Source organism: Amphibalanus amphitrite, unplaced genomic scaffold (genome assembly GCF_019059575.1).
Source record: "Amphibalanus amphitrite isolate SeventyFive unplaced genomic scaffold, NRLGWU_Aamphi_draft 001763F_arrow, whole genome shotgun sequence".
In the NCBI taxonomy this organism is placed as follows: domain Eukaryota; kingdom Metazoa; phylum Arthropoda; class Thecostraca; order Balanomorpha; family Balanidae; genus Amphibalanus; species Amphibalanus amphitrite.
This window is the reverse complement of record NW_024883256.1, coordinates 1-112213: the sequence shown is the minus strand read 5'-3', so window position 1 is coordinate 112213 and position 112213 is coordinate 1. Positions and strand designations below refer to the sequence as shown.

Sequence of the window (112213 nt, the reverse complement as noted above, 5' to 3'; positions counted from 1 at the left end):
TTTTAGAAATGTAGATCACGTTGAGCGAAATCGAATGCCGTTTGAATTTTGAAAATCGGCCCGTTAGATCTCGAGATATCAAGGGGGGGTCGTAAACAGCCCCCCCCGCCGCTAATAGGGGTAGCCAGGAGCCTGCCACTAATAGGGTTAAACAGTCCAAAATACTTTGTTAATTTTACTTTTGACGATCGTCGCTTACGATCGCAGCTTATATCTAATCGTCAAACCGCTGTGGCTGTGCTATGCGAGCATTTTGAATTAGCCTGACCACTTTGGCCAAGTCATGGCTACTACATATATATTGTATTGACTTTTGCCAGCACTCCACATACACCGGCGTGGCTATTCTGTGCCGATAGTCACAATATAAAAACAGGTAAAAGGCGGAATGGGTAAAACAGGCAAACATCAGGCACACGTGCACATCATAAAGCTTGCACTCCTATGCCCCCTCCCCCTCCCACTACATATCCCTATTACACTTAACCATCTTCACGGCACGTTTGAAAGAAATGGGGTCCAGCTCAACGATACTCACAGGCAGTTCATTTAAAAGTGATGTTGCGCGATATAAAAACGATCGCTGCCCCGGCCGTTCGCATAGCAGGAGGCCTCAAAAGGCGATCCTGACGCGTACTGCGCTCGGACTGCTGGCGCGAGTCACGAAACGTAGTGAACAGAGTAGAGATGTCCACAGGCTCGCCATTGGTGATCGCCTTATGGGCTACCGTCAAAGTCGACACCTCATACATTTGTAAGGGGAGAGAAGTCTGAGGTCCTCTCGCGCGTGAGAAATGTGGTCGTATTTTCTTAAGCCAGTGATCACTCTCGTCGCAAAGTTGATAATGTTCAGAAGCCTCGCATCATTCTTTGAGGTTCCGCCGCCATAAACAGAAATACAGTATCTCACGCGCGAGAGACAAGACCGTCAACAACAGCTCGCAGAAACACCCGCGGGAGGTAATGCCTCAGGTGACGGAGACCGATCAGGAGGCCAATGCATCGACGGACCACGTCACTGACGTGCGCGTCCCAGGTAAGGTGGCGATCAAAGATCAAGCCCAAGTTTTTCACGGTCAGGCTCTCCTGAACGGTCTCCCCACCGACCCGTACGCTGACAGGGGATAGGCCACGTGTGTTCTGTTTGGTACCAAGGAGGAGGATTTCAGTTTTGGATGCGTTGAGCTTTAGGCCATGGGCATGGAACCATGACGAAAGGGTGCAGAGGGTGGTTTCCATGCGTTGGATGAGGTAAGGAAGGTTGCGTTTGGTATCGGATAGAAGGATTTGGGTGTCGTCAGCGTACTGGGTCACATGAGCGTCCGGCGCGTGCAGGCTGAGGTCGTTGGCGTATATGGTGAACAGGAGAGGACCAAGGACAGATCCCTGGAAGACACCCATGGTATTAGGGAGGGGATCTGAGACCACTCTGTCACCAGAGGAAGATGTGATAGAAACGGACTGAGTGTGACCGGAGAGATAGGAGTCGAACCAGGCTGGGTGAATGTTGTACTGCTGGAGTTTGGTGAGGAGCTGGTTGTGTGGAATGACGTCAAAACACTTGCTGAGGTCCAAGAGGCAAAGGAGTGAGAGGTGGCTACGGTCCATATTGGAGAAGATCCGGTTTGTGACTGTGAGCAGAGCGGTCTCAGTGGAGTGACGGGGGCGGAAACCGTGCTGGGATTGGGACAGGAGGTGATTGTCGGACATGTATGAGAGCAACTGCCGCTGCACCACACGCTCGACAACCTTGGAGATGACAGGAATTATGGAAATAGGACGGTAATTGGATATCAGAGTTGAGTCACCAGATTTGAAAATAGGATGGACCAATGAATGCTTCCAGGTATCAGGGATGTCACAAGTGGTAAGGGAGGTATTAATAATGTGGAGAAGGATAGGTCCGATGGCTTCGAAAGACAGGATTAGGATGCGAATACAGATACCATCAGACCCACACGCACCGGAACGCTTCATGGAGAACATGACCTCCCGCAGGGCGCCCAGCGTCGTGCCCGACACCGAAACCCGCACGCCCCACACGCGGCAGACGGCACGGAATGTCCGGCGGCGGCCCGAGATCGGACAGGCCGGCCGCGACACGGGGTCCGACATTCACGAAGTAGGTGTTTATCTCATCCGGTGTGGCGGCAGGAAGGCTGGGCGCGCTGCTGCGCTTGCCGGCGATGACTGGTCGTATGACACGGTAGAGGGAACTGCTCCTCGGATCACGCAGCCTCTCCTGAATGTCCTCACGACAATCGCGCCTGATAGCGGACCTGACCTCCCTGTCTAAGTCGCGGAAAGCAGGCGACCTTCCCTCTCGGCGCAGCACGCCCCGCCGCCGTGCCATCAGGTCCAGTGTGGCCGGCGTAACCGCCGGCGCATCGGGGTTTCTGACCCTCACAAGTCGAATCGGGGCTAGCTTGTCAATGACCGATAAAAGACGACTGGTAAAATATGTCCACATGTCAGCTACAGAGGTACAACTAAAAATTCCGGTCCAGTCGACCCGGTTCAAGTCATTTATAAGAGCAAAACGATTTACATTTTTAAACGACCTTGATCTAATGCGAGAAGCACCCTTACGACATTTCGGTATAGATAAAAGAGAGCGAACAAAACAGTGGGGGCTAAAAGCACACGGGAAAACACCAACGCGTCGGACAATGTTATCGGAGTTTGAGATCACTACATCTAAGAGCGAGCCAGATGAAAAAGTGGGCTGTGAGACATATTGATACAAATGAAACGATTGAAACATGTCAAGCAATCGGTCTTTACAGATGTTTGGGTCTGCGTCTAAAAGATTACAATTAAGATCGCCCATGATGATGACATGTCCGGTATGCTGTAGTATCGCCCGCTGATACTGGAGCTCCAGCTCGCCAAAGTCCGCCTGGAGCGCCGCGGCCGTTCTCCGCGGCGGCCGGTAGACGGCGGCGAGCGTGAAGTGCGGCCCGGTAGCCGGCTTCACCCGGAGCCACAGCGACTCCAGCCGGCAGTCCGCGCAGTCAGCTGATGGCTGGGCGATGACAGCAGTCTGGTAGTTATGGTGCGCCAGGATAGCGACACCCCGTAGCCCGCCTCGCCCGGCCGGTCGGCGCGGTGCAGGGTGTACCCGGGGAATGTCACCAGCCGGCTGGCAGTGGCGGATCGGAGCCAAGTCTCGGTGAGTACAAAGAAGTCGTATTCAAACCTCTTCAGTTGGTCGTGTTGTAGCGACACCACCTTGGGTAGCAGGGATTGGATGTTAAGCATCCCAACCAGTAGATGGTGTCCGTGTTTGGAGCGCCGCCACGCCTGTCCGCCCCTGCACCCCCGGCGCCGGGCGCTGGCGCCGCGCCTGCCACGCCGCGTGGCGCGGCCTGCCGAAGGTCGGTCTGGGTCGGAGCGACGGTGACCGGGCGTCCGGGCCTGGGCGTGCTGGGGCTGGGACGAGTGGAGTCGCTCAACGTGTCGGCAGCCTCGACGGTCGGTGTGGTGACCAGCTGTGGGTGGTGCAGGACCGCATTCCCGGGATGCAGGGGCCGCGGCCGTCACCAGCAGGTAGGTGAGTGCCAGGAACAGCAGGTGTCTGATCAGGTCACGGTGCATACTGATCGTCGGCAGCACCGTAGAAGTTCAGCCAGTCGTCACAGCACTCCAATTGCACTCACACCCTCACACACCTTTCACACGGGAAAGGAATGACACACAGCGAAGTGGGAGCGGAACGGAGCTCCCGGCGCCGCAGCCGACCGCGGGCGCGGCGCGCAGGTAACTGGTCGAGAGTCGAGAATCCAATAGTCATCCAGAAAACCGAAAGCCTATTGGCAGCCCGCGTACAGGTCGCATTACTTAATTGCTTTCATTTAGGTATCTTATCACTTTCATTACATCTTTATTTCAACACTCCTTCAGATATCCATTTACTACGAATAGATCATCGCGGTAGGTAAGAAGAGGATGCAGATGGCGTTCTCAGAATCCTGAGTGACCTTCCCGTGACCTTCTGAAGCTTCTTGCCAGATCGGAGATGCACGAAGCCGATGAACCCATTTTAGCTAAAATTTATCACATCAGTCCGCGCCGGGCCGGGGTGTGGGATTGCGATCATATAGCCATTTTCACGACGGGCTATCCGGCGAGTGCACCTAATTTGACCAAATCTGCACCTAATCTCTTTTACAGCAAATATCTTTATTTTATGAATTCATTTCAGTGTTTTAACCCTGTGGGGGGGGGGGGGGTCGGATGGACCCCCCCATGGTTTTTCGCGAATAACTCGCGTAAAAAGCGGCCGATCGCAACGAAACTTTCAGTACCCTCGCATTGATCAATTTTACACCTACCCTGAAAATTTCATGACCCTGACCCAAATGACCTTTGACCTGTGACCTCTTTTCCGAGACCATGTTTGGCCGGAATCGCGATTTCGCGTACCTATGTCGGCTCGCACTAGCCGCGTGTTTGCAAGCTTTTCGTGGTTTCAAACGTTCAAACATGTGATTTGATGTTACTCCCGTGTGTGTCAAGGTCACCTGAAGGTCAGGTCAGGTCATTGACCTTTGGTGACCTCAGGTGACCTCGGGTCACTTTTTTCGAGTTTTACATGTTTCTAGGCTAGTTTTTGGAGCTGAATTCGAATTTAGCAACCATTTGAACATTTATGAAGTAGTTTTGGTGACTTCGTAACATGTTACGAAGCTGTCAGAGGCGGTTGACACGTACTACGAATACCCGTCACGACGCCTACTGGTTGACCTGACCTGACCTGACCCGACCTGGTCTAAATGCTTCAAGACATCATCTGTGATCAAAACTAACACGATATTCGTGATCAGCACCCCGAAAAACCCCATAGCAGCCACACTTTACGACTTTCTAACAGGTCCCGATTTTCCCGACTTTGGGTCATTGACCTGACCTGGAAGGTCAACCAATGACCTAGGACCTTAAAATTGGGTATCATCGGCTTCCTCTCGTCACGGGCAACACGCTCGTTTTTCCGCGAAGCTCTAGCTCAATCAGGGGCCAAACGGCAAGGGGGGTCCAACCGACCCCCCCCCCCACACACATTAGAAGCTGGCAAACGCCGCACACATGCGAGGGTTAATCAATGATACTCTCTGATAATATGACAAAAAGCAGGCTTATAAGCAATTAGTGCAACCCTAGCTGATAGCTACTAAGAGACTCACTGAACCTAATTTGACCAAATCTGCACCTTATCTGCACCAGATGTGCACCAAATGTATACCAGATGGCCGTTGTGAAAACGGCTCATGTGGGATTCCATAAATGTCTAAAAGAAAATGGCGGCAAGTAGGGCCACAGTTCTTGGTACACCTTATCGTATCATGCCTCTTTATTTCAGATTTAGTTCTTTCAAGGTCAGTTCACAAGGTCAGGCCAAGTAACCTCACCTCATAAAAAGTTCCAATGCTTGTCTTGCATATACACTGAAAAAAACTTACTCCCCATTTTCTAATTTTAGAATGCCAAAAAGCACTCCTGCAATCGAATAATTTTATGACCTGGCATAAGCGCCTAAAATGGGGAGTTTTGGGGAATAAAACTAGCATATAGAATATATTTAGTATCCGAACGCTTATTTTATTCGTGCTCGGGAGTAATTTTATGACGGAGGATAAAGGTATGCTATCTTTGGATAAAATTACACCAGATGATAATTTTATTAACTTAATACTAAAATTGCTCCCATTCGGGGAATAATATTGCCATGCCAAAAAGCACTCCTTTTTTTGATAATTTTACCCCGGAGTAACTCCCCGGTAAAATCAAGCCCCGGTGTAAAAGTACCACCCCTGATAATGCGGGGTGATGTGATAATATTATGACCAAGTGTAAAATAAGGAATGCATTTAAACAATGTATTGAAACACCAACAATTGATTAACGAATGGTACCTGAGCATCAGCAGGTACATCTTAATTTGGACGCACTTCCAGTGATGGCGCATTGCGGCCGACAGGGACGTAATTTTGCTTCCTAGTTGAGAAGCGGCGTCTCAACTGGGAGGCAAAACTTCGTCTCTGCCGGCCGCAATGCGAAATCACTGGAAGGACGTTCAAGGTCACAACTCACAAGGGCGTTATGGTTAACACTGAGGCTAACGAATAACATCTGCGCACAGAACCACCGCCACGGATGACAGATAAAACGAGCGTGTATGGTTAACACTGAGGCTAACGAATAACATCTGCGCACAGAACCACCGCCACGGATGGCAGATAAAACGAGCGTGTATGGTTAACACTGAGGCTAACGAATAACATCTGCGCACAGAACCACCGCCACGGATGGCAGATAAAACGAGCGTGTATGGTTAACACTGAGGCTAACGAATAACATCTGCGCACAGAACCACCGCCACGGATGGCATATAAAACGAGCGTGATCTGGGGTATAAAAGACGTATGAGACTCATTGGCGTACTGAGACCGCCGCAGCTGAATTAGTCATAATACAGAGGCTCCAGTAGTGTGAGCCACACGTTGTGAGTCACTTGAGCCACAGGTGAGCCACAAGTCACGAGTCACTTGAACCACAGGTGAGCCACAGGTCGCCAGTCATTCGAAGTGGGCATCTCCGATGCTGGTTCTACACTACCTGGGTAACCTCCCACACCTTCTGTGATAAGCCAGATAGGTTTACATCGAATCCCACACTCCGGTAAAGAATCTCGGACAGGGCCCTGCAGGGCCCCGTGAACTTTGTGTAGAAGACAGCGTGGGCGGCCGTCATTAGGGCCACGGTCTCCAACATGGTGGCCGGCAGTTGGCAGACCACCACACCGTCCACCGATAGTTCCTCACCTGCCTGACGAACCCCGTTTCTCGGATCCGCCAAGGTGCCAATGGTTGTTCCACAATCCACAACCATAGGCAAGTAGAGCTAGCAGCTCGTCGTCTGCCGTGAAAAAGAATATTGCTGTCAGTTGGCATCAATGCATATCGTACAAATAAACGTAAAGGAAACCTAGGAGAGAAACAAGGAACCGCGTTCGTACAGTAGCTGGCTATGCCATCTACAGTATCTGGAGACGATTCTTCGCTTCTTCCTGATTTCTTTTCTTTTCACTCTCAAAATCGTAGTACGATGCGTAGTACGTTTGCGTAGTACGATACACACAAAAACGTGGTGCATAATTACAAAATAATTATACGTCGTTAAAATATTTCAGTGAAATAAGAAATTAGTACCCGATGTTCCGCTGTCATGGTTAAGTATGGAGTGCAAGTAGGTATCAAACTGCATGTAACTGTGGTAGATTTGGAGACAATGAAGACAACCATGAATGGAGACAACCTGAATGGAGACAACCATGACTTTTCAATATCACTAGAGTTAAACAACACTTTTTGACTAATAGCAAAACCAACGACGATTGGCTGTCCAAAGGTGAGGTACAACATGTTGTCCGGCCCGTCGTTAACCCTCGCCCGTAAACGGCGATCTGCCACCTTCGCCCATGCAGGGGGGGGGGGGGTTGGTGCGACCCCCCCCTTGGCGTTTGAAAACGGAGCGTCGTAGAGCTTAGCGGAAAAGACCAACGGATTTCTCTCGCCGAGATCTCGCGATTGGTGGTATATTTTTTGGTCCTAGGTCAACATTTGACCTACTTTTGACCGGTCAAAGGTCAAATTTTCGGAAAAATAGACTTTTTCAAATTTTCCGCGGCGATTGCGGCAAAATGGTAGGAGATATCGACTTGAAACCTTCACTTTCGTGTTCCTTGATCAATTCTCTATCGTTTGGTATGTATTTCGTTTCCCTAGCTCTAAAAATGGCGCGTTGGGAGCGCCGGAAGTCGGCAAGGTCACAGTCGGTGGCAGAAATTCGAAAAATCAAAATTTAAATTTTTGAAATCTGATTGTATATTTGGATTTGGGATGTCCATTTGCTCCCTATAGAAACTAATATTGCTGCATATTCCCATTGAGGTGACAAGAATTAGCAAAATAGTGGTTCGGGCGCTTTTCAAAAATAGTACCGGACGCTGTTCCTCTTGTGACGTCATAGCTCCGTGACCTGACCTGACCCGGTCAAGTTTCTTATACCATATGATAGCCAATACTTGCCCCAACATGCATGGGAAGTTTCATCACGATCCATCAACCGATGTCCGTACCACCGGCAGGAAACCTCGGGCGTTGGCACTCAGTTTGTGAAAATCCGGCCGGAGGCTGTTCCCTTTGTGACGTCATAACTCCGTGACCTGACATGACCCGGTCAAATTTTTTTATCAAAAGATGCGCAAGGTTTGCCCCATAAGGTACCCAAAATTTGGCGGCGCTGCGCGCCGCCGTTTTTGCACTATTTCCGAAAAACCTCAGGGGGGGTTGCACCAACCCCCCCTACATGGGCGAGGGTTAAAGTGCCACCTTTTTACGGTTTTCGGTTTAAAACGGTTTTCAGTAGACCTGACCCACCTATGACCTACCCTGAAGTCCGTTTCCCGAAATTCGTCCTAGTTTTCGAGATATCCGCATTCGAACTTCACATTGATGCCATCACAAAAAGTGTGGGAGATGGGATTTTAACATGGTAATGTTACATTCCCATATTCCACACATTTGTGATGGCTTTAATCTGAAGTCCAATTGCGGATATCTTGAAAACTAGGCTTCAGGGTAGGTCATAGGTGGGTTAGGTCTAGTGAAAACCGTTTTGTGTAAAAAAGGTGGCAGTCTTCCTTTAAGCCAAAAAAAAATCATCAAGAAAATAAACAGCCTGCCCTCTGCTATTAATGTATTACGCCATTGGGATATGTGAAACGTCATTTCTCCATCGTGCAGGAAGAAGCATGCGTGGGAAATACCTTCCTACACTTGGTCTTGGCTAATGTTTTGGCCTGACCTCGTATTTATCGAAAATACCCCGGGCCTAACTTTACATTCGCTAAAAAAAATCAGTCAGATCTAAACATTATTCCAGCCTGGCAGGAATATTGTCTACGGTGATCGGCTCGAGCCCAGTTATATAGAAGAAGAGTAGGTATCCCTCCCCCCCCGGCACGATGTGTTGCTAGCGGAACACCTCATCCGAAAAGGTGTGCTTGTGCCCGTTCAAAACTCACCGTCTTTGTCGGCCGGCTCCACGTTTATCATCGTCTGGGCATACCTCTTCGCGGTATGTCTGATTTTGTGCAGGACATGCTCCTTCACGTCCTCCTCGAGCCCCATGATCATTCCCAAGTCAGTCCACACCTGGAAACATCGCAAAATCACATTAATGAATGGAATTAACATCAAGCAACATCAAGTGAACATTATATCATTGTGGAAGGTCAGGTCAGGTAAGGTCAGGTCAGGTCAGACAAGGGAGCCCAACCAGGTAAGAGAACCAGGTAAGAGAACCTGCACTTAAAGGGACCCTCCCACCTTCAAAAAAGTTAATGAATTGGCACGAAAGTGATGTCGCTCGGTTCAGAAAGAGCAAAAACGCATATCTACCAAATTTCATCGAAAAATATTCACCGGTTTTCAAGATATTAGACTTTTACTTTTGTTTACTTTTTGGGATCTCCGCTGTTCCTAGCGACTATTTGAAAGTGCGGCATTTGTTGCGCGCAAAGCAGCATATACCACCCGTGCTACCAAACGTTTTAGTAAAAGATTTAAAAATCGTTAGATCTGCGCTGACGTCACAATTCTAAGGGCATACCAATGCACTAGCCCCTTAGAATCCGAAAACTGCAAGTTTGAAATTCCATATCTCCGAATTGAAGCATTTGTCGATGTGTGAGTGCCCAAACCGGTATTTGCAGGCCATGGCCACCAATTTGGCTATCTCAACTCAAAACTAATGTTAAGGTGGGAGTGTCCCTTTAACATGTTGGACAGTTCCTCCCTGCTGGGTGCTTGCCTACCTACTTTTCAGCACCTAGAGCCCTGCCATACTAGGTATTTGGGCGCATTCCATACAGTGTCCCTGAGTGAGATGCTTATATTGTTACTTACACTGTGAGTTGCATGGTTTAAAAAATATCACAAAATCTATAACTTATTAGCTCTACATAACAATCTTGATCACAACTTGAACTAAACAGGGTAATTGACATGGCTGTTTCCCCTGGTTTCAATGGCCTTGAGCATGTCATGGGTGACAATTCGTCTTCCAGAATTTCATCATCGCGGAAATCTTCGTCCGCAAATCTACGTCAACGCATTTCTTGGATTGTATGGTCATACTACGGATTACTGTAAAGTCATACTAACAAAACACAAAGTATACAGTAATTTAGCTTACCTTCGAGGACTGGGACGCTTGCTCGGTTCTCTGATGCAGAAGGCCTTGGTTCTGACGACTTGAGCACAATGGCGGTCGCGAATGCAGTCGCGAAGTGCAGAGACATTCCGAAAATATTATTCTTGGAATAATACTGTGCTGGACGAATAGATTAATCACTTTTAGATTAGTTATGTCACAACGGAATAGGATTATCAAGAAAGTTACAGTATTGCTTGAAATACGCTCCCGAACTCCCGAAGAATAATGTTAGTAATGCTACCACATAATATTACTCCATGGTTATAAAATTATTGTCCGGACATGATAGTTTTATCACGAAGAAGTAATTTTTACACCTACAAAGAATAGTTTTTTCTGTTGCGTCAATTTATCAGCCGTAATGGAGTATAAAAATTACCCTAATTACTCCACAGCGGTTTACTTTTATGCAGTTTTGATAAAAGTACTCTAGCTGTCAATTTTATTACCATCTAATGGGAGTTCAGCACAAATATATTCCAATGACCTTGTTTATCACTGTGAAATAAGCTAAAATTACCCCATGCCTCTTTGAGACTGATATAAATTTATAACCCGAAAGAATAAAAAGGACACGTGATAAAATAAGAAGATAAAATTAGCACTTGCTAAAACACAAAAGAAATGATTATAGTACCAGGTTTAAGAATAACTTTCAAAAACGCCCTTAATGCAATGCAGAGAGTAAGAATACGCTACAAAACATAATCATTATATGCCATTGGTGCGTGATTATTCGCCAAACTGGAGTGGGAAAACTCCAAAAATAACTCTCTAGGTGTAAGTTTTTTTCAGTGTACCTAGGACTAATCGCTTTGAAATTTTCAGCGATTGATGAAGGCCTGAGAAGTGAGAACTCATAAAAACGGTTTATTTCAGTTTTTATATCGGTTACCTAAGGTCAGGTGAATTTTGCGACGTCTCAAATACCTACCATTTCCTATAAAAAAAATGGGAAAATTGAATTGTGCTTTTTTTGAAGTAAACACTCGATCAAACATCTGGCAGTAGCTAAAAATGAAGTATTTAATCGAAAAATTGCCCTGTGACCATTTTTTATATTCCTGAGGTCATCTCAGTTCAGGCGAAAGGCCCCCAACACTTTTTTGACAGTAACTTTAGATAGAGACATACTGGAGCGATGAAAACACCTCAGATGTGGATCGAGTGCAATAACACGACCATTTGCGGTCAGGTCATGACGTTGACCTAAGGTCATATATTTCAAAGTGAACCTCCAAGGTCAACTTTTATTCATACGACGTGTCTCGACAAGAGAAACACGATGCTGGTAAATACAATTTCGTGTAAGTTTTAACCCTCGCCCATGTAGGGGGGGGGGTTGGTGCAACCCCCCCCCCCTGAGGTTTTTCGGAAATAGTGCAAAAACGGCGGCGCGCAGCGCCGCCAAATTTTGGGTACCTTATGGGGCAAACCTTGCGCATCTTTTGATAAAAAAAAATTTGACCGGGTCATGTCAGGTCACGGAGTTATGACGTCACAAAGGGAACAGCCTCCGGCCGGATTTTCACAAACTGAGTGCTAACGCCCGAGGTTTCCTGCCGGTGGTACGGACATCGGTTGATGGATCGTGATGAAACTTCTCATGCATGTTGGGGCAAGTATTGTCTATCATATGGTATAAGAAACTTGACCGGGTCAGGTCAGGTCACGGAGCTATGACGTCACAAGAGGAACAGCGTCCGGTACTATTTTTGAAAAGCGCCCGAACCACTATTTTGCTAATTCTTGTCACCTCAATGGGAATATGCAGCAATATTAGCTTCTATAGGGAGCAAATGGACCTTCCAAATCCAAAAATACAATCAGATTTCAAAAATTTAAATTTTGATTTTTCGAATTTCTGCCGTCGACTGTGACCTTGCCGAGTTCCGGCGCTCCCAACGCGCCATTTTTAGAGCTAGGGAAACGAAATACATACAAAACGATAGAGAATTGATCAAGGAACACGATAGTGAAAGTTTCAAGTCGATATCTCCCACCGTTTTGCCGCAATCGCCGCGGAAAGTTGAAAAAAGTCTATTTTTCCGAAAATTTGACCTTTGACCGGTCAAAAGTAGGTCAAATGTTGACCTAGGACCAAAAAATATACCACCAATCGCGAGATCTCGGCAAGAGCAATCCGTTGGTTTTTTCCGCTAAGCTCTACGACGCTCCGTTTTCAAACGCCAAGGGGGGGTCGCACCAACCCCCCCCCCCCTGCATGGGCGAAGGTGGCAGATCGCCGTTTACGGGGGAGGGTTAAGTCACAAGTTTACGGAGAGAGCGAAGCGAGCGGAGTCTTTCGTAAATTAACGGAAATTTCTGAGTATGAGCGGCCGGCCGGCCGAACAAAAATACAAAACATGGAAAAATAACCCGCCAAAACGTTTTAATCAAGTTTTTGCCCCACTGGACTGTAGAGGCTAAAACGTTGATTTAGGGCATCTCTGAGGGAAATATGCAAATGGACATAGTAAAAAAGGGTAACAAAGCTATCGAATGCGCTTTTCCGAGGCGCTGTACCTCTGTCCGCTCCCGATTTATGCCGAGGCAGGTTCGAGGAGATTTGTCGAAGCACAAATTTGTACAAAATGTAACTATAGGTGAAATTTTACATTTGATGAACTCTGGGCTCGGGTGACCTGACCATTGACCTTTGGCTTTATGGCTTTAAAAATGACCGAAGTAATTTTTTACTGAATTTTACTCTCTTTCGAACGTCGCCTAATGCTTATCACTACGTGATTGTTTGTCGTTTGTTTTGGTGGGTTAGGCACTTTCGGTCCAATGGGACCATTTCAGAGCCGGGAGGATGATAGGATATCCCTCGCGGGCCCGGGGGGCGTTTTTCGCCCCCCCCCCCCTGGCGAATATTTGCGATAGCTCCCGAACGCTTAGGGATAGGAAAGCGAAACTTTCAGTACCTTTTTTCCCATCAATTTGACATCTTCTGAAGTAAAAAATTTGGACCTGGCCCCCTTGATGACGTCACAAGGTCCATTTTTCTAGACCCCTGCACGGCAAACTTCGGCGTCACAGACGCAAACTTCAAATAGCTACTAAAAATAGAGTTTTAGAGATAAAGACAAATTACGAGCACGGTTGTGTAGCGTTTGACCTAGAGAAAAATAGAAAAATAGTTTTGGTGACCTGAGGTCAGAGGTCAGGTCAACGACCCCGAAATGTGGTTTTAGTTTTTCGCAAATAACTTCGACAAAAATGGTCCTAGAGCTACGGCAGTGGTACCATCGCATTCGCCTTGTCAAGCCGCGTCGAATGATATATATTTTGTTCGGAAAAGGTCAAATGTTATGTTGACCTCATGTGACCTCGAATGACCTCTGGTTGACCTTGACACATGAAAGGTCGTATATGATGGATTTGTATCCGCTGATCACGAATCTGGCATCTATTTTCCTCTTAGCCTTCATTTAGAGCTTCCAGATGGCAAAATTGTCTTATTTATTATAACTAACTTGAATTTGTGAAATAGCCTCTAGCAGGGATACTCTTCTGTGACCTTGACCTTTGAGCAGCCTTGTATCGTAAGATGAACCACAAATAGGGAACGGATAAGCCTCAAAACATTTCAAAACATCTTGGAAGTTAGCACGCAAGATGTGCGAAAAAGTGCCAAGTTTGAGGTCAATTTTGAGCGTGACCTTGACCTTGACCTTTGATTTTGAGCACAGTTTCGGAATCCCCAAATTCTCTTCTTTCGTTTGACACCCAATTTTACCGGTTTGATGCAGCCTGCCGTCCTCTAGAAGGCTTACTTTGAGATCTCTACACATGTGCCGGTTTTTGCCTTTGACCTTGACCTCTGACCATGAAAATTGACCTGAGGTCAAAAATTTTAGGTGCTTTAGAATCGTCTCGTAAGTACCTTTCGTTTGGTATCGCTTTTGTTTCCGTAGCTCCCTTATTTACGGAGTTAGACAGGGGGGGGGGGGCGAAAAACGCCCCCCCCCCGGGCTGCAGTGGTTGGGATTACCCCCCGGGCCCGGCCGGGATATAGGGGGAGACATTGGTCTGGGCAGGCACCCTAGTGAGTCACCGGGGCTGAGCCCGTCCAGAGGACAGGCCACCCAGCCCCAATGTACTCTGCAACCGGCTACGGGGTGCGCTCCCTCGGGAGCAGCGATGCCGCTCCAAGGGAGCAGCCCGCATGAGATAAAGTTGCCTTTCCAGCCCGGAGTGTGGGTTGCGACGTGGAGGAGAAGGATTTCAGTATCCTGAGGATAGAAGCACGGAACGGTGCACTACGTGAACCAGAAGCCGAGTTATAAAAGGGAGGGAGATGTTCAAGCACCTCCCAGAGGTCGTAAAAATCAAGAACTCATGAGACAGGAGGCCCAGAGGGGCGCGGGATAAAGCAACGGTGGATTCCGAACATTATTTCGCTTCAGGGTAGTTGCCTTTTCGATGCGAAACGTTCTCACAATTACATTTCCCTGATGAGTCGACAGCCGATGGTTTTTAGCTGCAGCAGTGCCCACTACCCACCTAGGGTCTCGCTCGTCAAACTATGTTTCGATTAATGCCTCCTAGATGGCACTAGAAGTCAACGCCTGAAGTCATACTGTACCGCAAGGCCCGGCCGTCCGAGTCGGGCGGCAGGGCTCGGGCCCCAGCCGCAATAACTAATATAACTTCAATTAGGTAAAAAAGGGGGAGCAGAGGAGTAGTTAGCTATCGGATTGAACTCACAGACGTCCTGATCAAGTTCGTTATAGCTGCTGCACTAGGCACTAGGCAGCATACAGGGTTGGGCAGATAAATTGGGACAAATTTCAACTTCCTCTAAAACGACTATTTTTTGAGTGATAAAGATAATTTTTGAACGTAAATATAGGCTAATGAATACGTTTCCATGTTATGCAGGTTGCGTTGTAATTTTGAGCCGGCTGGTCACAGAACGTGGGCTTGAGCAAGCCACTAACAACTTAGTCCGCGCGCACATGCATGCCAATACTCTAATTATGCTCCATCAAATGGCTGAAAGTAGTGTGCATCGAACAGACGTAAACGTTGGAGGAAGAGATGATATTGACTCATCCTTACATACCTATTGCATTGACACCGGCCGCTCCCCCGGTTTTCCAGGGGGCTAAAAGGCAAAATTCAGTTAAATCAGAGGATCCTCGCGAAAACAGTGGCGCGAGCTTACCACGAAGGTAGCCGCGCCATGAGAAAGCGACATACCAGCACCTCAAACATATACTCTTATGCATTGATGCATATCAACCTGTCAACATAGATGTTGAAGCAGCTGTGACGTTCAAAAGATTGTTTCCTCTTGAAGGGCTTGGAGAAGCGAGCAAGCACGTGCAGATCTTTTTCGACGATGGTATCCCCATAACCGAACATATGAACAACCGCAAACACCATGTAACATCGCAACCAGCCCAGGAGACGTGATCTTAGTTCCAAAAAGCAATGCAGCAGACATCGGTGTTGCCATTCCACTCAATGACTTCTGACGGTCACGTGGGGCCCCCTTATTTTACGGAATCGGGAGGGGGTTCGCCATTACAGGGTACCTAACGATTATTCCGGCAGTTCGAATCAACAAGATGAAAGAAGGCAACATCCTGCATGGAGTGATGCTCTTCGAGGAGTCAGCTCCCCGGCATACAGTAAATTAAATGCAAATTCTCCTGAAACGGAGGATCCCGCAAACTGTACCCAAGGGAAAATGCCCCCTTCCTCATTAAACCTCAGCCCACACAAGTTCTGGTTGCTGGGGCGTTTTTGCGGGTGAGTCTAACGAACGTCCCCATGTGACTGTGGTGAGCCTCAGCAGTGCCAGTTGACTACAATTACGAGCCATTTCAGACGGGAGATCTCGCCGCGCGTGCGGCCAGTTCAGGCACCGATAAGGACTGATGCAGGTGGATCACGGTGACCACATTTGGTGAAAATGTGTAAAATTGGTGTGACAATATGTGATCCGAATTTGAAATGCCTATGTTTACAAATTTCTACGCTACGGCGTTCTAAATGCAAATATGTATTTTGTCCCAATTTATCTGCCCAACCCTGTACCTACCTCTTTAGCATTCATGTCCAAGATAATTGATAAATTTCTGTGGTTTCGCCTCGGGCGGCTGGTGCAGGCTACTACAACCACACACGTCTTTAAATTAGCAAACCTGTCACGTTTCAGCAACGCCCCACTCCAGAGGGCTCCAGCTGGTCATAATTTCTTGTTCGGCCGATAGCCTTGAAGCGGAGAACAGGTGGAATGCGGACTGCCCGTGCCTCGGGCCAACCGAGCTGATCTATTTATAGTCCAATTACTGGGTAGGTAGCGCCGTGCGCCACCCAGCAGCAGCAGAGAGGGGGGGGGGGGAGGTATCGATACAGTCGGCTCCCGCTGCACACACCTGCAGCCGCCCCAGGGCGGGAAGAGACGAACGGCAGATAGTGAGGTAGGTGCACGGCCATCGCACCGACATCAAATTAGGCGGCCAGCTGCCGTCAGGGAGCCGTGATGTGCATACGGATGCGGACATTATGCAAAGTCAATCTATGAGCGGCGCCGGTGGCTATAGTACGTGCCATGTGTCCGTACGACTACGGGCAGGAGCGGACTGTTACTATAGTGCCTACTGCCTACACCTATGTGCTGGGGGCAGGAACGACGTGGCGGCATTAGTGGTCCGCCTTGCTTGTGGTCTGGGCCGACGATTGCCCGTGACTAAATGATGCAGATTTTACATTTTACAGCATTTAATTCCATTTTATCACTTTGGAGAGCAGTACGTGTGCCTCTTCCCGTACGGCGAAAATACATCATGTGAAGTATGAGGGCAAAAGGCTAAGAACGGGGAAACGGCATAGATTCGAAAGGCATAGATTAGATTCATGATTAAATACTTGCTACCGGTAACAGCCGTGGACAGTCTATATACAGTTATAAAATAATATCGGGATAGGTTGCATCGGTGCACTGTTACCCGAGCATAGCTAGGGCTTGGTAGAAAACAATTACGTAAATAATTGAATTTAACAAACTAAAAACGAGTAGGGGGACCATTTTCCTTCAATCATTTTTTAGTCTGATCCATTCAGCCTTTACTCGTTAAACCTTATCTTTGACCTTATCTACGTTACGAAACAATCGGCATAAGTGGCACCGTAATAGCGTCACATGATCATTGCTAGAGGTCGGCAGTAAATAAATGAAAGAAAGAAAGAGACAAATAACAAAGCAAGTAAGAGGGCTTGTTGTTCTTCAATTATCTTTAACCTATTCGTAATACACAGACAGCACAATCAGACAGAAGTAGGTAGAGCCGGTGAGTCCTTTGTCCGCAATCGAGGACGGGATATAATCATTGCGTGATGGACAGAATAGGATACAATGTAACTAAAAGAGAAACCTGCACTGCCTGCTCCCCTGTCCAACGTAATCAAATGTAACTACAGAGCCACTGGCGATACCGGCGATTACAGCTCTGCCCATCAGACGGAATGAAGTTAGATCGACGCGCATCTTGGTAGAAAACCGTTACACATTATTACACATTATAGAATGCCGTTACACATTATTGATGATGCCCATTTGCATAATCTATACCAGAAAACTTTTGATCCATTTCATGGCGTCGAAAGCAACTTTGAACCAGAAACTCAAAGAATGTTTGAGGACATTATCGGTAAATGTAAATTCTACTCAGTTGATGTCAATAGATCTAAACCTGATGATCTAATAATTCACCAATGGTCAATTTTACACCTGAATGTCAGATCCATCCTCAACAATGAAAAGTTTGACTCACTCACAACATTTCTACACACAACTGGTATCAAATGGGATGTAATCTGTATATCTGAAACCTGGCTCAATCGTGATACTGAAAAACAGCGCACAATGGCTGGCTACTCTGCCTTCTTTGAAAGCAGAGTAGGAAAGGCAGGTGGAGGAGTGGCCGTTTACGTGCGCAACGATCGAGTCAAATCTTGTGTGAAGTTACAAACAGAAGGTCTGAGAGGTACAGAATCATTATTTATTAAATGTGAACTACCTTGCTCTAAGGTATTAATCATAGGACAGATTTATAGACCTCCAGGTGTATGTCAATCCGAGTTCATTGACTACATGGACACCATTTTAGAATCACTTACACGAGCTCAAACCAATTGCTCATGCATAATTGCAGGTGATTTTAACTTCGACCTTTTCGACCTTGACAACGATGACTCTACCCGTGACTTTTTTAATCTCCTTACATCGTACGGATTCCTCCCATCCATATGTAAGACAACAAGGTATGGAGAAAAAAAGTGGTCACTATTAGACAACATATATTGTAATAATATAGAAATTGTAAACAGCTCTGGAGTGATCAATGATGATCTGTCAGATCATTTTCCTGTGTTCCTCACGCTCAGCATCAAAAGCGTTGAGCGAAAACTGCAAAGGGAAGAAATAAAATCTTTCGACTACAGGAAAATTGATGCCCTTAAAACACACCTTCAAAATTCATTACATGGATTCACTAATGTAACAGACCCGAACATTGCCTGTGAAACTTTACTACAAGCATACACAACAGGAATAGATAGGTATAGCATTACCTATAGACCCTCTAGGAAAAATACACCAATTAAACCGTGGATCAGTCCAGGTATTTTAGCATCAATAAACTGTAAAAATGTATTGTTTCTACAAAAGAACAAATATCCCAATCGAGAAAACATATCCACATATAGCAATTACAGAAATGCCCTTAATAATATTCTAAGGGAAGCAAAGAAAATGTACATCAAAAACGAATTAAAAAATGCAAACCCTAAGAAAACGTGGGATATCTTAAGAAAGATAACGAAAGGTTCATCTGGCCACTCAGCTTTGCCAAAATCCTTCCATACCGCAGATGCGAATGTCGAAGGGCCTCAACAAATAGCTAATGGATTTAACACATTTTTTTCTAATGTTGGTAAGCAGTTAAGAAATAAAATACATCGAAATGATGTAGATCCAACAAATTATATACCTGTATTTACAGGGAATAGCCTGGATTCCCTATCACTCACTAATGAACAGGAAATTACCAACATCGTAGACAATATGAATAAGGTCGGTGGAGGCCATGAAAGATAAATACTAGAATATTTAGAGCAACTTATGCCTCAATAATGCCAGAAATCGTACACTTCATGAACCTCTGTCTGCAGGAAAGTACTTTTCCTAAACTCCTAAAATTTGCTATTGTTAAACCAATTTTCAAAGCAGGCAATAATCAGCATTTTAATAACTATAGACCGATATCCCTTTTACCGGTGATTTCCAAACTATTGGAAAAACTTCTACATACTCGTTTTAACGATCATTTAGTTACAAATGGTATTATTAATCCACACCAGTTTGGATTTAGAAAAGGTATGAGCACGTACATGCCAATATCACTCTTACAAGAAAAGATTGTAAGTGCTCTTGAACTAAACCACATTGCATGTGGGCTTTATTTAGATATCCGAAAAGCCTTCGACACGGTGAACATAGACATTTTATTAAACAAAATCAAGTGTTATGGAATAAAAGATAAGGCGTACGATATGATATCATCGTATTTGAACGAGCGAGCTCAATGTGTTCAAATAGACCAAACAAGATCTAAAACAGTATCAATAGATATGGGAGTCCCGCAAGGATCTATCCTGGGACCGCTCCTGTTTATTTTATATATAAACGATTTTCCGAACATTAGCAAGGATTTTACTGCATATTTGTATGCAGATGATACAGCAGTCTTCATGGAGTGTGAAAATGAAGCAGATTTACAAAGTTCCATCGATGCCATTATGCCCAAGATATCCGAATGGTTTTCTGCAAACCAGCTATCAGTTAACACAGATAAAACCTTGTACCAAATATATTCAAACAAGAAAAACAGACAGGATGTAATGCTGAAACTAGGAGGTGTCGAAATTCAAAGGACTGGAACTGTTAAATACCTTGGAATGTTTATTGATGAAGATATGAAGTGGAACACACACATTAACAAGCTATGTACCGTGCTGTGTAGAAATGTTGGTATGATTACCAAAGTAAAATATTTTCTAAGCAGTGACCATTTGTTACTGCTTTACAATGCTTTGTTCTTATCGTATGTCAATTACTGTTGCTTTATTTATAGTAATACATACTCATCAAGCTTGTCAAAAATTGAAAAACTCCAAAAACGTGTTATAAGAGTTATAGATGGTCAGCCGAAGATGGCACATGCTGATCCAATTTTCAAAAAACTTAAGCTTCTCAAGATAAAAGACATTGGAAATCAGCAAATGCTGCTCATCTTGCATAGAAAAATATGCAATAATCTACCAGATGGAATAGATCGGATGTTCAGATTTCATCCCATCGGCAGAAGCAATCGCTCTGCTAGACATTTTGAAGAAATATTTACTTACAAAAAGTACAAAACGCAAACAATAGCATGGACTGGACCTAGAGTTTGGAATGAAATTATAACCCCCCTGTTTCCTCAAATTCAACATGTACCTCCTTCCAAACATACATTGAAAAGAATTGTAAAAGAGCGTTTAATTAATAAATACTGAGTATTGATAAACGCATTACTCGCAGCCCGCAGGCGATGTTTTTGACTTCTCATCCTATACCTACGCTACCATGCCTATGGTAATGAATATGTATATTTGCCTAGATACGTATACAAGTGTCTATAATGTATGTAGTATGTATATGTATAATTGCTTGTGCATGTATTTGTACGTAAGTGTGAATGTTTATGATCTTAGGTGCGTACCTACATTGATTAGGTACGCCCCGTGCAGTGTACATTGTGACAATTGACAAGTGTGTAATGAGTAAGTGTATGACATTCTGTTCATGCCTACTCTTGTGCATAATGGCATTTAATTATGTTGAACTAAGTACACACAAGTGTGTAAGAGAATGAGAATGGACCTTGTTGCACACCTACACTGTTGGGTGTGCATCATGGCATTTTATCATGTTTGAATTGAGTACACACAAGTGTGTAAGAATATGTGCCTAAACTAGGGCGCATACCTACATTGGCTGGGTTGCATGATATCATTTATTTGTGTAAATGAGTGTGTAAGTGTGATGTGTGCATGATACTGTAATATGCCACCCCATCTGTTTGGCGGCCTGGGACCTTGGAGTGCCCGGCAACAAGCCTCGCTTCGTTGGGTGCTCTGGGAGCCCGGGCTACCTTGCTGCTGACATGCGCTGAATTTGACCAGAGTTTGATGATGACTTGGCTATGACTGTGGATCCCCCTCTAACTAACCTGCCCCAGTGGACTTTGACACTTTCCCCGGCGTGTGTGGGTGTTGTGAGTGTGATGGATGTGTGAGTGTGCTGATAAATTGGGGGCTTTCAGTAGTGGGCAGTCACCACTGATTGCAGTGTTGACTACTTTGCTTCTTTTTTGTTCCCCTAATTCGTATGGCTTTCTCCCTTCTGCTTTTTTATGTTACATTTCATTTCCTAGCAGGGAGTGCCGCGACTTGCAATTTTAAGTTATTATGGTGTTAACGTAAGGTTCTGTGTGTCGCTGGGATAGAGGGAGGGGGCACTCCTGGTCACCTGATAATGGGTGGCGGCATAGAAAAAAAAAAAAAAATCTGATCTGAGAGGCTGCGTCCACCCATCAGACGAGTGGCCACAGCAGTGTGTGCCCTCAGCAGTCATAGCAACTGCACGGAGAACAGGCACGGAGCGGCGGTGGTCACTGGTCGATGCAGACGCGTGTGTATGTTCATTAACGAAGCAGCAGGCGAGTCGGGCGCGGTAAAATGCCAGTCCCAGAACACAGAACACAGTAATATCGTGCTCTAGCACTGCACTGACGTGGCCGGTGCTGCTCTAACGATTTATTCACATTCAAACTGTATGTGCCGCGGGTTTCAGACTTCTAGTGGCGCCCGGAATGGCAGTGTATCACGAACTTGCGGGACTGTGAATCTGTGGAACGGCGACATAAAATACGGTAGGTCAGCACTGATTGCGCATATATTACGGAGCGGATACGCGCCAGTACACATACACATACGCACACACGCACACAAACGCAGACGGGGCGCTCTGAACATCGGGGCGCCACTCGGCGGAGGCTGGATATGGCACCGCGGCGCGGCGGCGCCGGCCGCTCGTCCCGGCCCGGCCGCGCTGAACACCCACACGGCGCGGCGGTGTCGGCCCAGTCCCGGGGCGGCGCTGGACGCCCCTCGATCCGCGGCGCCCGGCCGGCCGCGGCCGCGACTAGGAGGCGCGGCCGGTTCGCGACCTTTGTACTGAGAGGAGCCTGAGAGAGGGAGACGCGCCGCGCGGCCGGCCGGCGACTGCTACCGCGTCGGTCGGTCTGCGCCGCTCGCCGGCGGCAGTGGCAGCTCGAACAGCATCTCGGAGGAGGGAGGGACGCCGCCGCCGGCCGGTGCGCCCGGTGACGACAGCAGCACGCGCGACAGCGGCGCCGGAGAGCTGACGGGCGCTGCCGGCGGCGCGGTGAGCAGCAGCGCCCCGGAGCGCGGCGGCGCCAGCGAGGCCAGCTCCACCATGCTGTAGCGCGGCTGGCCGGTCGGCGAGGTGAGCAGGAGTCGCGGCGGCGGCGGCGCCACCGGCCGCGCCGAGGCCGGCGGCATCACCATGCTGCAGTTGGCCAGCAGCAGCTGGTTGATCTGCGCCAGCTCCTGCTGCTGCTGCGAGATGCGCTGCTGCAGCTGGTGGTGCTTGAGCAGCAGACTGTCCTGCACCTGCAGCTGCGTATGGGTTACCGCCGAGCGCTGCGGCGCGGCCACCAGTTGCTGCTGCGGCTGCTGCTGCTGTGCCTGCTGCTGCTGAGGCTGCGCCTGCTGCTGAGGCTGCGCCTGCTGCTGAGGCTGCTGCTGCATTGGTGCCGGTAGCGGCGGCGCCGCGTGGTGTTGCCGGTATTGCTGCTGTTGCCTCTGCTGCTGCTGCTGCTGCTGTTGTTGTTGTTGTTGCTGCTGCTGCTGCTGCTGCTGCTGCTGCTGTTGCTGCTGTTGCCGCTGTTGCTGCTGCTGCTGATATTGTTGCTGCTGTTGATGATGCTGCCGTTGCCGCCGCCTCTGCTGCTGCTGCTGTTGTTGTTGTTGCTGCTGCTGCTGCTGCTGCTGCTGCTGCTGCTCCGGTGTCACAGTCTGCTGCTGTGGCTGCTGCATCACCTGCACACAGTGCAGCCCCAGTGGACTGGGCGCACCCTCCGACTTGCAGAGGGGCCCGCCGCCAGCCGGCTCGGCGGCCGCGCTCGCCAGGTACAGGCTGTCAGCCGGTGAAACGGCCTCGTAGCTGGCGCAGGGCGAGGCGACCGTGGCCGGCGGCGGCCCGCTGACCGCCGGCGACCACAGCGGGTCAGCGTCAGTGAGCAGCTGCGGCGCCGGCGCCGGCTGCGGCGTGGCGCAGCGGGGCCGCGGCTGCTGGGCGCGTACCTCGGCTAGACTCACCGCCGAGTGCGTGCACACGATAAACTCGGGCTTCGAGTTCCACTGGTGGTAGGTGATGTAGTACTTGGTCTGCAGCCACAACCACTTCTGGCCCTTGGTGAGGAACCGGTAAAAGCACGAGGTTCCCTGGCCGACCCTCATCAGCTGCTCGTGGCAGTCGGCCACCCCGTGCAGGTCGTCCCCGTGGTAGTAATCGTACACAGACGTGCCCAGAACCTCCATAGCCGAGTAGCCTATCAGATGGGACGCCCGATGGTCCAGGAACAGAAACTTCCACTCGAGACTGTGCCGGGAGGAGAACTCGCGGCGTCCGTTGTCACTCGGCGTGAGCACCAGTTCGCGCACCAGCTGGCACGTCCGCAGCCGGCAGATGCCGATATAGACGGCGCCGGCGTGGTCGCCGCCGCTGCCCGCCGCGCCGGCCGCCGTCGGGTGCACGTGGCCGGCGAGTTGCACCAGCTCGTACTGCGGAGCGGCGCCCGTCGAGCCGCCGCGCCGCAGGTGAAGCATCACGGAGAATCGGCCGCGCTGGCCGCCGTCCTGCGCCGGGGCGTCTCCCCGGCTCAGCAGGTCGTACAGCGCGGCACTTTGTTCCGCGGGCATCAGTTCGTACAGCGACTGGAACAGCACGTCCTCGGGCAGCAGCGACAGTAGCGACGCCACGTTCTCACTCACGTACAGGATCTTCCCTAGCCGGTTGAACGCCAGAATGAACGCGTCCAGACCTTCGAGCATGAGCTGCGTGAACTCATCACTCGTCAGAAAGGACGGCTTCCACTCCTCGCGAGTATCATCGTCTCGGCTGCGCGCTGACGTCTCATTGTGCGCGCGCAGGAAGCCGATGGTGGCGCGCAACACTGCCGATTTGTCCATTTTGCGGCTGGCGCCGCCCACCAGTCGCGAAAGCTCATTGACGAGCACATTGAACTGGTCGCGACGTTTTTTCTCGTTGGTGTTGCGCGACTGCCGCTTGGTCTCATCGCGATCGTCGGCGTCCGAGCAGGACATGTCTGCCGGCGCGCCCGGCGGAGAGACGGCCAGCCGGCGCTCAGCCCATCCGGGCCGGCGACGGCGCTCTCCGGCGGCGCCGGTCCGCGCCGTGCCGGCCTGCGCGCGCTGCACCGGACGCCGGGCCCCGCCGCGCGCCTACACTGCACTACGGTGGCCGGCCGGCGGCGGGCTCACTGATCACCGGCCGGCGGCCGGCGCGCCAGCGAGACCGACACGCGCTGCATCCAGCTCTGGTCCAGCGTCTCCAGCTGCGCCAGAAACTCGTTGGTCATCAGCTGGTGGCACTGCTCGGGGGACAGGCCGGACGCCGTGCCTGCCGGAGACAGAGACATACAGTCAGGATAATGTATAGTACGGTCTGTAGGGCGGGCAGGGAGGGGAGAGAATGGGGGCCTGCTGGGCACACAGATATACTATACAAGCACGGTATAGCATAGTACGAAATGTATGTCGAGCGGGACTGAGGGTCGGGGTCTGCCGAGCATACAGACATACAGTCACGGCACAGCACAGTTCATTTACAGTGCACTGCAGAGCGGACAGATGGGCGGGGCTGGGGTAGGGCCTGTGACTCGGGCGGGGTATATGCTGATGCCGGACTGGGTACGCCAAACAGATTCAGCCATTGGCACACACACGGCCACGGCCACAGTTCGCTCTGTGGGCGGGCCGGGCGTCGCGGGCCGCGGGGAGGGGCCTTATGGCAGCAGAAGGTCAAACAGAGGCACCCACTGACACACAGTCATGAGAACGTGGCCAGTCGCGCGCGATAACTCGCTTATGTAACCGATAAGACGCGCCACGGACTCCACATAGCAAACACAGTACAAAGTCCCCGGTGCGAGTGTCCCGCGGAGGCGGCTGTGCTCGCCGCTCGGACACCATAGGCGACTCCAGTGACCCCGAGGCCGGGACTTAGCGATGCAGCTAAGAACAGAACGGGATCAAAGTTGGGGAAACTTCTTTTGAGTATTTAACTTTTGCATACGAGAAAAAACAAGGAGTTATACAACACGTTCCAAGAGGTTGGTGTTTTTAGCTTAACCGCCGAAGATAAGCAGTCAGACATTTTTAGATCAAGTCACTGAAGTTGAGCTGTGTTCTTTCCAGAATATTCAAAACACCTCATTTTATGAAAATGTTAGCAGCATAACTGGCGGGCTTCTACTGGCTTTAGCAAAATTTTACATTACCCTAATGCAACGATGCTTTTGTGCTACTGCTATGAAATACAGTAGGTGTTCGAATAAAATTCAACCATAACCGCTATGTTGAATAGATCGATATATCACCCAGTCAAGTAATCAGGTACCTAATGAGGGAAAATATGAGGTCATTTCTCATTTCTGTTTCTGTTTTTACCGATACTGGTATAGCAGAATGGCACGGATGCTCGCAAGTCGCAAATAACAAAGAGCTGTATACGTAACGCGACACATGCAATATGTGCCAATAGCAATGAGCAACAGGCTACCGGACTCCGGAGCCACCCTTCGCTGCAGCCAGTCGAAGCCAGCAGATGCGAGTCAGCCACAGCCAACACCGGCCAACGCAGACACAGCGAGCCACGGGAAACCAAAAACCAGCCCCAGCCATGCGCCGTCAGCCAAGACGTCCAGGAACCAGCCACAGCCTGTCGAGCCACCGAAATCCTTTCGGCACCGCCCCCGCCGCGCGCGGCAGCGTCCGATTCCGTGAGACGGTCGTGCCATGCCTGGCACGAACCCGGGGCGGGACCCGAGCGCCGCCACATAGTAACCTCTAGTTACGAGATTCGCCGCTAGGGAAGGAACGAAAGCGACTTCAGCATTCTGGACACGCTTACTAGGTATGCATCATCACACCCTTGTCATTGACGTGGACGATGTGTTTGAATAAAGCACACACGTAACCTGAGCTTCACCTGTTGATCTGACATTCCGTTTTTGAGTCATGTTCTTTAATTAAGTGTTTTGTCAACAGAACGCGAAAACTCTGTGAGCGCTGTGGTCGTGAGCCCGACTCGCCCAGTGTGATGGACGCTTGCCAGCATACTTCAGTCGGTCTCTGAGGTTTGAGAGGAATCCCCCAGTGCGGGCAGAGTCTCTCCTGACCTCAGCACTGGACAGGACAGCTCGAGTACCTGATCACCCTCAGAACCACAGGCACGCGCCGGTACCCACACGAACCCATTTCGAATGGCTGCAGACAGGTGTCAGCTCGAGGGCGGAAAGGCGTGATTTATCGCCACACGCTCGGTATTTGTAACCGTACCACACAGCTGAGCCAGGACTGAGGACGACCCGTAATGCAATAGATAGATACGGACAAGAGCACCCTGGTACTGGTCCAGGACCATAAACTGACGTTCTGAAAACTTTCTCTGGTTCCAGGGTGGTATCTACATATGAACCGAGGACTGGGCACGTTATCAGGCTGTGGAGTAGGACGTACGAATTCAGATAGACTGAAAATAAAGTATTGGCCAGAGTCCGTAACTCAGGTGCGCCAGATAGGAAGCCAGCACACGCCGCATAGCACAGCGCACGGGTACAGTCCACAGCAGAAGTAATGTGGGGTTTCAGTCATGGGTACCTATGTTCTGCTTCTGAAGCTTAGGAACGATTAGCCAGACTAAAATGAAACTTTGAATGTAGCTTATATGTATCGTCACCCTTGCAGCTGCAACTTTAGCTATTGACATCTTCTTTTCGATCACTCCGCATTAAACAATCGCCAGTCAAAGCCAACCGTTGAGATTGGTAAAACCCTACATTACTTTAGCGGTGGGCTGTACCTACCAGGCGGGGCGCGCTAGCCAACCCAGACTGTGACTGTACTCGGGTACCGGGGTACAGCAAGACGATATCCGTGAACTCAGCCGGTTATGCAACTAACCGTGCCCGAGTCCCATGGGGACAGACAGGGGTACATGAACCCAGCACCGACTGCAATGTGGTCGTGAATAGCATGACATGCATAAGTCAGGGGGCAATGATAAAATCATAGTTTGACGTCAATATTGCCGCTGTTAAAAATCCACAGTGCATAATAATTGGGTGCCTGCGGACATGAATGAAAGAAACAAATTGTAACGGCATAACGATTCGCTATTAGCCGTGCACCACGCCATTTAGCATGCAGCGGACAGGCAACCGGGCAGACCTCACGGAAATCACGCAGGAGCGCGGGGGGGGGGGGGCGCCGGCGGTGGCGTCACCGACCTGAATAGGCGGCGGCCGCTGACGTCATACGCTTACGTCAGAGGTTCGCTCGAGTTGACGGCTGTGTTGGCGATCGCCAAAGATACGGACCACGAACACAAAAGTCGAGATTCCAACAGTAAGAAACGGCCAACTTAAAGGGACTGTCCCACCTTCAAAAAATTGCTTTGATATACTGTTTTTGTGTTGCAAGACATAGATTAGGGGCCCCTGTACACGAAATTGGCAAACATTCGGCCCATAGTTGGCTAATTGTTTAAAAATTCCAATTTAAAGCTTTTGGATCGATTACGTCATATGATTGTTTTTTTATCGGGCAAAGTTTTTTCCTAGCTGCCAAACCGGTGGCACAAAGTTTTGTTACGCTTCTGCCGCGAATAGTACAAACATTGCGCATGAAATCAAAACTCAGGAAATTGTAACATGCAAAGTAACGCAAACATGTTCAATGTTCATGGAAAGGATTGAAATGAAAATTGGAAAATTGAAGCTTGAACTTTGTCAAGAAGAAGGTCGCAAACTGCAAAGAATATCAACAAGGCCTTATTTATCATTTTTAAAAGATTATAGAATGCTCCCTAATAAGCAAAAGCAAGATATTGATGTTGAAGTTGTTGAAGTTGAAGTTGTAGTGAGCTGTAGTAGACTAGGTCTATTCAGTGCTCACATCGAGCCGGACTAGGAATGAGGTCATGTGAGGTGATGTTTGATTATTGATGCTGCCCACAATGTCTTGGGCACATGGATGATGGAAGTGAGCTCAACTTCAATAATCATACCTAAGAATCACAATGGATATAGCCATGAGCCAGACTGCAAAGTATGGCAATTTTGTCCAGATGTTGTCAGTGCAGACTCCTTCGTCTGGTGCGGATTTAAGTGTGGTGCGGTGTGGATTTGGTTTGGTGTGGTGCAGATTTAGTGTAGCGGGGTGCGAAGTGTTCTCTCAGCCCCCTTTGGTGTGAATTTTCTGGCTCAGTTTGCAGGGTTTGTGTAAATTTTGAACTTAGGCCAGTGCTCCTTGGCAACCTGCGAGCCATACTCTGCAGTACTGGCCTGGGCCCATGAGCAAAGTAATATAATATAGTCTGTTCAAGATTCAATATAATAAGTCTGCAAAACACATTCCAGCAATTGTAATTGAAGCAGAATGAATTGTAGTGACCTGCATTTGTATTTTTGTTGTGTCTGTGAAAAATAATAAATATACCTACTTATTGGAAAAATCGTGGCCTTTCAGCACATTTGGCAGAGTTGTGTGACTCTGATGTAGTGGCTCATGTGGAACGCAACGAGCTGCGGAACAAGCTTGAATAGCATTTTGCCTCAGGGCTATCTGCCAGAAACATTTCATCTGCATGAATTTATCTACAGGCAAGTCTGACAAATTTGTGGATTAACTGGGGACCTTGTAAGCCTGCATATTAAATTCTAGCCTGCCAGCTCAGCCCTATCCTCAGTTTCAGCATTCAGCATGATAACAGTTCTGATCAAGTTCTGATTGTCACCACTGAGACACCAATGGAGTCCTCTGAAATTTTGCCTTTTAATTAAATTATTTGTAAGAGTTTCAAGCTATATTTAGACCAAACATTTCACTCTCAAAGATCTGCGACCTACCCCACTCGTCCAGTAGGATGCCTGGCGCGCAAACAGTCCAGCAGTGAGCTGCCAACTGGCACGCAGGGCAGCAGCAGGCAGTGGCAGCAACGGCAACTGGTGAACACGTCTTGGACTGCAGCCACGACATAATCTAGGCTAGCGTCTATTCAATTTGTCCATGTACAAGTCCCACAGCTCCTGCCCGAGGTGCCCGAGGTTGCGCAAGTCAGGGAACTGACCACCTCCAGCCCAGGCGTGGTTCACTGACTCAAGATATTTCAACTGACCAGTCAGAGTTCATGTTTTGCAACTTTTATCCAAGTTATTTGTAATTGTAATATTCTAAACTGAATTTTAGGCATGACTTCATTTTTCAAGAGCTACAAAGAACACACCTTCCCTGTGCAGCACGTCTATTGTCCTAACATTAGTCACATAGTTGCAAGAAGCGACTTGAATGCGGAACCTGCCTGTTTTGAAGCCCTGTTGTCTGTTGGGTGACACTGCACAGAGGTAAGGATGGGGTGTGATTTTGCTGCTGTTTGTCAGGTTCAATAATCAATATGTGTGTCAATGATCACAAAGTACTCTAAAGGTTTAAAAAATGCACAGCATGGCCTAACAAAGCACATTACCTAGGTTTTGACAAGCAGCGCAGCGACTGTGGTACAAAGGCCCAGTCCTGGTCCCATGCTCATGTTAGTAGCTGGATCTGCTCCCAGGAAACAAAGGTAAAACACTATTGACAGCTTTAAGATGAAATCTTTAGGAAAACTAAGCCATCTATAAAATCTAACATAAGCTTAAAAGCGCAACAGAGCATTTCTGATTCAACGTGCAGCACTTCCGCTTTCATCCGCCATCAGCAACCCAGTTCAAAGAATGATGCATTACATCACTAAAATTTATTTCAAAATACCTCTGCATGGTGTTTACACAAACAACAGTTCTTTACTAGACATGGTCGACCTCAGGCCACCCACACTTCAGCAAACAGGGTATTATCAATGTTTAACGGCTCAAGGTTAGTCGTCTTGGATGTTCAGAAATAAAAAGGTGAACATTCATTGTCTCTTCCTTATTTGTCACCATCAATAGATTGTGGACTCCTCAGAGCATGTCTTGATTATGGAGTTGAAACAGCAGTGAGCAAATCATTTATGATTTTGATACTATGATTAATTTCAGTGAGTTGCACACTTGAACTTGACACCTGCCATTGATAAGTTCATGGCTCTTGCATTCTTCAGTCACATGTAGGACGGCCTCTTAAATATTTAAATACAAAAATAAAAATACTGCTAGAATTAGAAGACTATTAGAATTAGTTTGGCATATCAATTTAATTCTCCACCTCGTGGCGCCGGGCGCTGTTCCAAGAGGCGTTGTTATTTTTCAAGGTTTCAATAAAAAACAAGTCGACAGATACAAAAACTTCGGAAAAGGCGGAAACGTCACAGGTTTTAAGTGCCAATACCAATACATTGTGGCACTTATTTGCACAGATGTCAAAATCAAACACGAATTTATTTGCGATGAAGTAATTGCTGGAGAAACGGTTTTCACGACTCTGATTTTCAAAGAACGCCCATCAAGATGGCTATCTCAACTCAATTCTAATGTTAAGGTGGGACAGTCCCTTTAACGGCATGAGCTTCGGCTGTAAGTGTAGGCGGACAGGACATGCCTAAAGGTACGAATGCGGCACGGCTGCAGATATACGAGTATAACGGCGACACAAATGCAGTTGCATCTGCACGCACGACTGCATATTCGAGCGTACGCATGACTGCAGGTCCGACGCATGGGCGCCTGAAAATAAGGCCCGAACTGATCATACCGAGCCCATAGGGCGGAAACACAGGAGCCGCTCAGAGGCGCAGGCATTGCTGAGGAGGGCAACGGAGTACAGACTGAGACGTGGTCCCAGCCTTTAACGGTGCTCCTTGAAATGAATTAACGATATATTTCAGAAAAAAAATATTTGGTATGTTAAACAAGAAACTCAGTGAGGCAATAATCGAAGCCTCACAGGTTCATTCTTTTATCAATCGGTACTCAAAAGCGCCAACAAAACCTATCATCAGAAACTGTTCTAAAAATATAGGCATAGTCATTCCCGATGTCTATGAATGCGGGTCTAGCGTGCCGCATTCATGCCGCGATAGGATACTCTGTAGTGCCATTAGTCTTCTGGCGGGTAATGTTCGGCGAGTTGATGAAAGCGAATCAATGCCATGCCCATGTCGCGCACTTTGACAAAATGCCAGGGGAGTGCAGTTCACAGAGCTGGGTACTTGGAACAGCAGCAGCAGTACGGCAACAGCAGAAAGCGCCAGTTCATGGCAATTTAGCAGGCTGACATTTACAGTGGTTATATAACTAGCTGCAAGCTTCAGACACGGCAGGCTTAGGCTTCAACACAAGGATTAGAGGAAGTCCTCAAATGACGCATTTACCCCTTTTTGCGGCGTTTACCTACGCAAGCCTTGCACAGTGAACATGAACCGCTGTATAGAATAAAAGATTGACACAGGAAAAGACAAATGACAATTAAATTGGATATTAATTATTCATTGTTTAATTTCCAAAAGCTGCAGCATATACCGCGAACTGTGCTGGTGATATCTCAGAGAAGGTTAGTATTTCACAGGGCCTCCTCTAAGGATTTTTCACTGGGTGGGCAAAATTTTCGCCACTTCCCCGCCCAAGGGCGGATCCAGCCACTTGTTTTGGGGTTCAACCAATTTCAAAACCTGTTACCGGGGGGGGGGGGGGGTGCGGGGATGAGACGAAATAAGCTGTGCCATTATTGGAAATAAGATGATAGTTAACGTTTGTCGTATGTTTTATGGCTAGCGATGCTCGAGCGATTCGTTCCAGATTACATGTACAGCCCTCAGCAGACTGCGTGGTAGGTATTCTTTTTCCGACAAAACTGATTATAATTCAAAAGTCATGTTATCAGTCGGTCGAAGCTCACTGCAAATAGATGCGCCATGCTCCACTCCTTCGATAGGGCCTATTTATCAATAAACAAAGCATACCTACGCCTTGTGTGGCAACAAAATGTTTAAAGGGATTATCAGGGTTTAAAAATTGAAAGGAATCGGCATAAATTTCCAATCAATGAACTCCCCAGACTCTGCCGATTCTAAAGATATGCATAAAATGTAAATCGGTACCAAAATTTGCGAGATATAGCCGTTTCAAAATTGACAAAATTGTACTTACTCACGCAAAACAAGTACTTGGGCGGCCAAGTTGGCCCATCGCTAAAATGTAAACAAAGAGCAGCCTTGGGAAATTTCGCCAAGGCCGCCGCACCGCACTGGCGATTTCCACAAGACTGTTTTGTTTTTGTCTGTTGTTTTTAGGGCCTTGCAACAAGATTTCAGTGCTTGGCATTGGATTTGGATATGAACAAATTGAAGATTTGCTTTTCAATAAGACAGCAAGAGTTATCAACATTGCCAAAATTATTATATGGGTGTGATTTGAATAGCTTGTTTGCTGATCATCAAAATCTTGATGTTAATATCATTTAAATGTCAACAATTTTCAAGGGTAAATTTGAGTGTTTTATTTCAATAAATTGAAATGTAAGTGCATCAGGCACAAGAGCTAAGTTTCAATCTGATTATTTTGTCAAGAGTGGTGAATCTAATGTAATGTCTTGCGAGAAAGCTTACCTAAGTGACTGAAGAAAGCGCTACAGTTTTTCAAAATCAATGTTGATCTGTTTTTTCGAACAACAGGTTGTACAACATGATGTGACATGACCTCTGTGCCCTGTACGTCCCCCCTGCTGCTGCAGCAGAGCCTCGGCTTCAACTATAGTTTGTTATGGGTGGGCTCTCCGTGAACGTCTTGGTGCGTTTCTACATATTGTTGCTGTGAAAGGACTTTACATGAAAAAAATATGTAACTTGTATGTTTTTTATTGTCCTGGTACCTACTTAATGTATATTTTTGTTGTTTATGAGTGATAAATGAATATATTTTGAGGAAAATTGAGTCATTTCAGTTTTAGTTTGTGGAACAGAACAGAAGAAGCTGCTGAGTGTGGATCATGCTTCAATTGAGAGAATCATCCTCAGTTATCTACATATAAGCATGCTTTGTAAGCTCCTTGCATTTTGCCAGCTTCTACTTGCTAATCAAAGTTGTAAGAAGGGTTAGGGAGAACAATTGGTACACATGCCACCATGTGCAATCACCAAACGAATGAACGTGAGGGCCAAGTCCTTCACACAGCATGGATACTTATAGGCAGGGATGCGGAGCCGGAGCCGGAGTCGGAGCCGGAGCCGCCGGAGCCGGCATATTTTGCCCGGAGCCGGAGCCGGAGCCGGAGCCGTGAAACAATATAGCCCGGAGCCGGAGCCGGAGCCGGAGCCGCCAAAAAAGGGGGCGACTCCGGCTCCTTTTTATTTTTTAAAGAGGAAAAAAATAATTGACCTAGTTCGGTTTGACAGTACAAGGCAGTAAAACATATGGTACTTAACTTACGTCATGGGCCATCAAGTGAATGAAAAAAGCCGAATATCCCCAGTATGCAATCAACTTCCTGTCTGCTTCCCCTCCCCCCCCACGTCTACTGCATCCCCAGAACATGAGGACCGGTCATCAGGTGACGGCCATTGTTTTCAAGCCAGTGCAGTGGACTGAGACTCCCAGCACCGTCTCTTCCCCCCCCCCCCCCACCCCCACCCCAATGCAGCCGAGACGGGTGTCAGCTTACGATGGCTCAGTGAACTCCGATTCGCGGCGACTGCTTTTCCAATGCCATCGCTTCCTAGTCCTTTGTTCTGCCAGTTCTCTCCAGTCTCCGAGGTGCGTTCGCGCGGGGACGCGGTGAGCCGGTTATGGCAAAGAGTAACGCGTATAACCAATCCAATTTTTCTTCCACCCGTTTGATTGCATAGGGGATGTACTGAGTCGGAGCCGGAGCCGCCGGAGCCGGAGCCGCCGGAGCCGGAGCCGCCGGAGCCGGAGCCGCCGGAGCCGGACCATTTTACTCGGAGCCGGAGCCGGAGCCGGAGCCGCCATAACATTTCTCCCGGAGCCGGAGCCGGAGCCGGAGCCGATTTTTTTCTCCGGAGCCGGAGCCGGAGCCGGAGCCGTCTGAAATTTCCACGGCTCCGCATCCCTGCTTATAGGTACTGCACTAATGTATAATGTTCATTATGTTCATATTAGCAACTCACCCAGGCAGCCTGCCTTGTGGTATTTCTGAGTTTAAGATTTTGCAAGACTCACACTAATCAGTAATCAATAAGGTAAATTATATTGATATGTATGGATGAACAATGTGCAAAGGGGTCGCACGTGCCTGCTCAGTGCTCAGCCATGGATGCACGTGCCTTCTCAACAATGGTCATGCTTGCAGACATCTCCATGGACGAACAATGTGCAAAGGGGGGGGGGGGCGGGGGGGGCGTGCCTCCGCGGCCGCCTGTTGGCTCAGCCGCTGCTGCTGCTTGGCGCCGCTGCTGAGCGCTGCCGGAGACGCCGCTCGCTGCCGGAGCTGCCGGAACAGTCACCGGAGCTGCCGCCCGCTGCCGGAGCTGCGGGAGCCGGGCCCGCCGCCCATCTGTCAGGACCGCCGACGGCAGCACGCCCGTCTGTCAGGGTCTGTCAGTGCCGGCAGTGGACGCGCGCGGGTGCGGGCCGGGTACGGACTAGTGGTGTCAATCGGAACTTGAATCTTCGGAATTCCGATTTTGTCCAATGTCCAATTCGGAATTCGGTTGGACAATGACAGCAGGCTTTGGACAGCTTTGGACAATAGCTTGCTACACCTCAACATTTTTATAAAGTAATCGTGTTTAACATTGCTTGGCTATTAGAAAGCTCAGCTTTCGATATGATTAACACTTTTGAGCTGGTAACGATACATTAAAAGCAAATTAAATAACGGTGTTGAGTGTAAACTATTGCGTAGATGTCGGACATCTTTGGACAAATGGCTGGCTTGGACATTTTTGGACGGACAGTCGACGTAAGTATTGGACATTGGACGGACATTGGACGAACACTTTCTGAAATTGACACCACTAGTACGGACGCGCGCGGGTGCGCGCCAGGTACGGGTGCGCGCCGGCTATGGACGCGCGCGGGTGCGCGCCGGCTATGGACGCGCGCGCGCTTGCGTGCCGACGATGGGCGCGCGCGCGTATGCCGACCATGGCTGCCGCCCGCTGCCGGAGCTGCGGGAGCCGGGCCCGCCGCCCATCTGTCAGGACCGCCGACGGCAGCACGCCCGTCGGTCAGGGTCTGTCAGTGCCGGCTGTGGACGCGCGCGGGTGCGCGCCGGGTACGGACGCGGCGTTCTCGCCGGGTAAGGACGCGGCGCGCGCGCCGGCTATGGACGCGCGCGCGCTTGCGTGCCGACGATGGGCGCGCGCGCGTGCATGCCGGCCATGGCCGCGCGCGTGCGCCCCAGCCATGGACGCGCGCTAATGCGCGCCGGCGATGGGCACGCACGTGCCTGCTCGGCAATGGATGAGCGACGAGCGTGCCTTCTCGGAAATGAGTATACATGCAGACATCTTCATGGATGGACGCTTTCAATATGTTCAATGTGTTGAGACGGATCTGAGTAAATTGGAGAGAAACTAGGATAGTTTTAGTCCTGCTCAACTGGTTCTGCCAATAAGTACAAACACCACCTTGCTGCCAACTGCTTACCAAATACCGCATCTGTTGTACCCTTGCATGATGCATATGTACATACAGAAACAATTACAGTCTGTTGAAATCTGAAAACATGCACTGCTGAGCACTGTGGATGAATCTGTATGAACCGTGTGGCCCAGCAAAACCTTCTGGACCAGGTTATAATTGACAGTGAATTAGTAATCAATCCTTGCAAAGAGAAAATAGATGATTGTGCCTTAGATGAGCATAATGAAGAAGCGTTCCTAAAGTTGAGTTAGTGGCTTTCCATCATCCATGCCAGATGGCCAAAACACACCATTTCAATACTGTCCCAAAAATATATTTCAAAACACTTATTGCATGGCTATACACACCAGCTTACTCGGTCACCACACTCAAACCAAGGCCACATAAGGGTAGTAGTATAGCAGGCGTCACACTTGTTTTTTTTTTTGCAACCATGAACGAACGAAGAGAGGCGCTGTAGGTTAGGTTGTAGGTAAGGTTAGGTTTGGTTGGGTAAGGTTGGATGACAAAGCAACTCTGGGTATAGCGCTTCTCCTTGGTTGCAAAAAGAAGTGTGACGTGACGCCTGCTTTATGACTACCCATATAAGTAGACTCAAACACAGTCTACTGATACAAACGTCACTGGTCTCAAGTCTGTGCTCAATGCACCAGCTGTATACTACTCACAATACGTAAGGACTCAACGTCAGCCACCAATTTTCTACATCAAATTCACATCAGGTTTTCAAAGTAACAATGTATGTGCCACTTCTGTACTTTGTGCTACAAACACAGAATAAATGATATCAGTCAGCAATGCATTGCTCATTGTCAGCCAGTCTGCAAAGTCAGTCCGCAGGCTTTGCAAGTAAGTGCAAAGTCTGCGGAGATCAGTTGCTTTACACCACACCACCAATATCATGCTGCAATGTGCTCAAAATATGCCCATACACCAACAACAAAGCACAACCATGAAGCACCACTGATAACACTCAAAGCACACAACATGATAATTTATTTATTTTGAGTACCTACAGAAACAGAATGTCTCAAGGCCACTCGTGCTCACTCCGAAATCTGCCAGTGGCTCAGCCTTGAACATTGACATTATTTCATCTGAAATCTATTTTCTTCACTTGATCAAAGTTGATCTGCGTCATACATCTTACAACGGATGTCTCGAATTATTGGTAACGTTCAGCACTTGCAGCATTTGCATTACAAATGATAGGTAACTTTGATTCAACGTTCCATCCAAGCTTCTTCATTGCTGGAGCTATATCACTTTCAAGTTAAATTGCTTGAACTAAGACATTCTTGAATTACACTCGGGATGAGCTTAGTTTGAAAGCACACAACATAATTTTTTAATTATTTTGATAACCCACAGGATATCTAGAAGCTACACGCACTGGCTACAAAGCCCACAAGTCTTGAACATTCAAATATGAATAGGAACAGCTTTGTTTCGCACAGATTTCGCACATGGCGGGATGGCGCCATTCCGTCCAACTCATACAGCCTCAGAAATTACAACAACACACTCAACTTACGGAATATACGTCAAACAAATCTTATTTACGACGACACGAGCCAATGCTAACAACGCTTGCCAGTTGCGCTAGAGATATTGGAGTGGAGACGTCAGAGAAAAAAAGTCTTTAGATTTCTCCCATTTCCCCACGTAACGTTGAACGGCCGTTGCGGCCTTATCTGGTATGCGACGGCCTTATCTGGCATAAAAAATATCTCTAGAAGTCTCTAGCTAGTGTTAAGCCTATGGACTTATAGGGAAATGTATCCGAGTACTTGGTACTGCCTCCTCCAGGTACTGGCTGGCAGACGGATCAACTTTGGAGGCCCACCATTTGGAAATTAGGCAATTTTGAGACGAATGACTTCGGATTGGGGCCTCAGCCACCTTCTTCTACACGTTTCACTGAGTAACTCCGAAATTTCGGAAAAAAACCCTGATAATACCTTTAAGTTCGTTTTGGGGGCAAATATAAACTTTTGGGTTTTGTTGCCAAACTGGATGGAAAATGCATACGATGATAATGCCAATCTAAGCTGCGGAGTCTCGCGCATCTTTCTGTTACGATTTCCGAGTGCCCGATAGCATAGTATTCGCGTTATTCTCGGTTTTGTCGAAAAAAGGATACCTAGCAGTCTGCAGAGGGCTGTACTTACAGCCCTCCGCAAACTGCGTGGTAGGTATTCTTATTTCGACAAAACCGATACCTAATATCTCAAAGGTTATGATTATCAGTCGGTCGGAACACATTGCATATAGATGCGCCATGCTCCACACCTTCGATTAATTCAGTCACTGAACAATGTGTACTCTTACCGTAGCAAAAAAGCAAAAGTTTGTTTTGGGGGGAAATATAAACTTTTGTGTGTTGTTGTCAAACTAGATGGAAAATGATACCAAAATAAGCCCAATCTAAGGTGCGGAGTCTCGCCAGTCTTGCTGTTACGATTTCCGAATGACCGTTAGCGTATTCGCGTTATTCTCGGTTTTGTCGAAAAAAGATACCTACCACGCAGCTTGCAGAGCGTTGTACCTTTATTGTACGTGCCTTTTCACTTACGAGACAATTACTTGATAACTCCAATATCGGCAGGGGCGTGGCCAAGGGGAGGGGCCACGGGGGCAATGGCCCCCTCCCTTGAGCGCAGAAGGCGCCATGGGGGCCTCACAGGCCCCGGGATATTTTTTCCAACACTGGATAAAACGTATTTTACTCGGAAGCAAATTTATATCAATTCAAGTTTCATTTCTGTTTCCCTGGTTATCCGAGGTGCCCCTGATTACCCAATGGGCCCCTGCACTCATCCGAGGACCCCCGGTTTCCTGGGGCCTCTGGTCGCCCAGGGGGCCCCTGGTCGCTTGGGGGAGCTAGTCGCCTGGGGCCCCTGGTCACCTGGGGTCCTGGTCGCCTGGGCCCCTGCCCCCTGGTCGTCTGAAAGAACGTTTGTCACCTGCAGTGGCATAGCCAAGGAGGGGGCCAAAGGGACCATGGCCCCTCCTGGAAGCCAGGGGTCCTTATTCCATAGGGCCCCTGACTGACACAGTGGGCCCTTGGCGACGCAAAGGCCCTGCGGCAGATCCTTTGACACAGCTGAGTAGTTATTCTTTGGCCAAGAGAGACCCAATTTTAGAGCCTTGGGGCCCTATTGAAACCAGGGGGCCAGTTGGATGGGATGGGTCCAACTTGGGTCCAACGGTGTGTAAACAGAATCAATGCGTTCAGACTGTTGGTCTGACCCTATATCGGTTTGAGGGAGCTCGGATCGGATCCACTGTCGATCTGAGGGGCCCTTATCGGTTTGAGGAGGCCCTCAAATGACCTGAACGGGCCCTTAGTTTGTCTGAGAGGGCCCTATGTCGGCCTGACTGGGCCTCTGCAAGTGCAAGGGGCCTTTTGTCGGTCTGAGTGGCCCTAGACGGCTTATATGACCCTCAGACGGCTTACGAGGCTCTCATGGGCTATAGGGGCCTGTGACGGTCTGAAGAACCCTCATCCGACCTACGGGTCCTCAGACCGCCATCAGAACCGGCTGGCGACTCTATGAAGCTATTCGTGGGCCTGTCTAACAGGGGCCCATATACTGCTTACCCCCTCAGTTCTAACATTGTTTGTTAATGAATATTTTTTCCATTTATTTGGGCCCCATCCAAAAAAATATTGGATGCAACCCGATGGCTTTTTGGATTTTGAGGGGGTTATCTTGCGCCCTTGTGCGTTTAGCCCCCTCCTTGAGGAAATCCTGGCTACGCTCCTGAATATCGGGCAACCAGAAAACTTTTTTTGACCTTCAAACAGCATCCAGTTTGCTTAAGACCGGAAAGGTAGTACCGGACGTCCGGCCGGACCTTTATTTTTGCATTTGCTTCTGGGTGGGCAAATCGACGCCACTGGGTGGGCAATTGTGGCGACTGGGTGGGCATTTGCCCACCCAGTGGGTATGTTAGAGGAGGCCCTGGTATTTCAAGTTTTAATCTATATTATGATTTATAAGTCGTCCGTGCGTTCTCCATCCATCCATCCGTGTGTCATGTCTTATGTGTCTTATTGCGCCTGAAAGGCGCCGCGTATCGGCGTGAAATTTGGCATGCCGAATCTGTGGGCGTGGGCGGTCTTTGTATTAAAATTTGGGCGTGATCGGGCCAGGGGTGCGCCGTCGGCACGTGCAAAAGGGTGCTCCCATAGGCTTAACACGTGGCGGGCGAAAACCGCCAACGGGCGAAAATCGGGCCTGCAGCGCTCCTTTCCCGAGCTTATATCTCGGTAACCGTAAGTCGCAGCGACATGCGGTTTTCACTGATGAATACAGAAGAGATGGGCCTATCGTATGCAAGAAGTATTTTTCTTAGGTATGTACCACGTGCAAAGAAATAGCCTCTAATCTCGAGAAAACGGGCATTTTTTACACATTTCAGGAAAAACGTTGGCATTTGAAAACGATGCATTGGAATGACACGGGATGCATTTCACGGACTACAAGAGGATCTGAACTGTTCAGAAAAGATATATTTTTGCCCATTCACTAGCACATTTTTATAATTAAACGCTTACAAATTGCGAGTTTTACGTGAAACAGGCACGCTCACCTTTACAGCATCATAATATATTGATAACGTAGACGTATGGCTATAAGTCCTTAATATATTGAAAGAGCACTCTTTTCTGATCAATATCCACCCAAAATACTTTCAAAAAGTCATCAAGGGCTCTAAGAAACAGAGCAATGATTATACCGTTTTCGACGCATTTTTACCGGTTGAGCGGCGGCCGGGCTTGAACGCGGCAGCCGCGCGGTAATATTACCGTGTGCTTTATATTTGTCTAATACTCGCGGTATCCTCGCTGACAGCGCGGCCGAGTGGTTAAGATACCAGTCCGATAATCCGAGGGCGAATGGTTCGAGGCCGGTCGGCTACAAAGTTTTTCGCCCGTATTCGTCCCTAGGTAGCATTTGGCCGGTGCAGCCGGCAACCGCCGAGAGGGCTGCGAATGTTACATTTTAACGACCTGGCGTACCGTTAGGGATCGACTCAGCAACAGATCATTCTTAGTCTCAGTTCAATATACCGATCCTCACGGATATATGCGTATTGCGTTACCCGGAATATCACAATGCGTTATCGCGCAAAGCTGGCCATCTAGAGTACCTATAAGTAGTGTATGGGCAGAGTAGGTATGGGCAGGGTAGGGTACAGGCTAGGGTATGGTTAGGTGAGGGGTAGGATAGGGTAGAAGTTGGGAAACTTTTGGATCTGTAGTGCTCCTCGAAAAGCCATACCTACCTACCATGCAATTAAATGAAGTAACTACAAAACTCAACCCTACTTACTTATATAAACATACCAGTTTTGACAACCAAACTTTTCACATATAACTTAGATCTATACAGTTATCGCGCAAACATGGCCATCTAGTCTATATTATGATTTATAAGTCGTCCGTGCGTTCTCCATCCATCCATCCGTGTGTCAGGCCTTATGTGTCTTATTGCGCCTGAAAGGCGCCGCGTATCGGCGTGAAATTTGGCATGCCGAATCTGTGGGCGTGGGCGGCCTTTGTATTAAAATTTGGGCGTGATCGGGCCAGGGGTGCGCCGTCAGCGCGTGAATCTCTCCCGCATGACGGGCCGCGGCTGGCGCCGAGCGGAGAGCACGTGCTCTAGGCTCATTTTCTTCGCTGCCAAAACTGAACGAAAAGCAGCAGAGCCGGCAGGTCATTGAACTTTGACAACGAACACCGGCGCAGGGCACCGCTCGCCAAGGGGATTCGCCAGTAAATAAAGCAAATTTATTCTTGCAACAACTCAGCCACTACTGGGCCGATTGTGCTGAAAGTTGAACTGTGGGTGGGCAGGGCACTCACCAGGCGATGCATGGTCATGTGATACAGGTGCGGTGGACAGACTGAACGTGCGCACGTGAGGGGTCGGTCCTATATCTAAGGAACGGCGGGGCCAATTGCGCTCAAATTTGGTACACAGCTTCAATCGAGTATGAGTAGGGTATGAGTAGGGTAGGGTAGAGTATGTGGAGGGTATGAGCAGTGTATGGGCAGAGTAGGGTATGGGCAGGGTAGGGTATGGGCAGGGTGGGGTATGGGCAGGGTAGAATATGGGTAGGGACCCAAATAATACAAATAAACTATTTTTAACCCAGCATAATGCATCCGTAAAACCAATTTAATCAAAACGTACAGTTATAGCGCAAAACATGCCGTCTAGTCTATATTATGATTTATAAGTCGTCCGTGCGTTCTCCATCCATCCGTGTGTCATGTCTTATGTGTCTTATTGCGCCTGAAAGGCGCCGCGTAGCGACGTGAAATTTGGCATGCCCGATCTGTGGGCGTGGGCGGCCTTGGTATTAAAATTTGGGGCTGATTGGTCCAGGGGTGCGCCGTCAGCGCGTGAATCTCTCTCGCATGACGGGCCGCGGCTGGCGCCGAGCGGAGAGCACGTGCTCTTGGCTCATTTTCTTCGCTGCCAAAACTGAACGAAAAGCAGCAGAGCCGGCAGGTCATTGAACTTTGACAACGAACACCGGCGCAGGGCACCGCTCGCTAAGGGGATTCGCCAGTAAATAAAGTAAATTTATTCTTGCAACAACTCAGCCACTACTGGGCCGATTGTGCTGAAAATTGAACTGTGGGTGGGCAGGGCACTCACCAGGCGATGCATGGTCATGTGATACAGGTGCGGTGGACCGACTGAACGTGCGCACGTGAGGGGTCGGCCCTATATCTAAGGAACGGCTGGGCCAATTGCGCTCAAATTTGGTACACAGCTTCAATCGAGTATGAGTAGGGTATGAGTAGGGTAGGGTAGAGTATGTGGAGGATATGAGCAGTGTATGGGCAGAGTAGGGTATGGGCAGGGTGGGGTATGGGCAGGGTAGGGTATGGGTAGGGATCCAAATAATACAAATCAACGATTTTTAACCCAGCATAATGCATCCGTAAAACCAATTTAATCAAAACGTACAGTTATAGCGCAAAACATGCCGTCTAGTCTTACTTAATAAATTTCAAGTTGTCTCTGCGTCTGTCAGCCTCATGTGTCTTCTTGCGCCGGAACGGCGCCGCGTATCGACATGAAATTTAGTGGGCACAAACTTTGGGTGGGGCGGACCATCGTATCAAAAGATGGGCGCAATCGGACCAGGGGTGCGGCGTCAGCGCGTGCATCTCTGCCCTAGGCTGGGCGCGGCCGGCGCTGAGCAGAGAGCACGCGCTTTAGGCTCAGTTGTTCGCTTAAAAAACTGAGTGAAAAGCATCAGAGCCGGGAGGTCGTTGACCTTTGACAACGAAGGCCGACACAAGGCACCGCTCGCCAAGAGGATTCGCCAGTAAATATACAATTAATTTGTTTGTTTTTTTCAATATCTCAGCCGTTTCTGAGCCGATTTAGCTGAAACTTGGACTGTCGGTGGTAGTGTAGTGCAGTGTAGGGTAGGGTAGGGTAGTGTAAGGGTAGGGTAGGGTAGGGTAGTGTAAGGGTAGGGTAGGGTAGGGTAGTGTAAGGGTAGGGTAGGGTAGGGTAGGGTAGGGTAGGGTAGGGTAGGGGTAGGGGTAGGGTAGGGTAGGGTAGGGTAGGGTAGTGTAAGGGTAGGGTAGGGTAGGATATGGTAGGGTAGGGTAGGGTAGGGTAGGGTAGGGTAGGGTAGGGACTAGGGGTAGGGTTGGGTAGGGCAGGGTAGGGTAGGGTAGGTTAGGGTAGTGTAGGGGTAGGGGTAGGGTATGGTAGGGTAGGTTAGGGTAGTGTAGGGTAGGGGTAGGGTAGGGTAGGGTAGGGTAGGGGTAAGGGAGGGTAGGGTAGGGTAGGGTAGTGTAGGTGTAGGGGTAGGGGTAGGGTTGGGTAGGGTAGGGTAAGGTAGGGAAGGGTAGGTTAGGGTATGGTAGGGTAGGGTAGTGTAGGAGTAGGGGTAGATGTAGGTACCGTTTCTGATTGGCTGAGTGATTCCATTTCAAATATCATCTTCACGAGGGTAAACAAGATCCACGCATGAAACGACTATCTGTACACGAGTCACGATACCCAGAAGGAAAGAGTTTTCGTGATGTTCTGGATCGCGAGAGTAATATTGATATTTACATGGTAATAATACTCTTCGCTGGCGAATAAGTTCATATTAACCACGTACCGTTACTATGCACATAATGGTAGCAAAGAGTTACCCTACAATAAAATGTCCACAGAGGCTCTATAGGCGATGAACAACACGCAAGCACAATCACCAACGGCCACGCCGCGCGGCACCGACACTGCTCACATCCGCTCTCGGAGACCAACGGCCGAAAACTGACAGATGCGCGCGGCCTTCAAACCGCAAACGGCCGATCTCGTTGTCTCTGCGTCTGTCAGCCTTATGTGTCTTCTTGCGCCGGAACGGCGCCGCGTATCGACGTGAAATTTATTGGGCAAAAACTTTGGGTGGGGCGGACCATCGTATCAAAAGATGGGCGCAATCGGACCACGGGTGCGGCGTCAGCGCGTGCATCTCTGCCCCAGGCTGGCCGAGGCCGGCGCCGAGCAGAGAGCACGTGCTTTAGACTCAGTTGTTCGCTTAAAAAACTGAGTGAAAACGATAAAAGCCAGCTCGGGAAGTCAACTCTGTGGATTTAAAGAATACAGGTTTTCAATTAGGATCAGGTATAGGCGCAGGTACAGGTATTTGGTACAGGTTTTATCGGTAAATGAAATAAATTTATTATCAAGCGAGCGAAGCGAGCAAAGTGCGAGCGAAGCGAGCAAACTTTCGGATCTGCAGCGCTCCTCGAAAAGCGCATATACCTACATGCCTACCATACAGCTAAATGAAGTAAGTAAACAAACTTCCCTACTGGCATAAACATACAAGTTTTAACAACCAAACTAATAATCCCCTTAAACATATCTCTCGAATCTATACAGTTATAGCGTAAACCTGTATTCTAGGCCGGCCGGCCGTGGTCACGTTTTTGCGAGGCTTATATCTCAGCAACCACTTGACCGATTTACATGCGGTAATTTTTGCAGGGTAGCTTCATTCTTTCTACCAAGTATTGGACTATTCCCGATGTACGTGGGTGACCACTTATGCACGTGCCACGTGCAAAACGAAGAGGTGTTGGCTTTGCAACAATTGCAATATCTCGGTAACTACTTGGCCGATTGCGCTGAAAGTTGGCATGTAGTCTTACTTAATAATGTGTCTCAATGCTTCTAAATCCTCTGCCGCTCATTCTTCGTCACTATATCCACCGTAATCTGTGTTTTCATTTAAGAGTAGCGAACCAACTTTCAACACGGCATTGCCGTACAGTATGCACTCAGGCGGCTATAACCGCCTGAAGCGACATTGCGGTACAGTATGCAATCAGGCGTTTGATGGCTCTGCCATCTAGCGCGAAACAGGAAAGGTGGGGTGGCCACGCAATGGATAGTAGCCGGTTCACGACGGCCATCTGGTACAAATTTGGTGCAGGTTTTGTGCGATTAGGTTCAGTGTGTTTCTTAGTAGTTTCATAGTATCAGACATTATTATCGATCAACCCTATTACTGGTGGGGGGGGGGGGGCATCGGCCCCCACCTGTAGTATTTTTGCTGTCGATGGAAAATCGCCTTAGGGGTTCGAAATTTGGCGACTTTTCCTTAGCTAGAGACGTATCCAGGATCAGTTTCTCGGGGGTAAATCTGGTCACACTTAAAACAAAAATAATTTCAAAACAAACGTGTCCATCTGTATGTGTGCATATGTCCTAGAGACAGTATTGCGGTACAGTGTGCATTCAGGCGGTGATACGGCAGACGCGGCACTGCGGCACAGCGTCCATTCAGGCGCTTGACGCTCCTGCCATCTAGCGAATAAAAAGGAATGTTTGGGCGGCTATGCGAGCCGCACTTATTGGGTAGGTATGCGCACGCGATTACCTACCTGGCAATCTTCAAGAGAACAACCTTTCAACATTTAAAGCATTAATTATGTCCATGATTTTGAACAAACGAATGTGATAGAATACAATTAGAAGAGTTTACAGTACTCATGTTAAGAACGTAGGTGTGTTATGTTACGACTTACTGGTGGTTATAGGAATGCACTAGAGTAAGGTGGGAATAGAGCCTATGAGTAGGGTATGGGTAGGGTATAGGTAGGGTATAGGTACTAGGTAGGGTAGGAAATGTACATGGGTAAAATAGCGTTTTTGCGGCGTTCCCGATTGGCGGCGGGCGGGCGGGCGGGCGATGCGGGCGATTTTCATTTCTTTTGTGGCGTTTGCGGTTGGCGGCGGGCGGGCGGGCGCACGGTGCGGGCGGTTTTCATTTTTTTTCGAGGCATTTGCGGTTGGCGGCGGTCGGGCGGGCGGTTTTCATTTTTTTTTTTCGAGGCGTTTGCGGTTGGCGGCGGTCGGGCGGGCGGTTTTCATTTTTCGCGGCGTTTGTGGTTGGCGGCGGGCGGGCGGGCGATGCGGGCGGTTTTTATTTTTGCGGCCTTTGTGGTTGGTTACGGGCGGGCGTACGATGCGGGCGGTTTTTTGCGGCGTTTGTGGTTGGCGGCGGGCGGGCGTGCGATGCGGGCGGTTTTTGCTTTTTTGCGGCGTTCCCGATTGGCGGCGGGTGGGCGTGTGATGCGGGCGATTTTCATTTTTTTGTGGCGCTTGCGGCAGGCGGCTGGCGGGCGGGCGATGCGGGCGATTTTCACTTTTTGTGGCGTCTGCGCCCTGCGGTTGGCGGCGGGCGGGCGGGCGCACGATGCGGGCGGTTTTCATTTTTTCGAGGCGTTTGCGGTTGGCGGCGGTCGGGCGGGCGGTTTTCATTTTTGCGGCGTTTGTGGTTGGCGGCGGGCGGGCGTGCGATGCGGGCGGTTTTTATTTTTTGCGGCGTTTGTGGTTGGCGGCGGGCGGGCGTGCGATGCGGGCGGTTTTTATTTTTTGCGGCGTTTGCGGTTGGCGGCGGGCGGACGCGCGATGCGGGCGGTTTTTATTTTTTGCGGCGTTTGCGGTGTTGTTTGCGGTTGGAGGCGGTCGTTTTTTATTTTTGCGGCGTTTGCGGTTGGCGGCGGGCGGTCGTTTTTTTTTAATGATTCCGTGTCCAAACTTTGGGATCCGTAGTGCTCCTCGAAAAGCCATCCCTACCTACTATACAATTAAGAGAAGTAACTACCAAACACCACCCTACTTATATAAACATACAAGTTTTGACAACCCAACTAATGGCCCCATCAACAGTATCTATCCAAACGTACAGTTATCGCGTAAACCTGTATTCTAGTCTATATTATGATTTATAAGTTGTCCGTGCGTGCGTGCGTGCGTGCGTCATGCCTTATGTGTCTTATTGCGCCTGAAAGGCGCCGCGTATCGACGTGAAATTTGGCATGCCGAATCTGTGGGCGTGGGCGGCCTTTGTATTAAAATTTGGGGGTGATCAGCCCAGGGGTGCGCCGTCGGCACGTGCAAAAGGGTGCTCCCATAGGCTTAACACGTGGCCGGCGAAAACCGCCAACGGGCGAAAATCGGGCCTGCAGCGCTCCTTTCCCGAGCTTATATCTCGGCAACCGTAAGTCGCAGCCACATGCGGTTTTCACTGATGGATACAGAAGAGATGGGTCTATCGTATGCAATAAGTTTTGTTCTTAGGTATGTACCACGTACAAAGAAATAGCCTCTAATCTCGAGAAAACGGGCATTTTTTACACATTTCAGGAAAAACGTTGGCATTTGAAAACGATGCATTGGAATGACACGGGATGCATTTCGCGGACTACAAGAGGATCTGAACTGTTCAGAAAATATACATTTTTGCCCATTCACTCGCACATCTTCATAATTAAACGCTTACAAATTGAGGGTTTGACGCGTTACGTTCATGCTCACCTTTGCACCGTCATAATGTATTGATAACGTCGACTTATGGCTATAAATCTACCCCAGATCGAAAGAACACTCTTTTCTGATCAATATCCACCCAAAATATTTTCAAAAAGTCATCAAGGGCTCTAAGAAACAGAGCAATGATCATACCGTTTTCGACGCATTTTTACCGGTTGAGCGGCGGCCGGGTTTGAACGCGGCCAGCGGCGCGGTAATGTTACCGTGTGGTTTATATTTGTCTAATACTCGCCGTTTTTCCGCTGACAGCGCGGCCGAGTGGTTAAGATGCCAGTTTCATAATCCGAAGGCGGATGGTTCGCGGCTGGTCAGCTACGAAGTTTTTCGCCCGAATTCGTTCCTAGGTAGCATTCGGCCAGCCGGCAACCGCCGAGAGGGATGCGAATGTTACATTTTAACGAGCTGGCGTACCGTTAGGGATCGACTCAGCAACAAAGCATTCTTACTCTCAGATCAATATACCGAAAGCTGGCCATCTAGGGTATGAGTACTAAATAGTGTATGGGCAGAGTAGGTATGGGCAGGGAGGGTATGGTTAGGTGACTGGTAGGATAGGGTAGTAGTTGGGTATGGGCCGGGTAGGGTATGGGCAGGGTAGGGTAATGGCAGTGTTAGAGTATGGGCAGGGCAGGGTATGGGCAGGGCAGAGTATGGTTAGGTGATGGGCAGGATAGGATAGAAGTTGGGTATGGGCAGGATAGGGTATGGGCAGGTAGGGTATGGACAGGGTAGGGTATGGGTAAGGACCCAAATAATACCAATAAAACGATTTTTAACCCAGCATAATGCATCCGTAAAACCAATTTAATCAAAACATAAAGTTATAGCGCAAAACATGCCATCTAGTCTATATTATGAATTATAAGATGTCTGTACGTCCATCCATGTGTCATGACTTATGTGTCTTAATGCGCCGGAACGGCGCCGCGTATCGACGTGAAATTTGGCATGCCGAATCTGTGGGCGTGGGCGGTCTTTGTATTAAAATTTGGGCGTGATCGGGCCAGGGGTGCGCCGTCGGCACGTGCAAAAGGGTGCTCCCATAGGCTTAACACGTGGCGGGCGAAAACCGCCAACGGGCGAAAATCGGGCCTGCAGCGCTCCTTTCCCGAGCTTATATCTCGGTAACCGTAAGTCGCAGCGACATGCGGTTTTCACTGATGAATACAGAAGAGATGGGCCTATCGTATGCAAGAAGTATTTTTCTTAGGTATGCACCACGTGCAAAGAAATAGCCTCTAATCTCGAGAAAACGGGCATTTTTTACACATTTCAGGAAAAACGTTGGCATTTGAAAACGATGCATTGGAATGACACGGGATGCATTTCACGGACTACAAGAGGATCTGAACTGTTCAGAAAAGATATATTTTTGCCCATTCACTAGCACATTTTTATAATTAAACGCTTACAAATTGCGAGTTTTACGTGAAACAGGCACGCTCACCTTTACAGCATCATAATATATTGATAACGTAGACGTATGGCTATAAGTCCTTAATATATTGAAAGAGCACTCTTTTCTGATCAATATCCACCCAAAATACTTTCAAAAAGTCATCAAGGGCTCTAAGAAACAGAGCAATGATTATACCGTTTTCGACGCATTTTTACCGGTTGAGCGGCGGCCGGGCTTGAACGCGGCAGCCGCGCGGTAATATTACCGTGTGCTTTATATTTGTCTAATACTCGCGGTATCCTCGCTGACAGCGCGGCCGAGTGGTTAAGATACCAGTCCGATAATCCGAGGGCGAATGGTTCGAGGCCGGTCGGCTACAAAGTTTTTCGCCCGTATTCGTCCCTAGGTAGCATTTGGCCGGTGCAGCCGGCAACCGCCGAGAGGGCTGCGAATGTTACATTTTAACGACCTGGCGTACCGTTAGGGATCGACTCAGCAACAGATCATTCTTAGTCTCAGTTCAATATACCGATCCTCACGGATATATGCGTATTGCGTTACCCGGAATATCACAATGCGTTATCGCGCAAAGCTGGCCATCTAGAGTACCTATAAGTAGTGTATGGGCAGAGTAGGTATGGGCAGGGTAGGGTACAGGCTAGGGTATGGTTAGGTGAGGGGTAGGATAGGGTAGAAGTTGGGAAACTTTTGGATCTGTAGTGCTCCTCGAAAAGCCATACCTACCTACCATGCAATTAAATGAAGTAACTACAAAACTCAACCCTACTTACTTATATAAACATACCAGTTTTGACAACCAAACTTTTCACATATAACTTAGATCTATACAGTTATCGCGCAAACATGGCCATCTAGTCTATATTATGATTTATAAGTCGTCCGTGCGTTCTCCATCCATCCGTGTGTCATGTCTTATGTGTCTTATTGCGCCTGAAAGGCGCCGCGTAGCGACGTGAAATTTGGCATGCCCGATCTGTGGGCGTGGGCGGCCTTGGTATTAAAATTTGGGGCTGATTGGTCCAGGGGTGCGCCGTCAGCGCGTGAATCTCTCTCGCATGACGGGCCGCGGCTGGCGCCGAGCGGAGAGCACGTGCTCTTGGCTCATTTTCTTCGCTGCCAAAACTGAACGAAAAGCAGCAGAGCCGGCAGGTCATTGAACTTTGACAACGAACACCGGCGCAGGGCACCGCTCGCTAAGGGGATTCGCCAGTAAATAAAGTAAATTTATTCTTGCAACAACTCAGCCACTACTGGGCCGATTGTGCTGAAAATTGAACTGTGGGTGGGCAGGGCACTCACCAGGCGATGCATGGTCATGTGATACAGGTGCGGTGGACCGACTGAACGTGCGCACGTGAGGGGTCGGCCCTATATCTAAGGAACGGCTGGGCCAATTGCGCTCAAATTTGGTACACAGCTTCAATCGAGTATGAGTAGGGTATGAGTAGGGTAGGGTAGAGTATGTGGAGGATATGAGCAGTGTATGGGCAGAGTAGGGTATGGGCAGGGTGGGGTATGGGCAGGGTAGGGTATGGGTAGGGATCCAAATAATACAAATCAACGATTTTTAACCCAGCATAATGCATCCGTAAAACCAATTTAATCAAAACGTACAGTTATAGCGCAAAACATGCCGTCTAGTCTATCTATATTATGATTTATAAGTTGTCCGTGCGTGCGTGCGTGCGTGCGTCATGCCTTATGTGTCTTATTGCGCCTGAAAGGCGCCGCGTATCGACGTGAAATTTGGCATGCCGAATCTGTGGGCGTGGGCGGCCTTTGTATTAAAATTTGGGGGTGATCGGCCCAGGGGTGCGCCGTCGGCACGTGCAAAAGGGTGCTCCCATAGGCTTAACACGTGGCCGGCGAAAACCGCCAACGGGCGAAAATCGGGCCTGCAGCGCTCCTTTCCCGAGCTTATATCTCGGCAACCGTAAGTCGCAGCCACATGCGGTTTTCACTGATGGATACAGAAGAGATGGGTCTATCGTATGCAATAAGTTTTGTTCTTAGGTATGTACCACGTACAAAGAAATAGCCTCTAATCTCGAGAAAACGGGCATTTTTTACACATTTCAGGAAAAACGTTGGCATTTGAAAACGATGCATTGGAATGACACGGGATGCATTTCGCGGACTACAAGAGGATCTGAACTGTTCAGAAAATATACATTTTTGCCCATTCACTCGCACATCTTCATAATTAAACGCTTACAAATTGAGGGTTTGACGCGTTACGTTCATGCTCACCTTTGCACCGTCATAATCATGGGCGGCGCCACCGGGGGGGACGGGGGGGACAGGTCCCCCGCTATCGAAAGTTAGGGGGGTACAGTACCCCCCTATCGGCGAGGCCCGTTCAATAGTTGATAATAATGCATTGTAAAGTTATCCGTTGCATTTAATGCATCGTTGGTTAATCAAGGCAGGTTCTGAATAAAGATTGCTGTTGGGATGTATCGCAGGGGGTCCTGGCCATCTGCAAAAGGTGTGGAGCTGTGATGCCTATAAGGTGATCGGCAGGGCCTCGGGGATCGTGCCCCCCCCCCTTTTTTGGGGCGCCAGGCAGGGTTATTACCTCCCCACCCCACTGCCAGACCCCATTGCCGACAAAACCAAGTTAACTGAAATTCCATAGATTTCCGTTACTATATGGATATTTTCCATTCCTAATTAGTCAAATTCAAGCATGGCAGTTCTACCACAGGAACCATTTGAAATCTATGCCATTTAACCCCAGCACTTGTGGGGAGAAGTGTTCGGATAGATCACAGGCAGGACCAAAAAAGCACGCAGTAGCCCAAGACCTTACAATTGGGTAGCATCGGCTCCCTCTCGTCAAGGAGTTCGATAGCACTCCTTTATTTTTTCTGCAAAACAAAGTTCGGTCGGCGGCCGAACGGCTGGGGGTCTAATCGAGCCTCCCCCCTCCCCTTCTTACGTCAGCGGCTGTGAAAATGCCATTACCAGCTGTTGAAACATGGCAGTTGCTTTTGCATGAGTGCACGAAAGTGTTTTAGGTACGTGATACGTGAAAGGTTCTACATGGAAACTGAGATACACCAGCTTATCAGATTGTGCTCACTGTGGTGCGCTCGGTTTTACCTTGACTAGTCTTTGAATTCTGGGGTGAAACAGACCAGTCAAGAAACCTGTTCCATAAGGAGAGCCACTAATGCTAAGGAGATGAGGGATGAGGTTTCCAGAGACCTTCATTACCTCCCAAAGGGGGTGCCCCGCCATTTGCCAATCCCCATGCTGTGTTGTTACGATTGGAGGGTGAATATGAGAACGATGCAGGTCGTGCCAGCTCGATCATGACGAACACAATGGTGCCGACATCACAGCTCTACTGCCATTTTTGACGAAGTTAATCAACAAGGACCGGAATCCTACCCTGGGGCATTTCACCTGCAGAGGCCGCCGGACCTGAGACCCTTTCACTCAATTTTTTTTTTCAACGGTGCATGCGGCATGCGCTCGTTTTTTCCGCGAAGCTCTTGGTAAGTAAAATCCATCAGAAAGTGTGATCAAATAACGGCTGGTGACCTTCCATGACCTAGCATGACCTTTTGAGTGACCACCAATGACATGACCACTGACGGCTAGCCATTAGCTGCACCCTGCCCGTTGCATATGGATCAGGTGGTGATGTCATGATTCTGAAATTATATTGCAGTTTTGGCGCACTTGTCAGAGCAGAAGACATTCCCACTTTTCCTCCATGACTATATGATGGTGAAGCCATGAAGCTGACCAGACGTAAGATCGAAAATTTGAAAGTACGAAACGTAAGAATAGTTGGCACTGCTACTCGACACTGACCGACCGGTCGCGAACTTCCCGCCTCCGGATTTCCAGCCGGACACCCAATCCACTCGGCCACGCGGCCAGTATCCCTAAGCAATTCGCAGCTTGTAGGAAACCAGCTTTGAGTTGGCAAGACTGCAAATTTTGATTTAGAGGCAAGGATGCTTGAAAAGGTGATCGATCTTAGGTGTCCTAGGATAAGTTTGGAAACGGGATGCACCATTCGATGTGTTTTGGGCTTTGCCAAGTTTCGCGGCGTTACGTGTCTCGTTTTTTTTTTTTTGCATACACGATCAGTATCTGCTTTTGGGATTTTCGGACAGCTACAGTCCCCGTCCCCCCCTATCGAAAACCCGTGGCGCCGCCCCTGGTCATAATGTATTGATAACGTCGACTTATGGCTATAAATCTACCCCAGATCGAAAGAACACTCTTTTCTGATCAATATCCACCCAAAATATTTTCAAAAAGTCATCAAGGGCTCTAAGAAACAGAGCAATGATCATACCGTTTTCGACGCATTTTTACCGGTTGAGCGGCGGCCGGGTTTGAACGCGGCCAGCGGCGCGGTAATGTTACCGTGTGGTTTATATTTGTCTAATACTCGCCGTTTTTCCGCTGACAGCGCGGCCGAGTGGTTAAGATGCCAGTTTCATAATCCGAAGGCGGATGGTTCGCGGCTGGTCAGCTACGAAGTTTTTCGCCCGAATTCGTTCCTAGGTAGCATTCGGCCAGCCGGCAACCGCCGAGAGGGATGCGAATGTTACATTTTAACGAGCTGGCGTACCGTTAGGGATCGACTCAGCAACAAAGCATTCTTACTCTCAGATCAATATACCGAAAGCTGGCCATCTAGGGTATGAGTACTAAATAGTGTATGGGCAGAGTAGGTATGGGCAGGGAGGGTATGGTTAGGTGACTGGTAGGATAGGGTAGTAGTTGGGTATGGGCCGGGTAGGGTATGGGCAGGGTAGGGTAATGGCAGTGTTAGAGTATGGGCAGGGCAGGGTATGGGCAGGGCAGAGTATGGTTAGGTGATGGGCAGGATAGGATAGAAGTTGGGTATGGGCAGGATAGGGTATGGGCAGGTAGGGTATGGACAGGGTAGGGTATGGGTAAGGACCCAAATAATACCAATAAAACGATTTTTAACCCAGCATAATGCATCCGTAAAACCAATTTAATCAAAACATAAAGTTATAGCGCAAAACATGCCATCTAGTCTATATTATGAATTATAACATGTCTGTGCGTGCGTGATCCGTCATGACTTATGTGTCTTATTGCGCCTGAAAGGCGCCGCGTAGCGACGTGAAATTTGGCATGCCGAATTTGTGGGCGTGGGCGGCCTTTGTATTAAAATTTGGGCGTGATCTGACCAGGGGTGCGCCGTCAGCACGCGCTCGCGTGCGCCATAGGGTTAACACGGGAAACGGTCAAATCGAAGATCGGGCGAAAACCGGCCTGCGGCGCTCGCTTCCCGGGCCCAAAACTCGGCGACGGATTGCCGTAGCGAGGTGGGGTTGCCACTGATGGGTAGAGGAGAGATGGGCCTAGCGTATTGATATGGTTTCATAGTATAGCACGCGCCACGTGCAAGACAGCACCCCCGGTTGTGAAAAAATGACCGATTTCATGCATTGTGGGAAGAAAACCGATGCCGCTGGAAAACGGCTTGACGGAATGAAATCGGTTTTTTATCATTTTGCAGACAAATGTACGTGTAATAATAGGAAAGCAAATAAAAACTGCTGATCCGTACCATTTCTTTAATAATGAAAAATTAATTTGAAAATTTGATTTGCACGGAGCGCGATGTCCTTTACAACACCAAAACGTATTGAAAACGATGATCAACCGTTATGAAACCTACATATTCGGAAAGAGCATTCATTTCTGACCAATATCCACCCAAAATATTATCGAAAAGTCAATAAACTTTTGTGAAAATGACTCAAGTATGCGACCGTGTTTTGATAACGTTACGCGTATTTTCCGACGAAATCGGATCGGTGGTTTCGGCAGGCAGGCCCAGGCAGCCGGCAGGCCATTGAACCGTTGACAACAAACGGTAGCGGAAGGCACCTCTCGCCATGGGAATTCGCCAGTAAATAATATATATTACTGACCGGGCCGACGAAATTATTTGGAAACGAGGTTTGCAAAATTGACGGAGGCCCGAGTGCGGAGCACGAGGGCCGGAGTCAAGTTTTGCAAGCCGAGTTTCCAAATAATTTCGTACGGCTTAGGTCAGTAAGATTTTTCCTACATGCCGCATACCTATTAAAACGTTTTGACAGGTTTTGGTGACACTTATACAATTGTTTTGTCCATAATTTCCTAACAGTGATTGCGCTTCTGCTGTGGATAAGGCTTTGAAGGAAATTCGTAGAAGAAAATGCGTCAAAATACCTTACTTCAAACGGAATCGTCTCTGAAAATATTACCTCAGAATGGCACAATTGGATATCCAAGAAGGAACATAATACATAAACGATTTGGCACGACATAAGAACAGGAAGAAGATATACTATTCCTAATGATTAAACGTGAATTTTCCTGTCCTTTTGCAAGAATGTTTACTTTCTTTATGTAATCCTGCTTTGTTGATGCCCTATGGCAAAACTTTCGTGAAATACATTATATTTTCAATATTTCACATGTTTGTTTCATGGAAAGGACTACGACTATATCAAATAATAACGCAATAGCCAATAAATATAGGTATAAACTTTGGCCCAAGGAATCGGTAGACATATAAAACGAAGATAAGACAACAAGCGATAATGGATTTCGGTCATAGTTTTGGCTTTGTAATTAATACAAAATATTTCAAAGCCCTGATAAACAGAGTAGATATTTTTGTTCCCAGAAAATGTTAGTTTTCTAATTTTACGATGCAAATATCATGCAATTATGATGTCAATTATACATTCCCTGGGTCAATACCTCTGGGCTGATGCGATAGGCTCTATAGTTTAGAGGTCATTGCCCTGGGCAGTAAACCCAGGCAGTAAACTTTTGTTTCCTGCCCGGCCTATCAAATAACATGGCATTTTGACACCGGCAGTTTCTTGGTCATAGTTTTACTGCCCGGCTCGTGCTGTGCTTAAGACATACCCCGGCATGTAGGAAAATAAATTTATTCTTGCAATAACTCAGCCGCTGCCGGGCCGATTGTGCTGAATTTTGGGACTGTCAACGGGCACGTATCGAACGACACATTACCATATGTAGGGTGCTAAATGCTAATGCACGTGTACACCTGGAAAGGAGCAGTTTCCTATCTCAAGAACGGCTGGGCCAATTTCTCTCAAACTTGGTACACACTACAGAAATCGTAAAATCAATTAAATACCATACAGTTATCGCGCAAACATGGCCATCTAGTCTATATTATGATTTATAAGTCGTCCGTGCGTGCGTTCTCCATCCATCCGTGTGTCATGTCTTATGTGTCTTATTGCGCCTGAAAGGCGCCGCGTATCGACGTGAAATTTGGCATGCCGAATCTGTGAGCGTGGGCGGCCTTGGTATTAAAATTTGGGCGTGATCGGGCCAGGGGTGCGCCGTCAGCGCGTGAATCTCTCCCGCATGACGGGCCGCGGCTGGCGCCGAGCGGAGAGCACGTGCTCTTGGCTCATTTTCTTCGCTGCCAAAACTGAACGAAAAGCAGCAGAGCCGGCAGGTCATTGAACTTTGACAACGAACACCGGCGCAGGGCACCGCTCGCCAAGGGGATTCGCCAGTAAATAAAGTAAATTTATTCTTGCATCAACTCAGCCACTACTGGGCCGATTGTGCTGAAAGTTGAACGGTGGGTGGGCAGGGCACTCACCAGGCGATGCATGGTCATATGATACAGGTGCGGTGGACCGACTGAACGTGCGCACGTGAGGGGTCGGTCCTATATCTAAGGAACGGCTGGGCCAATTGCGCTCAAATTTGGTACACAGCTTCAATCGAGTATGAGTAGGGTAGGGTAGAGTATGTGGAGGGTATGAGCAGTGTATGGGCAGAGTAGGGTATGGGCAGCAGGGGCGTCGCCGACGGGGGGGTCGGGGGGGTCGTGACCCCCCCACTCTTGAAAACTGGGGGTGTCGACCCCCCCACTTTTTGCGATGCTGAGTATGCTTTTTTAGCTTTTATGTCAGTGAAGCAGGCGTCAGCAACACCAACAAATACATCAGATTCAGAATCGCTTCAAGAGCTCCCTAAAGCCAATTAGCCAATTACCTAAAGTTCAATTAGCTGTGGGCGGGGAACACCAGCACAACAATATTTTTAAGTAGCCACCATTCTAGTACCTTTTTATCCCTCAAAGGATTGGACGCGCCAAAACTGCCCCGAGCGTTCGTCTGATCGATTAAAAAAAATGGTCGCAGTCGATTCGTCGGATCAGTACCTAACTACAAAACTACAAACTAGCCTCAGCCCCATGGCTACCGTCACAACTAGCTGTACAGTGCACGTGTAGGGGAAAGGGAGTCAGATGAAACCGCCTCGGGCTTTCGCAAAGAAGTCGCGCAAAAAGGAGCCGATTGCAACGAAACTTCCGGTGCGCTCGAGTTAATCACCTACTTAAAAATAAATCGATATCCCTGATTCAAATAAAGATTACCTTGGTTCACTTTTTCATAACATGCTTTTAATTTAGGTATAGGATAGTTTTTGGAGCTGATTTTGAACTTAGCGCCCATCTGAACATTTTAGAAGTAGTTGTGTTGCTTATACATTTGTATAATATATGTTAGGAAGCGATCGGTGGTGGTCATCCCCTATTAGGTACTGGTCGATCTGACCTGACCTGATCTACCCCAAATGCATGGAGTCATCATCTTCGTTCAAAACTAAGATAACATTCGTAATCAGAACTTCGAAAAACCATCACAACCTACATTCGGAAAGCTCTAGCAGGTCCCGAGTTTCCCTACTTATTGGCGATGACCTGAGTCCTGAGATGACCCGAAACCTTGTAAATGGGTATCATCGGCTTTCTCTCGTCACGGGCAGCATGCTCTTTTTTCCGCAAACCTCTAGATCGATCAGGGGTCGAAAGCATACCTCAGCGTTACTTTAGTACGTTATACGTTAGCGACTGGGAACCCACCAATAGAAGGGCTACAGTGAAGCAGAAAACATATTCGATAGCTCTTTCAATGCTCTTTCGCTAGCTTCGCGTCAGATTTCATCTCAGGTCTATGTTTTGCCCATAGAAGGCAAACAGCTAACTGGACAGATTCTGCCGAAACATTTGCTTTGCAATAACTTTAGATTCCGTGAATTTGTATGGTATTTACATATTTTGTCTTGTCACCAACGTGTTTATCTCTTTGAGACGCGTCACAGAGTTAAAATTTGACCATTCAGAATTAACGTCAAAACGACCTCAGGTCAACGTTATGTCCTGATCGAAAAAGGACCTCCTGCTGCATATGAATGGATCCGTGTTGTTGAGCTGAACAGTGAACACCTTCCAGGTGCTGTCATCGCTCTACGGCGTCTTCGTCAAAAGTTGTAAAAAAAAAAATGTTGGTGGCCATCGATGGACATTTCCACTAATCACCTTTCGAGTCATCACTCGCCATAAGTTGCACCCTGTCCCTGGCAATGATGAGCTGATTTGTCATGGCTCCAAAGATATTTTGCGTTTCTGACGAACTTTTTCAAAGCAGGAGGCATTCGTGCTTTTTCTAATTTCTCATTATTTTCTAATGATGAGGTCACGTATTTGACCTGCCTCCAGATCATAGATGTAAATCCTCAGAATCATGAGTTGCTGACACTTATAACCCCATACATTAGGTATACAGTGTACACTTTCGAAGTTATGGGAGAAAAGCTACAAGAATGGCGAGAGGGGAAAGTTTGATAGAGGTATACCGTATAACTGAACTTGACATGGCGACCTGACCTTAAGTGACCAGTGATAATTTTTACGCAAGTGATGTAGGTAGGTATACGTACCTAATAGGTTATACCAAATTTCGCGGCGCTGCGCGCCGATTTGTTACACGCGCACACACACAATACGCACGCACAAAACTGGGAAGTGTGGCAAAAAAACACCCCTACCCATCGGGTGAAGACTAGAAACCCGACCCCCCCACTCAAAAATCCGTGGCGACGCCCCTGATGGGCAGGGTAGGGTATGGGCAGGTTGGGGTATGGGCAGGGTAGGGTATGGGTAGGGACCCAAATAATACAAATAAGCGATTTTTAACCCAGCATAATGCATCCGTAAAACCAATTTAATCAAAACGTACAGTTATAGCGCAAAACATGCCGTCTAGTCTATATTATGATTTATAAGTCGTCCGTGCGTGCGTTCTCCATCCATCCGTGTGTCATGTCTTATGTGTCTTATTGCGCCTGAAAGGCGCCGCGTAGTGACGTGAAATTTGGCATGCCCAATCTGTGGGCGTGGGCGGCCTTTGTATTAAAATTTGGGGCTGATTGGTCCAGGGGTGCGCCGTCAGCGCGTGAATCTCTCTCGCATGACGGGCCGCGGCTGGCGCCGAGCGGAGAGCACGTGCTCTTGGCTCATTTTCTTCGCTGCCAAAACTGAACGAAAAGCAGCAGAGCCGGCAGGTCATTGAACTTTGACAACGAACACCGGCGCAGGGCACCGCTCGCTAAGGGGATTCGCCAGTAAATAAAGTAAATTTATTCTTGCAACAACTCAGCCACTACTGGGCCGATTGTGCTGAAAATTGAACTGTGGGTGGGCAGGGCACTCACCAGGCGATGCATGGTCATGTGATACAGGTGCGGTGGACCGACTGAACGTGCGCACGTGAGGGGTCGGCCCTATATCTAAGGAACGGCTGGGCCAATTGCGCTCAAATTTGGTACACAGCTTCAATCGAGTATGAGTAGGGTATGAGTAGGGTAGGGTAGAGTATGTGGAGGATATGAGCAGTGTATGGGCAGAGTAGGGTATGGGCAGGGTGGGGTATGGGCAGGGTAGGGTATGGGTAGGGATCCAAATAATACAAATCAACGATTTTTAACCCAGCATAATGCATCCGTAAAACCAATTTAATCAAAACGTACAGTTATAGCGCAAAACATGCCGTCTAGTCTATATTATTAATTATAAGATGTCTGTACGTCCATCCATGTGTCATGACTTATGTGTCTTATTGCGCCTGAAAGGCGCCGCGTATCGACGTGAAATTTGGCATGCCGAATCTGTGGGCGTGGGCGGCCTTTGTATTAAAATTTGGGCGTGATTGGGCCAGGGGTGCGCCGTCAGCACGCGCTCGCGTGCGCCATAGGGTTAACACGGGAAACGGTCAAATCGACGATCGGGCGAAAACCGACCTGCGGCGCCTGCTTCCCGGCTGTATAAATCCGCAACGGAGGGTCGCAGCGAGAAGCGGTTTACACCACTCGATAGAGGAGAGATGGGCCTAGCGTATTGACATGGTTTCATAGTATAGCACGCGCCACGTGCAAGACAGCACCCCCGGCTGTCAAAAAATGACCGATTTCGTGCATTGTGGGAAGAAAACCGATGCCGCTGGAAAACGGCTTGACGGAATGAAATCGGTGTTGTATCATTTTGCAGACAAATGTACGTGTAATCAGAGGAAAGCAAATAAAGGGCGATGCTTCGTACCATTTCCTTAATAATGAAAAAATAATTTGAAATTTTAATTCGCGCGGAGCGCGATGTCCTTTACAACACCAAAACGTATTGAAAACGATGATCAATCGTTATGAAACCTACATTTTCGGAAAGAGCATTCTTTTCTGACCAATATCCACCCAAAATATTATCGAAAAGTCAATAAACTTTTGTGAAAATGACTCAAACACCCGACCGTGTTTTGTTAACGTTACAGGTATTTTTCGACGAAATCGGATCGGTGGCTTCGGCAGGCAGGCCATTGAACCTTTGACAACAAACGGTACCGGAAGGCACCTCTGGCCAGGGGAACTCACCAGTAAATAAAATAAATTTATTCTTGCAATAACTCAGCCGCTACCGGGCCGATTGTGCTGAATTTTGGGACTGTCAACGGGCACATATATCGAACGACACATTACCATATGTAGGGTGCTAAATGCTAATGCACGTGCACACCTGGAAAGGAGCAGTTTCCTATCTCAAGAACGGCTGGGCCAATTTCTCTCAAATTTGGTACACACTACAGAACCCGTAAAATCAATTAAATACCATACAGTTATCGCGCAAACATGGCCATCTAGTTGCAGTCATTTGTAAGTCAATATGTCACTAGATGAGCCAAAACATGATTTTTTACTAGTCCGCATGCCAAACGATACGCTACCTATGTCTAATTGTTCATATCTGATGGTAACATACTCAACTGCGCAGTGATGATCGACACATAAGTGACAATCGTTGTGATGTACCTAACTACTACATGGATAACAGAAAATAGATATGGGATCTGATTTCACAGCTCCTGCTCATGGATCCGATGGGATCATAGATCTAGATCTTTAATAGTAGGGAGATCAACTGGGATCATAGATTTGAACCTAATTTTTATGGAAAGACCCAAAGTGAGATCACAGATCCTTATTCAATTTCATCGATACTTTCAAGACAAACCTGTTGCGGTTCGCAATTGTTTAGTTAAAGCGATCTTATGTGATCACGCATCACATACCACAATTTTAGGGCGCTATTTGGCACAGGACACTGGATTCACGGCTTCACAGGTTGTATGTTGTGGGATTCACTCGTTTCATAGACCCCTGTAGGTTAATCGTCAGATCCTAGGAGTTCATAGATAGTTTCACATCTATGAACTCCTATCACTAATCACTAGTAGTTTCACTACTACGAAGTTTGTAGTACACGTACACGTAGTTCACTTGTACAAGTTTGTAGTTTACTACACGTAGTTTGACGTGCAGACGTAGTTATTCAACGAGATCATAGGCCATAATTTTGAGTTTGTTAAAAACCCTAAAATCTCAGATCCTAGGCACTAGGATCCTGGCACACGTCTGCACATGAGACAGCCTGCTTCATCAGTTATAACAATACGGAAAGGCTGGCATAAAACAAGAGGGCCGCAGAAGACAGATGACTTAAACAACATTTAAATAGGATATTTTCAGTTTATTTGTTTAAATTTAGCCTTCACCATTTGAATGGACATATTGTCAGAGGCCAGAGCCCACGCTAAGAAGCAGAGCCTGTTGCAGAGCCCCCTACACCTATCGTCCGATCAGGTAATCCAGGTATCGGGAGAATTCGGTTGAACGTACCAATTCAAGCAGGAGGCGGACACACTCCGCCTGCATCACTCCAACTTCAACTGGCTGCGGCTGATGCTCCCACCAACCGCGGACCATCCCCGACAGGTGCCTCGTCTATCGAGCGTCGAAGCGACTCTAACTTCGGCTCTCACCATCTGTCTGTCTGTCTGTCTGTCTGTCTGTCTGTCTGTCTGTCTGTCTGTCTGTCTGTCTGTCTGTCTGTCTGTCTGTCTGTCTGTCTGTCTGTCTGTCTGTCTGTCTCTCTCTGTCTCTCTCTCCTCTCCCCCTCTTTCTCTTTTTCTCATTATGGCAGTACAATAGACACACAGAAGGTCAAACGTCGGGCAACAATTCAGTTTATAATATTCGAAATATTGTTATAGATTTGCAGTCATACGGATGATGTTGACCGGCTTCGATATTGGATATAGCAAACGCAGCACGTAATCGAGCTGCGATCCGAGGACACTGATGAAAGGCCTAACGGTATATTGCACACTGCTCACAATGGAAACACACGAGCTACATGGAAGGGACGGCGTTATATAAGCGTCACTATTTGTTTTACTCTTTTATTTTTTGCTTCGTCTAACAAGCAATAAGAGAGTATATAACGGCCAATTAGATGTTTATCCGGGCGGGATCGAGCCGGGAGCCATTCCGGGACGGCGATTGCGACTCTATGGGGACTGACGCATAAAGCGCGATCGGCACGTCACACCAGACTACTAAAAAACGTCCCTATGTAGTTAATGCATACATCCTGTCGAGCCTGACCCGAGGGCTGAGGAACGAGCCAGCGAGCTCAGCGCCGAGAGAGTGTATGTGCGGGCGGGAGTAGTTTTCCCGCTTCGGTGCTCAAACCTTTGATCTTTGACGTCAAGAGGTTGGACATTGTTACGGGACTGTAAAAGCGATAAAACCTTTGATGCCTGGCCCACGACCATACCACCCCAGCCACCTCGATGTGAAATTGGGGCACTGATTCCATGCAAACCCGTGACCGATGCAGTATTGGCTCGACGTAGGCTGCGAACTCAACACGTGTCTATGCCGCTCAATGTTGCATAGTTTCTTCTCGCAGTCTGACCATCTGCAATTTTCTTCAGTCACAAAACCCTCATCACGCGAGATTGGATATGTCGCGTGGAAACTGATGTATTCATAGAACCCATCAATGGTAGGCTATAAACCGTGGGTGGCAATGGCAGTAGGGTAATGGGGGCAACGTCCGCATTCATTATTAGCTTACTGACGACTAAAACACCGAGTAAACCATGAAACAGCTTACGACAGTTCACAATCAGTTTGGTACCAGTCATACTTGCTGGTCAAGCTCAATCTATGGGGAGCACAGACTATCGCGTTCTGCTGTGTCCACATAATGTAACGGGTGTGCACTTAGTTTCTGGAAAAAGTTTGTGCTGCCATAACTTTAGTGTTTTAACTTAGATTAAGATGATATTTGACACATATATAAATTGCAGCAATAGTCGAGAGTTTTCAAAAGAATTAGGCGCTCTCTCCTCCCAGGCGGTCTACAGCCCACGTGCTATACAGACGCCCCCTGTTAAAATTGCGCGGCACCTCCGGGTCCAGGTGTGGCGATGGCTAGCGGGTTATGGACTTCAAATAGACGCTAATATGCACTTAACATCTTCCTTAGTACTATATTGTCTTCAAAAGTCCCGATTCGGTCGCCGTGAGATATACCAAGAAGATTCTCTTCGCGGCTCACAAACGGTACAGTGGGTCTATTTAAGATCTCCAGAGCCACCACGTGGCGCTACGGTCGGGGTAGGGCGAGTCCAACTCCCGAGGGGAGCGAGGTCACCGGTCATTGTGGGGGAAGGAGGGAGGGGGGGGGGGTGACTCGCTGCTATCGCGGCGTGGAGCGTGCGTAGCGCCGGGAGTGGGCCGCCCGCCACTTCGCCGCGGCTGAGGGGAGGGGATGCTGGTTGCGGGTGCGCTCCCTCAGGTATGGTGGTATCCCGGGTGGTGTTTCACCGGTGATGTCTGCTGACGTCACACTTGTGGTAGTGTTGGAGCAATGGGCTTGTTGACGTCTCCATGGAAACCCAATTTGACACGTAGTAATAGCAGCGTCCTGCGATCGCCGGTGAAATAACACCCTGTTCATGTGAAGCCAGCAAGAATGCGACTGAAGGGAATAGCTATCTCAAACAAACGGGCAAGAGAAAGGCAACGCCTCAAACTTGCAGCAAAAATGCTAGCCAATCATAATTGAAATCTAGGACCCATACTTTCAGTCGATCCTTGCATGATGTGTAAGGCTTTTCTAAATTTATAGTCAGTTGCATAATTTCTTTCATTATTTGGCACGCTCAGCCTTGATGGGTTTTTATCGGTTCGAAAGGAATCACGAGCTGAAATGGGTCCAGAGAAACGACCAAAAATAAAAAATGAAAATTCATGAAACTCAGCAAAACATTAAAATAAATATATAGGTGCGACAATTTTGACTTTGTTAAGAGGATATCGGGAATGATAAATCACCTTGCTTGTCAGTATTGCAGTAAAAGGAAAGGTTTTGGCTAGTGTCTAGAAAAAACCAGAGCCGTGTGGGGCTCGAACCCACGACATCGCACTCGGCACACAGATCACCCAGCCCCAACGCTACGAACACCTGTCACCCTATGCCCCTGCGCAGCTTGCTGGATAGCGTTTCCGCTAAAATTGTTTGTTGAACGTCTGACGTCTGTGAATGTCACGAGGCCAAGCCCGAAGGTAAATGAGGGAGCCGAACCAGGTGCTGAAAATGAGGTCGCTTTCTGGTCCCGGCGTTTTATCCTCCGGGTGGGTTAGCCCCGTCCAGCGCTTAGCCTTTCGGGACCCTCTCAGAGCCGCGGTTGTTTTCGCCGCTCGGCCCATTCGAGATGCAAAGTTGATAGTCACACGAACTTTATTTGAGGCCCCTGAATATACGACTTCGAAACTAATCGATTCTACAAAACCTTTTTCTTCCATCTATATGCATACATTTAACAGTGACTCCAGACTAGGCTGGTTTGGCTGGCCCTAAATAAGCTTCGTGTGACTATTAACTTTGCATCTCGACTGGGGCGCGCGGCGAAAACAACCGCGACCCTGAGTGGGTCTCGAAAGGCTAAACGCTGGACGGGATTAACCCGCCCGGAGAATAAAACGCCGGGACCAGAAAGCGGCCTCATTTCCAGCACCCGTTAGACCGGGTTGAACCAGGCTGGACCGGGGTCTTACACCCAATCATGATGATACAAAACAGAAGTTAGTTTCAGGTCATATATTCTTATGATTTTTTTTTTATTGTTTCACTTATTTTGGCTTAGTTTTTTAATTCGAAACCTTATGCACAAAAATGCAATACTCGTCCACTTTTGCTCATCCCCTTTTAGCGACTAAATTTGACCTTAGTCCGATGTGACCCGTCATACAAAAAGAAATTGCCGACCATGACAATTATTTGTCAAAAGACGCTCTACGCAAGAAACACCAGCCAGTCCAAAACTGGTGAAGGATATTTCTGGTGCTGGAATTATCTTCAATGAAAATTTCAGGCTATATTTAGAATCTTAATCCTTTGAGCTATTCGGCGCTCGGAGCATTCGCTAGTATTCCACTGCCAGCTGCATTACCAACATCGCAATCATTACCAACAATAATACCTACCATAGCATCATGCATTACCATTTACCAACATCACATATGCAGCACTTTGAGTGCGTCATATAGGTGACAATAGATGAACCGACCACGGCAAAGCCATGCCTTTATCCTTTCCTTCCAAGCAGCCAGGCTACCGGCCGCCAGGCCCGCCACCGCGCTATGGAACAGCGAGCCGGCTGGAATGCGTCCTTTGCCTACGGCAGCGCCCAGCTGCGCCGGGGCTGTTTGACAGGTCACCCGCACCGTGACCTCGACCCTCCCCACCTCCCCACCGGGCCCAGCTCGGTACTGACCTCCCCTTGAATTTGACATGGACTCGACTAAGGCTCAACGCCATCTAGTTACGTCTGGAGATCTTAACTAGATCCACTGTACATGTGCGCCGTCCCGTAGATCCAGCGCTCCGCGCGCACAGTGACTGTATTGTGGTGTGATCATGACACCTATACTTTCCTCGGGCAGTGATGTTCCCAATGTGACAAAAATTCCTTATTTAAGCACTGCTGGGGCATTCCACGATAGATCGTACCAGGCCCGTCACCCTCATCTCTCAGATTTGAATGAAAATTGGTACAAGGGGTAATGATAGGCTCCAAAAACACCTGCCAAAATATCAGGCTTCTCAGATGAAAACCTTTTGAGTTACATTGCATAATATTTTCTAAACTTCAGATTGTAAGGGTGAGTTTGATGAGCTATAACTCAAAAACGAGCTAAGCAAGCAACAAACGGTAAACAGCTTTGAACTAACGATGAATCAAAGATTAATACAGTATTTTTAAAATTGGAAAGAAAAGCTTTACATATTGAAAAAATCGTAATATTTTTTTTAAATTGTCTACAATGGCCCTTGGGACCAAAATTTTTGCCATTTTTATTTCTTCAAAATAAACCTCAGGTCCTTTAAAATCGACATGCAAAAAATTAGAAAGGTGTTCTTTCTATAAGTTCCTCATTTAAATGTATACAAAATGGGTTTCCGGGGGTTCGGTACGACCCCAGCTCGCCGTTTCGCCTCTAATGGAGCTAGAACCTTGCGGAAAAAAACGAGCATGTGCGCCGTTACAAGATGCATCGAATGATACCACATTTTAAGGTCTCGGGTTCATTGGTGACCCCTGAGGTCATTTCAAGTGACCCAAATTACGGGTCCGGTTTTTGATAGATAACTTCGCAACAAATGGTCGCAGAGCCGCGATTTTAGCATCTTTGTGTTTGCCTAGCTCCGGCGCGTCGAATGGTATACTGTTTGTTCTGGTGAGGTCAGCTTAAGTCGCTGACCTCGGGTCAGCACACTGCCGTGTATTTGGCTCCGCTCCCCGACCGGGCGGCCCAGCCGGCAGCCAGCCGCCGGGCATCACGTGACCGCCCCGAGTCCGCGGCAAAGCCAACCAGCTCGGCGCTGGACAAACAGCGCCGCCACAGAGATGGTTAACAGTCCGGTCAGGCCACGAAGCTGGGTGAATGAGATCATATTGCACATCATTCGATTCGCAACGTCTTCCCGAGTCCATTGGTAGCTTTCCCGTCTCTCTAGCTCAATTTGATCGAGAGTTATTGACGAAAAACTCTTATGACCCTAGTGACGTACGAATGACGTCACGCAGAGGTCAACAAAGCAAAAGTGAGGCAAAAATCACTTCAATTGAACTTTCAGTAACCAGTGATGTCACTAGGCAGCTTTACCACACCATTTGTAGGCTCTCTTCCGAAATCACAATTCGAGACCATTACGGTGACGCAAAATAAGTACATTTATAGAAAGAACACCTTCCTAATTTTTTGCATACTACTTAAAAATGATCCAAAATTGTTTTTAAGTAAATAAAAATTCAAAAAAAATTGGTCCCAAAGGCTTAAAAATGCAAATGAAAGGAAACTCGAGGTGTTATATATCAAAAATAATATAAATTTCAAAATTTTAAAAATGCATAATATTCTTTGTTTCAATGCAAGTTCAATGCCGTATAGCATTTGGCATTTGGATTATCCGTCTTAGAGTTACAGCCCACCAAACTTGGGGCTGCAACGCAAGATCCAAAACATGTTATACAATATAACTCAAAAACCACTCATTTGATAAGCCTGAAATTGTTACAGGAGGATTCAGAGCCCCTGATTACCCCTTAGACCAATTATCGTTAAAATCCGAGAGATGAGGGTGTCAAATTGGAAAAAAGTGGTACGATCTATCGTGGAATGCCCCTGCTGTCAAAAGATATCGACGTCGGCATCGGCTACATAGGGCTAACATAATGATTGGATACCGCACGTGGGGATATGGCGGTCCACTGACCAGGAGATTGCGTCGAAAGTGGTCAACAGGCTAAGGTTCCACATTTTGTGAGCGCCTGCTTCTCGAGGTGGTGTTTTACCCCATTTTCATTACATAAAATTTCCCTTTTAGGTGATCTAATTCCAGCATCCACAGGTGATTGCTTGATTCGTCTGTGCACTCAGCATTTATCGTGATAGCTTACAGATCCATGTCTCATTGCTCCTCTGCTGCTTTTATCGGCTGCCGAGTGCTGGATCATGGTATTTCTACCCTTTTTGGATACAATATCACAATTTGAAATTTTTTCTTACAAACTTGGAAAACGGGAGGACGGGAAGCGTATCGGGAACGCTTACAAGATGGTGAATGCCTTTTACCAGAACGAGCCTCTTCTGCTGGGGCACTTTCGCCACGAATCAACACACCTGCACACTGTGCATGTGCCACGCCCTTCCCCGTGCTTGTGTCGTTCCTCTAATGGCACAAGCTTTCTTTCTAGCAATACCTAGAAAGCGCCAGTGGGAAGAGAAGTTGTTTCTCTGGAATTTTTGTTATTTTGGTGAAAATTCCGCCACTCTTTTCCGCGTTCATGACTTAGTTGTAAGCTCCTTTCTGTATGAAAAAATAGTCAGTTAGGTCTGAATTTGGGCATGCTCATTCCCAAATGAATGATTATTCACTATACGAAAGTTTGTATTGATAGCTTTAATAGTTTAAAAGACACGGATGATCAATCTTTTTCCAGAAACTAAGTGCACACCCGTTAAGGTGCAATGTTACACGGACAGGTCACTGGGAACGGTATCAAATATTGATGATGTCTGCAGCCAAAGTAACAGCTTGCGCTGAAAGTTCTTGGGGCACGTCGTAGCTTGTTATTTAAAGTTCTTTGGTGCTCTATAAAAGTTTAACTGTGCCCCGAGTAAATATGTATTTTATGCTTCGAGAAGTATACCTATTTTTAAGCTAGAAGCATATGCAATATGCATTACATACTCATCACATCCGGGTATTTAAGACTGTAGTGTTAAATTAACCGCAGGCCATTTTTTAAATGCAATCTTCTGGATTCATATTGTTCACGAAGCACGACAAAAAAAAGCTCAGCATGATGTGTCAAAGCAGCAGAACAGCTAACGAACAGTATCAGCGGGGACGGTGGGAAGGCACCACGATATGTTCTCGGGGACCCGGCACAGCCTGCGTCTCAGCACGGGCCGCTGGGACGCTGCGCCATAGGCGGTTCAACACACACGGTATACGAGCGATCGATGACACTGAAGGTCGACACACGACCCGACGGCCACCAATGGCCAATGAGCAGCCAATGACAGCGATAAATGGGTCAATTAGCGATAGCTAACCACCAGAGGCAGCTTGCATTGATCTAAAATTCTTAGAGCTTACTATCAGTCGAACAGGATATCTTTCGCAGACGAGCAAAGGCCATCGGGCAGACGTTCGAAGAACCTTCAGATAGCCTGCAGGATACATGAGCTAGCAAACAAAAAGTGACGTGATTTCAGTTTCCAACTACAAAGTTGTTCGCACTTCGCGGACTTCACGCAAATATCAAATTTGGGACCGGTTAGGTCACGCTGCGTCTGACCTTGGACACACAGGATTCAGAAAGCGGAACACAGAAGTTGATAGCGTACCAAGGTGGATGCCGGGCCTGTCAAACGATCGGGCACACAGTCACACGGCCAGGTATAGGCCAAACGCCAGTCCAAAGTTGTACGTAGGCAGCCACAACTTGGATTCCGATGAGACTTCATTATCCAAAGGGAGACGTCGATTATCATCTAACCTTCAAAGGCCAGGGGTCAGTTTAAAAGCAATGAGAGCGATAAGTGTCGGCCTGACGCATAAGTCTTTTGATTAATTGTCGCAGGGCTCCTGCAGCAGGTCTCGAATAGCCTGATTTGATCACGCTTCTTCTAATATGTTGAAAACCTGTGTCGAAAACTCGTCTGAATATACCTGTGTATACTGAATGTAGGAATATATGCGACGGTTGCTGGGGATTATCAGCCCGACCAGTCGACGGAGCACACACAGTGCGTGTCTGACGCAACTGCTGCTTATCGTGCACCGGCTGCCCTGCAAGATAGTGTTACGTCATATCAGCAGCAGAGGTGGACATTAAGCGGCAAGCGCCGGCCTGCTTTGAGAGCTCAGATCTGCTATACACAAATGGAGACGGAGCAACGACCTGCTTACAAAGTACCTACCGACCTGCTTAGCCGACAGCTGCCTGCCCTCAGCATGCAGCAAACAAGCCCTCTTCCTCTCCCATCTCTCTCCTCTCTCTCTACCCTACCTTTCTCCTTGGATCAGACTACCTGCTGTCGCGGAATACCATAAAATGGGAATTTACAGAAGACTAGACTATGAGGATCTGTTGGCTGTGACGCCGTCGATTTTTGTGGCCATCAACAAAATAAAATAAAAAACCTCACAACGAGTAAATACATTGCCGCAAGAAACTTGGTATAACTAAACCGGGATCATGATAAAACCCGACGTGGCAGCGGATCTTGTTTGTGCAGAATCACATAAACCGATTCCAAATTGGAATTCACCCTATAATTTAAAAGTCGGAAATTCGAATATCCGAGTGACACTCCGGTTTCACATACCTCGAAAGGCCCGGAGTTTGGTGAAATATGTACAGTTCACGCCTTATAGCCGAGCATCAAGGGAGGTATTACCGGTTGAAATGTCACCACAGCCAGAAGGCGAAAGTGAGGTGTTTCCGGAGGACCCCTGTGACTTGGGGACCGGCGGACTACTCTTCGGTAAAAAATGCAGCCGTGACATATAGCCTGACACGTGATATGCAACATACATGAAGTCAAGGCATCTCATTGATTATCAATCACAGCATGCTGAAATGAGTTGAGTTGCTGGGTAACAACAACAAAACAACGAGTTTTTCATACATTTCACTGTTTCAACTGTGACTGTATTTTCGTAGAAATCTAAAGGAAAAGGTAATTTGGCCTCCACAGTTACTTAACATTTCCAATTCAAATTTTAAAACTTTCACTTCCGTTCGATGGAAACTAGAGCATGTAAACGATTCGCGCAGAGAAGAGCAGCCAGGCCAGGCGGCAGCGATTCTTTCTCAGATGAGCTGTGCTGCGCACGAGCCAATATCGACGTTCTGCGCCCCTCCCCCCCCCCCACACACAATAATTGCGACGTTCCCTGGTCTCTGAAAGACAGCACGACGCCATCGGTGCAGGGTGGCGGTCCCATTCAACGCAAGACAAGGCGTTGAACTGATATTGTCCAATGTCCAATAGATTCCCTTCATATCCGTGTTCAGCCTGAACAGAATAAGACACCAGCATCCCGTGTCGATCACACACATGCACTCATACAGTATGTAGGATGTGTATGTATTGTAACAACTACTGGATGGATTACGCACAGCGACGCCGCGGGGAATCCGGAACACACCAGGCCGACGGACGCGCTTATGTCACCCGATACCGCATGGATGGAGACAGAAAAGCGATAGCGCCGGCACTCTCCCTGTATACAATAATGCGTAACCCACGGTCCGCTGCCTATAGTTGTGTCCCTCAGCCCAGCGCCGGCAGCAGTGAGGAGGAGCCTCAGCTCCGCGCTGGTAGCAGTGAAGAACGTCCCATAAAAGCCCGGCGTGTCTCCCAATCCAGCCCGCAGTAGCAGTGATACTGTTCCCCCGTATATAACCGGTAACAGTGGTGACGTCCCTCAGACCAGGGTCAGACCAAAGCGAGACCGTTTCGGTAGAAGCGAGCTTGACCCTCAGCCCAGCACAGGCAGCAATGAGACAGCCCCTTATCCCAGCCCACCTCCCCACGCACCGTCCGAGCAGCGTCCACTCGCCAGCGGACAGCCGGGATAATATCCCGACTGGTCAGTGGTCAGTCGCCCTCGGGATGGCACCGCGCCATTCAGAGTACACGGAGCTCCAGACGAATCGGTCGGCCGTGCACACACTCCTCGATCGATCCGGACGGCGCACGGCACCGCTGCCGAGAGCTCTCCGACCCAGACGAGCTATTGAGCTCCGCGACTGAGCGCACGACGCTCACTCTCATAATGCAAAAACACCGGCCGACGAGCGTGGAACAATCCGAGCCGGGGACGGCGGAGCGCGGGAGGATCGCGACGGCAACTAGAGATGGGCGGTAATTCCGTGCGGGCTAGTGAGGCCGAAAATCGGAGCGAGGGAGTTGAGAGAGGAGAGAGGGATAGTAATGAACCGGGGGAGGGCCAGGTGCGTGTGGAGATGAAGGGAGAATGGGAATAGGGTGGAGCCGTTCACCTGAGAGGACACGCTCCCGCTCTCCTCTGCGGGGACTTTGACCTGATCGACTGCGATAAATACACCGCTCGACAGGCCGGCGTCTACCGATAAGGACGGAATATGAATAAGAACATAGGAGAACAATGGGACAAAAATAGACCACAGACAATAGAAGCCAGAAACCCTGAAAAGGGTGCGAGTGTTGGTGAAAAGATGCCGTGTCTGCAGCTGCTGGGAAGCCCGCCACCTGAGAGTTACTCAGAGTGAGTGGGAAAGTCAGCGGCACTGGTCAATAATATCTCTACCATTGTCACAGAGACGAACAAGGCAGCAAACTTCGTATAGCAGGTCATTATGAGAAGAACTTGAAGCTTAGATTGTTTGTCTATTGTCGAATCAGATTCAGGTCAAATAAGTAGGGTGATTGGGATTTCAAGGAACTTCAAAAACTTGTTCTGATTTTTTTTTTTGTCATAAACTCGGTCAGAATTGTACAAAATCTATCGTACATATACAGCCATTTGAGGTCTGCCGAAATGGGTAGCAGTCGGATTCACAAAGTCACTAGTCACTACCCTCAAACAGATTCGGTTCACGTTTTCGACCTTTCTTATTCATTGTACTTTATCGATTTATGACAAGCACTGAAGATTAAGCACGCTAAAGAGGATGACACCCCCTACCTGAGTGAATCGTTAGTAGTTGAGGTTGATTTAAGGTTAATAAAATTGCAAGTTGCAAGCACCTTTCTGGGTAGCTATGAGTTTTTACACGCACACGATAGAGAACAACTCTTACAAATGTGTCGCATACGGTAAATATACCAGTTAGTAGTTACGTCACGCAGACACCGACGGAAAGAAAGCAGAACAAATCAGCTGATGAGAGGAGACAGTACCTACTGTCATCTGATGTACCAATGAGAGGAGGCGGCCACTGTCACGCACTGTCATCTGATTTACCAATGAGTGGAGGCGGGCACTGTCACGCACTGCCGCACCGCAATCGATCCTGACGGACGCGACGCGGGTCTGCTTTTGGAGACGACAGGGGATGCCAGACAGAAATCCAGCACAAATACGGTACATACCCGGAACACAGAACCTCTCACCAAACAGAGAGACAGTCACAGAGGACTTTCAGCGATGTAAGGACAGCAGCCACACAGCCTAAAACAGAGGAAGGTGAGGATAGACACTCGGCAGATCAAGGACAGCAGGCAGGTACACAGACCAGTAAAGGTCAGCCAGTGCGGGACCTGACCGACCCAGGGCTGTTCGATAACAGACTGGTCGACTCTGCTTCAGGCAGCGTCTGTTCGGTGTCTGCCTATTCCAGACAATATCAATGTTTGTCACAAGTCTGATAGTAGGGGAACTGACGTCCAAATCAATACAAACATGCCCTGACCATCCATTCAGTACCAATATCCGAAAACAAGCATAAATAGACCGCTTTGCGGTCACCTTGTATGCATCGAGCACAAAAGCAATGGTCGCAGTCCAGAAGCAATCGACAGCCAGAACCTATGCACCATTGTAAAACGTGGGTAGGTATATAAAGCTGTTGTCTGACCGAAATTCAACCGAATTAGAATGAAGATGGAATTAAATTGAGCTTGTCAACGATTTATTGATTTCCGATCACCATTTACGAAAGCAGTTAACCTGTAAGAGGGGACCGATCTAATTCGCTCGCCGAGCCCCTTTCCCCCTCATTGGGCGCCCCTCATTTTCCCCTCCCTCAGCACCCATACTGCCATCGGCCGCACACCTGTGAGCGGACGCGTGCCGGGGGCTCACAGCCCACAGCTCGCAGCTCAGTACAGCTCGCGCATCCCGTCGGCGCGCAGCTCGTCGGTGCGGCCTGCCGGCCATTACATAACCGCCAGCTCAGTCCCGGCTGGTCTGACGTCCGCGGCGCCCCCCCCCCCCCCCGGCGTATTACGCAATCGGCGCAGGAGCGACGCCAGCGGAACCGAGAAGGTCGGTCGCACCGAGTCGCCGGGCGGCCGACCGGCGACCTTCGCTAGGCGCCGGCCGGCGCAGCGTCCTCCGAGCGCTCAGCGCCGGCCGGCCGGCCGGGCGTGCGGCGTGCACATACAGCGCACCCGTCCCTGCCCTACGGCTGCCTATCATTATCCCCTATACACACGACACAGCCGCTGCAATGCAACAGTGCACGCCGGTGACCCACATCACCACCTAACACGCCGTGACTGACACACAGACGTCATACCAAACGATCACGCCATAGTTCCTCTCGCCTGTCATCGCTCTACCCGCAATGGTCCCGTGCACCCGTCTCGGAGAGCCCCACTCGACCCGGTCGAGCGGCGCGGGCGAGCTCCAGCGCGGCATTCCAGAACGCATCGATCGCGCAGGGCGCACGAACGGCGGCGGCCGCCGGTCGAACGCGTAGGTGTTGGACAGGGAGGCAGGGAGGTGGGAGGGAGGCAGGGAGAGCGGGAGGCAGGTAGGCAGGGAGTAAGGGAGGCGGTAAGATGAGACAGGAAGACAGGGAGAACGGGAGACAGGTAGGCAGGGAGAAAAGGAGGCAGGGATAACGGCAAATAGGGAGGCAGCGAGGCAGGAAGAAAGGGAGGCAGGTAGGCAGGGAGGAACCGCGACGAGGCAGGGATGAAAAAAGGCAGAAAAGAAGGTAGCCACCATGAGGCAGGGAAAGAAACGAAGGGAGGTGTCGCGCTGAGGCAGAGTCGCATGGAGGAGTGGACAAGGGAGGCATGTATGGCAGGGAGGTGGGAGGAAGGGAAGACAGAGAGGAGTAACGATGAGGAAAAGAAGCAGAGAAGGCAGGGAGGGGTCGCGGCGAGACAAGTAGGAAAGGAGATGTGAGCCGCGACGAAGCACGGAGATATGTAGCTGAGGAGCCACGGTACTGGAACAGGAAATGCACCCGACAGATAATAAGGTGGCGATTCGGCTAGATGGATAGCAAGATAAATGAGACGGTCAAAAGTAAATGAACACTGGATATCTCAGAAAGAACAATGTCGTTCCAATAGAGCCTGTAGGTGGAATATACTGCAAATGTATCAACGATGCAGAAACACTTACAAAAGGTCGAGTAACTGTATCACGAGATAATATATACCGACACATCCAGTCACCCCAAACCCACTGTCCGCATAGCGATCATTCACGGCGGCTCATAGAAGATAACAATCTCCAAAACGAGAGGAATTCCGTCAGAGAAGGGATTAGACATTAACTGCTAGCTCCAAGGATCAGCTGCACTTCAATGTCATAAGGATTACTTACATAACTTATATAACTTACATAAGCGCAGCAGTGAACTCTATAATCTGCCGGGATGATAACCAAAGCTAACAGCTCATATGGGTTTTCATGGCGAGAGTCTTAGTTGTCATCATGCTGATGCTCACAGACGGCGAATGAAATGATGAAATCAAATAAGCATTAAGCATTTATTCTATTCAATTTTCATCAGTTCGACGAGGGTACTTAGTGATAACTAGTTAGTTGTAACTAGCTCTTCAGCCTCAGCTCACCCATAACAGCCACGCCTTTTCACATTATTGTCAGCACGCTCTACCGCGTGTTCCCCAGGCTCTGGTGCCAACCGGCCACTTTTCTGCTAGGACTGGCTGCTGTAGTGCATTGGTCGGCCGATGGGAAGCCGTAGAGCAGTCAGCCGCGAACGGACGCACGGGCAGAACAGACGGAATACAACGGAAGGGAGCGCTTCTCTGCCTACCCCCACCTACGTCCAAAGCGAGCTGCAGCGATCAGCCGAGACACCTGACCTGGCCGCACGAGCAGGAGGAGCAAATCAGGAGGCCCGCTCTCGCTGCCGGCAGCTATTATCGCATTACTCGGGCCGTGGCCGGCGCTGCGTCCGCCCGACGATGGTCGATAGCGGAGCGGCGACGACCGACCGCGCGTGCTGACGACAGGCCGACAGACCGAGGACAGGACAGGGCGGGGTGATGATCAGTGTGGGCGAAGACGGAGGACTTGGGACAGGACAGTACTTACAGTGCAGACAGTACAGGACAGGACTTAGGTGGACAGTGTGGACGAGGACAGGCCGGCAGACCGAGAAGTCTGCCGGTTTGACCACACATACCCACCACAGGTGGCCATACTGGGCACTGGCAAGTACGGGCGAGGACAGGCCAACAGGCCGAGGACGGACGAAGACAGGCCGACAGGATGGGGGACGGACGGACATGGCGGAGAACAGGATAGGGGATGGACGGAAGACAGAAAGACAAGCGCACAAACGGAGGATCAGGATAGGCAAGGTTCGAGCGAGGAACAGACGAGGATAGGAGAGAGGATGGAGGACAGACGGCACAGCTGGACAGCAGAGCTCACGGCCGCCCTGTCTGTCGCTGCGGACCGCCCACCGGAGCTGTGCTCCTGGCCAGGTGCGTCAGCAGCACGGAGGGCCGGCCGGACTCCTGAGAGAGCGCCCAGCCGGCCATGGGAACTGGCGCCTGGCCCGGCCGGTCGGGCTGGCGGCCAAGGTCCGTCCTGCGGCCACCGGCCACCGTACATCACTGCCCTCCCCCCTCTAGCTACAGGCGCCGACCTTCTGTTTCGGCGCCCACCGCCCCCGGGATGGACTGGCCGAGCCTGTCCTGTGGGCCGCCGCCCGACACTACTGACGAAAGCTACTCCCAACACTATTTTTTACTATTGACACTATTGAAGTACTTAGCCGACTTCACCCGCCAGTGCGGAGCCAACACTATTGACCGCTATTGAGCCACACAGCCCATTTGTACGGAGCGCATAACGTTTACCAAGGTGCGCAAACTGCCAACACTACAGCCCAGTACTGAGCCAATATTTTCTTCCGTTCCTGGGCAACACTTCCGACCATGCTAAGGCAGCACTCTGTTCAGTCGGAGCCAACATTTCGGATTAGCTGCTTACGACAGAACGAAATCGTTCCGTCTGTCCACCTGAGGCAGTCTGTCCACTGCACACTGCACAGCGCCAGTCTGTCCAATCTCCCACCACAGCGAGCCAGTCTCTGCACCTGGGCCAGTCTGTCCACCACAGCGAGCCAGTCTGTCCGGTGTCCAGTCTGTCCATCGCAGCGAGCCAGAACATCCACCTGAGCCAGTCTGTCCACTGCAGCGAGCCAGTCTGACAAACTTGTCCACCGCAGCGAGAGAGTTTGTTCACCTGAGCTAGACGGTCCACTGCAGTGAGCAGTGAACCAGCCTGTCCACAACAGCGAGCCAGTCTCTCCAACGTGCAGTGAGCCTGTTTCTCTGTCGCCGCGTGGTCCGCTGCCCCGACTGTTCATCGTTAGTCTCTGTCGCCGTGGCCATGAAACTGTCTCTCGTCGCCGTGAGTCAGTATATGTGTCGCCCTAAGACCCACTATCCCTTTTGCCCTAGTCCAGCGCAGTGAGCCACTCTCTTCGTCTGTCCATAGTCCCTGTCGCAGCGAGGCCCACTCGCGGTCGGTAACAATAGAACAGATGATGATATCGGCCCCGCTCGAGGTCGGTGCTGTCCGGCCCGAAATTCTTGTCCCAGGACGGACCGCCCGGTCCGTTCACGGTGAACAGGTAATCGTTGCGTCACCGCTGGCATAACAAGGAGCCTCGCCAAACGGGGGCGGTTACCAGGACGAGATGGTTACCAGAGCGGGTTACCAGGAGGAATGGCTGCCAGGAGAGCTCGGTGCCAAGAGGGCTGGCCACCAGGCGAGGCGGCTACTGGTCAAATGGTTACTGGTTGCCAGGTTCTGTCCAGTGTCCAGGACTGCCGCTTGTCACCGAGTCACGGACCCAGGTGCAGCGCCATGCACCCAGCAAAAGTGCCGCTACCTCAGCGCCGATACACTGGGGACGTGGGCATGTGTGACAGTCCAGGGTCGGTCGGAGCTCCGTGACAAATGGTCCTCGACAGGCATGGCCGCACTCCTGAACATGGCCACGACTCGGCCGAGCGCAAAAATATATATGATAATAAAAAGGAGAGTATGCTCAGACTTCACCCAGGCATCCCCGGGTCTCAGATGCGAGCCAGCTGGCCCAAACCCCACGCGCCCTGAGCGATCATGTGATCATAAACACCTACAGAGAGCACGAGCGTCACAAGATCAAGGATAAACATAGCTCAGCGTCGAGAGGAGTCCGTAAGAGGCCGCCATACGCCGCGTCAGCGGATCTATAGTGTAATCACACAACTTTTTCGAGCACGACCCGCCGGCATGATGCTACGAAGGCCGTGAGGCTAGGGCACATGTCCCGGAGGGCGTGCGGGCCATGTGCGGCCGGGCAGCACGGCCGGCCCCACCCCCAGAGGCGCCACGTCAGCGGGGTACGCCGACGCGTCCCGGTCAGCCACTCACCGATGTTCTGTATGTGGCGGCGGTCGCTGGCGCTGGGCCGAAGGTCGCCGCGCCGGTCACACTGTCCTGCCCCACTGCGCGGCGCCGGCTGCCTCCGAGCGGCGGCCGAGGCCGGTCAGACGAGCGCGACGGCCACAAACCGGCCGCACCGGCACACCGACCCGGGCCGGATCTGATCCCACCGAGACGCGACTCCACTCGGCAGCCGCCCGCTCCGACACCGCGGACTGAGGTGGCACGTCTCACCACCGTAACACACCGCACGCCACCGCCGCGGCCGTCCGACGCCGACTGACGGCGCCGGGGCCGGCTGCGCGCGACGCCCCCCCCCCCCCCGTCCGCCGTCCGCCGCGGGCGGGGGCGGGGGCGGCAGAGCACGCCGACCCACCGACGGTGACGACGGCGCGATGCTGTGAGCACGACGAGATCCAAAGGGAGCGCTCAGGTCAGCAGGCGAGCGAATAACGCTGGGGGGAGAGGATGGAGAGGGGTCACGCATCGTCAGGACAACCCAATGATGGCTCGCCGAAGTGGAAAAGTACAGATCAAGGACAAGGACAAATATAGCACAACAGAGTCCTGGCTCATGAAAGGAACATCAACATGGACATAATTTAGGGATTCCATTGAAAAGTGACAAAATAACATTATTTTACAAAGCTGCTTGTATGCAAAGGCTATAAACCGTTCATTGTGACGAGCGCATGAATCAATAGACCACCCTTCCTGGTATCATTACAGCTAGGTCATACGACACCGTTAGCCTCTTCCTCGATAGTCACTATTTCCTTGGGTAAGAAATGCTCTTCCGATCCAAAAATAGAAGCCGTGCCCACTACATGCCGAGCTGCGGAGCGGAAGCCCTGATCATGCCACAGGGTGACCTTCGCGGGTCGACGGCGAGTCACCACCATCATACCATCCGCTGAGGTCAGCAGCTCGACTCGGGTCACGGCCCGGGGCACCACAAGCCGACCGTGAGTGACACGAGAGGCCCCACAGAGCCCGGGTAACTCGGCACTAGTCTCCGCCCGAGCTCGCGGCGCATCTCGAGTCTCCCGCGCGGTCAGCACGGAGACAGCGCCAAGGTCAGGCCCGTACATACAAGCTGATCGCCGGCGTCCCCGATGTCCGATATTATTCTATGAACGTCGCTCGCGCCGGACGCAGAGCGGCGTGCTCAGTGCGCGGGCCGGTCTCCGTCTGAGGAGACGCCGCCGGGGAGGGAAGCGGGCTGTTGCCGTCTGGGAGGACGCACTCTGATCGACCCGGCGTGCCGTCGGCGGCGGAAATAAATATGATCTGCGTCTGCACTAGCCTCGACAGGAGAACCGGGACGGATCAGAGGTCTGACCCGGCCCGACCTGCCCGCCAGCCAGGACTGGTCACTGCTCAGCGCCCGCCGCTCGGGGCCACGCCGATGTCTCTACTCTCTGGCCTGGTTGGCGACCCGCCGCCGCCGTCACCAGTTATACAAACATCTCGGTGGACCGGTGGACCCGGCTACCACCCAGCTCGCCGGCCCCGTGCAACCCGGGCGGGCCGGCCAAATCGTGCCAGCAGGCATGCATTACATATGTGTATCACGCTCCCAACGCCAGTCGGCCTAAATCATAGAAAGATATAAGAAACGAATGAAACTGTCACATAAATGGATGATCTTATTGTAAAAAAGATATGATATGAAATAACACAATGGAAATGCGGTTATTTTCCGAGCAAGACCCGCCGTAGAGCCAGTCAATATAGGAGCGGCACTCTAGACACCCTTTTATAATATTGCATAGCATAAAACTTATCGCACATATTGTGGAACTTATAACTACGTCACAAGAAAGAATTGGACTGTGGGGCAAGAGGCAGGCACAACTGGCGCCATTATTGGCATAGCAGTACTGCTACAACTAAGCAGCAAAAAGACAATAGAATAATCAGGAGTAAGACAGTACTAAGCACGGACAGATAAACACGTGGACGTGATTTCCATAGCTCTTTGCAACCCTGCGACTCGTCAGTCATCGTGCTGATTTTCTACGCTCTTTTTCTAAGAAATATTTAAATACGATAAGCTTTGGTTACAATCAATCAATTATTTATCACATACTTGCATGCCTAGGGCGGACTAAATTGGGTAATCCTGATGCGGATTACAAGTGCCAATGGAAACAGGGCCAGAGAACATACATCATTTTGCATTCAGAAGGCATATTGCATTCATATTCCATTCATTACATCAACAAATCGTCAACAGCGGCAATATATTCATCAAGTTGGTTTAATCCCCGGGTCGGTGGGTATTCCCAGTTCAGATGGAAGGACAGATATCTGGTAAAACATGGAGACCCCGGCAGTACGGCAGCACTAACCGACAGTGCGCGTGGGCCGCCAAGTCGTCACTGAAAGTTCCCGAAGTAATGGCTCGCCGTCCGGCGAGGACAAAGTTTTCAATTACAGAGTGCCTTTGCCGCACGGCAGCCGACCTGCAGTGACCTACAATAACCTTGAGACAGGCGTATCAACAAAATGGAATGGAATATAAACCCCTGTCCGTTTACCCTGAAAGTGTTACCTGGAGTACATATGGACACATTTGACAATATATCCCAATAATTCTTTCAGGTTACGATGCAGAGAGGAGCGAACGAGTCAAAAACATAAAAAATATGGTATTTGATGACCATATAAAGCGCTTCCGTTCATCCGTCCCTCAGCGCCGAACTGGCCCATGACTATACTGGTCCAGGTAACACCCTCGAATAAATGAACTAGCCCATTGGATAACCGAACTAGCAGCTAGCCCGCTAAACTAGCCCATTGGACTAACCGAACTATCCCCATGAACTAACCGACCCAACCCGATGGACTGACCGTACCTACTAGCCCGATGAACTAACCGACTTACCACTGGACTAACCGACTATAGCCAACTAGCCCGTTGGACTAGCCTAACTAACCACTGGACTAACAAAACTGACCCGCTGTAGTAACCGAACCAGCCGGCTGAGCACCGTGCCGGCCAGGCGAGCCCTCGCCGTTTCACTCATAAAACTAAATGCACGAGACGAGCCATCTGGAAAGGTCAGAAAGTATCTTCCCAGGAGCATGTAGGCTGCATAAGAATGACGCACCCGACGGCTCACGGAACAAAAGTCACAAATGTAATTGCGTCACTTGCATAATGCAAATGCATGACTTGCGTCATGGGCTTGGCAAGCTGACTGCTGAGTAGCTTTAACTTAAACACTTGTTCCGTAAAAAACACTTTGAGGTAACATTAGGATCCTGGTAACCTTAGCACATGGATATCAGTATCAAGCCATAATGAATCATAGGCAATGGCTGGCTCACGTAAGCTTAATTTCAGGATGATGGAAAGCCGAAAGGCGAAAGTATACATGCCAAAACGATACAACGATAAGCATTTTCTATTAAATATAAAAAATGGGTAATGAACACCAGTTAAGGCCGCCCCACACTGGAACTCGCATGCGGGTTGCGAGTTTGCGGGTTTTGAGTTTGCGGGCATAATACTAATTCATAGAGTGATTAGACCGCTCCCTTATGGTAACTATAGGAATGTAGTGAAGCTGGTACACCTTCAGAAACTTACATATAGTCGCAATACCAGCGCAATGAACCAAAATCCGACTCCAACGAGAAACCCGCAAACCTCGCAGAACTCGCAGACCTCGCAGCGAGGAAAATCGAAAGTTGACTCAAAATCAACTTTTGGAATGCGATGCAAGGTGGTTTGCAAGCTAAAAATATGCAGACTCGCTTGCTACATGGTAGCGTGGGTCACTCAGCTTAGATTGTATGATTTGTTTTTGAAGAAACCCGAAAACCCAAAAACCCGCAACCCGCATGCGAGGTCCAGTGTGGGGCGGCCTTTAGCAGCACATAAAAAAATGTCCAGCTCTCGGCGTATGATTTGATAATTGATCGGTAATGACGGACAAACAGTCTGCGTAGAGCAGTCGCGCTTGTAAGGCAAGTGACCTTCGAGACCGGGAGCCTCCTGAAGAAGCTGGGCAAGCTCGGTTGGCTGGCCGGGCGGCAGCTGCAGCGCTGGTGCCGGGTGGGACGGGGAAGCCCCGCCGGACCGACACGCCTCACTGTCTCCGTCCCGTCCCCCCCCCCCCCAGCGCGGACAGAAGCCAGGGTCAGCCACCCTCCCCACTCCTCAGCGCCAGTCCCCACGACGATAGAACGGATACAACTCGGATATGGCGTCATCGCGGCGACAGGGGAAGGGATCGCGAGGCTGTCAAACTCGGTCACAAGGACGATCGATACTGTTCTAGATCGGTGCAATCACTGGAGCTACCGGGTCATCTTGTTCTTACTATTCCCAACCCTCAAAATTGCTATACATACATGACGTTTTTTATCGGTTGAAATGTTTGAAAACATGCCGATCCCTCCGATGACGATGAGAGAAATTCTAAGCGTCAGGAGCGCATCCACCACAGACGTTTCTTCTCCCTCTTCCCAGCAGTGCGTCATCCCCTCCCACCCAATCAGACGGCCCCAATCTGTTGTCACCTAACTACAATCAGCGCCTTTGGCATGCTGACGGCGGTGGCGCCGACTGCATCCGTAGCGACCCGCTCCAGCGATCAGCCGAGCGGCTGCGCCCGGTCTCCTCTCCGAATGTTCCGATGTTGGCGGCTCGCCGGCGGACCACTCGGCAGTCATCAGCGGAGGGAAGTGGCGTCACCGCAACTGCCCGCTGCTGACGTACGAGGGGCGTTCAAAAAATTCTCGGCCCGACCATGAAGGAGCAGAGATATACGATGTCGACTTATTAGACAAAAAATGTTCATTTAGTCAAATAACCAGCGTTAAGACAAAAATATTTCGCGCAGCGCTTCGCGAGAGGCCCCTGGGTCTCCATAGCCAAGTGTGTTTTGGACGCATCTGGCACGTCCAAGACTGCTGCTTTTGTCTCCTTGGTGTCAGCGAAGTTGCCACTGCTAAGCAATTTCCTTATGTTGGGGAAGAGGTGGCAACCTGAGGGTGCAAGGTACAGAGAAAAAAGTGTCTGTGACAACAACTCGAAGCCACAGCTCACTGCTTCGCTGATCGTCACCTCGTATTCGTCACCAGAGGCTGTTGTCGCGGCGGCGGCGGCATGCGCCGGGGACTAATACGGCAAATGAGGCCGTCAGCTGGATCGATCACTCATGTCCGACCGAGAAGGGGTGGCGCCGGGCCTGAGCGGGCGTGGAGAGAGACCCGGCCGACCATCTACAGGGTATCGCCCGTCCATGAAGAGAGACCGCCACCAAGGTACAGAGCGGCGCCCATCCATGGTAAGAAACCATCGTCCATCCATGAAAAAGACCGTCCGACCATCTACAGAGCGGCTTCCATCCATGGAGAGAGACCCGGCCGTCCATCTACAGTGTCGACCGTCCATGCAGAGAGATCACCACCAATCCATGGAGAGAGGGACCTAAGTCAATCTACAGAGTGGTGACCATCCACTCAATAGAGCAGAGCCAAAGCTAGCCACAGCAGAGCCTGTTCACTGTCCGTCCTCACAGCGGCACGCGTGGGCTGTCCAAAGAGCTTCACTGTCGGTCAACATAGAAAAGGCTGCCGCCCGACCCCAGAGCGGCGTCCACACAGCAGTGTCATCTGACCGTTCACACAGCGGCACCAGAGCGTCCACACAGCAGTGTCCTCTGACCGTCCACACAGCGGCACCAGAGCGTCCACACAGCGGCACCAGAGCGTCCACGCAGCGGCACAGGAGCGTCCTCACAGCGGCACCAGAGCGTCCACGCAGCGGCACCACCAAAGCAGTGTCCTCTGACCGTCCACACAGCGGCACCAGAGCGTCCACGCAGCGGCACCATCACGGCAGTGTCCTCTGACCGTCTACACAGGGGAGTCGTCGCCGATTCGGTCAAGCGTATCAATACTAACAGGCGAACACACCACCAGGGCTCACGATGAGGACGGGACGGTCACTCCGGGTGAACAGAAGGGGGGGGGGGAGTCTCACTGGATCTAGCGGCGCAAACCTGGGCCCCAGGAGACGGGAGACTGAGCAGAACAGGTGATCCGCCCACTCAGCAAAGAGTGCTCAATGCTCATCCAACCACCAGCCAGTCTGTCCAATCATTACAGACCAGAGCTGCACCGCGCACAACTTCGGAACTCGCGCACAAGTTGTATGCAGAGAGCTGGAACAGTGCTGGAGGTGCACTAGAGCGGTCATTTTAACGTTACAATAGCTCAAGGCTTTCCAAGTTTCTGACACCAAACACGAAGGTTCGGTGAAAAGCCAAAAGGTAACACACGCATATGCAGTCTGGATGGCGCAAGAACACCATTATATTAGAAGACGGCTTTCTGTGCAATACAGGCGCTGTTATTTCTGGCTCAGCATTTCTATGCGTTTTCCCGTGTTTCCTCATTCAGTATCTGTTTATATTATCTGCCGCGCTGGACGGCGGCTTGCTTACAGGTCACGTGGCCAGCGGTGCGAGCATTGCTCTTATTTAGAGATACGATACCCCAGGGATGCGGCGGAACACGTGACCAACGCCCATCGGTCATTAGTGGATCGCTAGCGCGACTTTGTTTTGCACTTGGTTACATGTAAATCAATTATTGATGATAGGCTCGCAACAGTCAGATTGATTCAGAACGCTACCCCAATTTGGTTCCGCCCTGCATAATACAGCTCTGAATTGCATCATGCATTGCAGCACCCGAGCCAATAACCTATGATAAAAATACAGCAGCCTGAAAAGCCGACCCGACATGACAGCGCCGACCTTGCAATTCAGCCGCCAGAGCTATGTCTATTGAGGCGTTGTTCGACAAGTGGGTTTGGCAGCGCGGCCGGCGCGGTTAGTGACTGTTTGAAATCTCGTTTGTTACATAACTGTGCACGACCCCACCAGCTGATTCACCGCGCGACTCCGAGAATAGCGCACACAGTGTGAACATTTCCTGTACGAACACCATGGGTAGTGTGAAAAAGGGTGCCGCTGGGGTCACCCCTCCCCAATCAAACGGGATGTCTGTCTCTGTTTAATTACGTACCTAATGACCTCGTGTTTCAACGCGCAATAGAACATTCCAACCGGGACTGGCAGTTCCTGAGTGTTCATGGAAGTCAGTACAAGCTCTACCAGCGCATTCTTGGGTGAACTGGCTCAATCGTCAGAAGCAGCAGCCCGGCACCATTGCTCGACATTTGAATCACATATACAGACAGGCAGTTTGTTATAGCACAAATTCAACATTTACATTCGAACAAACAGGAAAGTATGATTCATTTTATCACATCCTAGAGCACTCTCTTGCACCAGCATGTGACATAGCGAGGCTGAGCGTTGGTGTTGTTCAATTTGTTCTTGGTATTCATTTTTATTTGTAGACGGTCTGTTTGGGTCGGAACTTTGCATGCAACAGGCTGCAAGCAGATCGTGCCCATGACAACCTTTCGTCGGGTCGTGCCCTGCCAACAAAACGCTAGCAATGGCATTTTCGTCATGTCCAGTTACACACATCCAGCTATCATCTATCTTACTATTCTGGCTATACCTGGAACTGGTTTGAAATGGGAAATGACACTGACGTGCAGGGCTGCGGAGTCGGAGCCGGAGTCGGAGTCGGTCGGAGTCGACAGTTGTGACCGGAGTCGGAGTCGGAGTCGGAGCTGGTTTTTGAAAGCCGGAGTCGGAGTAGGAGTCGGAGTCGCCGAAAATCCATCGACTCCGCAGCCCTGCTGACGTGCATGTGTCTGATGTTGATTTTTGATTCCAGGACGTCAACCACCATCATAAATGTGACGTCCGTTATATCGTTAGAAATGAAGCTCAATGTCCCCTATCGTTAATTGACTGCCGCTGCTTCACACTGGTTCAATACGGCCGATGAGCGTAAATTAAACTTAGCGCTGGCGTCTGCTGTACCGTTTGAAATTTAATCTGAATGGTTTTCATCCATAAAGCTAAGTATGGTCAAGCATGCGCTTGCGTGTATCAAGTTTGGCACATGATTTGCATCGGTGCCAAGTTTTAACGTCAATTTCATGTCAAACGACCTAAAAAAAAAAAAAAAAACTGAAAGGACCAACCAGATAACTGGGTAGTGGCTCTAGGTAACGAAGCTGTGCGATGTTCTGACATACAACCTTTACAAATTTCCTTGCAACAGTCGCTATTACGCCTCTCTAGCCCCAGTTCATCGTCGAACAGCGTAGGGTCGTTCAATGCCTTACATTATACAGTTAAATGCAATTTACTTCTAGCTATGCTTCTGAATCTGTTAAAAATGTTTTGCATTAATAACCAAATGTTCAGCCATTAACTAGTGAATAAGTAGCTACTTTCGTATTGATTGGGTCGCTCAAACGCTCAGGTACGACGAATACCGCATTATACCCTCGGGCTTTGACTGCATGTAGCTGCCACGCTGCCCCTGATAAACTGCCTATATGTGCAATGTGCAGCTTCACTAGCCATACTGTTTGTGCCTGTTATTGTTACTTCTTCAGTCGTTTTTATCGGTGTGCTGGCAAAGGCAGGCCTTTTTTGTTGGACATTCGGATTAGGTTCTGTGGTTCTTGAATGAATCAAGAAGACTTCAATGCCCTCTTGTATCCGTCCCTGGCATGTTTCCATTGTATTATTGCTTCAGATGTAATTTATTTCATTCGTTTCTTTTGTACTGGAATACAACGGAAGAACAAAAAGACAGATGAAACATGTTATGAACGTTCCTTGTGATCGCGATTTTCAGTTAAAAATAACAGATAATGTTCTTTCTTTTATAGATATTTAGTCAAAATGGTTGAAGGTTAGGATGGGAACGGGTGTCAGTAACCTTTCAAGCAAAGACCCAAGCACATACTTATTACTGAAGTCACAATTATTTGTGACTTCAGTAATCGAAGTCACAAATAGTGAAGTCACAATTATCGATAATTTCGACCACAGCTCTTCATCACAATGCCAAACATCTTTAACTTGGTATTCTGATGAAGAGCTGTGCTCGAAATTATCAAATACCACGTGTTCTGCTTAAACTTTCTAAAACTACAAGGATAAGGTCATTAAACTAAGGTGTGGACCATTGTTGTTTGAAATTTAGGTCGAGGTCAGGTCAAGGTGAGGTTAAATGAGATCAAATATTGACGTCGGTTTTCAAGAGCAAAAATGTGCCTATCTGATGCAGTTTTTGCACGACAAATACAAATTATATTCCCTAACTTAGGTACGTACGTACAGCCCTCTGCACACTGCGTGGTAGGTATTCTTTTTTCGACAAAACCGAGAATATCAAATACTATGATATCTGTCACTCGTAAATCGTAACAGCAAGACGCGCGAGACTCCGCACCTTAGATTGGGCTTATCATGGTATACATTTTCCATCAGGTTTGGCAACAAGTACAACACACCAAAATTTATATTTGCCCCCAAAACAAACTTTTGCATTTTGTTGCCACAGAATACTTCGCTTAGTGATAGACCCAATCGAAGGAGAGGAGCATGTCACATCTATGTGCAATGAGTTCCGACCGACTGATAACAGTTTTTGAGTTAGTATCGGTTTTGTCGAAAAAAAAAGAATACCTACCACGCAGTGTGCAGAAGGCTGTGCATATACCTACACTGCCCGTCAGAGGCTAAAAATGGCTGAATTCGAAACTGTGCGCATATGGTACGGATCGAAACGGATTAGGCACTTTCAATTAAATCAAATCAATTATTTCTAAAGACGATGGTAATGGTTGAGCACTTGAGCAGTCTCGTCAGAAAACGATTATGGTTGTTTTTGGACATTGGATAGTAGATATAATATAATATCATTGAATGGTGTAGCTTTGAAGCATAGGCACTGGCTATGAATACTTAACTAGAACAGTACTAATTGCCTGGTAGTAAAACGGCACTCACCAGGAGCATAAGCGGATGTAAATCAAGCCACACCCTTTTACGCTGTAGTAAGGGTAGTCGCCAGTCGGGTTGATAAATACCGGCATACGAGTCGGTAATGCTGGTTCCAAGGCCACCTCCTCCCGGGCCAGGTGTGATCAGACCCCCGAATTCAATGTCAAACTGGGCCTATATTTAGCCGGCCTTTGGGTACCGGCACCGCTTCATTGCCATATAAAGTAGACACGCAAATATCTGATAGGTTGTTATGGCACCTATAAGTCATTTGTGTAAATCATTGACAGCATGGAAGCCATTAATTGTACTGATATGACTTGAGCTGAATAGCGAATAAACAGCAAGTAGCCTGATCACCACTTGTGAAATGCGACCGCTGCAAAAGAACGAATGATATTGCCAAAGGTATGTTGCCATGTAAATGAAGCTTCATTGAGCTTGCAATCGTGCACGTTTTGAGAGCGATGAGACATATGAATATACGCCGGCAATGGCAGTGGCAATGTCGTGCTTGGTGAGAAAATAAAATTCAGCATGCCATGTCAAAGGCAAACATCTAAAGATGTGAAGACATCTAAACACTTATTCGGAATATCGCTAAAAGCTGCTAGCTGTCAAGCGAAAATAAACATGCAATTTCCGTAAGGTGAACGGCGCAGTATTAAAAAAGACATGAAAGATCAGCCTCTGCAAGCCTAAACAATTCATAAATTTGGAAGGTGAATTGCATGTTTGACATGAATAGTTACCTATATGAGAGCACAATTGTAACAATTGTAACACGATAGTGGGGAACATACTCATACTTTATTGAGGGAGTAAGCTAAATCCTTTGAAGCACAGGTTACACTCTGAAAACTCTTAAAGTAAATTGAAATTGCCTTTCTCATCAAACGCTTTGAAGTCTTCAAAAACTGAGCAAAATGAACAAATGAGAGATCATCTCTTTGGTGTCGTCAAGGGCATTGAACTGGCAGACCTGGCAAAATCTAATTTCGTTGTATTCCGCTGGCTTCAAAGGCCCACGCGCATAATTTGCCTTTAACTCCTGCATTCCGGAATGTTCAAACGCAACACGTCAAGGGTCCCACCGGGGTATGGCTGTCAGTGCCCTGGACAACTGCCCACGATCACTCAATACACGTGTCTGCCGACATTGCGACACAATGACGCCACACTGACGTTACAACGACCTCAGGCTGCTCGTCATTCCTAGTCCACCAATCAGCCACTACCTCAGCCCAACACAAGATTCACTCACCAAAACAAGTAACAACACTCTGTCCCGATATACAGCGAACCCCAACCTACACAGCCCGGACCTCTACCTGAACGTGTCCCTCTCCCATACCGTGTGTCACATGTGCCTGACCCTGTCCATCACCAACCACGTGTGTCACTTGTGTCACCGCGTGTGTAATCTGTGTCACTGTGTGTGTTACCTGTGTGTTACCCTCACCATGTATATCACCGCTATGTCCCTGTAAGTGTTACCTGTGTGTGTCACCAAGTATCACCGTTATGTCACGTGTACGTGTTACCTGTGTGTCACCATGTATCACCGCTATGTCACAGTGTGTTACCTGTGTGTCACCATGTGTCACCGGTATGCCACAATGTGTTACCTGTGTGTATCACCGTGTGTCACCATGTATCACCGCTATGTCACTGTTCACGTTACCTGTGTGTCACCATGTGTCACCGGTATGCCACAGTGTGTTACCTGTGTGTATCACCGTGTGTCACCATGTATCACCGCTATGCCATGTGTGTTACCTGTGTGTCACATGTATCACCGCTATGTCACTGTACGTGTTACCTGTGTGTCACCATGTGTCACCGTTATGACACAGTGTGTTACTGTGTGTGTTACCTGTGCCGCTGCGTCGACACGCCGTCACGTGGTGGTTGGAGGCGATCCGTGAGAGGCTCTCCAGCTGGCGGCGACATGCGCGCTCATCCACCGAGCTGTGCTCACCATGACGGAACGCCTCGGCCACGCAGCCGCGGATGTACTCGCCCAGGTCCCTGAGAGGTCACAGGAGGTCATATTAGGTCACAGAGGGCCTTACAGCCGCGGATGTACTCGCTCAGGTCCCTGAGGGCCACAGGAGGTCACTGAGGGTCAATGTGGGTGGGTCATATCAGGACACTGAGCTGTAGATGTACTCACCCAGGTCTCTAGGGATCACAGAGGTCACATAGGTCAATGCGGGGGTCATAACATGCCAAAGCAGGCCACTGAGATGCGGATGTACTTCCCCAGGTCTCTGAGGGGCCACAGGTCAAAGGGCTGCGAGTTGCGACTGTATTCTCCCAGATCTCTAGTGTCACAGAAGATCAAATAGGTTACTTAGCCGCGGATGTACTCCCTACAGGTCTCCACGAGGTCATACCAAGTCACAGATAGTAACAATACGTCACTGAGCTGTGAATGTACTCCCCGATGTCTCTAAGAGGTCACAGGTCACAGAGGGTCACTAATATACTCCCCAGCTCCCTGAGAAATCGCAGCAGGTCACAAAGTCAGGGTTTTATCTTATGTGTCTGCGTAAGATCACTACAAGACATTTCAAGATATATGTACGCGTTGCACTGTATTCACAAAGTCGAGTTGACAGCCTTTAGTAACGTTACGAACGAGTGGCATCAAATGGGGCGCAGTAGTCACTAGGCAGTCAAGTCGCATGTCACTAATTGCATTGCACTTCAAAACAATAAGACTCTAGATCAAACGTCTTTCAAATGTATATATAATTTTTGTAAGTTCACAGAAATCCAGATCGCGTAAACCAAGAAGACGCTCAGGTAGAGAAGAAAAGTGGATGTGAGAACCTTGCAGACCATTTGGGCACCAGGCCGACTGTAGTGGGCGAGAGAAGCGCATGTTTCAATCAGATCAACCATGAACCCGCTGTCTAGTTTAAAACATTGTGACCCCATGCGAGGGACGGCAGCAGACATGGAGCGGTTACAACCGCTTTCCCCCGGAGCCCAGCGAACAGGATATACAATTACAGCACTGCGGCAAACGGAGACCGTAAATCTGCACGGCCGGCACACCATTAAACGCACGACCTGTCCAGACAGTCTAAATTTGGCCCGGGGCTGTGCGGAGCGGAGGTAAGTGGAGTCGGTAAAAGTGCCACGCCCGGCAACCGGGAGACAGGCAACGAAAGGGAAGAAACTGGCGCCACGCGAACGTCAGACAGAGATGTGAAATAATGTGGGTGTGATGTAATAAATGGCGCTGAGAGAGAGAGAGAGAGAGAGAGAGAGAGAGAGAGAGAGAGAGAGAGAGAGAGAGAGAGAGAGAGAGAGAGAGAGGGAGGGAGGGAGGGAGGGAGGGAGGGAGGGAGGGAGGGAGGGAGGGAGGGAGAGAGAGAGAGAGAGAGAGAGAGAGAGAGAGAGAGAGAGAGAGAGAGAGAGAGAGAGAGAGAGAGAGAAAGAGAGAGAGAGAGGGAGAGAGAGAGAGGGAGAGAGAGAGAGAGAGAGAGAGAGAGAGAGAGAGAGAGAGAGAGAGAGAGAGAGAGAGAGAGAGAGAGAGAGAGAGAGAGAGAGAGAGAGAGAGAGAGAGAGAGAGAGAGAGAGAGACAGAGACAGAGACAGAGACAGAGACAGAGACAGAGAAAAAGAATTGTTGCCAGCACTTCGAGCATGAGTTGCCGGCATGAGAAAAAAAAAATGAACTGAACTTCGACTAGGATCCTTGTGGAGCGCTCCAGACATCACATTTCATTAGGTCAATGCAGTGAGTCAGTGACTAATAACAGGAAACGCATCACCCATGCCACTAGTCCCTACTCAATTCTCTAACAAAATCAAGTGGTGTTAAACATAATTAAATATAAAGAAAACGAGCCATTCCTCGGGCATCAGATACGATAGGGACCAATCGAATCACTCGCCCCCAGCTGATAGGTTACTCTAATCAAATTTGCCAATGAAAAAAGAACACTTTATCTTCATTTGCTTGAAACAATGTGTCGAAGGGCACACAAAGCACCCTTGTCCCTTATCAGTTGGTCATTATACAAAAATATATTATCAGTTGCAGTGAGCTTGCTTTTTGTCTTGACGACCTGCCATGATCTACCCTGTGTTATGTCATTTATGATGTCAATAAGTGCCCACAATAGATTATCTAATGCTGAGCATGAAAATCGGGGGACCAAAATCACTTACCATAATCACATGGCGCTGTATTAGCATCGCGACTTCTAAGCTATTATAAGGTCCGGGAACAGTTTTAAAAAATGAAACGTTTGCCTGAAAACTCTTAAATAGCTCACCCTTGCCACAATTTTCACGGGAAAGCACGCTCCTGGCAGCGAAGGGCTGCACTCCACAATCCGTTACATAACATCTGTCGGGGTAGCAGCAGGCTATATGGAGAGCCGCGGCTCCATTAGTTCATGCCCCCTGGCGTTTTCTCCCGGTCACACGAATGTCGAGTGACAGCGAGACCGGCCTGCAGGCGATACATTATGCACCAGCCATGATCCTCTCCGGAAAGCGAAGCTGGTCGCGTCACGTCTCGCGCCCCGCGACCTTTTAGAGTCGGCATACATCTTCATCATGGTCAGGCGACCGGGAGACTGGTCAGCTATTGGCCAGGGGTGGACGGTTCGGGTGGACGCCGGACGGGTCGTCTATTGGTCAGGGGTGAACGGTTCGGGTGGTGGTCGTCTATTGGTCAGGCGACCGACAGGTGGTGGTCGTCTATTGGTCGGGCGACCGACAGGTGGTGGTCGTCTATGTATTGGTCGGGCGACCGACAGGTGGTGGTCGTCTATTGGTCGGGCGACCGACAGGTGGTGGTGGTCGTCTATTGGTCGGGCGACCGACAGACGTCTATTGGTCGGGGGTGGACGGGTAGGTGGCAGTCAGCTGTTGGTCGGCGGTGGACAGGTCGGGATGTATTTGTTGGTCCGGTGACCGGCAGGTGGTGGTCGTCTATTGGTCGGCGGTGGACAGGTCGGGGTGGACAGCTGTTGGTCGGCGGTGGACGGGTCGGTGGACAGAGCAAATGTGGATGGGTTAGGGTAGATAGAGCAAATGCGTAATGCAGAGTAGACATGATTGTGTTCGACTTGAGTTCGGGTCAACCATTTGCTAAACACAGGAAACAACATCAATCTAAGCTTCTTAGCGATGCAGCTATTCAGCAAAACTTTCGATGCAACGTATGGGCTAATGCTTGAGCGTCACAATGAGCATTGCTGCCCAGTGTCCAGTATGTAATGCGTTTAGCCGTTTGGACTATGGTTTAGATGCGTAAAATGACAAATACCTACATGACATGAAAATCAAATTCTGGCGTGTAGCACATGCATGAAATATATCACGGCATGAAAAGTTATCCAGAAAAGTACAACTAACTCAAGCCAAGACCACGTGACCCAAAGTCATGATGCAAAGCAGTCTATCGGATCTGCATGTCGAAATCAAAAGGGATTACTGTAAAACTCCTAGTAATCCTCCATGACGTCATGACCAGAAATATATGTAATTGCATATTACATGTTTTGCATAATGTAGGGCCGTGGGTGGAAATTTTCAATTAAGTATTCAAGAGCCAACTACTTCACAACTTTTGTACGAAACGGGCACAACGGAAAATTTCCACTAAACAAGTCGCAAAATTGATCTGGGCCTCGGCAAGCATATCGCTGTTCCCAATTTAATGCACCATGTGAAACTCATTAATTTCCAAAAGAGTTATATCAATCGATCATTTATCCCGCGCCCGGCTGGGGGTCCTGGATTTCCACGCCCTGCTGGGGGGGGGGGGTGTTTGAACACCCCCCCCCTTCTAACTCGGCTCCTGGGCCACGTAGCGATACGCGAAAGGCGGCGTTCGAAAGAGCGTCAAAAATAATGAGGAAATCACTTCGGTCAATTTTTTGGTCAGGTCAAAGGTCAGGTCACCAGAGGTCATTGAAGGCAAAATTTCGCCGATTTCCAGGTCGAATGTCGAAAATTTCCAAGAAGCCAACGCATAACTCGGGAACCAATAGAGCTACAGCGCCGCGGAAAAGCGCATTCGATAGCCCTATTAACGCCCTTTCTGAGTAATTTTCTCAGATTTGACCTAACGTCAACGGTTTTGCCTGCAGGGGGCAAAAACTGCAAAAATAGCCGATTTTTTCGGAAACAGTTTTTCGGCAATAACTTTTGACCCAAACCTTGTACGAGCATACTTTTAGCGGCATCGTGTTCCTCTCGTCAAGACGCATCGAATGAACTATAACTTGACCTTGAAAGGTCAACTTGAAAATTTGACCTCAGGTCAAGGTCATGACCTGACCGGAAAGGGTCATGTTGCATATCAGTCGATCTGTATCGTCGAGCTGAACACATCTAAGGCGTTTTCATCGCTCTAGCATGCCTCTATCGAAAGTTATTTGCGAAAAACTGTTAGATACCATTCGTGACCTAAGATGACCTCAGGGCATAAGCAGGGGTCACGGACACCATTTTCATGTTCAGTGTGTCTAAAACACTTGTAATTCAGTGTTTGGGAGTGTTTATAATGTCTTTCGTCCAAAAGAGGCGCATTTCAATTTTCTCCCATTGACTTATAATGGGGAGGTCGCAAAATTGACCTGACCTTAGGTCATCGATATCAAAATTCTAAAATAAACATTTTGTACATGCTATTGCTCTTAGCAATCGCTGAAAGTTTCAAAGCGATCGGTCACTCGGTGTAGCTATGACAGACATTGATACTTTTTATGAGGTGAGGTCACTTCAAGTGACCTGGTGACCTGACCTTGAATGACCTTGGTCTGAAATTTTCACAACATGTGTAGAATTGATGTATGATAAGGTGTCCCAAAAACGGCGGCACTCCGCGCCGCCGTTTTTGAGATATTCGCGAAAAACCACAAGGGGGGTGTTCAAACACCCCCCCCCCCCCAGCAGGGCGCGGGTTATTGGAACCCTGTGTCTTATACATACGTTATTACATATTCTAAGTGAAGCCAGTGTTTCGTCACCACTTCCTACTTGGGGGGGGGGGGAGGGGGCGTCAAAGCTCCTGTCGGCCCTGGTTCCAAGCAAATGAATAGGTACAGTGGAACAAAAAAAGGCATAAGAACACTCGTAAAAGACGATTTTGGAAAGTGAAACATATTGCTGTTAACAATTAACAGTAACATTTTACTTTAATGCTTGACTTCAACCCAGTCAACTGATGCAAACATACGCCAATTTCAAATGCTACATTTCATCGGTTCAAAAGTTCGCAATAAATGAAAAATATTGCTAAATACTTAACTTCGTAGCGGTGAACCCCTTCTACATTCTTGGAAAAAATCGTGGTCTAACCGCCTGTAATTACGAGCGAGCGAGCGCAGCGAGCGAAGTGAGTCTTTTCAATATAACGGAAAAATCTCAGTATGAGCGGCCCGGCCCGGCCCGGCCCGGCCCGGCCCGGCCCGGCCTGTAACGCTTTTGAGAGGCTTATATCTCAGCAACCGCTGGACCGATTGGCCTGCGGTCTTTTTTTGTTGGGTAGCCCCATCCCTTCTACCCCGTAATTGACTACTTTTGATACATCTCAGTGACCGTCGTGGCACGTGCCACGTGAAAAGTCAAGGGTGTTCAAGCTGTTTTGCAAAAGTAGTGATTTTGAGAGGCTCATATCTCAGCAGCCGCTTGGGCGATTGACTTGCGGTAATTTTTGTAGGGTAGCAGCATCCCTTCTACCCAAAATAGGATACTCTCGATGCATGTGGGTCACCCCCAGTGCACGTGCAAAATACAACAATAAGAGGTGCCAAATTTGTTCCCATTTCAGTAACTCGGTAATTACTGGGGCGATTTCGCTGAAACTTGGCACACAGGTAGGCACCCACCGGGCAATGCATTCCCATGTGTTGCGGTTAGGGTGCTACTGCACGTGCGCACGTGCAGGGGGCGTTTCCAGATCTCGAGAACAGCTGGACCGATTGCGCTCAAATTTGGTACACGGTTGGGGACCAGTTAGTAGGGTGCCGTGCAAAAGTCATTTTGGACCCCGTTTGCACGTGCGCACGTGCAGAATGCCGCTTCCAGATCTCAGGAACGGCTGGGCCGATTGCGTTCAAATTTGGCACACCGCTAGCGACCGGTTAGAAGGGTGCTTTGCGCAAGCCCGTTGGAAGCACCCTCTCGCCCTTCCGCACGTGCAGGGCTCACTATCTCGCTCGCTCGTTCTTCGCCCAAAAGGCGTTTTACTGGTAATTATAAATAAGCGTGCATAATTCGATTATCGATACTGTTATTACGAGCGAGCGAGCGCAGCGAGCGAAGTGAGTCTTTTCAATATAACGGAAAAATCTCAGTATGAGCGGCCCGGCCCGGCCTGTAACGCTTTTGAGAGGCTTATATCTCAGCAACCGCTGGACCGATTGGCCTGTGGTCTTTTTTGTTGGGTAGCCCCGTCCCTTCTACCCCGTAATTGACTACATTTGATACATCTCAGTGACCGTCGTGGCACGTGCCACGTGAAAAGTCAAGGGTGTTCAAGCTGTTTTGCAAAAGTAGTGATTTTGATAGGCTCATATCTCAGCAGCCGCTTGGGCGATTGACTTGCGGTAATTTTTGTAGGGCAGCAGCATCCCTTCTACCCAAAATAGGATACTCTCGATGCATGTGGGTCACCCCCAGTGCACGTGCAAAATACAACAATAAGAGGTGCCAAAGTTGTTCCCATTTCAGTAACTCGGTAATTACTGGGACGATTTCGCTGAAACTTGGCATACAGGTAGGCACCCACCAGGCAATGCATTCCCATGTGTTACGGTTAGGGTGCTACTGCACGTGCGCACGTGCAGGGGGCGTTTCCAGATCTCGAGAACGGCTGGGCCGATTGCGCTCAAATTTGGTACACGGTTGGGGACCAGTTAGTAGGGTGCCGTGCAAAAGTCATTTTGGACCCCGTTTGCACGTGCGCACGTGCAGAATGCCGCTTCCAGATCTCAGGAACGGCTGGGCCGATTGCGTTCAAATTTGGCACACCGCTAGCGACCAGTTAGAAGGGTGCTTTGCGCAAGCCCGTTGGAAGCACCCTCTCGCCCTTCCGCACGTGCAGGGCTCACTATCTCGCTCGCTCGTTCTTCGCCCAAAAGGCGTTTTACTGATTGATAATAGATATTGTTATATCATCATAGTGCATTTCTCGCACTGAGTCCACAGTTTGAGCCTGGCACACGAACTTATATGGAAAGTAATATTTGCACACTTCGCCTAATAATTCGATACCAACATTAATATCAATTAAAATTAAAATGTAATTTGTAAAATTCTGGAGTCCTATCAATGACGCATTGCGATCGCCCTTATCAGAATGTATTTCAAATTTCTAATAAATCGTATTCTCAGCAATGCCTTTCTCAAAATGAAATGTAACTAATTCTCGAAATGAAATGTCATTTCCCGAAGAATCACAGTCAGACACCATTCACTAAAAGCCTCTATTAGAGCAGCATGTTCGCTAAACGGTGCACGCTGTCGGCGGGAAAAACCTGTCTCCCAATGGACACGATCTTATCTTCCTTAGGGGAGCGGGACCGGTGGAGTCCCGGATCTCAGGCATGCTGTCGGCATAGCAGCCTCGCTTTGCCCGGCGGATGGCGACAGCGAGCGCTGGACAGTGGACAGTGGACAGTGGAGTGGACAGTGGACAGTGAAGGGCGAGCGTTGGACGGTGGGCTGTGGGCTGTGAGCGGTGGACGGTGGGCGGGGGCGTGGGCGGTTATGACAGGCGTGGTAACCGCCGAGATTCGTGGAACCCAGAATATTGCTCGGGACCAGACGGCAGACAACAAACAGCCCCGAGCAGTAACCCACCGGCGGAAAAAAACGTGCCCGTGATGACGGGCAAAGCAAATGGAAGAACACCGTTTCTGCAGACCACATACCTACATATTTCACTAATAAATGAAGTTTGTACTTACAGAGGAAAACAGTTTTCATTAAACTATTTCCTTGAGTTTACAACTAACAAAATACTTGACAAGGAAAACTTTGTAAATTAACATTGAAATTGCAAGCTTTCTGTTGCAAAAAGACCAGAGACAGAGACAGAGACTAAGAGAGTAAGAAAGATAGATAGAGAGAGAGAGAGAGAGAGAGAGAGAGAGAGAGAGAGAGAGAGAGAGAGAGAGAGAGAGAGAGAGAGAGAGAGAGAGAGAGAGAGAGAGAGAAAGAGAGAGAGAGAGAGAGAGAGAGAGAGAGAGAGAGAGAGAGAGAGAGAGAGAGAGAGAGAGAGAGAGAGACAGAGAGAGAGACAGAGAGAGAGACAGAGGGAGACAGACAGAGAGAGAGAGAGAGACAGACAGAGACAGAGACAGAGACAGAGACAGAGAAAGAGAAATAAAGAGAGAGAGAGAGAAGAGAGAAAAGAGAGGGAGTGAGAAAATATTATATTCAATGTCATTCTAGGATGCATGCATAATTACACATACATAACTTCAATCCAAATGACGGCGCCCCGGATACGAGGAATGGTCTTTATACATACACATGCAATTGTATTATATAATGACGATCACGTCGGAGCCTCTCCTCGTGATCCAGCCTACAGCACAGCGACTAACGGTTCAGCATTGAGTCATAGGACGGTACCAGGGAAGACAGCGAATGGCGGTCACCCTATGGAGAACAGCGTGCGTGTTAGCGACAGGCTGGCCGAAAAGCTGACATTCTCAGCCGTCAGACGAGCTGACATCCAAGCCGCTGGACCAGCTGACATTCTCAGCTGTCTTCCCAGCTGATATTTTCAGCCGTCCGACCAGTTGTCATTGTCAGCCATCTAACCGGCGGACATTTTCAGCCACCCGACCAGCAGACATCCTCAGCCGCTTGACCAGCGGACGTTATCTGCCCATCTGACATTCACAGCCCTCTGACCAGATGACATTCTCAGCTCTGTCTTTCCAGCTGATATTTTCAGCCGGCAGACCAGCTGACATTTTCCAACCAGCTGACATTTTCAGCCGCCCTACCCTCTGGGAAGTTGTCACAGCCCTCTCACTCTCAGCGACACGAGCTGCCGTCTCTCCCGGCAGAGCCAAGTGATGACGTTCGACGCGACTATTTCCATCGACAGGTGCTGGGCCGTGTCGGCGGCGACGCGGGCTGAATTGCCGCTCCAATATCAGTCGCAGCCAGCTGGGAAGCTCGCCGGACGATATTTTGTAGAATCAATCTGCCAGAATACCTTGGCAGCACAGCCGCTCTGGGATACTCTCACTTATTGAAGCATACAGGGGGCATTCGAGACGATTTGGCGGACAGATCCGGGATTGCGCTCCATACGTCATCTCTTGCGGATTTAACCCTCGCCCTGGCAGGGCATTTTCATAACACGGCCTGGCAGGGGGGGGGTCGATGCGACCCCCCCTCGCGATTGGCTCCTATGGCACCTAGAAACACCAAATTTGGTAGGTAGGTGGGCCCCCTGGAGTTCTCGCCCTGTGCAAATTTGGTTGCTCTAGGTCAATATTTAGGGGGGTTTTGGGGGGTATAAATGTAAAAATTTCGCTAAAAACAGGTCAAAAGTTTTTCGCTTATAACTTTTGATCTAATTAAGATAGAGCAAAAAGAAAAGCACCAGTGAACTCAGCACGTCAAGGCGCGTCGAATGATATACTTTTTAGCTTGCTTAAGTGTACTTAAAGTTTTTCTTAAATTTTAAGTAAACTTAAATTAATAACTTAAGTTCAAGTTAACCAAATTGCATCATATCGCATATCATTCGATTCGGCTGATCACCAGGAACACAATGATACCATTTTTTTTTAAGCTCTAGCGTCATTATGTGCCAAGTTATTGGCAAAAACGTCATTTGACCTCAGTTGACCTCATTTGACCTGACCCATGGATAAGTACACCAAACAAAGAAGCACCAAGTGACCTGCTGTTACGTACTGTGGTTTCAAAGCACAAAAGTGATAGAACGAAGCGGATATCTCCAGTATTTTCCGAATTTAGTATTTTCCCATAGGCTTAACATTACGACGTAATGACCTCTAACTGACCTCAGGTCAGTGACCTAAAAAAAACCGGAATATATGTTATACAACTCGGTGAACTTAGCACATCCTGAAAGTTTGAAGGAAATCAGTCCAAAACTGTGAGTTGGACAGGTGCAAAAAGAAAATTGAAATTTGACCATGACCTTGTACCGGTTTTTCTGACCTGGTGACCTGACCTAAGGTCACCCGGACCTGAAATTTTCAGGTCATATGTAAAAAGGTTGCCCCATAGGCTGTGCCAAATTTGGCGGCGCTGCGCGCCGCCGTTTTTACGCTATCTTCGAAAAACCTTAGGGGGGGTCGCATCGACCCCCCCCTGCCAGGGCGAGGGTTAAATATTCACTTTTATCGTCACCAGCGTAAGACCACAAAGAAACCTAATTCAATGGAACAGCGAGCCGCCACTCTAAATTTGGATGGCTCGCATGCAAAATTTCAGATAGCACAGTTTATTCTCGTCGCTCCACTATTTGGAGTAAGAGATAAGCGGTTACCAAGTAAGGCCGATGCGAGTTGAAATAAACCGCACCGTACATTGCTCTTTGAAATCGGAGTCGGAAGGAGACTAACATGGCTATGTAATTGTAACATTATGTATGTAATAATCAAGAAAGAAACTGGAAGAAGGTGCTGCAATTAAGATTGCTTCTGTGGAGCGAGCAAATAAACTTGAACACAGGTAACCGCAGCTGAGTACGCCAGAATTTCAGTTTTTTTTCCACCACATTCTCCTCCAAACCTTGGACATTGGCGTTGCGTCCCACTTCCAAAGGCATTTTATCGACCACCGAATCCGAGCGAAATGCACTTCCTCCCGGACATGAATTCCAATAATGCACCAACCAAGGAGACCCGGCGGCGTTTCCCAACAAACTTTGACTGCGCCGCTTTCGCCTTGCCAGGGTAAAGTCTGCATCGCGCCGGCGGCAGAGGGGTCATCGGAGTTCCTCATTCGCAGTCCGGTCCGCATACATCAGAGGGCGGCCGGGTGACCGCGCCCGGACCGTCGAGACGTGACACCCATGCCGGCCGGGTCAGTGCGCCGCGCGGCCGCCACTGAAGCTGACTCCGTCACCGGCTTCACAGGGCTGGGGGCTTTCAGCGCCAGTCACGGCACCTGTCCTGCAGCCGGGCACGCGGCGGCCGCAATGAAATGAAATTACTCGTCGGGAACTTGGTGGCGAAGGCGGCTGAGACAGGAAGTGAAGGTACGACTGAATAAGTTTTGAGCCTGCGATCAATGCCAGGGGTTATGGGAATGTGACGGCTGCTGGACGTACATTGAACACAATGAACAGCGCTGCAGCTGCTGGGGATACTGATAGACAGCGCGGCGGCTTTACGTTGAGTCTGCGGATGAGCAGCCATGCACAGCATCAAAGGGCAATGTAGTTATGTAATACAGGATGCTGTCAAGTCAAGAACTTAACGTTCTACGAATTATTCATACACGATATAGACTGAACTTTCTGAAAACTGCACCACCGATAGCTACATTAGCTCGCATTAGATAGCGCTCGATTAGTGAGACGACATAATCTGCCACCGATTCGGTCGACTACCTGCCTTTAAATTTGCGGAGCCGAACTCAGAATCGATCATGGTTAACATTTAGGCAGGCACTGCGCTGGCTCACAGCGGTTGCGCTTCCGTATGATGCAAACCATTCACAACCAACTTCAACACCGTGCAATTGCAAAATGCGCATTACACAATGCACATGTCAGCGGTGATTTAACCGATATAAGACAGATCAAGGATCCAGATCAAAAGAGTAGATAAAGGCATGAGCTTGAAAAGGATGGAGATCGGTCGGCTGAATCGTCACTGAATTTTTCCATTCAATTTTACCCTTATGTCAGCGCGGATACGGTCACAAAAGGTTGGATATGACCATATCAATCGTTTATCATTAGCACTAAGCCAACGTTATTCAGACTTTAAAACCGTACGTTTGGCATCGTAACAGAGGGGTGGGACCTACGTCAGCGGTGAACATTAGACTGGTCCTCATTCGCTGACCTACCCCCCCCCCCTCCTATGCGTTGCCCACTCACTGACCTGCCCGCCTTGATTCAGCCATGTCCCCACCCATGACCTGCCCCCTTTGGTTCGGTTCCCACTTACCGATCTGCCCCCTTCGGTTCGGTCACCACTCACTGACCTGCCCGCCTTGGTGCTATTAGGACACCACCCACTGACCTGCCCCCTTGGTGCTATCAGGGTACCTTCACTGACCTGCCTGCCTTGGTTCGGTCGGCCGGCCACGTCTCCAGCAGACGGAGGAAATTGCGGTATACGCTGGAACCCATTGACAGTCAGAGCCACCCTGTGGAGAAAGAGAGACACAGGTCATCGCCACAATCAACAGCCACAGTCAGTGTCAACGTCACAGCACCGTCACAGTCAGCATCACAATTACAATCACCATCAACGATCAACAGTTACCATCACATGAGTCACAATCACTACCTATCAACGATCAACAATGACCATCGCCGTCACATGACAGTCAATTCATTGCCTCGTACGTCACCGTTAGGTAGTATCTCACAACCATAGGTGGAGCATTGTGCTGGACTGGGGGTGCTCGAGCTCTCCCAATTCCACCCCGGCTTGGCTTTGGAGCCGCAACAGACGGCAGAGGTCAAGGTCATCGCTAGGGAGGCGGTTGACTTGCTGCGCCCGAGCACCCCCAGTACGGCACAATAATGAATTATCCACCTATACTCACAGCTTCTGACGGTATTTAAGACCAACGACTTTCCACTATGAGCACTACCTATACACAAGGAAACCGGGCATGCAGTTATCACATTGCATAATGCACATATCCATCGTCTGCACTTCGACACTGCAGCGACACCAGCTGTGCCTAGCGCCGGTCAGTGTCTATACTCGCACGAATAAGCAGAAGTGTCACTGAGTAGCAGATCAGTCCATAATATCGTCGATATTGGATATACAAATGACGTCTTCGCGCAAAAAGGCATTGAGTCATTATTTGAAAATGTAGCCAACCCGGTGCCGTAACTGTAATTGCACATATTGAATGAATACTGCCTTTGCGCAACCAAAACTGTCGACTTGTGCTTAAATGTCGTGGCATTTAAAGGTTACCCTTGAGAACTTCAGGTCTGCCACTGACACAGGAACACTTTCCAAGTCATTTACTGCCTAACATTTTAAACAAGGGAACAAGGCGTCTGCAGAAAGCACTATAAATTATAAAACACTAACTATATTGGCTTTTGTACAGCAAAAAAATCTTCTACCATGCTGTTCCTGATGAACGGTGATGCAGTGAGGTTTAGCTCCAAAAAGTGAGTTCAATAGAGAGGCATCAGTTGTTTACGAGGTCGGCCATTTCATCATAAATCCCGTCTATAAGGAATGCCAGTTAGACTCCAAACCTTGGTGACCCGTGCGGAATTGATAACAAACTCAGCACCGGATAGCAGCTAGTTTACTGATGTTTACATGTCGCGACCCAGCAACATGATATCAGAAATCGGTTTGGAAGCCCTCAAAAGGTGGAATTGCATTATGCAAAAGCAGGTAATATTCAGATTACATGCAAGTGAATCAGGCATAACGGTGTTGACGGACACGAAGAGAGGAAAAAATGTCCCTCCAAGCTTCTAAAACACACTTATTCATAGAGTTCCAACTGAAGACTGCTTAGATAGAACTCAAGAACGAAAAAAGAGTTACACTTCTTGTTCTGCGAGATCACGTTAACCTAATCTTCCCAAGTCAAGTAGCATGCATAGAATTCGGAAGAACTGGCTGATTTTCTTTTTAATTACTATCTTGTGAATAAAATGCAATATCAGAAATCAGAATATGCTCTAGCCGAAGACGGACGCCAAAACCACGTGAAAGTTTGACGATTGTCAACATCCCAATGACATTGGGAACGGGTAGGCGGTCGTCGAGAGTGGCCCACTCTACTACTTTCAATACCCCCAACAGAAGCAGGGTTTCTGTTCACTGCCCGATCCCCAGAGACGAGACACGAGGAAAGCAGCAGGTATTAACCTAGAGTCATACCCACTCGAAGGTAAGTTCTAGCTGTTCGAACAGACAGGATCAACGCACGCTCCCACTTGGCGCTATGGCAAACAAGAGAGTTGGCTTCATCAGGTTTTGTGGAATAGTCGATACTGGAATGGATGGGTTTTGAAGCTATACAGAACCGTGTGAAAAGGTTGCAAGTTCAATGTACCTATGCGGTATTTAGTTGTGAGACTTTCTCATTAAACTGTGTGGAACGTGTTTGATGGAGGAGCATTGAAAGGTTACAGACGAACAAGTTAGTGTTAGTGTTACAGACGAACAAGTTAGATGTAAAAGGAACTGCGGGCAATAAGGAATTACATATCTCAGTTAATTACAGTAGCGTTAGTGATTATCACGTTGTGAACTTAAGGGGAATATTGGCTTTCGCGTAAATTCGACGCACAAAATGGATGGCAAGTTAATGGGGTTTCGTGTTAGCAAAAGCCCAAAACAACTATCTGTAACCGTCTAAATGAAATCCTAAATGGTGGTAAGGATCAACGTTGACCACCGCTCTCCGCCTTCAAGAGTTGAAACAGCGGCGCTATGGCACCGCAGGCGGACTAATAAAACATTTGCGCAACCGATCGCTGCTCGAGATCTCATTAGTATGACGCCGGCCACTCAAAGGGACGGACGAACATCACCGGATGTAGCCCAGGTCACGGACAAAGTGACTCAATCCAGAGCTAGTCTGAACCAAAGTCACGTAACTCCAGGTGAAATGCCACTCAAACGAACTTCTCGAACTCAATAAGAAGTTTAGAGCTTGCGAAAATGTTCACAAAGTGAAGAAAACTCCACCAATTTCTCGGAAAATGTTCTCGCCTTTTCTCCACAAACAACACACAAATGGAATGAATTCCCTTAGCGGGTTATTCAAAGTTCAAACACACCATCAGTATCATTTTGTTCAAAGACTGCTAACTTCTAATATTATATTTTATTTTCTATAGCAACTGAGAAAAAAAAACAGCTTGGATCAGCTCCTTTGATTTCTTCAGAAAAAAAAAACAACTCGTGGTAACGATGTAATGGGCCATTTATAGTATAGCAGCATCACGGATAATGAAAAACAAATCACATTTAACAATCAAATATAACTAATTTAGCCCCTGTTCTTGCCTACTGTCACCAAAAGACCAAGCCACCACTTTAGGGCACTTGAGGTGACCTCAAAGGTCATCGGTTGACGTGTGACCTCAAAAAAGGGTAAATACCTTTCGTTGCATTTCATAACGGCGTGTACGCTTGCTTTTTTCCGCAAGGTCTGCCTCAATTAAGAACGGCATGGAAAGGAGGGTTCCACCCCTTCCCCCCCCCCCCCAACTCGACCTGAAAGGTAGAATATAGAAAGCCCATAGGTCTGGCCAGGGGTGAGTTACACAATTTATATGTCAGGTCGGTGAAATAACGTCTAACGTTATATCTGAACCTCTGGAATTACCGCAACTTTGCAACGCTCTCTGTGCTATAGGATCTCTCCCAAGAGGGGTGCAATTTTTGGAAAGCACTCCCATATCCTTGTGGGTAATTGCTGTATCTCGAATTTATCATACCCATCACCTTGAGTCAGGTCAGCTTCGTGACATCCCTGTTATAATTCAATGATGGTATAATTATGCAAACAGCTTATTTAGCGCCCGAAATGATCTTATCCTATAAGATAGCCTATTTCATCTTCAGTGCATCAGGCACGTGCCATGGAACCTCTGTTGAAGGATTAGTATGGCCTTGGATTAGCCGACCCTGCCGCGATACGCACCGTACAATGTACACTCAGTAGGGGAAGCCGGGGGAAGCCCGGCATAGTAAGCTCTTTTTGATTTTTATTACATACCATACGTGCTGTATAAAATGTTGACATCCTGCTAGCTAGCTAAGTTCATTGGCCGTGTTTTCCCAAAAATTCGGTTTCGTGGAATAAGTATAAGGTTGAGAAAATCGAGTTTCAAAAAAGTGTTGATTTTTCTGGGGTAAGCCCGGCATAGGGGTAACGCCGGCCACCTCCCCAGCGCTTTACAACGAGTTGATGAAACCATTATGTGTTTTCCAAATATTAACGGAAAGTGAAATATTAAGGTACTAATTAGCTCTGGACATCTTAGAGTTTATGTCACTACTGGTATTTAAGCTAGCGTCTACTACATATACAGTACAGGTCGATGAAAATCGTGATGCAAAATTGACAAAAAATGTGTATTTCAAAATTCCTTAAAATTTATTTTTCTTTTTACCTTAATGCATCATATTGCATATCATTCGACTCGGCTGATGAAGAAGAACACAACGACACCATTTTTGAAGCTCTAGCTTCATTGTCTGTCGCGTTATCTGCAAAAACGTAGTTTGACCCTAGTTGACCTTAAGTGACATGACTGGCTTTGTCTATGATAACATGTTTATTTTCGAAATTTATCTTTGATCTAGGTGTAAACCAAACATGCTCAGTACCTATTATCTCATGGAAAACAGTGGTTTAGTGGCCATGCTCTCGGTTGGGGGTAAGCTTGGCCACTCGCCCGGGGTTACCCCAATGTGCTAATTTTTATTTTAGAACAGCGATATTCGAAAAAATGTCATACTTAAGCCAGCCTGCCTCGTCACCCCTCACTACAAACACTTAAACGGTCCTTACATAACATTCGTATAAATATTAGTACTGTATGGTATAACATTAACAGTGCAACACATCTCACTTTTTAGCTAAAAACCCTTAAAATATCATTTTTGCGCTATAACTTTAACAATATGCATTTTTTGTCGGCCTTAACTTTTTTGCTCGCGTTACCTTAGCTGCCACGCTGAAAGGACAAACAGTTGAGCATTTTATTGTGAATAATTTAGCCGGAAACGGGGTGGCCGGGCTTCCCCCGCGCCCGGGCTTCCCCCGGCTTCCCCTATAGTTATGCGCACGTTATGTGTGTGCGGCGCGATATGACATCGATATGTCGGTCATACTTCATCCTGTGACACCAAATTACGGACGAGAATGCTCGTTTGCATCAGACTCAGACTGCGCAGACTCAGTGACAAAACAACTTACACGAAGCATCGTAGCGAACAGCGTTTGATCAGCACATGATTAACCCGCGACCTGGTGGGGGGGGGCTATTTTTTGCCCCCCCCCTCCAGACTTTTCGATATATCTCCAGAACCGCTGCGCCGATCGTCACCAAACTTTCAGTACCCTCCCGGACATCAATTTTACACATTGTGACCAAAATTTTTTTTCTAAAGGCTGTGATAGGTTGGCCGGAAATGACGTCAGAGTGACGTCATGTTCTGCCGTTTTCGACCCAAAGAAGGGTTTCGCGGGAAGAGCTGTCAGGCCTATAGCTTTGCAAATACATAAAAATGATAAAGACATAAAAGCCGTAGATTGGACAGGGCTACAAAACTGCTATCTCGGATTTTTTTTTTTTTGGATTTTGACCCCCAAAAATCAAAAAATAGATTTTTTGGATAAAATAATAGAAAAATCCAAAAAGTTTTTTGAATTTCGCAAAAACCGGAATATATGTGATAGTCCTTACCGCCTTCCATCCACATACCAAATTTGAGATTGATACCTCTTTTTTTGGCGAAGTTATAGCGAAAAAACTGTTCAAAATTGATGACGTCAAATTTTCAAACTCAATTTTTAGCAATTCTAGACCCCGTAGCGCAAAACAAAGACCACCATTAGACTCCCCGTGACAAGCTGCATCGAATCAATACCCATTTTATGCAAAACTATCAACTTAAAAATTTGACCTTTTTTGGCCTGACCTTGACCTGACCTTGACCTGAACTTCACCAGAAAGTGACCTAAGCCGTACCTGATAGTCTTATAACCAACACCATTGAGTTGGAAATGAAAAATTGGCCATAAAACATGCACACAACCTTAGTAAAGTTGGGCTCATGTGACCTGACCTGTGACCCTTGGTGACCTGACCTGTGACCTGACCTGGTATTGCCAGTGACCTCTAATAGCAACATATCTACTAGGCAACTGACGCCCTACCGCTGATTCTCGACAAAATGCGTTTTCCTCGGTGTTATAGCGCATTCCCTAGAAGACCCGTGAACGGTGAAACATTTCATCTTTGACCTGACCTGTGACGTCATCGGTGACCCCGAGGTCAATGAAATTTGGTTTCCTTCGACAAATTGGACAGGCCTTTCGAACGCCGTTTGAATTTTGCGGATCCGTCCAGTAGTTTCGGAGATACGAGGGGGGGGGGGCAAAAAATAGCCCCCCCACCAGGTCGCGTTATAAACAGACCCCACCAGGGCGCGGGCTAGAAGACCCGTGAACGGTGAAACATTTCATCTTTGACCTGACCTGTGACGTCATCGGTGACCCCGAGGTCAATGAAATTTGGTTACCTTCGACAAATTGGACAGGCCTTTCGAACGCCGTTTGAATTTTGCGGATCCGTCCAGTAGTTTCGGAGATACGAGGGGGGGGGGGGCAAAAAATAGCCCCCCCACCAGGTCGCGTTATAAACAGACCCCACGGCGCGGGTTAAAAATGTGCCGGCTTCTTTGATGTTGCCTTAGTAAAATCAGGACAAAATGGTATGCTTCAAAGCACTTTTGCTTGGATGGCTAGATTTTCGTCCTTTCTGTGCCTGTTTCTACGGTATCTTTTTTGCGGTCGGTCCTAGAAGTCCGTATCGATTCAAAGAGTAGGCATGTCAAAATTTGAGTCATTTACTTCTAAAACGTTCTGGACAATGACGAAAAACCGTCAGGAAGTGTTAACCCGCGCCCCGCTGGGCTATTCAGCCATACGCGCCCTGCGGGGGCGGGGGGCAGATTCTGCCCCCCTTTCTAAATTCCGAACCGATGGTCGTAGAAAGACGGGGAAAACGGCAATCGAAAGCTCTCAACAAGGCGGATCTTAAGAGCCCAATTTTTTTGCTTAAGTAGGTCAAGGGTCAGGTCAAGGTCAGGTCAAGGGTACAAAATGCAAGTTTCTACAGTATCGGCCTTGCACCGTAGTTGCCGAAGAATGGGCTGAGACTGATTGCCCAAAACGTGTTCTTAGACTACCAAGACAATATTCGTTGCATACAATGTCATTCAAAGGTCAAGGTCAAGGTCAAGGTCAGGTCAGGTCAGGTCACCAAAACAAAATATAGAAAAGGGCATGTGCGACATATGTTTATGGGCCATTTTACTCATAGAATTCAATAGGCACACTCAATAAGTGATATGGACCACCTCTGGATGAATTTCAGGTCGAGGTCAGGTCAAGGTCAGGTCAAGTGAGGTCAAATTTAGAAGTTGGTTGTTAAGGCCTAAAAAGGTGTCTATCTGATGCAGTTTTTTTCACGGAGAATCGAATGGTGCTATTTTTGTTTCCGTACAAGGTCTAGAACTTAAAAAAACATTTCTTTCAAATTTTTTGTTTGTCGTGACTTCATAAAATTTTCAATAACTCCCACATTTTTGAACCGATTCTTCTGAAAATTGGTATGTAGGTGCACATAGACCACTTCTCTTACATATAATCCGTTTTTTTCGATACACCCAAAATTTTGGATTTTATAATTATTTTCCCAAAAAAGTCAGTTTTTTAAGAAAAAAAAATTGGTCCAAAATCCAAAATTTTCAAAAAACCGAGATAGCCATTTGATAGACAAAGCATAATCACGTGTAACCTTTTTGTTACGTCTTGATTCCTTTAAAAATGAAGATGTTAGCAGCGTATGAAATTTTGCCGTTTTTGAGGCGAAAATGGCGAACAAGACGTCACTAAAACGTCAATTTCTCAAAAAATGTCCGATGGATTTTGCTCAAATTTTCAGGGAACGTGTCAAATAGATGTATGATAAGGTACTGAAAGTTTGACGTCGCTGGCTTAACGCGTTTAGAAGTTATTGGCGAAAAACGGGAGGGGGCAGATTCTCCCCCCCCCCCAGCGGGGCGCGGGTTAACTACCACCACTGCACCCTCTCGGCGGGGAAGGGGGGGGGGTGATCAACCCCCCTCGCACGCCCACAGCCAGCATCATAAACAGCACAGCATCACTATTCAACATGACCTATTAATGACACCATAGTGAAAGTGAAAGACTCGCCAAAAGTAATATTTGAGGGTCCACATTCTTACCGATATATCTGCATCAGTTATTAGCTTCCGGAACGAAAGGGCACTTTTAAAGAACATTATCCGGATATTCTGATATTGTTGTTAATAAACTGGAGTGCGAGACATTGCGCTCGTCCTGACATTCTTTAAAATACCTACATTATTATTCAGACCGAAGCTCTGCCAATATCGCAGACAGATATTGATACTCGGCAATTGTAAGCTCCAAAGAAGGCCAATGATTGTAGCGAGCGTGATTGTCCTAGCAACAGAGAGGTAGCCTCAAAAGCTTTGGGAGCCTCAACACGGGCCAAATCTACCCGGATTTGCAGAAACCAGCAGTGGTCCCGAAACGGCAGGGTCATTTTAAAAACTCGCAGAACAATAACGCTGCAATTTTCAATGCCCAAGCGTAAGAAAGGGTAGGTACCTATAATCACGGTGTATGAAGAGTAGGTACGTGATGGCTATTATTATACCAAGTTGTCAAATCAAAACCATTGATGCCATAAATTGAAGTACCATGTTAACCCGCGCGGGGGCTGGGGGGGGATTTTACCCCCCCTCGCGAATTTTTGCGATATCTCAAAAAACGGCCTTTTCTTACATCAATTTGACACGTTCCCTGAAAATTTGAGCGAAATCCGTCGGAAAATTTTTGAGAAATTGACGTTTTAGTGACGTCATGTTCGCCATTTTCGCCTCAAAAACGGCAAAAGTTCAAACGCCGCTAACATCTTCATTTTAAAAGGAATCAAGACGTAACAAAAAAGTTATACGTAATTTTACTTTGTCTATCAAATGGCTATCTCGGTTTTTTGAAAATTTGGATTTGGCCTAATTTTTTTCAAAAAACTGACTTTTTTGGGAAAATCATTATAAAATCCAAAATTTGAGTCATCTAAAAAA

General features: G+C 48.5%; 1 protein-coding gene and 1 long non-coding RNA gene across 5 annotated transcripts; both read right to left on the bottom strand.

Moving 5' to 3' along the window:
* Positions 1–6681: 6681 nt before the first annotated feature.
* On the bottom strand, positions 6682–10391 carry LOC122375040. The gene is made up of 3 exons (XR_006255328.1): positions 10258–10391; positions 9086–9215; positions 6682–6915 (listed from the first exon to the last, which is right to left on the bottom strand). It is a non-coding gene; the product is annotated as an uncharacterized LOC122375040 (long non-coding RNA).
* An 11885-nt stretch (positions 10392–22276) lies between these two features.
* LOC122375039 (circadian locomoter output cycles protein kaput-like) lies at positions 22277–103489 on the bottom strand. 4 transcript variants are annotated; one of them, XM_043354180.1, is made up of 3 exons: positions 103397–103489; positions 91006–91160; positions 22277–25066 (listed from the first exon to the last, which is right to left on the bottom strand). In XM_043354180.1, exon 3 carries the CDS (start codon positions 24748–24750, stop codon positions 22627–22629), a length of 2124 nt encoding a protein of 707 aa, XP_043210115.1. In that variant the 5' UTR covers positions 24751–25066; positions 91006–91160; positions 103397–103489; the 3' UTR covers positions 22277–22626. The 4 variants fall into 4 exon arrangements, with proteins under 4 accessions (XP_043210115.1, XP_043210116.1, XP_043210117.1 ...); XM_043354181.1 differs by lacking the exon at positions 103397–103489 and adding an exon at positions 103323–103338; XM_043354182.1 differs by lacking the exons at positions 91006–91160; positions 103397–103489 and adding an exon at positions 79210–79486.
* Positions 103490–112213: the final 8724 nt, after the last annotated feature.

Excerpts from the sequence above, each read along its gene's own strand:
- LOC122375039 (XM_043354180.1), bottom strand. The coding sequence starts at position 24,750 with ATGTCCTGCTCGGACGCCGACGATCGCGATGAGACCAAGCGGCAGTCG.